Source organism: Typopeltis vanoorti, chromosome 3, assembly GCF_054136105.1.
Source record: "Typopeltis vanoorti isolate ZY-2024b chromosome 3, IOZ_Tvanoo_1.0, whole genome shotgun sequence".
Taxonomy (NCBI): Eukaryota; Metazoa; Arthropoda; class Arachnida; order Uropygi; family Thelyphonidae; genus Typopeltis; species Typopeltis vanoorti.
The window spans coordinates 6,950,588-7,094,766 of NC_143551.1; the positions used below are offsets into that span (position 1 = coordinate 6,950,588).

The 144,179-nt window shown below is 35.1% G+C and overlaps 1 protein-coding gene across 7 annotated transcripts; it reads right to left on the minus strand.

Annotated features, from left to right (window-relative positions):
* Positions 1–13,820: 13,820 nt before the first annotated feature.
* LOC150107889 (uncharacterized) lies at positions 13,821–98,969 on the minus strand. Of its 7 annotated transcripts, none has more exons than XM_090415413.1 (15): positions 98,810–98,969; positions 82,378–82,501; positions 74,675–74,787; positions 74,173–74,493; positions 68,959–69,085; positions 61,178–61,245; positions 45,945–46,057; positions 41,227–41,384; positions 40,902–40,997; positions 31,609–31,690; positions 25,091–25,151; positions 20,053–20,092; positions 17,585–17,604; positions 17,245–17,320; positions 13,821–14,165 (listed from the first exon to the last, which is right to left on the minus strand). In XM_090415413.1, exons 1-15 carry the CDS (start codon positions 98,953–98,955, stop codon positions 13,971–13,973), a joined length of 1,740 nt encoding a protein of 579 aa, XP_090271539.1. In that variant the 5' UTR covers positions 98,956–98,969; the 3' UTR covers positions 13,821–13,970. The 7 variants fall into 7 exon arrangements, 6 of the variants coding, with proteins under 6 accessions (XP_090271539.1, XP_090271538.1, XP_090271542.1 ...); XM_090415412.1 differs by having other exon boundaries at positions 61,178–61,278; XM_090415416.1 differs by lacking the exon at positions 74,675–74,787 and having other exon boundaries at positions 61,178–61,278; positions 98,810–98,820.
* Positions 98,970–144,179: the final 45,210 nt, after the last annotated feature.

Genomic DNA, 144,179 nt, shown 5'->3' on the forward strand with positions numbered 1-144,179 from the left:
TCTGCGCAGACTACAGACTTAACAGGCTACAATGGTTGCAAGATAAAATGGTAAAACAGATAATCTGGGAACAACCCGCTTTATGCAGGAAGCACGAACAGAACATAAAATATTTAAGGTGAAACTCTTATGCCACTACACTCATGTTAAAACATTACTACAGCCCAATCTATAGAATAATCAGAACAACATATCAGATAACCAGACCACAGACAACAAACTACATAACATATAAGTACAACAATCTCTACGGCAAAGTCACTCGAAACGTCTACATCATAAACAAACTGCCGTTCGACAACAGAAACCTCGGGATATATAGAGAGCTGAAACAGGCGCTGTATAAATATTATAGCGACAATGAAAATTAGATAAATTTCTGTTTCTCTCTCTCTCCCCCCCTCCCACACAAAAAAATACCCTCCCAAAAAAACACCACTACAAGGACAGAAACGAACACACCATGTCCAAATCCAACCCTACTTGCAAAAAAAAAAGTTAAACTGTGTAATAGCAGTTGAAGTCTTCCAAGCACGTACCAACAAACGATAAAATCAACATGTGGCTTGCAATTGGTATAGAAACATAACCACGAAACCACCGCCAACTAATATCTTCCTCAGATAAGCTATGTAAAGATTAGAGGAAGAAATCAGAAATGCTTCCCAAAGAAACAAAGGAAGCAATTTTTATAATTATTATTACTATTAATTATGTATATGTATATTATATACATACAGATACAAAAACCAAATCTTGGTTGGTTTATCTGTATAAAAAATTGCAAAAGCTATCCAGTTGCCGCCATTAGTAGTGACCATAATCTTGTCTTAATGAAAACAGAACTGAAACATGGGAAACAAATCCAAAGATACAAACCAATAAGATGGAACCTTGAAAAATTAAAGAGTAAAGAAATAAAGAGAGGATACCAAGAATACCAACTGATCATAATATTCCAGAAAACATAAATAGTCAGAATAATATTGAAAATCAATACAATATGATTAAAGAGTTAATTACAAATTCCTCAAATCAATTATTGAAAAATGCAGAAAAAGAAAAAAGAAAACATTGGATAACAGATGAAATACTTGGCCTTATGGATGAAAGAAGAAAATACAAAAATGCTGTTAAAGAAGATGTGGCAAATATAAATATCTTAAAAATCAAATTACAAGAAAAATGTAGACAAGCCAAAAAAGAATACCTGGAAGAACAGTGTAATAACGCAGATGAATTATTTAAAAAAGAAAACATGGAGAAAGCCTATAAAGAAATTAACAAACTGACTTTGAAATTTAATAAGAACAGCAAAAACAATGCTATCAAAGATGAAAATGGAAAATTAGTATTAGAATCTGAGGATATATTAATAGAATGGAAGAATTATCTTGATAATCTCTATAATGGCAACGAACTAGATGTTGATATCAACATAGAAAATCAGAATAAAGATAATCTAAGACCCTCAATAATGCGAGAATAATTTGATAAAGCACTGTCCGAAATAAGTAAGTAAGGGAAAATGTCCAGGTGTAGAAAATATTCCTATAGAACTGCTACAAAATCTAGGTGATGAGACGAAAACCTTACTCTATCAATTAGTAGCCCAAATCTATGATAGAGGAGAAATATCAAAGGAGTTTATGAAATCAACCATAATACCAATACCAAAAAAGAATAATGCAAACAAATGCATCCAATTTAAAACAACTTTAATCCCGCATGTTTGTAAAATTCTGCTAAACATTATTCAAAATAGAATTTATTCAAAAATAGATTGTCCATTGGATGAAGACCAATTTATATTCAGAAAGGCAATACTCTGTTTAAGAACAATAATAAAGAGAAGATTAGACATTAGTCAAAATACTTACATTTGCTTCCTTGATTTAGAGAAAACGTTTTGATAAAGTAAACCAGCAAATCCTCCTGAACTGTCTAACTAATATCGGCATAGATTTGAGGGATAGGAAAATAATTGATCAAATTTACAAAAATCAAAATGGACGGATTAAAATCAATGATAAGAAGAAAATAATAAATATAAGGAGTGGAGTAAGACAAGGATGTATACTTTCACCACTTTTATTTAAATTATATATTGAAAAGGCCATTCAGAAAACTAAAGATAAAATAAATAGTGGCATAAAGTTAAATGGTGAGCAAGTCATGTGTATAAGATTTGCTGATGACATAGCTCTTGTAGCAGAAAACAGAAGAACGTTAAAAACAATGCTAGAATTACTAAATAATAACCTTGAAAAATATAAAATGAAAATCAACACAGATAAGACTAAAATCATTGTTACAGGCAAAATTCCTATCAATACAGAGCATATAGACATCAGCGGGAAACAAATAAAACAAGTGAAAAGCTTTAAATATTTAGGAAGCCTAATAACAGAAGATGGCCGAACAAGAGAAGACATAAGATCAAGAATAAACAACGCAAAAGCGCAGTTATCTAAGATGAAAAGCATTTTAACAGGAAACCTCAACCTACAATTGAAAAAAAAAAATAGTAAAGACATTGATATGGAGCATTGCACTGTATGGATGTGAAACCTGGATTCTAGGCAGAGAAGATGTAAGAAGATTGGAGGCTTTTGAAATGTGGTGGCGTTCGCATGAACAAAATAAAATGGACAGAAAAATATCAAACCAACAAGTCCTGAGAGAGATAAACAAAACAAGAACTCTTAATTAACTCGATCAATATTAGAAGGGGTAGGTGGTTTGGACCATATACTTCGGCATGATGGAATTGCGAAAAGAATAACTGAAGGCAAAATAGAGGGGGAAAAAATAAGAGGCAGACCAAGGAAAAGCTTTCTTGACCAAGTCAAAGACAGCACGGGTTTGAGTTTGAGGAGTTACCAGGAGGTTAAGAAGAAAGCCAATGACAGAGCGGAATGGAGGAAATTGCTGCTGAGCTACCAGTCCCAAGACTGATGCAACTACTTGGGACTGATGATTGCATAATACAATCATCAGTCTTGGGACTGATGATTGTATTATGCAAATTATAATGATATTAATTAGAAATTTTTCTTGAAACACATGAAAGAAAATGTAGTATCATTGCTTAATTCTATTTCATATGTATGCAATTTATCAGTGACAAAATAAAGCATTAAACTAAAAACTATTATTATTATTACGTGGCACCTCCAGAGAGTCCAAAGACTTATCGAGGGGGCTCTACAACTCATTGTCTCCACTTCAATCCACCGCTACAACAAACCGCAACTACACCAACGCCCACCATCACTAGTATTTCCACCGACAATCACAAACATCCATGCCGTGGTGACATTCGAACCAGCAGCCTTTTCGTTGGAGAGCGTACACACTAACCACTCGGCCAACCAGGCCGGCAAGTTAATATAATACAGCTAAATATAATCAAGGTAATAAACATCTTTTTATAATTTAGTGGCTTCTCGATAGTGTTAAATTTGTAATGTAAATTTGTTTCGATTTGTAATAATGTTAAAATAATTTATAACTTCCAACATACAAGTGAAGGATAACAGTTTTTATAATTGAGCATGTAATCAGAACAGAACAGGACAGAACGAACATTTTCACCAAATGGAGCCGAAAAGTCCCGTCTTTAACTGTACCCTCTCCCCCGTGGTACTATAATCCTTTTCAACACTCTTTGACTTCGAGTTCCTTTCTTTATACGTTGCTTGAGAAAGACGTCTCACAGTAGCTCAATAAATTCATCTTCCATGGAAGTTTCGACACTAAATATTGAAGATAATTACTCAATGAGAAATATTATCGTAACTCAACTGGTAGCTCAACCAACCAACAATTTTCACTCTCACTCTTCAATCTTGCTTCTTCCAGGAATTCCATGATGTCCTCTGTGATAATGTAAAAGTTCTTCCACTTGGTTATACTAAAAATTCAAGATATGAAGAAATTATATTCTTGGTTGAATCCTTTTATCAAAGTGTAAGCAAACAAAGTTTAAGTGTGAAGAAACTTCATGACTTGGCAACTCGTATATAGACTTCGCATCGCGTTCAATAATGCAAAGCACATATCGTTACAGACATGTGTAATGCTATGCATTAAGGGAAGAGTCATAACGAGACCGGTTTCGACCTTTATTATGGTCTTATCAGTGGGAAGTAGACCCAGAAATGATACCAAGGTTAAAGTAATGCAGAAGTCATAATTTCATACACAAGTAGCAAAAAACGTATCACACCTTTTTACTAAAATATTCTGGATCAGAGATAGATGTTGAAAGTTTTTTTTTTTTTTCATTTGGTTATACTATAAATTAAGGATGCCAAGAAATTATATTCTTGGTTTAATCCTTATCCAAATGTAAGCAAACAATGTTTGCGTGCGAAGTAACTTCATGACTAATGAAGATGACTTCTCATCACTTGTCTTATCATGACTTCTCCGTTACTTCAAACTTGGTATCACTTCTGGGTCTGGTTCCCACTCATGAGACCTCTTGAAATGTCGAAACCATTCTAAATTGTGACCTTTCCGATAATGACATAAAGAATATGTGCTTTGCATTATGGGATACTACAGCAAGTGATGTGAAGTCAGTAGCCTCTATATGCGAGTTGCCCACTCCTGAAGTTACTTGATGCGCAAATGTTCTTTGCTTACATTTGAATAAAGGATTAAACCAAGAATATAATTTCCTGGCATCTTTAATCTCTGATGCTAAATTTATCACTAGATAAATCATTTTGTTGCTAGAGGAAAATCAACAACTCGTTTACTATTCTGTTTCTGCCTATATTACATTTTTTAGTATCGTTCACAGAAAATTTAAGTACCAAAACAGTCTTCAATGGCATGTTTTATTGCCACATGAAATGCCATACAATATTAAATCCTTCATGCAATATTAAATCTTACTTATTCATTATTCATGGTATACCTTAAATAATTCGGTATATTTTGACTGATTGTTTTTCTTTCTACATCGTTCGTATGATTCTGAGATTTTTTTCATCTCTTGTGTCATATGCCTAATAATTCTTGATGCTCCATAAGTTAATTTATTTTATGTATCATTATTACTAATACTAACATTTCCTGTTCAGTAAGGCACGCACTCTGGTTCTTGCGTTTAATATCCAGATTGACCTTCATGTTTTTGCTGCTTTACCGTTTTGTACTGTGACATTGCTCATCGTACTGTATGGTGACATTTCCATCAGTCCTACTATTTATGGACTGTGGATGGTTAGAAATTATTATTATAGACAATTTTTTATGAAGTGGAATTCATGAACGAGCTGTGGAATGATTATCAACATTTATTCTCTATGCAATTGTTGAGAAGGAAGGTATCACATAAATAATCTTGACTATTTCTTGTTGGATACTAGACCAATATTCAAAGTATTAAATCCTTTATTATTATTATTATGATTTTCAATATTATTATTAGTAGTAGTAGCATAGCAGCAGAAGTGCTGTGAAGTAATATTTCTTTATTATTACTTATCTCATACTGCTGTTTGTAGACATAGCAAATGACTTCCATTCCCTTCAGGCCAATCGTTATTCTCAAACTGGCGCACCTGCAAGATCAAATGTACGAAGATTTTGCTTTTAAGCAATCTAATTATTCTGATGTATGGAGAATAAAGATTTGATTTAAGATGCAGTCGTAGTTCACAATTTGACAATTCAGAAATCAGAATGTTAAAATTTCTAATGAGGAGAGAGCAAAGTCTTTCAAATTCAAATTTCTTTCTTTTTTTTCTTTTTACTACTGTGTGTGTGTGTGTGTGTGTGTGTGTGTGTGTGTGTGTGTGTGTGTGTGTGTGTGTGTGTGTGTGTGTGTGTGTGTGTGTGTGTGCGTGCGTGCGCGTGTGTGTGTGAAATTGATTCCGCCCTTCTTCCTCCATTAATGATATCATGAACTTGGCATCTGAAAACTAATAGTAACACTCTTTTGAAGGAATGATGAAGTTTGGATTGTTTAGGACTAAAACAGCAATGAGAAAAAAAAAAAAAAAGAAAAAATCGGGTTACTTAACAAAAAATCATTATTACTATTCGTTGCGAGGAAAATCATCGCGGAGACTATTCGTCACAGTAAAAATTAATCGAGGGGAAAATTATTAACACGAAAATCCATCGCGCATATATGTGAAAAACATTTCCCATATTAGAAATATTTTTAAAAAAATTTAAGAAATATTTTAAAGAATAAGAAATATTTTTTTAAACAAATATTTTTTAAATATGTTTAAAAATATTTTAAAAATATTTAGAAAATTTCAAATGTTTATTGTATCCAGGAAAACTGCTCTGTAGCTTTCAGACTGCTTTCCCATAGTTCCAAATAAGAGCTATATTTCTCATAAAAATTCAAAATATGAGTTTCAAAATTATTTTATTTATGTCACATTCGTTAGCATACAGAGACTACGTTTGCTTGCAAAGCATTGGGGATGAACTTGTAACATCTGGCTATTAATTTTATTTTCAATTCTTTGTACTTCAAAGCTACTTCTGCAGCTGAAATTTCATTTTTTCTCAAAACGTCAACACAGTTTCTTGAAATATTTGAAGGTCGGCATGAACAAATAAGGCTAATAATTCACTGAATGGATTTTTAAAAAAGTCTGAATATTTTGGGGCAAGAAATTTCACTGTGAATGGAAATAAGATTTCAATCCTACCCAAATCAAAAGAATACTTGCAGACCAGGTACTAGACATAAACATCTTATAGTACTGTGTCACCATACGTTTTTATACTCAATGTCTGCAAGCTCAAAAATTTCTTTTGGTTTTTCTACTCTTACTGTCAAAATGTGAAAATGTAAGAGCCATTTCCTACAGGTTTTCTGCCCTAACGGTTTACTGACCAGACATCTTCTGGAAGAGTGGAGGGGTCATTGTAGGAAAGGCTGACATCACCCTCGTCTACCTAATCCTATTTGGTTCATTATATTATGCTGATAAGTGTAAAAATGGAAAAGAAGGGGCGATCAGTCATATGACGTTGTTCATTAAATTGTATATCTATGAACATTTATCGCATAATTATACCAGATAGCGCACACTATAACTTTTAATCAATCAAAAAGTCGCAAATGTAAAAAAAAACAGTTAAAAATAGATTAACTTAGTCTAATTTCCTATGAATGTTTTTCCCATCCAAACAATTTTTGGCATATGAGTGACAGAAAGAGACACATCAAAACATTAGAAAAGCTGTAAGAAGAAGTAATATTAATACCTGTGGATGCAGTTTTCAAAAATAAAAGAAGGTATGTTTTATTTCTTTTTACACAGATGTACAGGATAAAAGTTAAAAATCATGTGGCTGCCAGTCGAAACTTATTTTAAAACTTTATGACGCATACTTTTCCAGTGCCAGAACAAAAATTACTGAAGTGATAGCTAATAATTGTGGCTTTTGTAATGGATAAAGTAAAATGAATTAAACAATGAAAATTTTGTTACTATATCTGTAAATGCCTTCAAAAGACTAGAATATTTGTTCAACAGTTTGGAATTAAAGTATGACTAAGAATTTGCTGACTAAGAAAATTTCGACTTGAAAGCACTCGTCTCAGAATATTAATTCTGACAAATTAAACCATTATTACAATTATGCTTACAATATCTTACTGTTCATAAATAGTAAACTATTATTGGAAACATAAAGATTTCTGTTTATTTATCCATGCAAGAAATATTTCTAATTGCAAAATACCAAGTTGTAGTGCCATCTGATCACCCTACAGTGTGAATTTAACAGAACAGGATAACGGACTTTACCAACACGAAAACACTATGCAGTGTCCCGTGTTTTACTCATTTCCTTTAATCAACACATACTAATGCATAAGAGAAATACGGTAATCAAAAATATAATATTTTGAAGTTGTAACAGAGGAATTAACGTGAAAATTATAGACCAAGACCTAACATTCAATTGAAGTAATAATAAATAACTATTTCTTGATGTTGGAAAATACATAACATAATAAGATTAAAGAATATAGAAAGCCATTTGAAAACAGATGAAAAAGATACAAAATTTAAGATATGACTAGCATTATAGATGCACAATTTCTTTATGTAGAAGATATAACTTCATTTAATAAAAAACGTTATATTTCAGATGGAAATATTGTATGATATACCATAACAAATCCACCTTGTATTTGGAATGAATTACATGAAAAAGTGAAAAAGGAGAATTCTTGGTTTATTATATACAACCGTCAACTAAAATGTGAGATTGGTTCTCTTTCTCCGGACAAACTAAGAGATTGGATAATACAGTCGATATGAAAATATCAAATATTGCTCCCAAAAGGTAGAGTAAAATCGAAAAAATCGAAATATTAGGGCAGACGTGTTCTTGAAATAGTTGATGTTGGTTGACCAAAAAGTGAAGATACAGTGTGTATGTGTACTTATTCATGCTACTGGAAATATAACCAAAGATTTTATGGTTATTTCAATGCTCAAAAATATATGCATTGGTTTTAAAAAAGTAATAATGCATGCAATAATTTTACTACAGTAAAATTTTTCCGGATGGGCACAGATATTATATAGGCTTTGCCCCAATGATATCCAAATGTAGGATAACATCACCTTAAGGTCACATCCAGTACCATGAGTCATCATGATACTGGATGTGACCTGCCCATGAGTCATCTGCATGAATGTTACCTTTTGAAGTTACATCCCAAGATGGTGAACTAATCGTTGACGCAACAGGAGATGGTGTAATAAAGTTTTCTCTGTGAATACAATATCAATGCTCAAAAATATACATGGTTTAAAAAAATAAACTTATCATGATGTTAAGGGAACCGATATGTCTGGTATCACCAGCTGGGTTTGTTTTCTCCTTCCACTTCCATAAAATCCCATTCTTTTATATTTCCTATTTGCTTTCACTTCAAGAACTCTCGTGTACGTCCGATCTCGATGCTTGATAAGTCGAGGGTTGTGGGGAATCTTCCGTTTCGTTATCTTAATCTATTTTTCTGTGGGAGAGCACATAGTTAGAGTATACACAATCCTTGTAGTTTCAGAAGTCACTGATATATAAATCCCTCTGTTGGTCCTGATGTAGTTTGGTATTGCTAGCTACGCATCCAAGAATAAAACTCTAATCTTCCAGGTGAGCTGAGGCTTACACCTGCTAGTCAGTAAAGCAAAGGCGTTTCAGATTTCAAACACAGCTAAACTTCAATTTAATTTAAGGGATTTTCTATTACATTTTTCAACAGCACATGCATGCCTTGCTTGGAAAGAAGTCAACCGACACTACAGTGTGAGGAACAAGCAGGAATGGAGCCCACTTAATAAGATGTAGGACCATCTGTCTGTACTATTACCGCATCGATCCCAAGGCAAAGAATGCTCAAACGTTCCTCAAGAGTACAACAACGGCCAATTGGAATTTTGTACAATTCATTATTTTCTCTATTTATCTTAATTTTTGAACAAAGTATAATGAGAGAATGAATTGGTTTGCTTAAAGAGACAGTGGTCAATTCAGTAAAATGTATCAATGTGAGAAACATGGTATTGTTCAAAATGTTGAAATAACTGTTGTATTTCAATGTTCGTGGCAGCACAAACAGAGGTGCGAGGCTAAACCAAGCAACACAGGAATGTGTTGCTTGGTTTAGCACTATCATCGAATTTCCACGCAGCGCTACCATCGAATTTCATAATTAGGGTTAAGCACTCAGGTAACAGACATTCACCGGGAATCTTCCACATCCTCACAAGTCCATCTGCTAAGTAGAGGATCAAGCTTGATTTGTCGTGCCACAACACAACCTTCCAACTTCTGTGTCCCACTGTTCATGCGCTTTCCGCCATCGAAGAAGACAATGCATGATGGTTCGTGTAATGTGGGGTTTGCATATTGCGATCTTACCATAGAAAACCATGTTTTGAGCCTCCGTTCTGAATTTTAATGTGCAGATTCGTGTAGATTTACTTGCATCCTTCGGCCACGTTCGGTGAGTTTCGTGGATCGTCCACTTTTAGTGGCACTTGCAGTTGACTCCCTGCGTTGCCGAACAGGTAGGCCCTTTAACATGGCATCTTGTCACAATGCCTCTATAAGACTCCGTCAGTGCCTTTGTCACACCATTTCACTCGGACACAGTTGTACTGATTTGGGAGCATCATATTTCTGCAATTTATACCGACTACAAACAGGAGACTCGTTACATGGCGCGATGCACGTTGCTCAGAGGGAATTCCATTGATTTTTTTCCAAGTCGTGTATTTACGCCACTTTCTAAACTTTGTGCATGCATTTTCACGAATATGGCAGGAAAGCAGTGCATTACACAGCTCATTTGATTTCTGCGAGTTCAGAATTTAGCTGATTTAAAGACGAACGTTAAAAGAGAGGTACGTATATGTCGGTTCGATACGTCTCGGATGCGCTTGTCTCCACGCGTATATAAATTATTATATTTTTACATGAAAATCCGCCCAGTGAATTATTAGCCATATTTGTTCACGCCAGCCTTCAGATTTTTCAAGAAACTGTGACAACGTTTGAAAAAAAAAATGAAATTTCAGCTACAGAAGTAGCTAAAGTACAAGGAATTGAAAGTAACTTTAATAGGCAGAAGAGACAACAAATTCATCCCCACACCATTGCAAGCAAAAGCAGTTTCTGTATGCCAACCAAGGAGACATAAATAAAGTAGACTTTGAAAATCATGTTTTCAATTTTTATGAGAAATGTATTTCTTATTTAGAAATGCGGGAAAGCAGACTCAAAGCGAGAGTACAGTTTTCATGAATACAATAACGTTGGGATTTTGAGCTTCCGTTGCCAGATGTTGAAGCATCTGCAGAATTTTTTAATTCCATAGCCTAAAAATCATTTGTTGAAATAGACAAACTTTGTGCTGAGGTTTTTAATTATAAAAATAATACTGCAATATTTGAAAGTAAAATTGAGAAAAAAAACAAGAAATCATAATTATATAGAAGATAAAATGAAAATATATAGAAGCATTTCAGAAGGCCGCATGAGAGTTCTTAATTTATGGGTTGAGGTATTCAGTATCATTAAAACAAAATGGAAGTGAATGTCTAAACTTTGAAAAGCTGATGGAGTTCATCTAATGCTTGCCATGATCAACAGTGCCAGTTGTAAGCGTTTTTTTCTCTGATGAACAATTTTTGGTCTGCTCATCGAAACAGACTTATAATTGAAAACACTGGGCGTCTCCTTCAAATAATAGTGAATTCAGATGTCATTTTCTCGGAGTTCTATAATTGATTAAAATGACACTTTTTTAAAATACAAAGTTCATTCACCTAAATATTTATTTGAAGGTAAACATTTCATTTTTTTTTGACATTTTTTTTTTTGGGGGGGGTTGCCGACATTAATGTCGTATTTTGCTTTGAATAATTATGGCAAACCTGTTTTTAGAAACCTGTTAAGTTTAAAGTCACGCCAGACTATGACGAATCCTACTATATAAATAAACTGTTGCAAAAATGTTACGTGTTAGCCATCTTATCAGAATATTAATTCTGACAAAATAACCCATTATTAGATTGATATTTATAATATTATACTATCAATGATCTTTTAATACATAATAAAAATTGTTAGAAACATAAAGATTTTTATTTAATTGTGCGAAAAATATTCACGATTGCCAATTATTAAGTCATAGTGCCATATGTTCACACAGCTCAAACATAGAGACCAATCCCGTGTTTCTGATTTTTAAAATGTCCCCTTTCTACGGGATAATCTTAATGACAGGTGATGTCATATTGTGTGGGAATCTGTCGTAGTTGCTTTGTCTTATATACTATGCAGAATATATAAAAGCTGCTCCACCCTAGAGGATTAATAAAACTCAATAAATTGTAGTACTCCAGACACAATATTGCTAGGAGTAGCAATGTAGTTTCTGGATTATTTGAGATACTCTGCTCTTGTAGCAAACTGTTGCTAAACTAATAGCGATCTGAACTTCCCCCACCTTTGCAACGAGTCATCCGGTATTGCACTACGTACTAGGATCACTTGCATTGGCTAACGCTAGTGTCGCCGATACTTTATAGTTTACTATATTCGGCAAGAAACTCTCTGATTCCAATCTTTGAGTTTCTTATTCGGTTTTAAAACTATGTGGGATTTAATATCCCCTTAATTTAAGTAATAATATGCTTTTTATATATCTCCAGTGTGACCAGGGTTAGAGATGTTGAAAAGAATGGAATCACGATATGATCTATGAGACGGAAGATGTGCGATGCCCCTCATCATGTTATTGTATGCATGGATATAATATCCATCTAGTCATGACTGATAAAGGGTTCTTGCTGGATTATCTCTGCTCCTGCAGAAGAATATCTCGTCATGGGGATGTAAATCTCAAAGATATCACTGTCAACACATAATTATTGATTACATAGTGGAAGAAGTGAGCTAAGGGAAATCGATGTTATTGGCATTGGTCCATTGTAGCCTCCAGAGCAAAGCTGTAATTCTCTATCGGTATGAACCACAGTATTTGCAACGTAAGCTGTTGTCAACCATGCATACATAGGATGTGATTTTTTTTGTGATGAGCTACGAACTCCGTTGAGGAAGATTTAACTTTCTTAACTAAGGAAGCCCATCCTGCTCATCCTTACAAATGAAGAAAATGCGGTATGGAGTGCAAGATGATGATGATGATGATGATGATGACAGAACTGCCTCGTAGATTTAAGATATTGAGAAGTTATTTTTCTTCTAATTTTGTAACCTTAAAATATAAAAAGATAATTGGTAATACACCAGACAATCAGATATGAGACAACTTTTCTGGTAGATTATATATATGTATATATACACCAGAAACGTTGATATCTACCAGAAAAATGAGAGACCATTATACATAGGATTCAAGTCACGAAAAGATTATCTTTTCGTATCCTATTTTCCTGAAATTCGGGAAACTATTGTTTGATTAGACCGGACTAAACCTTTTTTTTTGTCGCCATGATGTTGATCACGTGTACGGAGAATACTGTCTACCAACGATTTACAAAAGTTATGTTAGTCTAACCGACTCCGATTTGTGGATGCAAAAATGTTGATATGTGTTAGAAAATTTCTATTTAATTAATTAAATCTCCTTTTACATGTAATAAATAAAATAAAAATTAAATATAATTTGAAGAAGGTAAGTTTGGGGTAAAATAGCTAAACCAAAGTGATTCAATGGCTTCTTTTGAATAACAACATTGTGAAAATATTACACATCACATCCTATTTTATACTATGAAAGGAAGTTTAGATAATGAATTAAATTCTTCGAGATGTATTAGAATGTGATAAGCAGTAACAGAACTGAAAAATTCTCAAGAAAAATGTATTATTTTAGTATTGAAAAATGGAAAATATATCAGAAGTTCGTCATGTGGAAAGACAACATATTTTCGTATTCAATTCAATTATTTCGATATAAAAGGTTTTCGATTAGTGAAACTGTTTGAGTCAGAAAACCGCGTCAAAAGGTCGAATTCTGAAGATGAACCTGTTTTATGTCAGAACAATCCAGCATCACAGGAACACAACAGGAAAGTCCAGAACAAACGTCTCAGTACAGTTTCGTATGAATGGGGATTTTCATAAATGTCTGCAGAAATAAACTATGAGGAATTTAAGATATCAAAAACGCTCTCGGATTAAGGGCATATAAATCAACAGCTACCGTATTATTGCTTGCGTTTCAAAATGAAAGTGGACTTCACACTTAAATTGAAATTCATGTGAATACCAGAACATGAACATTTTTTCTCTGCAAGAATTTATTTCATTTACAAATGAAAAACATTGAAAATCACAAATTGGGTTGAGTAACGTGCATTAGTTAATATTTGGTAGAAGAAAGGAATAAGAGCTTTGTGCTAGTGGCAAGTTGATGTCGCGGATTAGCTTGTTCACTCATTCCGCTTTCGGATAGCTGTCACGTGAATAGTAGACACTCGGACTTCTTTTCTTTTCTCGATACGTCTTAGTCTCTTCTTAGAACCAAAGAGTTGAATGATATATTCCAGATGGTCTACAATACTAAGCAGAGAAACTCCCAGCCATATTCCAAGATATCCACCAATGTAGCTGAAGACCTCCACACTCTGTTTAAAAAAAAAATAAAATAAAAATCCTTATATAGGAAACATTTACAGTGTTAAAATGTCGCATTTATCATTATGAACATTAATCGTAATTTACAACCTTCAGTACTTCACAGACTGCCCTCTTTCGGCCAGAATTTTCAAGACATTATTATACACAGCACGGACTATAAAAATCTTCAACACTGCAGGATTTATGCTATAACACACATTCATGATTGCTTTCCGTAAACCCTACAATCTGTTGGACTAGAGGATTCATATGCCAGATCTTTCCTACCTCGTATTAACAAAACATGTCCTATCAGATCCAAATCCTGCTAATTTAATGGCTATGGTAACCTGCGGAAATCGTGTCATGTTCGGTGAATCACTCTTGAACTATTCTCACATGCACAGCGCACTATTGACAATTCACAATGTTTATTATTCTCTTCAAGTATAGGTAATTTATAAATATACAACTCAGATATACAATTAACATTTCCTGTTGGTTTTTACATTTATTTTGGGCTGACTGTTTTTATAAACAAATAAAAATCTTTTTCATATATACAAGGTAAAATGCATTATCAGAAGTCTATATAAAAGTTTGTGAGTTTATACAATTTATTTATTTATTTTTTTATTTTTTATTTTTTATGTATAACGAAGGTCCGAGCCATACTGGTTACTAAATTAAATTAACTCCATATAGCCCTGCAAAATTTAGTGACTGTATCTATGAGGGCTAACACAACATTCGAATCGTAATTGGACATGATATCTAAGTTATAATGATGATTTAATTTTATTTAATTTAATTTTATTTTAAAAGTATATCTTATGATATACTTTTAAAATAAAGGGTCAACTTTGTTTAATCTCATGAGGGGAAGTCTCTAAATCTTGTTCTGAAAGCAGATTCTGGGGTTAGATTTCATTTGGGAGTTCACTGTAGCTTCTTGTTCGCAGGTGTTCAAAGGATTTATGAAAAAGTTTTTGTTTCCCTTGGGTAGTACGAGCAAGTTCCGGCTGCAGCCTAAGGGCCTAGTCTACATTATATGACTTAAAACTTACAGCGTTCTTTCTTAATACAACATAATATACAACAATAAACATAGAGCTTTTGTAATGGCAAAATTTTTTGAATGAATGAATGAATTTCGTTGAATGAACGTGCGAAGTCAGTAATGGCTATAATTCTAATATTATATTTCGTATTCGTATCAAACGAAGTAAATTGTTGTAGTATCTCCACCCAAACAGGAGATGCCATATTGCAGTGAGGAATTTACCCAAGAATAGTATAAGAATCTTAATAATGCTGCATTTTCAGTTTTTTTAACATAATATATTCTGTTAATTACGAACCTCAACTTGTTTGTTAGAAATTTGATGTGGGAGTTCCATTTCGGATTGATATCGAAGTGGATGCCCAAATACTTGACTGAATTTGTTTTTATGACTAAGCTACAGTTACAATTTAGGATGTCACTACATTTCCTTTCATGACATTTTATGGTAATATAGCGATCTAGCATATATCTTAACGTGAAGTACATATATCGTGTTTTATAAGTATTAATATTAAAACCGGTATTGCTCTACCAGTTATTTAATTTCAACGTATCATGATTAATCAGATTTTCTAGATCCTCAAGGATCGTTTCGGTGTATACTAATGCAGTATCGTCAACGAACGAAATCATTTTGCCAAAAACTTTGAATTTACACATATCATTAACATATATTAAACATAAGATGGGTCCTAGCGCGAACCTTTCAGACTTCTTATTTTATTTGGTTGTATAATGAAACCTGTGGAGCATTAATGACTAAACATACACACGTAACCACAGTAATAAGATTTTGAATAAGTAAATATATTTCATCCTAAGTGTCATAGGACATCGTCAGTACAGTTAATTCAAAATACCAAGAATCACATGCAGTTAGGGCACATGCTAACAATGAAATCCCTCTATGCGTGCAGTAGCGTGTTATAGAATTAAATTAAAATATACCTGAAAAAAAAAACGATTACTACATTAAAATGAGATAACATATATAAAATTATTTTAAAAAATGTATGTTCACAATTTCCCAGACTTTAGGGATAGTAGGAACCTCCAGTTCAAATTGGGTCTGTGACGTAGGACTTCAGCACTTTCTGTATACAAACGCTCATCTTTACGATAGAATGCTTTCGGATTCAACCTGCGCATTTTTATGCTGTCCAGGCTACGTTTTTTCAAGCAGGATGGTTACTTTTTGTAATCATCCTGCTTGTCTTAAATTACGGCAGATTATTCAGTGCTTCGAAGGGCTTACGTTCATCATTCGATCCCGAAATTAATGGTTAACTTCGAGAAAGCAACTATCAACGCTTTTTCTAACATATTTACATCAATAACTCTAACGGGTTGTTTATTTCATATGGTACAAAATCTTTATAGCGAAAATGTTGCCATTGGTTTCAAGTTACGCTATCAAACAGATGCTGAATTCAACACGAAAATTAAATGCTTCACAGCATTAGCATTTCTTCCAATGAACGATGTTACTATGGATTTGTTGAACTGAGGATCCGCAGCAAAAAGTTCATTATTTACGCAGCATCTCTTTTAATTTGCACAAGTTTTAAATAATTTCATTATGTTTCACTGACATTCACCTTAATAAAGATTTGTCTTTTTAATGAATTTTTAATACCCTTTATCATCCATTGTTTATTTGCAAAAATTAATGTAAATACGGCGAAATCGTTTTACAGAGTAAAAGTCTCCAGGGCGAATTTTCCTAGAACCACATGTAACAATACAGAGCTAGCACATGTCGTGGCTTAAAAACACGAGCATAATCTTCTTTAACTTCTAGAAGGGTGGGAATATTTTTCCTCTTATGTTACTATTATTTTTCCTCATCAAATTAGCCAAGTACCTCATCAACATTGTACTTTATCACGATACATGCACGCACTAAAAATGATTTCGCGTGTAAGTACAAATGCGCATACACAGCAAAATTCCAAATCTATATATATATATATATGTATCCACTTAAATCTAAATTAAATCTAAGTTAAATAAACATTTACCTCATATTTCGGCTTGTAGACATAAGACGTGACCTCCATGTCATTCAAATCAACTGTTATTTTCAAATTCACGCACCTGAAAGATGAAAATTGTAATTTTTTAAATTATGAAATTGTGCGTTTCAAACATCTTTTGCTGTTTCAAAAACAAAATTCTGAATTAAAACGCAATCGTTACTATTTCCGGAATTCCGTGATCAAACTTTCAAAAGTTCGTTACTGTTTTTGTCGTTATGAGACTTTCGATTTAAAACAAAATTTGCATGACAACGTAATGATTTTGATTACAAATGTTATTTTTTTCTAAATAAAATCATGAGAAAGACAGGCATATACGTACATTGGAGACTGACATTTTGCCTGAAATAACAATAACAATATAAACGTAAATAACATTATGCAATCCTAATTTTTACAAAAATTAGAATGAATTCATCATAAAGTAAAATTGGTATTGCTGCTATATAAATTTATCTATATTTATCTAACTTTATCTACACCAAGTAAATAATTCGTTATTGCCATTAAAAGTGCAGATGATATTGATTAGATTTAAAAAAAAAATATATATATTACACTTACATAAGAATACACTCGCAACACGAATTTTACGTAAGTCGGATTTAACTATCAGACTTTTATTCACATAATTTCTTAACTGCTTAACGTCCATCTAATTTAGTATGTTCAAAGATTAATCTTGAGATGCACGCACAAATCTCATTTCGATAAGTTCATGTTCATTTATTCATGCCAAGTAACATACATAAATATATAACACTCTAAATATTATCAGAAAATAGAAAAAAAAAGAGAGTTTAATTTGGCCTTTAACTTTCGTTATGAAATTAACAAGAACGAGAGACTGCGTAGCTCTGAGGATGTGACGTTTGCACACCACGGCGCTTGACCGAACGATAGGAAGACTTCTTGGTTTCGAATCTAGTCGGCGACTAGAAGAAATTTTTCTAAGCTTTTTTTGAACGGTTCCCAGAGTTAGTCGACCTCCGCAAGGGCAAGCGGGTTTTTTCTCATGGAAACTTGGTTTTCTCGTCCCGTAAACTCAAGAAAATCGACCACAGAACCCACATTATTTCAGACATTAAATACGACTGTTAGGGTTAGGGACTTGTTGAGCCTTCTTTCTTCATTGCGTGCCGCTTAATTAGTGATAGCTTTGGGCAAGCTATCTCTTATTGGGTACCAGTGGAGATTGAACTGGCCACTCAGTCTCCAGAAGTTAGATAGAGCTAAAACGGCTTCGCCTACTCCCTATATATGGAAATAAAAAAGGCATTAGCTGATTAACAAGATAGCATCTCATTTCTTCTCTAAAATTATCGTTAAATTATTTATTTCTCTTGAGCGTATTAAGAAACGTGAGGCATTACGTTCCACTGTCATATTTTTGGAATATAGCCATTTTCACCTCTACGCACACCATTTTGGTGCCTTTATGCATGGGTTCAGTTCCACTTCGATTCCTTTTATCAGTCATCATTGTGCTTTATCACGATACATTCACAAACTTAAAATAATTGCGTGTATAAATACATATACGCATAAACAGCAAGTCCGTGTTCAACTGCACACAAAATGAGACTAAGGGAGACTCATCCATGCATTCCATGGATTGTGTGTGCTGTGAAACACTGCTGTTAGGCGTAGGCGGTTCGAAAAAATTAATATAACTCATTTTTCCCTCTCCAGTATAGTTCAGTGGAAGTGGAGTGTGCCGTCTGTGGTGATAGATGGCCCAAAGAAAGAGCGTCCTAATTTCAATTCTAGTTGCCATTTCCCGAGTTGCCAAACCCTGCTTGCTCTGGTATGAGCAAGCGGTTCTCCCAGAAACTCAAGAAAATTGGCCATAGAATCCCCACTATTTTCAGACAGTAAACATAATGTTAAAGTAAACTCAAAATAATGTAATTCCAATTATGTAATTACATAATGTTAAAACTAAAATCCCAAGTGTGTCTATTTGGATCGCCAGATGGCAACACTTGTTATTTGCCAGATGCCATGTGTAATTATTGATCGTCTTGGGCCTGCTATCTCTGATTGGCTACTGATCGAGATTGAACTGTCACACCAGTCTCCAAACGTTAGATAGGGTTAAACGGCCTCGCTTACTCCCTATAAGAGAATAAAAGGCGTTAGCAGATTTATGATTTGATTTTTCTCATTTTCCTTCCAGTGCCTTTTCTGGATAACATTTGTAAAACGGAATTTAAGAAAGTCAAATTAACGTAAGTTTGGTACTGCGAATGCTTAATTTTTATTAGACAAGTGAAAATAGCATGATTCTATCAAAATTGCATGAAGATTTTACATGATGTACATCGTAATTTTTCTGGTTATGATAACCGATAAATATAATGATTTGCAACGATGAGCGACTTTTTTTTGCTGTTTGCTCTGCTTTATCTTGAAGGTAATAAAAATAATAATCTGCGCAAGGCGAAACTTTACTAAAACTGAACATGGGTTCATCAGGAGATTATTAGTTTACTTTATTATTAATCTTCACGAAATTTATCGTGTAGCAGCCTGAAGAACCCTCGAGGGTATATTTCAGGAAATTGATGATCAGGAAATAGAAAGAAACATAAATATATTTCCTTATTTATCTTGCAATTGATCAGTAATAAATGACAGGAAAAGGCAAGAAGTAAAACGCATAACTAATGAGGTGAGTAATGGCTTTCACATTAAATGTTTGGTAAATAGTGGAATTATATATTCTTCAAGGAAATAAAGACATGTAAAAAAACTTTAGTCAAAGGAAGGAGTTTGTTTTTTTCTTACCAGTGGTGACATCTTTTGCGTTACTGCGTACGAAGATGAGCTACAAGGAATGAAAAAAAAATGAATAACTTTAGTGAACCTGTGATTAAAAATGTTTGGTTTACACATGAAATTAATTTCTAAAGAAATACACTGAAATCGTGAAATCAAAAGAAACTAATTATTAACCTACGTATTCAATTCCCACTTTGTTTCACTATAGGAAGAAGACACATGGATTGAAAATATAAAATAAATATATACAATGAAGTCAGCTACAAGAGAAAAACTGGATTAGACAGATGATTGTGAATATTGAAATTCGATTTCATATTATGTTCAATTGGTGTACTATCAGCACAGAATTATTTATATCTGTTCGTTCCTTTTGAAAACACACAAAGACAGTTCTATAAAACTTCAACAGATAAGGAAAATATAAATTTTTCCTTCTCTGAAGAAAACCATTGAAAACTGAAATAAAACTGTCATAAGAATATTTGAATTCGTGGCTTTTAGCAGGAAAAATGCCAAATCACCTTATTTTTTCTCGGCTTAAAATTCTGAAATTGGTATGATAGTCATTATTCTTTTTCTAATCGTTTTCATTTCCAGGTTGATGCTCCATTTCATTCGTTTCTTCAGTAACAAATTTCCGAGAGAAATAAAGCATTATTAAGGCACGTAAGGAATATCGGGGGAGAATTAAATATGATATATATTTATATGTCAGAAATTAGTAATATGAAAGACATCACTTTAGTTCGTGATTAATAGAATGTCACCGAATGCGAAGAGTTGGAGCCGAACAGAATGCAGTTACCATAACAACATACCATCATCAACATGTTTCCTGATATTTACCCCGAAGATGTGTTCAGGTTACTACGAGAGCATTACATGATTACATGTTCATTATTATTAATCTCCTATCCAAAATTTTCTACGAAATCAATCTTTTACCCGTGAACACTGCCATATTTTCATATCTAACATTTCGTAATTCTAAATCCCTTCTCACCAAGGCATTTTCATTCCTCTGGGTCGTTTTCCTGGCACGTTGGCATCGAACACCTGTTTTCCTAATCTTTCTTCTCTGCTGCCACAAAGTGAAGATCCATTCTAATGTCTACACTTTTAGTATGATTCTGTCATTGATTCCATCGGTTTTCTCCCCTCATTTTTCTCAGAGCCCTCATATCTGTTTACTCTCGTCTATATTTCGATTCCGACTCTCAGATGCATAACTTAAAACTGGATTAAACATTGTCTTGTGTATTGCGAGTTTGGTGTTTTAGCTAATTTCTCTATTATTCCATATAAAGTTATTCAGCTGAATACCTAGCATACTAGCTTTGTTTATTCTGTTCTCTGGTTCCAGAATTAAGCTTCCATCTTCACTGAACCCGAGCCCAGATAGCTGAAATATTACACTTGTCCTATAGGATCACCTTTCAGAATGTAGCGGAAGTTTTATATGCTCCTGCCTAGTTTCATAGTTTTGTTCTTGTACTTTTTATTGATGATTTCGATTCCAAATGTTTAGAGCCATTATTCAGTTTAGTTAGTCATTTTCCTTCATAATGTGATTCATGTAGATTCTTTAGTTCTAATTGCTGACTGACAACATATAACCATAGACTATGTATTGCTCTGTATAATGTTCCATTCACCCCATATAACTGTACTGTTTTGAAAAGCTTTTATCTGGCATCTCTTCGTATGCATCTCGCAGGATCTATGAAACTTAAGTACAGATCTTTGACATTCTTTATTTGGCCTGAACACAGCTTGTTCTTCTCCAAGTTTCTCTTCCGCAGTCATTCTCAACCTCTTTTCAGATATGCCTGCCTAAATCTTACCTGGAACACTTAGTAGATAAATTTCTCTGTTATTCTCACATTCAGTTTTATTCCCTCTTTTATAGATGATACAATGAGAGCTCTACTCCAATCATCAGGAATACGACCTTCTGACCAGTCTCCCTTGAATTATTCAGTGCAGCCACTGCAAAACGTTTATACCCTGTACATCAGAACTCCTGGTCGAATATCATATACTCCAGTTGCCTTTGTACATTTCACGTTTTTGTCAGCTTTTTCGACCTTAGGTAAAGATATGTATCCTTCTTTGCGTTACTCTTAAAACTTCTGTTTGGCTGTTATTCACCTGCTTGGTTCGTTTAAAAGTCTTTCAGAGTAATTACTCCTACATCTAGGATATCCATATGTTTAGTTTTCATGTCATCTTAATCATCTTTCATTCCTTTTACCTTACTCTTATCTCCATTTATAATCTTCATCAATAGCCTCCAGAATATTTTCCCACCTTCCTGATATTTATTTTCTATATTCTCATCAAAATCTTCCCATGACTTTTGTTTAGCTATTTTATACAGAGCTGAGCTCTCCCATTTTTATCTGTATTCATTTAGATCCATTTGCCGTCTTATTGTCTAGAAATTTTGCTATGCTTTCATCTTTTTCAGGATGGCTTATTCTGTTTTTCTTATTTTTTTCTCATTGCAGACAACTTCACCACATACCTCCCTAATTTAATCATTTAACATCTTTTTAAGAATTTACTACTGTATCACTAAGTTTTGGTTCTTGTTTTCAATTTGTTCAGCTTTTCATGAATACTGTTTGTATTTTCAAATCTGCAATTTCATTTTAAAAGCTGCTTAACATTAATTCTTTTTAAAACTGTCTTACATACTGTTCCTTTCAATGAGATATCCAATTTCTCCTGCTTAGTACTAAGTAATGGTCACTTCCAATTTCAATTCTCTGTACACTTTTGCATCCCGAACAATCATGAAGATATCACTGTTACCAATGACGTAGTCAATGAGGCTTTTCGTGTTTCTTGTGTCTTCTCTCCATGTGAACTTGTGCACATCTTTATTTTGAAACATGGTGTTAGTAATGACCAGTTCATGTCATGAGATGCGCAGAATGCCAGTAAGTATTTACAGTCAATATTATCTTTGCTCTTTTCTCCAAATTTTCCAAAAATATTCCTATATGCGTGGTGGGATTCATTGCCTACTATGCTGTTCAGATCTCCAAAAAGGACCACTTTTCAATTTTGTTATGTGAGCTAATGGCAAAAAAATCCCTGCACTTCTTCCTTAGAAGAACCTTCTTTAGGGATCATAGGTATAAAACAATTTCATTTTCTATTTCCCCATTTTGAATTATGCCCAATTAATTCTACTTGAAACTGCCTTCCATTCAAGAATTTTGTCTTAATGTTTGGTGTTGAATGCTGTCGCTACCCCTTTCTTTCCTTGATCATTATTACCTTTAAATAACATCCCATTCTTATTATTTAATAATATCTCACCTGATTTTGTCTTCAATGTCCCTGCACTGCGAATTAGGTCCAAGTAATTTTTTCCAATTCTCCAGGAATTTCGCTTTCATTTCCACTAATACTCCTTATATTGGTGGTTCCAATCTTCAGTTCTTTTGATGTCTGGTTTATTCCTCTTCGTCTGTCTATTGAGTGGGAGCTTGGTTAACAAAAATATATGAATAATAATTCTATGAAAATGGCATTTAAGAAAACACTTTAAATAATTTACTTCCCTTTAATTAAAGCTCTTCCCCCTCTGGAATATCCTACGATTTCGTTCAAGCAGGGATTCACATTTTGCCCTGATATTTGCTTTCATTCTGTCTACTCAGACAATTCAGTTATGTCAAATTACTGAAGAAATCCACTTAGTGTTAACTGCCTCTATCGAAATCATTCTTGAGCCATAAACCATTTGTACTTTAAATTCTACTGTTGGGTGTCTAGCGACAGAAAATATTCGACTATTAACAATTGTCCCGCAGAACGAGCGGAAGTCATGCCCTTCTCTGTTATGGTTTTTTTATCAATATTTCACAAGGGAAATCAAAATACCTTGTTTTATTCCGGAGGCCGTCTTCGTCGTTGCCAAAACCTGAAGTAATCTAATCTGCTCAGATGAACTCCTATAATAATTAATAAATTATTTTCTTATGTATTTGTCCTCATTTTACAGTTAAAATTACGATGCTAAAGAAGGATCTGATTATATTTGAACTTTCAGTGGGTTCAGGATCATTTAGTTTCTACTTTTATCTGTGAATTTCTTAAGATATTATCCATACTTTGAAATCAAGAAAACTAAGATCTGGTCACTGAACATGAGTCACAATTAAGGAGACCCTCAATGACTTCTGGTCTCTCTGCTACATCACTTTGACAAAATCATCAATAACAGCTCCTGAGTTTCGTCTTAGTGGAAACTGGAGCAATATATGAAAAATTGAAGATCTGTGTGGGGGAATATGCACAGCACTGCTACGATTATTAGTGCTGTGCATATCCACTCCCATATTTTTGGCATCGTGCCACAGCTGAACGATATTACTGAAAATTTGTTGTGTAGTTTTTCCGAATATACGTATTCTAGATCGCTGAAAAAAGCATGTTCGATTACATTGCATCTCTGAACTATACCAGACTTGGTCATTCTTGCAAGAGGTGAGCAATGATGGTCCTTCCCTAATTTACAGAAATCCAGTATGAGCTCTGAAATACAAAGATATTCAGATTGTCTGGTATCGTTTGTGCACTGTTCTTATTCTTCTGCAAGGTAAGAGAACCGAAGTTATTCGTTGTTTTATTAATTAGATTCTGCAATCTTTTTGCATAAAAAGATATCTTTTTGAACGGAGCCAATATGATAGAATTAGTCAAAACTTCTAAACCAATGCAACTGAGAAATTCGGGCTCTCGTCTCGTATATGCTATTACTTCAAAATAGATGTGAGTTTTAACCTATCACAAATATCTGTCAATAAAGGAAATGGAGACTTAACACATAGCACATTAGCATCACGGGTGGACAATAAGTATACCAATAGTGCTACAGTTACTGCTACATGGCAAGCTGAGCAGTAACCACCTGACTTCGTGGGTGGTTACTGCTCAGCATGCCATGCCACAGATCGAAAAGTCATGCATTAGGATTCTTTTTTTCTTTCTTCATGAATTTAAGTAATGCAGTTAAAATACTTACTGGCATTCTGGTCTGCACTTGGTGTGGCAGTTCTTCAACTCTTTTTCTTGGGAATCTGTATCTGAAAGTCAAATATATATAATTAATTTGGTTTCAATATTCCAGAAAGATTAAGTATTTTCATTTTCCTTTAGTAGTTTGCAGATTACAATAAAAGATATTAAGTACTTAGTTGCTAAAGATAATACTACTAATTCTTGTCATCAGTTTCAGTTAACCGTACTGAGAGCTAAATACCATTCGACTGCAGTTTATTGACCTGCCGATTATTGACAACCATTCCATAACATTTGAGAGCTCTATTTAATGGATTTTTTCAGAAATATTTAATACTGTATGCACGAAATGAAATTGAGAAAGCTGCTTTTTAATCAAATTAATGCAGATTCCTATTAGGTTTCTGATTTCTCAGCTTCATTATTTCAGATGAGCATGTGTAGCAAAGAAGCTTAATAAATCATAATCATCATCATAACGCTTAATATGGGTAGAGATCATATTGGTTTGTTCCGGTCTTATTATCCATCTAATATCCGTTTTTGAGGTCTACCCGGTCTTCTCTTTCCAACTGATTTATATTTTATTATTTGTTTAGGACAGTGTTTCTCAAAGTGTGTTAGGCGTACCCCCCCGGGGGTACGTGAAAGGCCTTCAGAGAGTACTTGGCAATTTTCGGCTATGCATCATTAACGCATGGAATCATTATTAAGAAAAAAAATAATTTTAAACGTATATATTTCTTAATAAATTATATATTATGTACGAATTATCCAACTCAAATTGTGATAACCGCTTCGTTTGAATAGTTTGCAAATTCATGGGGCAATCACTCATGAATCTTCGTTCCAGTACGTATAAGAACGTACATTGCGAGCGTGCAACAACGAGAAGGGCATTCGATAGCGACTGATAAAGTAATATGAATCAGTTTTGTTCTATTAAAAATAAAGCATTTTTAAGTGCGCATCTAAATTCAAATTAAATAGATGTTTACAACGAAATATACTTTCTTTTATTTATTATTATTATTATTATTATTATTATTTTGATAAGGGGGTACCTGGTAATAATGAAAATTTAGGAAGGGGTACACGGATATCAGAAGTTTGAGAAACATTGGTTTAGGATATCGGGTGTTGTCCAATCGGTTTATATGTTCTATCCATTATGTTTTATAATTTTCAGTTTTTTTTTACATTTTTTTTTAGTTCTTTTAGCTTAATAAATAGATGCTAGCTTAATAAATAATCATATAAAATATAGGTATATATTTTTATTTATTTAAAAAAATCTAAGATTCATCTAAAGATTCTTCTAGCCTTTGGTTTTTACAAATGTGCATTGAAAAATTTTCAATGCAGGTATAAAGTTGTTTATATAGTAATTCCAGTATTTCCGAGCGAATTGTTATCCTCTAAAATGAAAGACCAGAAAACTTCCAAGTCAGGCATATTCCACTGGATTAGATGTTGGAATTATTCCTAGTGGATTCACAGAGGAAACATCAACTCGTTTGGGTGATTTATGGAGACTAATGACGAGAACACACAAGAAATGCTTTGGGAAGGAGTCAAGGGGATAATACAGGATACAGCCAAGAAGTATCTTGGCCCAATAAGAAGACCAAGAGACCATGGTTATCAGATTTAAGATGGGGAAATAATCAAAAGTAGGCGGTTGGAAAAACAAAGAGACACAGGGACTTAAGTATATAAGAGATTACATAGAGAAGTCAGAAAAGCCATCAAGCAGGACAAGGAAAGTTCTATACTAATAAATGTGAAGAGATATAGTTCCAGATAAGGAGGCTCAATCATAAAGGGATGTTTTATTTAGTTCGTGACTTAAAGCAAAAATTTAATCTCAAATCAAATGTCATCAAAAAAGGATTGAAACATGGAAAGAGAAACAGAAGAACTGGGAATCGAAAACAGATGGAAAGAATATTGTGAGGAACTGTGCCGTAGAGTGGAAAAAAGGAAACGTGGAGGAGATCTGTCACTAGGAAAATTTTGATTTGTAATGTACTCTATTGAGGCATGAAGTTGAAAGAGCAGTTAAGCAGCTTAACAGCAATAAGGCACCAAGTGCAGGTGAAATTCCAGCAGAGTTAATTATGGCCACGAGGAATGGAGGTATGAGAGCATTTCATGGATTGATTATAAGGATGTGGGTGACAGGATCATGGCATAGAGACTGGAAGAAGTCTGTTTTCTTACCACTACTAAGAAAGGAGATATGAAAGCATGCAAGAACTATAGAACTATTAGTTTAATATCTCATGCAAGCAAAATTTTATTGAAGATCATGCTAAATAGAATTTTGGCCAAAATTGAGCAGAGACGCCTGAGTAACAAGCAGGTTATTGGAATTGTAATGGCACCACAGATCAGATTCTTTGCTTTAGACAGATCATACAATAATATAAAGACTTTAGGCTCCCTCTGGCATTGTGTTAGTAGTAGTCTGGTCACTATGAACAAGCTCAAAATCAAGATAAGATAAGGATTCGTGACATCAGTGGCTGATAAGATCAGTGACGTTATTGCGTGATAAGATCAGTGAGGTCAAATATATGGAGAGTTTGGAATTTCGCCGGTGGACACATCTGTCAGTGACATCACTTTGTGTCTTTTGTTTTGCGTATGGCATTCTGGGTAATTGTTTGCATATGGGATTTTGGGTAATGGTTAGAGATAAGATAAAGATAAGTGCCATTATTCTTTTGGTTCGAGTATGGAATTCTGAGTAAATGTTTGCATATGGAATTCTGGGTGGTGGTTAAAATATGGAAGTCTAACAAGATTGAGATGTTGATAAGATCAGAATTAGATAAGGGACGTCATTTTGTGTCTTTAGTTCGATTGTGGAATTGTGGGTGATATCTCTACTTCCGAAAAATCAGTTGTCGAATTATACAATTATAAAAATACTACTACAAGATTGACATGTTCTCCATATTTAAGAATATTTATTCTGCTTAGAATTTTTAATAAATTTAACATTTAATTAGAACTATAGGCTATACTAGTTAGATAAGAAAAGAAATGTAGATGTCTTTAAAGAAAATCGAACAACATCCAATTTTACAAATAATAGAAAATTACAGAAACAAATGGACTCGAGATGTAAATAGAATGCCACAAGAAAGATTACCAAAAAGAATACTAAATTATAAACCAAAAGGGAAAAGAAGGAGGAAGACCCTTAAAAAGGTGGTGTGAGATCAAAACAGGACAGTAGGCCTATTTCGATCTCACACCACCAGGAAGGAAGTGAAGAAGTGGAAGTTATGCGTTTGTAAAATTTGTTATTTCTTTGTTTTTCCTTTTAATGTTCGTGTCACAGAACCACAGTGTTTCAAGTTATCTCATAGACAATGAATTATATCATTGTCTATGAGAAATGTTATATCACATCCTAAGTATTCAGAATGTGTTACTTGTTCTTGAGTTTAGTTTTCATTTTAGTCTATATGGGATATATACTCAAGAATGCCATAGGTTTTGTTTTTCAATGAAATTCATAAACTTCCTTCACTAGTTAGATGCTGTAAATGGCGAACAGATATCTGAGAACGTTTTGTTCAGATGAGTGCTGTTCACAAACTGATATTCTTGACTAATATTCTTTCCATATAATACTACTTGAATAAATCCTTGGTTTTCTGAAATGTTTCGCAAGGGCTTTCGTTTTCATTGTTTTTTGTTTCTCGAAATTTACCTAGAAAATTCTGTTACATGTACAGCTGACCAAGGTTTCTGACCCTACCATATATTTATTCTGTTTATTAATTCTTATTAATTATTATTATTAATAATCTCTTAGTTTATGTAACACACACACACACGCGCGTGCGCTCGCGCGTACGCACAATAGATGTGTTAGTAGGCTGGCAGACAAAGCACCAAATCACAAATCCTTGGATGGCTGTCATTTATTTTGTGAATCTGTTATCTCAGTACGAGTTGAGAAACATCTGTATAAAGTTCCTCCCCGCTTACTGCTAGAGAGAGAGAGAGAGAGAGAGAGAGAGAGAGAGAGAGAGAGAGAGAGAAAATTTGAACCAATTTCTGTTCAGCAATGTAGTCCGTTATGTGCTTAAATAGTGAGGAATTGGGGAAGATGAAAGGTTGATTTCGTTTCGATTTATGCCGAGTTACAAAGCTGGAAATTATCATCGATTTAGAAAAATACTATCTTTGGTCCCATGGTATCAGTTACTGAATGGAAACAATGTCAGAAATGCATGGAAATCTTTGAAAAAGTGCTGGAACGAGGCGGTATCTGAATGTATCCCTAGTGTTCGAAGAATAAATAGGTTGGAGTGAAATGGATGTGCAGCCTTATTAAGCTAGAGATCCACAGGAAGAAGATGATGTGGAAAGAGTATCGTGAGAATAAAGTGAAAGGAGTTATGAAATATATAAAGTTCAGGCCAGAAAATAACGAGTATTGCGAGGAAATCTAAAACGGAATATGAAAAGAAATTCGCCATGCAAGCTAAATGCAATCCAAAAGAATTTTATCGTTATGCTGCAAACAAAAGAAAGAATGAATGCGGAAGAATATTGAATGCAGATGGTACACGAGTGTCGGAAGCTAGCGATATTGTTCAGTTAATGAGTCCTCACTTTGTTAAGATATATCAACCAGGTGTATGTAGCATGGTGCATAGTGCTACTGCTGCGCTGGATGGAGAGTTAGAGGTTAATGAAAATGAGGTTGAAGATCTGTTGCATAACCTTGATAAGAATTTGTCAATAGGGACAGATGGAATATCAGCCCACCTGCTAAAGGAATGTTCAGCTGAATTGGCTAGGCCTTTCACACATTTGTATAACTTGAATCTCAGCTCAGGAACGATACCACAGGAATGGAAGGAATGTATGAGTTCCATTGCCAAGGGTGGGTAAAAAACTGAGATGTCTAACTACCGACCCATTAGTATCTCTGGTTAGGTAGTGAAGATTTTAGAGAAGTTGGTAAGAACTCGCATACATACATGGGGAAATAAGTATTCTATACTCTGCAAGGAACAGCATGGGCTTATTAAAGGAAGGCCATGTTTTAGCAATTTGCTCGCATTTTATAACAATGTTACGGCCGAATTAGTTGGATAAAGGGAATGGATACACTATGATAATGTTGGATTTTTCTAAGGTATTTGATAGGATACAACACGATAGGATGTTGTGCAAACTAGAGATTATGGGATTGGAACATAATATATTGACTTGGATGAGGGGAAGGTTGACAGACAGATATCGAAGAGTGGAATACAGTGGGTGTGAATCTGCCAGATTTAATGTAACCAGTGGTGTACCTCAGGGTTCAGTCCTTGGGCCATTATTGTTCAATCTATACATTAATGACTTCAAGCAGGGTCTATCATAAGATTTGCAATTGCTTGCTGATGATGCGAAGATAGGCAGGATAATCAGGGATGCTACTGATATTCAGAGGATAATTGGCATATTGAAGCGAATCTTGACATGTAAGGATAAGGAAGTAATTTTAACCCTTCATAAGGGTTTGTTTGATAAGACCACACTTAGATTACTGCGCGCAAATTTGTTCTCCCAGATTCCAAGGGGATAAAGAAGATGTGGAAAGGGTGCAAAGAAGACTTAGAAAGATTGTATCCGGATTATGGAATTAAATTCGAGAACAGATTGCGAGTATGTGGATTACAGGCTATGGTTAACAGGTGAAAGAGGGGTGATATGATAGAGGTCTATAAACCTTTGAATGGGTGTTATAGCATTTCAAATAATGAACTTTTACCTTATATGGAAGGCGGGGAGAGAACACAGGGGCATCCATGGAAGTTAAGGTTGTTCTCAGTCAAGAAAGGGTTAAGAGCTAGGTTTTTCTCCCAGAGAACAGTGAGTGAGTGAAATAATTTGCCCTTAGGGGTAGTGAGTGCATCTAGTGTAAATGAATATAAGGGAAGGTATAATAATTGGGTTGGGTAATTTACAGCCTTCCTCGATGAGTCCTTTACTCCTTAGAGGTCTCATATAATAATAATAATAATTATTATTATTATCACATACAAGGGATGTGGTGTATGATCGTTTGATGTTTATGGAATGAGGCACATTTTCAATAAACGATTTCCACTTTGAACGTATTTTTCTTTCATATTTTGCTTCTTTGTCAAAATATGAAAAAGTGACGCAGTGTATCTTCATTATTTAATTATATTTCTTTTAATTCATAACCATGAGTTAAATAAACCATAGCTGAGAGTCTGTCTATTGGGTCTGAGTAACTTTTTATGAAGCGACATCTTTATTTTAGTGAGTAAGATATCTTCTCAGTATGAATTTTATTTTTCGCACCCACACAAGGTTTAGATTAAGCTGCACTTATGTAATTTGTCAAATGTCTTCCAAAATAGAATTTTATTACTATAATAGCCTAATTATTAAGAGAACCGTGTGGAATAAACTGAAATAATTACTATTTGCATATTTGGAATCAAAATTAGACGAAATTAGCGACGTACTCACCATTTTTTCTGGAGTGAATTGTTTCTTCCCTGGCTTCTTTCAAAGCACGATACACGGCTTCCGAACACGCGACGATACAACTCTGTAAATTCACCGACAACCAGTGATATATTAGAACTTGCAAACATTCAATAAAAGAGACGAAAAATTAACTAAACCTGCAGCTTACTACAGAAATTAGAATACAGCCACTGTTATTTCAAACTATTTCTTTTTTATATTTCAATGCAGATGTTGAAGTTTTTTGCTTTTTCTTCGTTATAATTTATTTATATAGGGTGTCCCAAAATTAACGCAAGATTTAAATTTAGCGCCATTTCTGCGGTAAAGTGTTACCAACGAGAAAAAAAGATAGCGTGACAGCTGGCAGTTCAGGGTTATTAAAAATGGACCACACACACACAGCGAAGAGAGTTCGTTGAATGGATTATGGAACAACAACAAGTGGATGCTTATTTTTCGAATAAAATCATCTTCAGCGATGAGGCTCATTTTCATCTTGATGGCTTCGTTAATCGACACAATTGTCGCATTTGGGGTTCAGAAAATCCACGAGCGATTGTTGAGAAACAAATGCACCCACAACGTGTCACTGTTTGATGCGGATTTTGGGCTGGAGGCATCATCGGTCCATTCTTCTTCGAAAATGCGGCTGGTAAAGCAATAACAGTTAAGGTGCTCGCTATCGCGACATGATAATCCAGTTTTTTGTGCCTAAATTGCAAGAGATATGGATGTGGACGACATGTGGTTTCAACAAGACGGTGCCACATGCCATACAGCCCGAGAAACAATTCAATTATTGCTCAGTCATTTCCTGGTCGTGTAATTTCCCGTTTTGGTGATCAGAATTGGCCGCCCAGATCATGTGACTTAACGCCGTTGGACTTTTTTCTTTGGGTTTTTTGAATTCTAAGGTTTATGCCAACAAGCCCACGACCACCCACTAATTGAAGGAGGAAATGGAGCGCTGTATCAACGAAATTCAGCCAGATTTATGCAAAACGGTCACGGAAAATTTCAACAAAAGAGTGCGCGTGTTCCAGCAAAGCCGTGGAGGCCATTTCCCCGATATGCTATTCCATGCATAACCCTGCATGTATACTTTATGAATCAATAAGAAATTGCAATTTTTAATTAAAAACCTGTGTTTTCTATCAAAGTTACTTCTTGCGTGAATTTTGGGACGCCCTATAGATCGAAATAGTATTCACAATTATAAAAAAAAAAATATTACGCTTTCTTTGCATAACAGTATGATAATACGACATTGTTCATCGGCAACAATGTTCAAATATTCCTTGTAGGGCATCCGACTTCCAAGAATATTAAGGAAACCGTTCCATACCAACATAACATGTCCCACACCGTGACACCACCTACAGAATGTTCAGATAAGATTCTATAAGGCAAGCAAGCTCAGTTCATTGCTTCCTAAGGCTCCGGCTAAACCCTCTGCCTACTGTTGGCACAGTACAAGGAATACCTTGACTCGTCGCACCAGGACTTGTTCCATCCTTCCAGTTTCCAGCCACAGATCTCCTGACACCACCGTAGATGACCTTTCGAATTCTTTGCTTTAAATCGGTGGCTTCCGTATAAGTATCCAACAGCCAATACTGATCTTCTTCAATTCATCCCGCCAAGGTCGAGAATGTGATTGTGATTGTCCTACTAATCGTTTACCATATGTACTGCTGTAACCTGTGTCCTGGCGCAGTATGACGTTTAATGTCCTTGCTCCATATAAATCATACCAAAATCAAATTGCTCAATTTGAAAATGGGATATGATAATATAAATTTCCTAAAGCTACATAAATATAATTTAGCATAAGTTAATGTTTTTTATACGTATTATAAATAATCTCTTGAACACGAGGAATTTATAGAACACTTCAAGTTTGCTTCACTTCTTCCGTTATTTAAAGGAGATAACAGAAGTGAAATCGGAAATATCAGACCAACTTCATATTATTTACAATCTCGAAAAGGTTATAGAGATCGTAATAATAATAAAAATATTAAATAAGTACCTAAATTCCTTTAACGTTTACACGCCTAATCAGTACGAGTTTAGATCAGGACTTAATACGCATAAGGTGCTATTAGAGTTCATAAAACAATTCATAGTTGGATATATACAGGAATGTACACAGCAGCCGTTTTTCTTGATATCTCTAAAGCGTTCGACTGTGTGAATTATGACTCACTCCTTTTGAAAATGTCTCGATATGGCATTACAGGCGTCACAGATGATTAGTTCAAGACATTTGAATAGGAAAAAAAAATCGCAATAGATTTGGAAGTTGTGCAAGTCACCAGCAGGAACCACACTGTTATTCATGGCCTTCTAAATACGTGTGAATGACACAACAAGTGAATGAAGTAGCAACTTATTCACATGTTGCGAACTGATTGGTTTGCGCCTCTGCCCGGTCTGACTCCCAACCATCCCGTTTCTTCAAAACGGCTGATCACTTGTCCAGAGCACATGGAGGTAGAGGACCATGTCGACATTTGTTCAGGCGACGAAATTCGCACAGTGCAACAATAGCGTAGAAATTGTTTAGGTAGTACAGCCTCCCTAGCAAAGCAAGCTGGAGAGAGGTTTGTGCCATCACTGTGGATAGTATTACAACCCGAATGAAGGGAAAAATCCCTTTCACATTATTTTAAACACTCCTTGCACCTGCTAAGTTGCTTGATATGCAATTTATATGTATTATATGTTCACAACGCCCCTGGAGATGAATTTTGGAAATTCTATCTCCTCAGATACGCTTCAGAATGACGCAGAATGTATACGTGCAAAGGTCTGCAGCATTTGGATTAATTTGTGGCGTTCCACAAGGTCTTAAAGAGGAATGTATTATTTATGATCCGCCTGTACTATTCGTGAGTGAATTCTTCATCTGAATATGGTATTTCCATAATTGCAGTGAAGAGCTCTACAAATTACTAATATCATCGCGTATTCAACAAATGACCTGTTTGTCATTCTTAACAATTTTTTTCTATATAATTATATGCTATATGTAAGAAATTGCACTGTAAATGTTTTTGTATATAATTTCGAATATGGTTTACATTGTGATCGGACTTGCTGGTAGTTCCATAGGCAAGCAAAAAAAATTACACAACTCTTTTGAGTACTTAGCAACAAGCAGGTACAATAAACTGCCTATTGAAATAAAGTTTGTAACATCAGGATGCCCTTTACGAAAGATTGAGAGAGTGGCGTTCCACAAGGAACGCCACTCTGAATGAGACTAAATAATGTTGTATTTTATTTTAAATGAATATTTTAGAAAATTACTCTAAACTTTATATATTATGCCTTCATTATTTTTTGGATTTATGTGTGCCTTTACAGATTCAGTCATTATATTTAGTGTCTATATCACCGACATTTTTATTTTTGCAGTAAACAGTTTGGCTAAGACTCCGTTTACAAATATTACAGTACAGTTCCTTCTAATCTAGTTCCATATTCAGCTGTCTTTTTTTTAGCAATCAGTGTTTATATGTCTACATGAAATACAATAATACATGTAGTATTACATTTTTACAGTATTATATTTTAAGCTATCAATGTCTATAAGACTACATGAAATACAACAATATATGTAGTATTGCATATTGGAGCAGAGGTACTGCGACCAAGAGGGTCCCCGGGTGGCGGATAGGGGGGAATGGCCATCAGAAATGGTGGTCAGCTGCAAATACCCAAAGCTGACATATCTGGAGGCGGTAAGATGGCAAGCCTGTTACCAGAGCGTATAGTTGATAATCGGGCCAGCTGACAAACTATTTTACTCGGAAATTTCAAGGGAATAAAAACCGTACGGCCCAAATGGATAACGAAATGGAAATGTAAATAAGGAGTATGAACTGGATACGGATCGGAACAATAAACATAAGAGGCATCAATCACAAGATCGAAGATATACAAAAGCTCTAACAGAAATGAAGATAGAAATAGCAGTAATTTCAGCAACAAAGAAAAAATCAAAAGGCTCTACAGAACTTCAGGACAACTGTATAATATATACAGTAGAGTACCCAACGAAAAACGAACAGTTGCAAGTATAGCCATCATGACCAGCAATAAATGGAAAAACAAAACTGAATCATATAACTTTGTCTCTGAAAGAATAATAACGCCTATACTTAAATTAAATAAGAAATTTATTACAATCATAGGAATATACGTACCAGAAGAAGGAAAAAAATCTGAAAATCTGAATCTGAATCCTGAGAATTTTATAGACTTTTATAAAAATCTCCAAAACGTAATTCAAAACACAAATAAACAAGATTACTTAATCATTTCAGGCGGTTTCAATGCTAGAATTGGAAATACCTTGGGTCCATATTCACGAATGATGGAAAATGGGACGTAGAGCTAGATACTCGAATTGGCTTAGCAAGCTCAATATTGCGGGAGCTTGGCCGTTCGGTAGTATTGAAGCGGAAGTTAAGCCAGAAGGCAAAGCTGGCTGTCTTCAATACAGTCTATGTCCCCATCCTCACCTATGGTCATGAGAGTTGGGTAATGACCGAAAGACTGCGGACACGAATCCAAGCGGCTGAAATTAGGTTCCTTCGAGGGTTGCGGGGCTGACAAGACTCGATAGAGTCAGAAGCTCTGCAATTCGGGAAACACTCAATACTCAACCGCTGCTTCTCCGTGTTGAGAGATCACAGTTACGTTGGTACGGGCACCTGATCAAAAGACCACAAGAGAGGCTCCCTCAGCAGGCCCTCTTTGCCAAGCCAGAGGGTGGGAGGCCACGTGGAAGGCCAAGGACTCGCTGGATAAATTATATCAAAAACCTTGGGTGGACACGTTTGGGAATCCCACCAGAACACCTGAGCTTGGTGGCAGAGGATCGTGATCATTGGAAGTTCCCCTTGCAGCTTTTGCCCCCACAACCCAATTAGGAAGAGTGGGCCTTGAAGATGTATGTATGTATGTATGTATGTATGTATATCTCTCTGTAATGGTTAAAACTTTTCAACCTGCTTTATTCTAGCTGAAATTTCATTATCAATTTATGGATGTTTGGATGATTTTTTTCTAGATATTTGTACGAACTCACTAATTCAATTTGTCTTTGATTGATTTCAATATGTTATATATATATATATTATTGTTGTAAACATAATAATCTTATGTACAGGATTAACCTGTTTTGGTTCTCTGCAGTCAGAGAGGTTACATGCTCATATTCTTGTTGAGGTATGGTACACAGAGATATTAGTTATAAGGTGAATTACATTTTTTTTTAATTGACGCCATTAACAGTTATTTTGACATGATACTGTATAAAGAACATAAAATCTGACATACATGTGGAAGAACATAACAGTTGCTATAGGTCAATATTATCTATGTACATGTTATGTACAGGATGGTGTTTCAAAAAGAATGACCCGATTTCAAATAATTATATTTAATAACAAAAGTGTGGCACAGTTATATGTATATATATATATATATATATATATATATATATATGTATATATATATATATATATATATGTATATGTATATGTATATGTATATATATGTATATGTATATGTATATATATATATATATATATACAGGGTGTTCGGGATAAATTTGACAGTTTCGTAAGGAAAAAGAAAATCTTCTTTGTATCTATTAAATTTAATGAATTGACAAAAAAAAACATTACAGGCAGAGTTAATTACAATACTATCAACAAGATTTACTCAAAATAACCACCATTAGCATCGATCACAGCTTCAATTCTGCTTCGGAACCTCGAACAAGCTGATGCTACAGTCTCCCTGGGAAGGGCCGCAAAAACTGTTTTAATTTTATCCATTAACTGGGCTTTTGTATTACTGGAAGTGCGATTGGTGTCTTTTTCAACTGCGCCCCATACAAAATAATCCATGGGGGTTAAGGTCTGGGGAGTTTGGAGGCCAAACATTTGGACTAGTGAAGTCGTAGAAATTTTCAGACAACCATTTTTGACTTTTCCCAGAGGTGTGGCAAGGGGCCGAATCCTGCTGCCATACATATGGCCTACCATTGGCTACCCTTGTTATCCAGGGCTTGACTACAGTTAGCAACTCCACGAACAAAGCCCGAATTCCAATGCCAGGGTTCTTCAACACCTGTTCCTGCAGATTTGCGAGGAATTCTGCTGTACGAACGCAATCAGATCGTCTGCTAGGGATCTTTCTTCTTGCTACATCCTCGTAGTCACCATTGCAAGTCTCTAGTTCATGCCTGATTGTTTTTACTGTATTCAGGGAGCATTGGGCAGCAGTCGTAATATCCTTATTTTGATGGCGGGCACGAATCATCATGATACAAGTTATTCTCTTCCATGATTCAGGTGGGTTCCAGCTATCCATCCTTTCTGACATCTTGTATGTGAATGAAGAAGGGTCCAAACTTTTAAATGAAGAGAAGTGTGTGTTAATACATGTAACTTACGGAAAAATATAATTAATTATAAATATGTCAAATTTATCCCGAACACCCTGTATGTATATGTATATATATATATATATATATATATATATATATATATATATATGTATATATATATATATATATATATATATATATATATATATATATATATATATATATATATATATATATATATATATTCATCTGTTTTTTTCACTGACTGAAACCTAGAAAATAGATAACTTGTTCATTTAATGGAGATGCAACATGTTTCGTCAAAACGACTTCTTCAGGTTTGGTAACACTTAACGCAAATTAAAAAAACAATAAAAACACTGTGCCATTATAATAACAGAGTTGTAAACTGAAGTTAAGTTTGAATTGTGGTTGTAGTAAGTTCGACAATTCGTCAGTATACAAGTCTGTTATTATAATGGCACAGTGTTTTTATTGTTTTTTTAATTTGCGTTAAGTGTTACCAAACCTGAAGAAGTCGTTTTGACGAAACATGTTGCATCTCCATTAAATGAACAAGTTATCTATTTTCTAGGTTTCAGTCAGTGAAAAAAAAAGATGAATATATAAAAAAAAAAAAAAAAATCAGCTAACGCCTTTTTATTCCCGTATATACGGGAGTAGGCGAGGCCATTTAGCCCTATCTAACTTTTGGAGACTGAGTGGGCAGTTCAATCTCCACTGGTACCCAATCAGAGACAGATGGCCCAAGGCTATCACTAATTAAGCGGTACGCAGTGAAGAGAGACGGCTCAAATGTGCCGCCATCTCGTGGTTTCTAACCCTAACACAATATATTTAATGTCTGAAATAATGTGGGTTCTACGGTCGATTTTCTTGAGTTTACAGGACGAAAAACCCGAGTTTCCGGGAGGAAAAACCTGCTTGCCCGTGCCAGAGATCGACTAACTCGGGAACCGGTCGAAAAAAGGCTTAGAAAAATTTCCTCTAGTCGCCGACTAGACTCGAAACCAAGACTTCCTTCGTGCGGCCTAGCGCGATGGTGTGCAAACGCCACATCCACTGAGCTACACAGGCTCTACACAGATGAATATATATATATATATATATATATATATATATATATATATATATATATATATATATATATATATATATATATATATATATATATATATATATATATATATATATATATATATATATATATATATATATATATATATATATACATACCCATTCGATTATTGCTGTATTTTTGTTTAGAGAACATTTATTTCATGTGATAATAAGTTCTAATGGAAATTGATTGAAAAAATTTGTTTAATTGTCAAGACTTGTCATAATGCGGTCTTCTTTTCTGTCATTTCAGCAGGCGTGGAGTGAACAGTTTTTTCATCATCTGCATATCGTTTCTAGAAATTTATATTAGAACTGGTATATCAGTGTTATTGAGGAATGATGTAAGGTTCGGAAATTTGTATGTAAAACTGGTGAGCTCAGGGCGTCCATGCTGATTGTGCTTTCAAGTTTTGGCTTCATGTTTGTCTGTGTTTGTGTTGGCCATAACAGTGCGTGTAATAATTGGTACAGTATCATTTTATGGGACGGGATTTATTCACTTATACTGGCAGGATTGTTAGATCATAAGCAGAATGAAATTATCTATGGTCGTCGCACGTTTTTTTTTTTTTTCATACATATTGTGCACTTTATTCCATAGAATTTGTCAGTTTCTTTGCTTTTCTTTCTTTTGGGGGAGCATGATTCTCTTAGTCATCTCATCGCATCTCATTTTCCTTTCCCTCTGTTTTACCTCAAACCGTTCACAGGATAAAGCGGTCAGGCCTACTCCCCGGTGTATCCCATGTCCACAGTGTTGAGTTCTCAAGGACGGCTTGCCTGCCTTGCGAGATGAAAAACCCCAGGGTAAACTGGGGAAAAAACTCCGCTGCCCACACCCAAGACCGGCTAACGTGTGTATGGCTGAGGAAGATCCTTCAGTTCTTCACGTCGTAGGCTCGATTCCGACGGAATCGAACCTAGGATGACTATTATTGTTGCAGTTGCTGTTCTCCTTCTCGTTCTGGTTTGCGACGATTACCAGTTAGAGTCGTTAAAAGAACATTGTCTCTTACAATTTACCGCCTTAAATGTGCGATAATTATTATTCATCTTTTTTTGTGGTGTTACGGTTCTCGGTTGGCAGTCGTAATATCAGTTGTGTTATTACGAATGAAATGCCATGTTATTGGTTGTCATTTCTGCTAGGGAAGGAGCAAGTCATATGGTATTCAATGTCTGTAATCGTGTCTTTTTTCTTCTTTTTTCGTCCTTTTTTTGGTTTTTGAAATTTTACTTCATTTTTTCATGTGGTGTTATTTGTTTTAGTTTTTCTATGTTCCGATCACTTCCGTCATTTTGTATTGGATGGCACAAACCGTTGCCAGTACATCTTCCATCCATAGAAAACACGCTTTCCTTCACTGATCAGTGATTCAGTGGGTGTGTTGCCAGAAATATTTAGAGTCTTCAACAAGCACCAGAGAGTTACTTTTGTGCAATAAGTATGGGCCAAGTCGCAATTATAACATTAAGGTCGTTATGTAGCTTTGTATAAAACAGTAGCTAACTATTGTAGGACATGTTGTTGTTGTTGTTGTTGTACATACCAGATAAAATGTCTTTTGTTGGTGATTTATGTCAAAAGTGTTTAAATATATGAGCAATCGAAAAGGCTATGAGCGTCTTTTTTATCAAAACCTTTGTTGCATTCATGTAGTAGATATCATGATAAAACCTAATCAGTTCCAGAACAACTTATATACTAAATATCCGTTTGCTAGATATAAATATTTACCTGTCTGGACATCGGCCCTTTTCCTTTTTCGTTGTTCCCATCTCTGTAGTTGAAGCAGTTCGTACTGTAGGGACTAGGCAAAAGTGTGTTTTCAGTCTGCAATGAAAAAAGAAAAATGAAAGCAGTATGCAATGTTTTCAATCGCCATGTACAATACAAATGCTGACAATACGGTTTATTTCGTTCAAGACATAGTGATGTACTCGTATATAAGCAGCATGCGGGTGCCGATGTTGCAGAATATTGCAGTTATTGATAACTGTTACATATAGTACTTTATTTCTTTCCACTGGAACACTTTTAAAAATGTGCAAAAGGAATTTACCTTCCTTGGATAGATCCTGTATTCAAACATTCCTTTCAATGGAAAGCCTTCATCAAGAGGATTAATGATGTCTGCACCGTCATACATAACGAAGTACGCATCATTTGTACTGTCTTCGGTATCCTCATCAATGTCAAGATGCAAGTCCAAAGAAATCACTGAAAACAGAAAATAAAGAAAATGAAGAATATATAAAAGAAATGTATAAAATATAGAATCAAACATGTGTGTGTGTATATACAGTATATATATATATACACACACACATGTTTCATATATATATATACAGGGTGTTCGGGATAAATTTGACAGTTTCGTAAGGAAAAAGAAAATCTTCTTTGTATCTATTAAATTTAATGAATTGACAAAAAAACATTACAGGCAGAGTTAATTACAATACTATCAACAAGATTTACTCAAAATAACCACCATTAGCATCGATCACAGCTTCAATTCTGCTTCGGAACCTCGAACAAGCTGATGCTACAGTCTCCCTGGGAAGGGCCGCAAAAACTGTTTTAATTTTATCCATTAACTGGGCTTTTGTATTACTGGAAGTGCGATTGGTGTCTTTTTCAACTGCGCCCCATACAAAATAATCCATGGGGTTAAGGTCTGGGGAGTTTGGAGGCCAAACATTTGGACTGGTGAAGTCGTAGAAATTTTCAGACAACCATTTTTGACTTTTCCCAGAGGTGTGGCAAGGGGCCGAATCCTGCTGCCATACATACGGCCTACCATTGGCTACCCTTGTTATCCAGGGCTTGACTACAGTTAGCAACTCCACGAACAAAGCCCGAATTCCAATGCCAGGGTTCTTCAACTCCTGTTCCTGCAGATTTGCGAGGAATTCTGCTGTACGAACGCAATCAGATCGTCTGCTAGGGATCTTTCTTCTTGCTACATCCTCGTAGTCACCATTGCAAGTCTCTAGTTCATGCCTGATTGTTTTTACTGTATTCAGGGAGCATTGGGCAGCAGTCGTAATATCCTTATTTTGATGGCGGGCACGAATCATCATGATACAAGTTATTCTCTTCCATGATTCAGGTGGGTTCCAGCTATCCATCCTTTCTGACATCTTGTATATGAATAAAGAAGGGTCCAAACTTTTAAATGAAGAGAAGTGTGTGTTAATACATGTAACTTACGGAAAAATATAATTAATTATAAATATGTCAAATTTATCCCGAACACCCTGTATATGAAACATATATATATATATATACATATATATATATATATATGTATTATATATATGTATTATATATATATATATATATACAGTATATATATATATATATATATATGTATTATATATATATATATACATATATATATATATATGTATTATATATATGTATTATATATATATATATACATATATATATATATATGTATTATATATATGTATTATATATATATATGTATTATATATATATATATACATATATATATATATATGTATTATATATATGTATTATATATATATATGTATTATATATATGTATTATATATATGTATTATATATATATATGTATTATATATATGTATTATATATATATATATATATATATATATATATATATACAGTATATATATATATATATGTATTATATATATATATATATATATATATATATATAATATATATATATATATATATACAGTATATATATATATATATATATATATATATATATATATATATAATATATATATATATATATATATATATATATATATATATAATATATATATATATATACAGTATATATATATATATATGTATTATATATATATATATATATATATATATATATATATATACGCTGCTTGAAATTAATTCAGCGGACAGTATATTGTGAGTAACACACAGCCATGGCACTCACCCTAATAAGATGAAGAAAGTCATTTCGCTGAAATGGCTGTAGCAACCCTTCCGGGCATACATTATACATGCGTACGATCCCGATAAATCGGAATGTTGGACCATTCTTCCTGTAGGCATGTAATCAACTCCTGGACTGTTGTGGGGCGAAAGTCCCTTCATCTTCTGACGCTTCAGTTCATCTCACAGATGTTCAATAGGGTTAAGTGGACTTCGTGCAGGCCAGAAGTGTGGTGACGTTCATATCTACAAACCACGTAGTTACAGCAAAGGACCTTAGGTGAATTGTCTTGCTGAAAGAGGCAAAGCATTGTTCGGTAGAAACGCCAGAATCAAAGTATGACTCAATCCATTGCCAGAATTTTCAGATACCATTCGGAGATCAGTGTTCATGGCACGACTCATAGAGAAAAACTAGAAAAAACAAGACCATACCATCACATCGCTACCTCCGAATTTTACATGTGGGGTTACCCATTCTGGTAACATATGTTCAGAGGGCATCCGCCACTTCTACACTCGTCCATCGTCTCGGTAGAGGGTGTAGCTTGATTCGTCGATCCATAAAACTCTTTCTAAGCTTCGACGCCCTATCTGTATAGTATCTATGATTGTTAACCTAAATTGTTTCCTGAAACATGGCATCCTATCAGGATGCTTCATTCAAACTCAGTCATTACCTTGTCGCAGCGGTTTCACTGGGACAGAGATGCACCTAACTGGGAGTATCATATTCCTCCAATTTATGAAGGCTTCAAGCACTTGACCCGTTACATGTCATGGAGTAAATTTGCGCCATTGTATAACATATATACGAAAACAGAAGATAAACGTATTAGTTATTAAATATACTGCCACATATTTGAGTCTGAAATTAATAGACTATCGTCAATTTCATAAAAACAGTTTTGCAAGGTAGAATACAAACGACTAAAGTCTGGAATGAATAGTGTTGCGTATTTCTCAAGTCCAAATTCCATACGAATATCTTCACTAAATACACGGAATGTATTGAGCATTGCCTCAATTTCTCTGGAACATTTATCCATAACTTAAAATCATCCATGTATAAGATATGGAGTATAATATTTCTGCTTTATATGATGTTTGATATCCGAATGGCTGTCTTTAGAATTAATATTACAGAACTTATTGCTAGAATGAACAACTGAGATGGTAGTGAGTAACGATCAAAAATTCTTCTCTTGTTATATCCACAGTACCAGATTGTCTCCATTGACTATTAGCTAAAGTTTGCATGTGGTCGTAATAGCTATTAGGAATATTATGATTTTTTTTTTTACTGACTCCAAAAATTGGTATGCATTTTCCAATCGAAATATGTGGCAAGCAGTCCTATGCTTTCTGGTAGTCAGATCATGCCATATCTAAGGTGGATTTTCATTTTTAAAAATTTTTGTCAATTAAAAATTGTTATTTTTTTCCTGTTGATCTTCTCCCACGTCCCTTTTTTACAGGAGAACTTTATATCACGGAAAATATTGAAGAAGATCTATTATTCACTCAATATCAATGATGCCTCTTTTAAAACTCTCTCAACGATGAATTAATTTCATTTAATCTCAGTTAATCAATCATTCGCCCCCCCCCCTCAATGCAAGAAACTATTCATGACACTCTTACTCCAATACTCCTGCAAAATTAGCTCCTCCAAGGTGGCTGACCTCCTCTTTCCTTTCCTTCCTTCGACTTACAGGAAAGCTCTTCATTGACAATCCTATAAAGCCCCTTCATTAATATATATTTCTATAATGTCTCAATCAGCCTTCAATTTATTCCCATAGGGAGCTTCGATAGACCTGCCACAATTTTTCTGTCGCCTTAGGATACTTTTCGCCACTTCTTCACTCTCATGGAATCACCAGATCTGCATACACCTTATTAAAGTCTTGTAAAATAGAACATAACGTTCTTCTCTCTCCCTGATTCTTAGTGTGTTCTTCAACAACACGTATTCGGATGTAATATTTTTGCTAACTTTATAATGTGCCCTCTAATCTTCAACGCCTTCTCCAAAATCACCACGAAGTCCTTGGCCTTATAATATTTCTCCAGTTCGGTTAAGTCAATACAATCCATAGATTGTGATCAATTTCTTCCCAAAGTGATCACCAGATCCTGCAGGATCACTACATCGCACTCATTTATTATCGCTCCTCGATCTTTCGTATCAACAAACAACTAAATGTTTGTTTTCCATAATATCGTTTCCTGTATCTCTGACAAAAACTAACGAAGAGAGGACCCTTCCCACTGAGCCTTGTAGTGCCAACTATTAAGTGACTTCTCTTGCACCCCACTCCTCTCTGAACAACTCTGATATCTATCTATCAGACTTCCTCTACTCTAAATCACCGGATTCTTACGCTTTGCATTTGCACAACGCATAAAACATTTAAATGCGTTTGCAAAGTCCAGCAGGTTCATCGAGTAGACATTTCCATTATCGAACTCCATTGTCAGTTTATTATAATGAGGAAGCAAATTACTATGACGTAACCAATCCCATCACAAAATCATGTTTTTCCTTATCAAGTGTCATATACGTATTCATTCCTCATTTATGTATTTTACCATTTATGGTAAAATTTATTGATAAAATACATCATTTATGTATTTTACCAATTTCTCCAATACCTCACTCACTCCTCATTTGTCAAAAGGATATGCTTTTTCTTTCGGTTAAAAAAAAAAACAAGAACTGAATATAAAACCTCTCAGCCTTCCTATTACTATTACAAGTGATTGCCTGCGATGTAGGGTATATCTTATAAGAATGGAAATATTAATTCATTATATAACTTACCATCTGTCGTCAGTATACTTGGCTGCTCATGAGACTCAGAAGGCGGATTGAGGGCAATGCACTGTTGCTCCTTACCATGCTCATCCGGAAGTGGAACGACGGTGTAGCAGGAACTGAAAAATATTTGAATATCACCAGAGTTACGTTGACAGCATTATACCTGAAATGGTTGAAAGGTTCTTTGGGGAGATATATACAATTGGAACTTCATGCGATGTCCTAGTTGTATACAACACGCCAGAGAAAGGTCCATTCTACGTTATTTATTATTATTATTTTTTTTTTTAGAATACCAATCGTAAACTTTGTTCACAAGCACCAGAATACCAGATAACCCGAATCACTCCCCAAATACCCTCAATGTCTTCCTTCCCAATGACCCTTTCAAGTGTGCAGTGAATATCGTGAGCCCCCTGGGTAATTATGACCACAACCTACTGCTTATCTCCTCTCCGATGCAACAACGCTTACACAGTCACACCAACACAAGAGTAGTTTGATATCATAACAGTGCCAAATGGGACAGCCTCCGAGACTAGTATGCTTCATTTCCATGATTGGACTATTGTTTCCGGTATTCCAATCTAAACATAAATACCGAACGTATTACCAAAGTAATTCTAACTGGCATGAAAACATACCTTCCACACACTTTTCTGAACTGCCGTTCCCTATTTAAACCGTGGTTCTCCAAAAGATGTGCCAAGGCTGTACAAATGAAAAATTAGGCATACCAAACTGGCTCAAATCAAGACCTCCATCCTCCTTCAATGCCTATACTGAAGATCGAAACAGATACAAGAAACTTATCGATGATACCAAAACAGAATTTGAACAGCAAAACAGGAAACATTCAGCCTGTCCAAGTGCCAGCCATGCCTTTTGGTCTCTTGCCAAAGCTATTGGTAGCAACTTTTGCCAACCTATTCTACAATATTCCCACCCCTATCATACCTAGGTGGCTCAATTGTAACAGACCCACAGATAAAGCTAATCTCCTGGCTTCACACTTTGCTTCCAATGCTCGCATAACTGACAATTGGGAAAGACCCCCAGTCATTCTAACTGCAGAACATACAAAGCCCCCTGTATCCTTTTGCTAGAAAGATCTCATAAACCTGGAAAAACTTTTATTGGGATTATATTGATCAAGTGTATATAATAAACAACTAAGTTATACCAACTAGTTTCACCAACTAAGTCTGTTGGCATCTTCAGGGTACATAACTGATGTAAGACACTAAAAAGTAAAAAACTGTTACAATCTAAAATCAACCGATTCCAATTATATTAAACACAGAACAGAGCGCGTACAATACATTCATAGAGCGTGGATGATCTGACTTGTTGTTATTTAGGAACGTTCTGTAGTTGGCACTATAATTCAGTTCTGGATTTTTTACTTTTTAGTGCCTTACATCAGTTATGTACCCTGAAGATGCCAACTGACTTAGTTGGTGAAACTAGTTGGTATAACTTAGTTGTTTATTATGTACACTTGATCAATATAATCCCAATAAAAGTTTTTCCAGAGCTTTTTGGTCAAGAAAATTAAACGTGTTTTAACATCTCATAAACCTGTTATCTAATTAGATACAAAAAAGGTTCCTGGCCCTGATGGCATTCCTCCAATTGTCCTGAAGTTCTGTGTAGCATAATTGAAGCCTATCCTTTGCAACTATAGAAACTTTCTTATTCCACTTGTATGTATATATATATATATATATATATCCCAAAGCCTACAAAATATCCTATATTCATCCCATTCCTAAAGAGAGTGACAAATCGCTGCCATCTGGCTACCGTCCTCTCTCACTCACGTCAGTCCTATCCAAAGTGGTAGAGAAAACCATCAATTCTCATCTCCTACTCTACCTTGAAGATACGCAGCTATTAAGCGATCACCAGTACCGATTCCTTCGATGCCGATCAAAAGGTGACCTGCTCTCATGCTGTATATCACCATCTCTATACAGATGCCACGAAGAAATTTTGCTAATCCCAACAATTTACACTTGGTATCTCTAAAGGATTTTACCGGTCGGGCACAAAGGCTTACTAAGCAAACTTCCATCACTTGGACTGTCTGAGGTCTTCTACAGATGGATTGCCAGCTTTCTATCCAGACGAACACTATGTGTGATGGTAAATGGCTCCCTATCCTCTCACCATCCAACTAATGCTGGAGACCCACAAGGTTCAGTTCTCCCAAGGACTCTCTTCTTTCTGTATATCAATGACCTACTTTAGTTGGGCTACAACCCAATACACAGTTTTGCAGATGACAGCACATTGCACTCCTCCCTATCATTTGATAAACCTTACCATACACAACTCACTTCAACTCACAGAACATCAACTACAACTTCCCTTAATTCGAATCTCCAAGCCATCCTCCAATGGGGACTCAGATAGCCTCGTCAACTTCAACGCTAGTAAAACCAGTTCCATCTTATTTCTAACAACAAATAACCATTTTCCCCCAGTATTATTTTTGATAACACTCAAATTTCCAGACAAGATGAAATTTCTCTTCTCGGAATTACGTTGTCATCAGGCTTCTCCTGCATAAACACATCACACCCATTGGATCCTCAGCTTTCAAAAAATTAGGATTTCTCTTTCGATCAATACGTTACTTCAGCTCTAAACAGCGGATAACCTTATACAAATCACAAATCCGCCAAGTATCGAATACTGTTCTCACATTTGTAGTGGGGGCTCCTAAAATCTCCCTCAAAATGCTGGACTCAATACAGAGGAGAGCAATTAGACTGATTATTGATCACATCTTACCAACCCACTCCCCACACTTTCACATAAACATTTAGCTTCTGCAATTTCAATATTCAATAAATATTTCGAGGGAAAATTTTCATCTGAAACGGCATCATAATTCTCCACTCTCTACTGTTGTACTGTGGAACAGTCTTCCCCTGATGTATTTCCCATGGAATAGAATATACAGACTTTTAAATCAAATGGAAATAAACAAGTTTCTCCTTTCCCTACCCATTACCCATATATGGTACTAAAGTACTATAGGTTATAGGTTGACCAGCCAACATCTCGTATATGGGCCCTACATTAAAAAAATTACATGAAGAGGGTGAAAATGCATTATCCGATATGTGACGAAACTTAAAAAATATTCTTGCATGCACACAGTTCACGTGTGCATGCAATGATACGTATTAAGAACTCCCTGTTTGTTTTTTTATAACATGAATAAAAAACATCTTCAAATAATAATCAACTGCCACTCGATTTTGGAAAATAGCATATATTAAAAACCGTACAAAAATAATTTTCTTTTCTTTTTCTTCTTAAAATCCCGAGAAAATCCCACAACAGGCTGACTCCTATTTTTATTTATTATATACACAAAGTTAATCTGTACATTAATGATATTGGCAAGAATTTGACAGGCGACATATAGCTATTTGCTAATAACGCAAAGATAGGTAGGGTAATCAGGAATACTGCTGATATGCAGTTCTTGCGAGCTAATCTCCTGATTTCCGTTGTGATTCTGATACAGTGTAGAGACTGCGGAGGAGAGTGTTAATGATATCCGGATTATGGAATACTTATCATGAAGACAGGTGAGAATTTGTAGTCTCCAGGCAGTAGCAAACAGGAGAAAGGGGGGGGGATATGATTTAGACTTACAAATTTCTGAAAAGGCTATACGGGATTTCAGTTGATGGAATTTTCAAGTTTGTGGAGGGTGAGGAATGGACAAGAGGGCATCCTTGGAATCTGAGAATGAATGCCGCTATGAATAGGATGAGGACTCGAGTTTTCTCTTATAGGGTGGTGCGTAGTTGGAATGGACTGCTATTGGATGTTGGGAGTGCAAGTAATGTGAATGAATTCAAGAATAAGTATGATAGCTGGTGCTTGTAGTATGTGGCCTCCCTCGATGAGTCCCTGACTCCCTGGAGGTATCTCTTAAATAATAATAATAATATTAAAAAATCAAAACATCTGTGGAACACTTGTTGGATTCCTTTATCTTATCCATTTCTACAGGTAATATTTCTGGATAATTTGTGTATCGATGGGCTTTACTCGTACATTTTCTTCTTCTTCTTCTTCTTTTCCGTCTAAGACGGGTTGAGTCTTCTCTTGAGCAGGATCTTCCAGTCTTCTCTATTCCTTGCTGTTCGAAAAAGTTCCTTATATGTTCTGCATCACGAGATGTTCTTTATTAATTTCAGTCAGGTAATTCTTGGTCTTCCGGATCTTCTTTTTTTCAGTTGGAAAAGTATTGATTAGGACGTTAGGAAGTCTGTCTACGTCCATGCGTACAGTGTGTCCAAACCATCTCAGTTGTTGTTTTCTAATTTTTTCTATTATTGTATTTTTATACAATTTTATATATTTTTATTGCTTCATATAATTTGATTTTGGCTTGATTAGATATTCTGTTTGTTTTCCAGATTTTCTGTAATTTTCCCATGGTGGTCCATCCTATCGCTATTCTGTGTTTGAATGTTTTGAGTTCATCTATTGTTTCTGTTAGTTTTGATCAAATGTATATGAAGTTGTCTACTTGTTCTATTTGTTATCCGTTTAGGGTGGCTGAGATGGTAGTTCTGTTCCTCCCTATTTTCATCACTTTTGTCTTTTGTATATTTATTGTCATGTCATATGTTTTACAGGTTTTGTTTAGCTTGTTGATCAACTTTTGTAGTTCGTTTGGGGTTCTTGCAAGAAGGACGAGATCATCTGCATATTTGATATTATTTATGTTTAAGCCGTTGACATTGATTCCAGGCTCATTATCTGTTGCCTTCTTTACAACTTCTTCTAGATACAGTATATGTTGAATGGGCATGGGGATAATGGGCATCTTTGCATTACTCCTTTTTGGATCTCTATGGGTTCTGTTGTGAGTGTGTCCTTTTTAATTATTGCATTTGTCGTAGAGTAATATTTTATCAGAAACTGTATTATATATTTGTCTATTGTTTTTTCTAGTAGAATTTTAAGGAGGATTTGTCTGTTGATGTTATCGAAAACTTGTTTAAAGTCCACAAAACAACAATATAGTTCTTTATGGTCTTTCCAGATGAGCTCTGCTAGTTGGTGCAATATGAAAATTTGGTTTATTGTTGAATAGTTTCCTCGGAAACCTGCTTGTTCTATGCCTATCATTTCTTCGTAGGTGTTTTTTAATCAATTTTGTATAATTCTTATGAATATTTTATAGGTGTGAGGGAGTAAATTGATTGGTCTGTAATTTCTGCAGTCTCTTTTGTCTCCTTTTTTGTATATTGGTATGATCTTTCAAGTTCTCCAATCATCTGGGATCTCTCCTGCTTGTAGGATTTTATTGAATAGGGTTGTTAAATATTCTATTGATATGCTGCCTCCATATGACCACAGTTCAGTAGGGATAGTATCAATGCCTGGTGCTTTATTGTTTTTCATCTGTTTTATTGCGTATCTAACTTCTTCTTGTAAAATTTTCGGGTGATCATTATTTTCTTCTATTGTTGGCATTGTAATTTTGTTTCCTTGGTGAAAGATAGACTTAAAATGGTTTGACCAGATTTTTCTTATATATTCAATATTCCCGGTTTCAGTCATCTTGTTGTTCATCATTGTTACTGCTTTTGCTGAGAATTCCTTTGTAATTTCTCTTACAGTATCATGGAAGACGTTTAGGTTGTTTTGTTAATATGCTTCTTGGCATGTCTTAGCTTTTTCTTCTAACCATTTTTATTTGACTTTTTTGCATAGGTTATCAACTTTATTTTTTAGTGCTCTGTATTTTTCTCTATTCTCTTCATTGTTTTGTTGGTTTACAAGTATATTGGCCTCTCTTATCTCTTCTATGGTAACTATGATTTCTTGGGTTATCCACTGTTTGTTTATTTTGGGTTTGGAACCTAGAGTGTCTTTTGCAATTGATAACACTGTTTCTTTTCCTTCTTCCCAGTATATTCCGCTGTTCTGGAAGATGAAGGGTTCTAATTTCAAGCACATCTGTTCTAAAAATCGACTTCTGCTTGAGCTATCTTTTAGTTTTGATAGGTTGATGTTTTATTCTTTTCTGATATTGTTTTTTCTGTTGAACTTTATCTTCACTTTGGCAGTTAATATTTCGTGGTCAGTGTCAAAATCAAAACTTCTTAATGTTCGTACATTATTTACTGATCTTTTCCATTGTTTGTTTATGATGATATAGTCTATGCAGTTCTTTATATTGCCATCTGGAGATGTCCATGTATATTTATTATTAAGGCGTTGATAGAACAATGTGTTTGTGATCATTAGATCGTTTGCTTTACAGAAGTGGAGTAATTGTTCTCCTCTGTCGTTAAGCTCTTCTTATCCAAATTTCCCCATCACATCTTTTTGTCTGCTGTGAACTGTCCTATTTTAGCATTAAAATCTCCCATCACTATCACGAGTTCTCTATTTTGGGGATTATCTATTTCCTGTTGCAGTTCTTCATAGAACTTTTCTATTTCTTCCTCTGAATGGTTACTGTCTGGTGAATGTATTTGGATTATTTTAATTGTTTGACCTTTTGTTTTGCTTGAAGTTTGGCTGTTATTATTCTAGGAGACGCTGAGTTTATTTCAATTACTGAGTGTGTAAGTTTCTTTTCAATTAGTAATGCAACTCCTTCTCTGTGTATGTTATATTTTCTTCCTGAGAAGTACAGTCTTCCTTCTGGTAAATCCATGAATCCGTCTCCGCACCAATGTGTCTCTGATAAACCTAAAATACTCCATTTCATTCTTTTAAAATTTTCCTGGACTAATTGCAATTTCCCAGGCCGGTATAGTAATCTTATGTTGAGGGTGGCTACATGTTTCACATCCTTGGCTGACCACATTGCTGATTTATCACCTACTCTATGTGGTCTTTGAGTAGGCGCGTCGGTTGTCCCGTACGCAGTAGCACTATCTCGGTTTGTAGACTTTCTCCTGCTCATGAAAGTTACTGGCATAATAATGTAGCCAGCTTGCCATGCCTCTGCTACATCCTTTGGTCCACGGCTCTTTATTCTTTATTCAGAGCAACCCATTTGGGTTTCCCCCATCCGCCACCCGGTGGACGCGCCTGGTAGGAGTGTGGTCTCCCCCAAGATTTGTATTCTTATAAAAGAAAATTTGGCGTTTTCTGATCTACGTGTAATCATTAGATTTACAGGAACTGTAAGGGGAAAAAGGAAGTGGCAATATGCAAATTATGTTCTGGAATTATACCCTCCCTGGCTAAATGGAGTTTACTGAACTTTGAAATTTTTTATTCACACTAGAACATATCCGCGCAGTTTCAGTCTGTTTATTCTGATGGTAAATGGTAAATTCAGCTGAGATAGAAGTAATTCTACACAGGCTGGAGGGAGTTTAACGAAATTTGTTATTATGGATCTATATTGAAAATTGGCATTGCACAGCGAAAATGGTTAATAAAAAATTTGCAAAACAAAATAAAGTGCAAAATATTTACGTGAAGAATGGCTTTCAAGTTCAGTTTTGATAATTCGTGTTGTCAGCATTTAAGAATGTACTGGAAATACATCGTTTGTGTAATCTCCTGCAAAATATTTTCTGGAAAGCATATTTTCACTCATAAATATGGATATATTTATTTCTGTTGCACATACAGTAAGGGTTATGAATTGTATCCATTTTGTAATCTTTTCTGCTCAAGGGATTACCTCTTCTAATTCGAATAACTTATTTTGACAGCATAATCTTGAACGACAGACAGCATAAATCTTTCATTGTTGTGAATACATATTTCATTCCATTCTGTATGTAAGTACAGAATTAACTCAAATTAATTTACTTAAACTCATCACTGCTACGTTTCAGAAAATTTGATGGTAAGAATGGATTTACGTTTCACTAAATTTTATATTTTCTTATTTAGCCAAAATAGTGTTCTTATTTCTAATATATGCCATGGCCATTACTCCTAGACAAATTACTCGGCACGAGTCCAGCACACTAAGAGGGAAATAAAGTAGTTATTTTTATAATCTGAAATTAAGTGGTTTAACGAATGACATTGCAGTTTGTTTAGTTTTTCGCGTACAGATGAATCGTTGCCTTTTGCGTTAAAGTGCATGTGAAATTCTCAATTTTTATCCTACATTTTGTCTATTGTCTAGCAGGCTGCCAACAGGGTGCATCAAGTTCGGTATATGCTTGGTCTCCATGCCATAGATTGCTGGTTCAAATCTTGCCTTTGGCATTTCTGAATAGCATTTATGGACTTTGATGATATATGTATCTCGTTTCATTAGGTTACACAATCACTATCATTACTAGAGCCAGGAAGAGGATTGAAAAACGCTTGAATCACCGAAAACCTTCGGAGCAAGGTTTTCCGTGATTCTAAAGATAAAAGTCAATCCTTACATAAATAAATAAATAAATAATATAGTAGTGGGAAAAATTCATTCTGCTGATTGTGAGAGAAAATACCCGGAAGTGCTTTGTCAACATCTAATCAATCATTAATAAAATAAGTAAGTCAGTGCTTGCATAATTATAAATATATGTATTGCCTGATATTGAATGATTTATTGATATTACTACTACTGCTATTACATGATCCATCTAACATAAAAAAAAAAACTTCTATATCACGGTATCTGTGAATCTCTACTCAGATACGGTATAACGGTCTATGGAAACACATCGAACAGCCACCTAACAAAATTATAAATATTACATACGAAAATCGTGTGAACTGTGATTTGGAGACCTTATACATCACAGCCAATATACGAACCGCTTAAGGCGAAGCACAATCCAGAGAATTAAAAATATGAAACACTACATAATGTTACTAATGAATTACTTCAACAACACCTATCGTAACAACAGAGACATACATCACATAACACGACCCACAACAACTCTTTACATCCTTAGACCTTTCAAAACCTTATATGGTTCTTTTGTGAGATCACTTCTGATACTCATGCTGCTCAACAACCTACGAAGAAATTTAAACACATAGAACACTATAGAACATTAAAAGACGAACTCCGGAAACTAAACCAAACAGTTTGTAAGCCTTTCTCTTATCCACATAACCAGTTTATCGTCCATCCTCATCTGCTCTAATTCGTGTAATTGCATTCCATGGTGTATCCTGTCAAATTTCTTAGAAGAAAATTCGAGCAATATCAATGAGTAGCCAACTGCTCTCACTCTATGATAGAAAGTATAATAAATTACTAAGGCAAAACCTACCTTTAACAAATGCATGTTGCTCAACATAAAATATTTTCACCCCATTCCTGTATTACGTTTTAAGAAATTTTTCCAACACGTTTACCACACTCCCAAGCCCGCGCAGTTAGCCTAGTTGCTTTGAGCTTCGCAACAATATGCCAGGGGAAGGAGCGTCCTAGGTTCGATTCCCTTCGACGACGTGAGGAGCTTCACGATCTTCCTCAGCCAAAGCCAAGTTAGCCGGTCTTGGGCGTGGGCAGCAGGATTTTTCCACAAGTTTATCTGGGGTTTTTCATCCCGCAAACAGGCAAACAAGTTCGGTGAACAAACACGGATACAGCGAGGAATACTTAATACAATCCCTTCAGTCACAATCCAGACAATCTGAATTGTCATATATGCCGGGCGCCCGGGCCCGGATAAAAATAGGGGAGATTGAGTTGGTGCCGTACCTCCCCGTAAGAGGTGCTTATGGCAGTTGAATCACCACAAATGAAAATGAAAACACTCCCAAGATGGTGCCGGATCTGGAATTTTCTACCGCATTCTTATGCGGTAGAAAATTCCGTGTGTTATCCAAATCTGCATCAGTATTTGCATTTAAATTCAGCAGTTTACTAAGTACCTCTGATTCGTTAACTTCAAAAATTCTCATATCAGTCACTGTTACATAACGAATTAGAAATTGGTTACTCAGTAATTTTCTAGTCATTATTCCTTTTACCTGCTTAGGTCCTCTCATAATCTGATTTAGCCTTGACAGTATATATATATATATATATATATATATATATATATATACCGAGAATGAAAAAGAATGAGGTTTAATGTTAAGATACCTAGTTTCGTTGAATAAATCAACTTCTTCAGGTATCACAGGCAAAGAATTATATATAATAACAGAGACATGATAAAATTACATCAACGGATCTAGTATAGAAGACAATTGTACATTTTAAAACAGGAATGCGTGCTGGAGTTCCAATTGAAGTTGACCACGTGCATGAACTGTCACGAGTGCGCCAATACTGGAGAGTGGCAACGTGCGTCAGAAAGATTGTAGCGAAGGCTGTTGTTAATATGGGATGATTCGAGGGATATTTCTCTAGATTCGATAATCTTTCTTTCGAGTTTATCATGACACACACATGTATATTAGAAGTTTGCGTCCAGTCAACGAGGTGAGGCGGCCTTCATCCGAGTTAATAGAAGAGAACGTGGCTATAGAGAGCGCTGTATCCCTGGTCCTATTGTACGATATGTCTCTATGGTGTTCATCCATACGTAAAAGGATGGATTTAGCTGTCTGGTCGTAATATGGTTTGCCACATTTACACAAAATCCTGTAGACTCCTGGATACTGAATAGCGAGATATTTCACTTTAGGTCTACTTAGTACAGACCAAAGTTTTGGAAACGCTGTGACGCAAGTTCTAATGTTGAATTTCGTAAGAAATTTTGCCAGTTTTGGGGAGAGAGAGAGCTGATGTATGGCATGATATAAAAGCTTTTGGGGGAGAAGAATCTTCAATGGCAGTTGAGCGATGGAGAGAAAAAATTTATCAATCTTTTTAAAAGAGAAACCATTGTTGACAAAAGTCCTTTTTAGTAAATGGAGTTCATTTTCAATTTCTGTTTCATCTGTTAGTAAAGATCTGGTTCGATGTGCCAAGTTTAAAAATTAAATCCGTTAACACATGGCCGGAAGAAACAACAAAAAATCTAATACATCATTATTCCCGCACGCCCAGAATTTATGGCGTACCAAAAATACACAAAACGGACACACCACTATGTCCGATTATTGAAGGAATCGACAGCCCAGATTACCACTTAGCCAAAACCTAGCGGCCACACTCAATGAATTGGTAGGTCAGTCCCCATCCTACATAAAAATACACATTTCATGAACAAAATTAAAAACATTACACTCCACTAACAAGATTTATTAGTCAGCTTTGACATTACTTCTCTTTTCACCAATGTCCCGATCAATGATACTATCTTGCTCTTACAGAACATATTTCCACACGACATCACGGCCCTCTTTGCCCACGTACTCCGCTCCGGATATTTCGTGTGGCAAAACAATTTTTACTTTCAAAAAGAGGGTACAACCATGGGCTCACCACTTTCCCATCAAAGTGCTAACTCTTATATGGAAGATTTTGAGCAACGAGCTCTTGAGTCGATGTATCTAAGCCAAAATTTAGCTTAGATACGTCGACGATATTTTTGCCATTTTTCCCCACTGCCGGGAAGCACTAAATACATCCCTTAGCCACCTGAACAAACAATATAAACGCATCCAATTCACCATTGAAATAGAAAAAAACAATCGCTTTTGCGTTCCTAAACACACTTGTCACACGTCTTCTTTCAGGCTGCCTCTCCTTCGCAGTCTACCGCAAACCTACACACACACACACACACACACACACACACACACACATACACACACACACACACACACACAGGCCAGTACATATGTAAAAACTCGATGTAGCTTAAAATTACCAAAGCGCTTTACATCGGTTTTTACATAGGTCAAATCCCATGAGAATATTGTAAAAATAACCTTGTTTGTCCCTGTATATTTTATGCTAGATATGATTGTAAATAACCCTTTGGAAATTATCTGTATATACTCCTTTAACAAGAATATTTTAGAGTGTTAAAAACAATGGCAAGTTTTGCTGCCGGAACATTGTGTAATAGATGTCTTTTGTGTAGGAGAAAGTGCTTACAAGCTCTGTGCATAAACACCTCCAAAGTCAGTCTAAAAGGTTCAACTTCCCGCTGACCGGCAACTTACGATTAAAACAGTGCATGGACGAAAACAAAGAGCTGGTTGAACTTAAAAGAAAATGAAAGAGCCATGCCGAATTCTTAGGGGGTTACAACCCTTTGTGCAAGGTCTCAGAGAAGGCATAATAAAAAGGGACAGAGCCGAGCAGAGAGGGCTTCCAGTCGTCAGCAGAGAGTCATCAGAAGTCGGAACCTGAGCGGATGCGAGCTGCAGACCATAAGCGAAGTCCGAACCAGAGCAATGGCTGCAGATAAAAGGGGTGAGGCAAGACCCCAGTTACTAAAGAGGAGAGCTGGGATCCAGGTGCTGAGAGGGCAAAAATGCGAAGAGAGCCAGATCTAAAGAGAGCCAGATCAGTCGTCGGCGGTCGGCAGTTACAGTCATCGGCGATTAGTAGCAGAAGTGGCGGCAATTAGAAGCAGAAGTTCCCGAAGTAAGGATCCAGAGGAGAATTTGCCCATATGATGAAACCTCATGTATATGTGCTATTCGATTACCGCAGATTGCAGTCAAAAGCCCACTAATATCCCGACTTGATACCGCTGTAGCAAGATAAAAGACTGTTGACTGAATGTGAGATACAGAGCCTCTGTAAGTTACTTCCCTTTGTATATTATCTCTTATAATCTAGGAGATATGTTATATATGGGCTGTTAAGAATTAGCTTAATAGTAATAAGAAGTGTCCATAAGAGAACCAGTTGGCATGTTAGAAGTTCATATCTAATTTTTAAAAATAACATCTTTGCAAGTAAACTAGAAGCTTAATAAGTTGAATTTGTAAGCACAGAGTAAATAAGTTTTAGAGTTAAAGAGATTATTTAGTGTTGAAGTGGCAGGGTTCTAAGTTTATAGTAAAGATTTTATAGATGGGTAGAGAAAGCAATTTCCCTCTCGTTTGATTCATGTGTATTTCATATTAATGTAAATAAATATGTTTTAATTATTTATTAAAAGAGTGTTGCCTGATCCTTTATTTTACAATGCACTGTTCCTAAAAAAATGAACTTGTGAGTGATAAACAACTAAGGAATTAAAAGCACAGTTATATTACTTAAGAACCACGACTGTTTATGTAAACTTTGTTCTTTGTTGAAGGAATTTACGCTAGTAGGAGAGAGAGAGATAGAGAGAGATCTACTAGAAATTTTATTGAGTCTTATGCTGAATATTTGATATACTGATGGCGCAGTCTGACAAATAAATTTTTCAGTGTTTATAGGCATACGACTAATAAATACGGAAGGTGGATAAACACAATACGCAGTAGAGTAAGTAAGGTTATGGGAGAAAAAGTACGCACAGAAAATTTGTAATATAGAATAAAAATAAAGCTAAAAAATAGAGATATAAGAGAATAAAGATATTACAATAGAAGTATAGGAAAACAACAGACATAAATTATTACACATACACAAAAATTCTTTTCACCACTCAACACAACAACTAGGTATCATAAGCATCCTTAAACACAGAACTCAAACTATCTGTTCAAATGAACAAGCTCTAAACCAGGAATACAAGATCAGCTCTAAACCAGGAATACAAGATCATCAACCATACCTTTATACAAAATGGATACAGTAAAAACACTATTCACAAGATCATTCACAGAGATACTAGTAAAAATAAAAAAAGATTTCAAGAATGCTATTAGCATACCTTATGTTAGACCGAAAAATAAGACAGAACACGACACAAATACAACCTTAAATCCACCTTCATACCCCCAACGAAATTAAGACACCTACTCAGTTCTTCAAAAGATCCTCTTCCACACCTAGCCCACCCGAGGTTATACAATATACAATGCACATGTAACCTACCATACATAGGGGAAACAGAGCGATCCATCCCAATTAGGAAGGACGAACACAAACGACGCATTAAATACCTCAATTTTGGAAAACCGGCCTTTCTGACCACACTCCAAACATACCACAGAATTGATTGAAAAAATACCAAGTCCCTCAGCACCGAAACCTAGTTCTAGAGGAAATTCAAAGAAGCCTGTGAAATGCTCAAACATAACCCAAATCCGAACAAAAATGATGACCTAACCATTCCAAGAATGTGGAGGATCAATCTGCAGCCTTTATGGCAACCAGAACAAGCCAAAGACAAATCCCAATACAAGAAGACTTGGTGAAGTGTTTTTCCCCCTTAACATTCCATAGCAACTTGAACTATACAAGGCCTGAAGAAAATCATAGTATAACAATCTGAACTGTACAAATCCAGAAGAATCTTAGTACATCAGGACTTTAGCAGAGTTTATTATAGTTTTTTTTTATATTTTGTTTATTAATTATAATCATTTTATATATATATATATATATATATATTATTTATTTATTTATTTTTATTTCATTTTATTTTATTCTTCCAACTTTTATTTTATTTAATTATCCCTAGAAGTGCAAGGGTACTCTTGCACTCTTGCACTTCTAGGGATAATTAAATTGCTTGGTTCCCTATACACATGTATCCTTCTGACGATGATCTCAATACAGGGGTCGAAACGTCAAATTGTTATTTTATTAATAAATAGTAAAATAATAATTTTAAGATGTGTGTTTTGTGTCCCTAATTTCGGAAATATGAATGCTGATCCTCGTGTAACCTTAACCTTAAAAGAAACAGTCTATTTGATGTCGGGCTTCATTAAAGCTTATAAAGAGCAAGACGTGGCTGGCGAGAGGGCTGGCTCGGATTCTGTTATAGGAAATGTCTCTTTTGTGCTCTTCAACACGGAGAAGGATAGATTTATCAGTATATATATATATATATTTATCTTCCTGACTACGGAAATACATTCTAATATTGCTTATTTCGGAATGTACTCTATAATTGAACAAAATTGTACTGTATAATTATGATTAAACACAACTGTTTAGAATTATGAGTGGACCAGTTTCTGTTGGTAAGATTTTCTTCTTAGTTTTACATGATCAGGAAACTGTAACTGGAAGACAAATATGGAGCATCTTTTCAATGCAATTCCGACATCCAATTGGAAGGACAGTCGTATAACAACGAGTGATGAATTTCAATTCGCACATGAAGGCAATAGGAAACATTAATTCTTACCATAGGAATCGAACCCGCAACTTTTGGTTTCCGTATGCTGACCACTCGATCAATCATGATGAGAAAATAACTGGTTTGGCACGATATTTTAACGATTATAAAAGAAACTAAACTTACCCATTTCCAGCAGCACTGTTACGACAATCAATGACAGTTGGTTCAGTGGCCTTGTACATCTCTTCCTCCTGCTTTGACAATGTGATCCCTTTGTTTATTGTCTAACAACATGAATTTGCATATTTTAAAACAAATAATTTATGAATGGGATTCACATGGCAGTTTCTAATTAATAACTCCCTATGAATCACGTTTTTGACATTTCACATATGAACAATTACACTCGTAACACAAGAAATTTTATTTTTTAGCTTCAAGTAAAAAGACTTACTGAAGAAGTAAATATGAAACAAACAATGAATTACTTCTGGGAATAATTCAACATTATCTGTATTTTTGTATCTCTCTCTCGCTCTTTCTTCACATACACACACACACATATTACTGAACTCTCTAATATCTAAAATGTTATTTATACTTTATTTCATTGGTAAATATGTAGCACCAATGCACCTTGCTACAGACTGTCTAAACAGCTGGCCAACTCTCTGTCCCCCTCACTGGAAGGTCCACTTCCTATATAAAAACCTCGACCCACTTTAAAGCCCTCATAGAAAATTTAACCTTGAATAAAGCAGACATATTGGTAAGCTTTGATATCTCCTCTTTGTTTACTAATATTCCCTTAATTGACACCTTATCTCTCTTACAAAAAGTTTTCCCTTCTGACATCTTAGATCTCTTTTCCTTTGCCGTTAACTCTGGGTATTTTTCTTGGAAGAACAAACTCTACAAGCAGATAGAGGGAACTGCCATGGGTTCCCCCTCTCTCCCCCCTTGCTAATTTCTATATGGAAGATTTTGAAACACGAACCATAGACTCATCCCCACTCAAACCTTCTATCTGGCTAAGATATGTAGATGATGTGTTCTCTATTTGGCCTCATGGCCCAGACACAATAGACTCCTTCCTCAGTAATCTCAATAGCCTACATCCAAGAATCCAGTTTACTATGGAAAAGGAAAAGAACAATTGTTTATCCTTTCTAGACACCTTAGTCACACGCCTGCCTAATGATACACTTGCCTTCACTGTATACACAAAACCCACACACACACAGGTAGATACATTCACAAACTCTCACACCACCACCCCTCTCAACAATATGGCATTATTAAAACTCTTACCAAGAGAGCCCACAATCTTTGTTCCAGTGGACCGGCCCTCACTACTGAGCTTAACTACATACACAACACTTTCCTCTCCAATGGCTACAGCGATCACAGTATCAAAAAAATAATCAGTTCCTCTTCCATTCCCGGTCCTTCTCGTCAACAAGAATTTAAAAATGCCATCACCATACCCTACATCCGTGGCACATCCGAAAAAATAGCCAAGATTATAAAAAAGTACAACCTACACACAGCATATAAGCCCCACCGCAAACTTGCTACCCTTATTCGTTCTACGAAAGATCAGCTCCCTCCTCTCTCTCTCTCTGCCTGGAGTTTACAAAGTACCCTGTTCCTGTAAGCTGGCGTACTTTGGAGAGACAGGCAGATCAGCATCCATCCGCCTAGGGGAACACAAGTCTTACATCTGTAAACACAACTATGGTCATTCAGGCTTGGCTGACCGTGTCTTGGACACCACCCACAGAGTATCATGGAAGAAATCCACCATGCCCCATCACAGAAAATTCAAGAAAGAGAAACTATTCTTGGAAGCAGCAGCAGCTCTTAGAAATCAACCAAATCTTAATAAATACGGTTGCATTAAGCTTCCGAAAATTTGGGAAACACTCATCACCAGAGATCCTCCTTTATATCCCAGGCCACCTACAACCGCCCTTAGAGGGCGCTCCACCTAGATAGGACTTTAGTGTCACCCACGTGGTTGGGCTTAGTATTGTATAATATTTGTGTTATGTTACATTAGTTATTTTTGTAATCCCCGTAGATGTCCTAGTGACTAGGACGAAATATAGGAAGTATGAAATGTTAAAAATCCATTAAAACTCCAACATTATACTTATAAACTATATAATGAAGATCTCAAGCATAGGCGAACATATCCAGTCAGACAACATATACTTCAAAGTCTTTGACTATTTGAAGAAATGGTCAGACAACATTTCCACCAGTACCTACTTCACTATTGTGCAAAACCATACGAGTATAAAAAAATGACCGAAGTCGCAATAAACGACACAGAATTACAACATTAATAATTACGAAATACAACTTATGTAGACCAAACAAAAGAGGAGGTGGCATCTTGGCATTTATCAAAGAAAATACAATGTGACTGAAAAACAAACTCATTTCGAACATGCGGAAACACTAATTTTGGAAATCAAAATGAACCACAATAGTATCAAATACACAATAAACAGAATACACAGAACCCTAGATAATAACCCACTCAGCTTTCTTCATGAGTTAGAAGCATGGCTAAGCGTACAACATCGAACCCCGTACAACAGATAGGCTCATCCTAATATAAGTCATTAATATAAATACTCTTGAACATGCTTCTTGAACCACTAACACATACTTGATATACTAATACAGTTCAACATAAACCGTACCATTAACTCCCTTACAAGGAAAGAAATACTCAACAGTTCACTAACGCAATCATGAATTGATCATATTGATCACATACAGCTCCCATCCATACATATATATCTTCAGTAATTAACGTCAAAATTACCGATCACTACTTTTCTCAACTTCGTTTTATTACGTTACAACCCCCCCCCCCCTCCAACCACCACAAGTCGACAAAACTCGATCGTATTAAAGAGCATTGTCGATAAAAATATAAAAAATACAGACTAGAATTGCTTACTTGAAATAGATGATCTTGTAACACTATATGATAATTTTTAACCAAATTTCACAAGATTATACAAAAAAGCTACAAAGCCTACACAAACGATATAAGGTTTATAAATGTATTTATATAAATAAACACATTTATAAACCTCATACAAAAACACAATAAATCAACTAACAACAAAAATTCGTAGGGCAAAAATACTTCCAAATGTAATATTTCCAAACATTCATAGAATATAACGATAACATGAAGCAAATATGAGCTACACTCAACGAATTAGTAACTCGAAAAAAGAAAACTTCAGCACAAGATTTTATTGCAAAAAGCTTCCGTCAGGACACAAACCAAGAGGAACTAGCAGACTCATTCAACCATGCCTTCACAAACAACATCACACAAATCACCAAAGACAAACTACCAACGATCAACAAAAAACTACCGACACAGAGTCAACAATAAACTATGTATTTTCCACTCGCAATAAAATAGGAACCGAAAGAAGCTCTTACAACTGGAGACTGTTGAACATAATATTCGACGCTAGAATTATTACATAACAACTAAAAACTGCAATAATTACGTCAATTTACAAATATGGTGAAAGAACAGATACTCAGAACTACAGCCTAATAGCTACCCTACCAATCATTTCAAAAATTCTAGAAAAAATAACATACACCAGACTTCAGAACTATTTACATAAGCACAACATCACCTCAAAAAACCAATACGGATTACAGAAAACAAAAAGTACTTTTTGTTTTGTTTAAAACAAAAAGTTTTAAACAAAAATTTAAAACACATAGATAACTACAGAACATTAAAAAACGAACACTGGAAAATATACCGACAAAGTTAATATACCATTAACACTAATATACACATCACAAATCACCAGCATCCAATGCCCACATCCATCTGTAAACAGTAACAACAACATAAATAGTGAAGGCTAATCCCACTCTCTTCATAAAAGCTAACCCAAGCTTCGAAGTAGTTGGGATTAAAACGCCTCACTCATCTACATGTAATCATAATAATCAAAGACTGCAGGTTATGTAACAAAACAGTCAGTAAAGTGTATAACAATAATGAAGACACTGATATTAAAAAAAAAAGAAAACTAATGTGCATATGTAAATAGTCTGTCTAATAATAAGCTATGATATTGATATGGGAAAAATTATGTACATTTATATTAAAAAAATCACTGTACTCTCCATATTGTACTGATCAGAAAATGTAATATTATATTTTATTGTATTTATATGTAAATACTCTGTATGATGATAAAAAATAATTACCATCTTAAAAAAATCATTATACAATAACTTTCATTGTGAATATTAAACATGTGTTGTAAATACATAATATAGATGCAAAAATCATTATTAAAAATATAATTGTAATCCAATGTAGAAAATGAAACACGTGTGCAGCACTCAGTGCTAATTTTTGTAAAACGTATAAGTAGGAATGTCACTCAAGATGATTATAGCACACGTGTAAATATTTTAGAAATCAATAAAATTATTATTATTATTAAAAAAAAGGAGTTCTTATACTCATCTAGGGAGGCCCTAGACATTATGTGAAGAACTGTTCAACATTTGCATAGTATCTCTCATAGTTTGCTTTGAACTCATTCACAGTCATGTCATCTACAACAGATTCTGGCAGCTCATTCCAACCATTCATCTCTCTACAAGTAAAAAAACCTAGTTCTAATAACATTGCTAACTACACTCTTGCTCAGTTTCCATGGATGGCCCCTAGTTCTCCCAGCACCACACCGGTTCTAAAAAATTTCCTCTGAATTATTCTTATAAAAACCTCCTTAGTAATTTGAATGACTCAATCATATCACCCCATTTCCTCCTGTCACCCAGTTTCCGTAACCACAACCACAATCTTCAACTTGTTCTCCTATGGCTCATTCCATAGGCCTGCTATCATTTGGTTACTGGCCTCTGGATCCTCTCTACTTCCTCCCCATCACCACGAAACTCTTGCGCCCAGATCTGCATATATAAATCAAGATTGAGTCTTAAAATGGCTCAATAAAGAGGAACAATAACCTGCTTGATTCTCCTCTTCAAAGTATTCTTCAGTAACCATGTTATATGATGAACTGTTTCAGCCAATTTTGCCATGTCCCCCCCTAAACTTAACTCCATATCCACTAAAACCCCCAAGTCTCTGGCGTCGTTAACTTCCTGGTGTGCGGTTCCACATTGGTGGAACCGTACTTCAGAATTTATGGATTGCCACCAAAATACTTGACGAAATATGGTTGAATATCTTGTCAAATAATGTTTTATCTTCGCCATGTTCCTTGCCCAATCTTACTTTGTTGAATTGGCATATCATCAGCGAATATGTCTTCACTCCAATAAGCATTTAATCGTCGAACTTGCTAAATATATCTAGGAGGGAATTGAGGGAAGTTAGAGTAGAGACCATGGCTCTCATACATCAAAGATCCTCTTAATGATGCATGGTGTCTCATTAGGTGGATAATTATCATCGGCAGGTAAATGGGGAAAAGCTAATCATGATTTATTTTAATTATACTTTATTTATTCATTAATTCTCAAGTGCTCTGTGGTTTAATAAACGTAATGTCTTCAGAGAAACATCACTGCTTTAAACAACTATTCTCCCTACAATGGTGGGACGAAACAGATCGGAACATGTAGGTATACACAAAGAATGGAAATCAATTGTAACAGCGGATTCCATTATTGGTGGCAAATCGTTGTGTGAGTGATGTTAAGAGAGGATGTACTGGCAACCATTTATGATTTCTCTTGGGTGATATACTGTGGAATGTTTAAATACTTTTGGAGGACACCTGGATTTTATATTTAGGTAAGCAGGGATTCGGGCAAAATCCTCATCTTAAGAAGCAGAAAGAAAAGCTCAAATTCTTAAAACTGTAGCAGCTATGGAAGTGATATATTTATTTTACGATTTCGTTTTGTTTAAAAGGGTAATTGTATCTAATTTTTTCTTCAGTGAAGAAAAAATTAGATACAAAAAAAAGCTACAGGTGGTGTACTAATACATTTGAGTGGATTCCAGTATTCCTCTTTGGTGCATTCGATACAGTAGATTACTGTGACTGAGAAACTATTCTTTGTTGCATATTTTATTTATTATTTGAAGTGCAGTTGTTTTGTTTCTTTATTTATTTCTTTGTTAATGTGAGTGCCCGTAAGCATGCGGATTGTTTTACAAATCAAAAGCTCTGCCCCTAGAATACGAGATACGTAGTATTAAGCGAGCTGAAACATCCTTAGAAGGGTTATGAGAATCTTCTGTCAAATCAAATCCTTGTACCCAATTGAAATATTGAGCTGTTGGCATGGAATGCTATCAAGAGAATTAGGCGAAATTGACTTCTCAGGGATTATTTTCAATTTATTACTATTGGAGAATGAAGTTGCGGAAGCAAATCCTGATATCCACTAGTTCATTATTTCTACTAATAAAGTGTATTTCAGTGACATTCGAATACACTTTTCGTCTATGAGAGATGATAGTGATCAGATTACATGCACCTGCTAGATAGATTTCAGCTAAATGAGCACATATTTTTTGAAGAGATCAGCATTTGACACAAGTACTGAGCTTTGTATATATTCATAACATATCATATGCAACATCGAAAGTTATTCTTTCACATTCAATTCTTTCTTTTACTTGAAGCTTAAAGATAAATTATTTATATTTGCTATTATTCTGCATAGTCTTTTCTTTTCATACCTCAGTTTAGCTTTCCTTATAATCTTTGTAACTTTCTGGCTTAATCTTTGTATATTTCATAACTCCTGTTACTGATTTTCATGATTTCCTTCCATACCATCATCTTCATATATTATGTGTGTGTGTGTGTGTGTGTGTGTGTGTGTGTGTGTGTGTGTGTGTGTGTGTACATACATGCTTACATACATATATACAAACATGAATGTCCAGTAAAATATCAGAAAACAAAAAAATATACAAAAAATTCCCATATGGAAAGGGATAACACAGGGTTGATTCTTTAAGTCAATTTGTTTAACATAATCATGGCCGAAGTAATAACGGACTCTAAGAAATATCAATTAAACTAACAAAGTTTTCAAAAATATATTTGACTGGATATGTAGTAATGGTTGTAGAAAATAAAAGTGATCTCCGAAGGCAATTATTTAAGCTCCAATAGACATGCAGCTGGTTTAACATACAAATATCAACAAGACATCAAAAGTAATTATAACCACAAAGAACAAATCAGATGTAAATTAGAACTACATGGAAAAAACACTGTAAAAAGTAGTAAAATTTAAATACCTAAAATAACTGTGTACAGTGAAAATATAATATGTACGACGTACAAGAACAATCCCTGAAGACTATTAAAATATCAAGATGTATAAATTCATCTGTATGGAAAAATAGCAATCTAGCAAACCAAAGGAAGAATAATATATAATTCAGTAGTCCGTAAAATATTGAAATTTCTATGTGTAACAAACAAACCAAACATCAGAAATACAACATGCGAAGGAAAATATTAAGAAATATAGTTAATCAAACAAAATTTGATGGAGCAAGTACGAAAAGATTTGTGAAGAATGTTAAATATCTCCCATAAACACATAGATAAAAAGACGATTGAAATGGAATCATCATGTCAACAGGATGGACATCCCATTTTTCGTCCCGTAAACTCAAGAAAATTGATGGTCTATCCTGAAATATTTCAGGCTTAATTATGTTTGGAGTAGGACCATGAGATGGCAGAACTTGTTAGCTGCCTCTTCACTTGATACCACTTAAAATTAGCGATAGGCTTATGTTTCTCCTGTTGGTTATCAGTGAAAATTTCTCTATCCACTTAGTCTCCAAAAGTTAGATAGGGGCAAAACACCCTCTTCTACTCCCTGTACTGGAATGAACGTCGTTATATGATTTTGTTTTTAATATTATTTAATGTTAACATACTTACCATACCACACACGCTGAAAAATGATATTGCTTCCTCACACGGGGCTATAGCAGTATCTGCACACTTCAAAACAGCATTTCTTGGTAATCCATCTGATATCTCACAAAACTTGTTATAGATGGAATCACTTGACAAATTAAGAAATTAATAAATTAGAAAATAATTTAAACTATAAAAATCATTTTTGATTATTAAATTTAATCACTCTGACCAATTTCATAAAACGATGGAAAGTACTGTTCTCAATAAAATCAGATCTCATTAAAACGGATAACTATAATGAGACCTCCTTACATACTATCATGAAAAGAACATCATTTTAAATTCATCTGTGATAATCTTAGTACCGTAATATACTCTGAAGGAGTGCACAGGATACCGTGACAGTGATACTACATGATTAAGTTTCCAGTTCTATTAGCATCCTCTCAACGGTTTTACCCGAAACGGATTTGTAATTTTCAGCTATCCAATATTATTTTCAGATTTTACTTACTGTTGTAACTTCAAAAAGATTAATATTTTGTATCAAACTATCTGTCTATCTATTGGACTGATTTAAATAACAGTAAAGGAACTCTGGGTACTGTCCTTACGAAAATCAGTAGTCTTGTACCTTTACATTTATTTCATGTGGTATTAAGTTTAAAGGACGATAAGACCCACAGTTAATGCTACTCAGTCATTGAGGAATGATAATGATGCAAAATTTGCAAATAATGTCTTTCTTCTTAATTATGACTTCAACAAAAACACAAGACTACTAACACTTTGATAACATGAAAATACCAAGATGTTACACTTTATAAAAACGCATTGTGTGGTACAATGCAATAACTATCTGATCAAAAGTATCCGGACATCCCTCTGTAATTCGTAAACTGACATCTAGATGTTACTGAGACCACACCTACCGGGATAAAAGTAAGCACAGAGCTGTGTGTTGTTCAGTGACAAGAAGTACGAGCAGAATGTGTAGGTCAAGGGAGCTCAGTGACTTCGAACGTGGACTAGTTATTGGTTGCCAGATCAGTAAGAAATCTGTCAGAAACAATTAAACCCTTCTCACGTTGCCCAAATCAAAAGTTGATAACTTGATTATGGAGTGAAAACGTGAAGACACAACCATAACAAAACCACGGTCGGGTAGGGTGCTTTTAATGACAAACAGGGGCCGTCGACGTTGAAGGAAGGTGATTCCTAGAAATCGCCAAACATCGAATGAAACACAATCACCTGAGAGTTCCACTGTGGTGCTACTAACTGTCCAATCAGCACCATGACTATGCGTCTATAGTTAAGAGAAATGGGGTTCCATATTCGAGCAGCTGCCCATAAACCAAACATTTTTCCTGTGAATGCTAAGCGCCGCCTACAGTGGTGTAAAGAGGGAAGCCACTGGAGAGTGGCCAACTGGAAACGAGTGATTTGGAGTGACGAAGCACGCTTTACCATGTGGCAGTCCGATAGTTTGGGTGTGGCGATTGCCTGGAGAACGATTCCTGTAGTGATAACATTGAAATTTGGAGAAGGTGGGGTTAGTGTGGGTATGTTTTTCATGGAATGGTCTTGGCTCACTCTTAACACTCCACGGAAATCTAAATGCGGAAGAGTACAAGGACATTTTGACCAGTTGCGTAGTGTCTACGGTAGAAAAGCTCAATACGGTGAAGACTATTGTCTGTATCAGCAAGAAAATGCAACCTGCCATAAAGAGGTCTATGAGGGAATGGTTTGTGGAAAATAAAGTTCCAGTAATGGACTGGCCGGCCCAGAGCCCTGAGATGAATCCCCTAGAACAATTTATGAACGCCGAATTAGGCTACAGCTCTTCAGGAAGAATGGACTGCCATTCTTCCGGAGACGTTCCTGCACCTGGTAGAAAGTCTCCCCGGCATAGTTAGAGCTGTCATAAAATCAAAGGGTGGACCCACTCCATATTAATATCCACTATACTGGAAAGTGTGTCACAGGGACGTCTGATTAGAGTTTCGAGTAAGTGTCCGAATACTTTTGATCATATAGTGTACATGATTTCATAAAGAGTTTGCTATCAAAATATTTGTTTCAAACTTTTCGATCAGTTGTCATTGTTCTGATTTGATTAATTGTTGGCAACATCTAAACCATTTAAGTGTCATTCGTCCTCTGATTATTATTTTTACCATAATGCCGTTGGCTTCGTAACCTTCTCCCTGTTTATTTTTTCTTAAGTGGTAAAATAATTTTGGGGTAGCTCTGCTCACACACACACACACACACACACACACATGAATTTTATCAATGGCATGTTCTTTCGTAATAGCTCGTTTATAAATACGGTATTCTCTTTGTACGAAATTCTATTTCGTACCAGGGTGTGTTTTCGATACCGAACCTTCCAGTTGTGAAACTCAGGGACAGTTTTACACATTCATCAGCATACGTGACATGTGATTGTAAGACATGCAATGTCTATGTAATTTTGTTGTATAGTTTCTGTGTTGCTTCTGTAGTGTATTCATACTTCTAAAAAATTCGAAATAGAAACAAGAATTGAATTATTGGTGAATTACGTAAGTGGAAAAATGTATTTTGCCTTTAAACATAACCCTTTTATTCTTTGAACTAAACGTTCAAATTTATAACGGGATCTATGTAAGAGGCGAGTTTTAGACCAAAGGATGTTGTGGTTAGTTTCAATCTCGTGCTGAGCCAATCCAGATTTTTCAGGTTTGTTGTGATGAATGGAGGATTGATGTTCTCTGATTCGTTAAAGAGAACGTCCAGTTTGTCCAAAATAGGAGAGATCAAGTTGCAGGGAATTTGGTAAGCTCCAGGAAGAGATATAGTTGAGCGATATAGTCAAAAAACAGGAATCATAAAATGTCTAATAAGAAGAGCCAAAACTAATTTTTCTACTTAGAGAACTTTCCATTATCCAACAACACATGAAACTCAATATCTTTTCCGAAAAGAGTACTCAACACCTTCTCGATTCTTATAATCCACCACAAAACAACGAAGATTCAATACATCGAGTTCCAATTCCTTACATCTCCGGGATTTCAGAACCTATCCCAAGAATTCTGAAGAAATATGAGTTAACAGCTATGTATTCACCTATTAACAAATTATCTTCCCATTTTCCTTCTCCTAAAGACAACGCTCAACAATATCTCTTCCTCGAGTTTATCAAATTCCCTGCAACTGTGATCTGTCCTATTTTGGACAAACAGAACGTTCTCTTGAAAAAAAAAAGAATCCAAGAACATCAGTCCTCTATTCATCACAACAAATCTGAAAAATCTGGTTTGGCTCAGCACGGAATTGAAACTAACCACAACATTCTTTGGTCAAAAACTCGCCTCTTACATAGATCCCATTATAAATTTGGACGTTTATTCAAAGAAAGTGTAGAAGCCTTACTCCATCGTCCTAACCTGAATCGGAATGACTGTATATCTATATCAAAAATCTGGGAAAGTGTAATCAGGATAACTCATTAATTCATATTAATTTTATGATATTTAATATTATTAATTAATATCTTTATTTCAATCACGTCTCTGCTTAAAAATATTCCCTTTAATACTTAGTGATATAACATCACGCGGCTTGTTCTATTTTTTAATGATTTATTGTTTAGTATTCCACCTTGTATTTTTTTTAACTGTTCGTGTAATGTCACTGAAGATGGTCTGCTATTTCCAGAGCGAAATATTTGGTAAATTAAATATCTTTCTTGTGTTTACATGTATATATTATTCAGTCTTTATGTCACAAGTATACTTAAAACATCAAACTGTAATCAGACTTTCCTTGTGACACATTTCTCATTAGTGGACTCAATACGGGGTGGGTCCACCCTTTGCTTCTATGACAGTTCTAACTCTGCCGGGGAGATTTCTATATGGTGTCGAAACGTCTCTGAAGGAATGGCAGCCCATTCTTCCTGAAGAGCTTTAGCCAGAGTAGTTCGTGATGTGAGTCGTTGGGATCCGGAGCGAAGTCGGAGTTCTAATTCATCCCAATGGTGTTCTATGGGATTCAGGTCAGGCCTGTGGGCTGCCCAGTCCATTTCTGAAACGATATTGTACACAATTCATTCCCCCATATACCTTGCTTTTTGGCAAATAGCATTTTCCTGTTGATAGAGACAATAGTCATCACCGAATTGATCTTCTACCGTACATAGTAAGCAGTTGGTCAAAATATCCTTGTACTCTTTCGCATTTATATTTCCGTGTAATGTTACAAGAGGGCCAAGTCTTTCATGAAAAACACCTCCCCCCCACACACACACTCTAACGGTACTCCTCCAAATTTTACTGTTGCCACTAAACACGCTTGCAGGAATCGTTCTCCAGGCATTCGTCACACTCAGACCCACTCATTGGACTGCCACATGGTAAATCGTGATTCTTCACTCCGAATCACTCGTTTCCAGTTATCTACTGTCCAGTGGCGTTGCTCTTTACACCACTGTAGGCGGCGCTTAGCCAGGAGAAATGTTTGGTTTATCGGCAGCTGCTGAAATTGACGGAACTCTCATTCCTCTCGTTAACTCTAGACACACAGTCATGGTGCTGGCTGGACCGTTAGTAGTACTGTGGTCTCCCAGTTGATTGTTTCACTCGTTGTCTGGCGATTTCCACCAACTACATTTTCCAACGCTCGACGGGCCCTGCCTGCCATTGAAGCCGCCTACCCGATCGTGGTTTTGTAGTGTTGTGCCTTCACGTTTTCACTTCACAATCACATCACTAACTGTTGACTTAGGCAACTTGAGGAGGGTTGAAAGGTTTCTGACATATTTCATACTGATGTCGCAACCAATAAGTAGTCCACACGTAAGTCACTGAGCTCCCTTGACCTAACTATTCAGCTCGTACTTCTTATCACTGAAAAACAAACAACTCAGTGCCTCCGTTTATACCGGTAGGTGAGTTCTTAGTGACATCTAGATTTCAGTTGACGAATTACAGAGGGGTGTCCGGATACTTTTGATCAGATAGTATATATATATATTCTACACATATAAAAATTATAATGAAATAAATATAATTATATAATTATAAATAATAATAATTCCATTAATAAAAATTATCCCGGCGTTCTAAATTCCTTTGAAGTTGGGCATAACAAGCTTTATGTGCTTCGACATGCCGATAAAGCTAATAAACATTATTACTTTATAATAGTAGTATTTTTATTAATAATAATCGACATTACCTTCCGAGGTCTAGACGTTTTTCTTCGATAACAATGGGTTCCATTTTCTGCATAAAGAGGCGCACTTTTTCGTGATCTCGTAATTCCACTAATTTCGTTAATTCTGAATTTTCCTCCAAGTCTACATATGCCATTGTATACATCAGCATTTCTTTTTCTGGTAAGGTAAAATTTGCCAAAACTGCAAAAAAATCAGCATACCATTGCTCATCAAATTTAAGGAACACGTAAATAAGGTGCCTTTTAACTTTGAAATATGATACCAATGAAAAGATTTCCAACCATTTCTGACTGTCTTTGAAAGCTCTCAGAATTGTATCCCTGAATTATGAAATAAGGCAATTATTATTTTATTACATTTCATTTATTTATATAAATATATGAATTACATTTTCAAGATACAGAAGAATGATTATCGTTCCTTTTTTAATAAATAATTCGGTAATAAAGATATGAGAAAATAATACTGTTTTATGTTACGAAGAGTAAAAAAAATTCTTACCTCTCACCGCTAAGAAAGTGTTCACACGTTTCCATTATACTAATTCCTGTCAGTCCGAAAGAATAGTAATAGAAATATCTGGTGGATTCGGACATTTGGAAACTTCTCACGAACTGAAAACATACAGAACTGTGTGCTTTCATTTTTCTTTCACTGGAATAAGTGCATTCATCAGTGCGTATTAATATTATTAATAATATTATTAATTAATGAATTACATTTTCAGTGTTTGCAGTGAGTATAAATGGCAGGCTGTTTATCCGAACTCTGCACTTAACATCGCATTTATTTGGCCGAAGTGAAAATCTCTTCTTGAGAGAAAGTATTACCGTAAGGGAAAAGCGAATACCGTTGAGATATTTTCGAATTCTAAAATATGATTCAAATGTTCGTGCTTATTTTAATAATTTTTGAGGCTTTCGAATATTAAAAAACGATAGTTAGATTTTAATTTTTCGGAGAAAACAGAAACGCTCACAAGAGTTTTTCCGAAGTAATTAGAACTGTACCATCGGTAAGAGTTCCTTTTTTAAATTATAGTAAAAATAATGCCGATCACAGTAGTGACAGCAACGTTTGAAAGAAAAACGCCGTCGAATTCGTCGAATGAGTACTCTCTTTTTCTGTCTCGAACTCCATTTGACTTCGAACTCCATGGCGATACGAGGATTCAGGAGTGCATTTCTTTACAAAATGAATTTTATGAAAATCAAAACATGTTTATTGAAAGCATCTACAGGATTGAACATGCTGAATGATTGCTTCATAGTTGGCGGGTTATCTAGCCAGCAAATGCTCGAAACAGTAACGCACTGATATCGGAGTCTTGACAGATATGAGAAGACCCCAATATCGTATGTCATCTGGCAGGCAAATCAGCGACAATAACACGCTCAATTAATACTCATAATACGCTGGCCACATAAATCGAGTTCGTTCGTCGATGAATTTAAATAAATCAAACCCAACCAATCCACTATCGTATTAGTGTGATCCACTGCTAGGAAAGAATCAACGGACACCCCCCCCCCCATTAGCAAGGTGTATCGTACTAAGTAACCAGTCACGTGTTTATAGCCGGGAAACAGTGCAGGAATACGATTTTCGGAAGTCAATGCAACTGGGCGCAGGTGAAATGGCTGCAAGAAGGGAAGGAACTGCCGGTGATTAAAAGAGACGTTGATGGGATGCCATTTTTCAGACCAATCTGTTCGGTCAACTGTTGACAAATTGGGCCATCCAAGGTCAGTCAGTGATATGATACACAGGTGAAAACAGAGGGAGTCAACTGCAAGGGATATCGCGGTCCGCGACTCACCACAATCACCGAAGGTGACTGCAGGGCGCTGAAACTAGAGAAAGGGAGCCAATACGAGCCAATATTTACTTCATGATTAGAGTTTGACTCATTTCTCCCTTATTCCATGTAAATTTATCCAGTCATTCCCTACTGTACAAGTTTTATTTGCCCCTCTTTTCCTGTTTTCATATTTAATTTCCTATGTTCACTAACATTTTTCCTAAACTGCTGAAATAAACCCTCCGCATTCAAACACCCAGCATGATTCAAACGTTCCTCTTCATTTTAGTAATTTTTGAGGTTTTTGAATATTAACATGCGTATATCAAATTTCTGACATCAGTCATACAATTCAGTTAATTTAAGGAATCGGTCATAAGAAGGAAGAATAATACTCTCGTGGTATTAGGGTATCAGTCAGTGCAATTTGGCCAAAATTTATAGGCGTGAGTGAGACTTGACTGACTGCAGGAGAAATAGTTAACGGAACACCATGCGATATATTATTTCAGGGCGGGTTAAGAAGATAAGACGGGGTAATACTGGTGAAGAAATGCAGCCGTAAATATTAGGGATCAAAAGTCTGGTGTTTTGATTTCAGGAAATCATGGCCCACAATAAAAACTATGCTGTTGGTTTCTGCTATAGGCCAGGGATGCAAGGAGTGATGAGGAAGATATGCATGAGAAAATTAGCACGAACAGAAACAAGAATTTTTATGGAAGATTTTAACAACGGAGACTCAAACTGAAAGAGGAAAGATCTCATGGCAAGAAGGAAATGGAATTTATACGCCTTCTAAGTGATAATCACTTCACACGCATACCATGAAGGTTAATCGTTGTACGGGAGTGTTGGATCCTATAGGATCAGAAGATCCCTCCATAACTAAGTTGTGTATATTGCATCGGAATAGCGAGAGTGATCATGCGGTCTTGACTTGTGACGTAGCATAATATGTAAGATTTCATTTAAGAAGGAATATATAGGTCACTTGGTCTATCTTCGACTAACTATAAAACAGGTGATTATGACAAGTTTTGGAGGTAACTTGCAGCCGTGCCATTGCATAAGATTTTTCAGGTGAATGATGTTACCAGTGCATGGGAGATAGTTAGCAGATATCCGGACAAAGAAATATAGGAATATATTCCCAAGATCAGGAAAATAAATCAGCGGGCGTTAAATTGAAGAGTAGTATTAATAAAAGGGATCTGGAAGGGGAAAAAAAAGAGAAAAGTTTGTGGTTAGGTCATAAGCAAAAAGATGATCAGCACGATCAAGCATTATAAAGCTCAGTAAAGAAAGTTTACCAGCACAGTAAGGAAGGAAGGAAAATTAAGATTATCAGAAGAGCTTAAACAAGTAGATCAAAGGAAATTCCAAAGAAGTATTTCTCTACATGACAAGTAAAATAGAAAAATTACTTTGAAAGAATACCCTCAGTGAGTGCAGATGGTATGTAGATGGTGAAGGAAGCTGATATAATAGTGGATTTACAGAATTATCACTCCTTGGTTTCAATATGAGAACTGAAGGTAACGAATAAGAGGTAATTATGATCTTGAAGAATCTCAATGTAAATACCGCCGTGGATTTCGATGGGATATCAGTTGACGTATAACGAGAATATGAAAATTAATTGTATGTGTCACCTATTAAGTTGTTTAACCTAAATCTCAGTTTTATCAGGTCATAACAGAATGGAAGAAGGGAAAGATAATTCCTTTCCAAAAAAGTAAGCTCTAAGACTGGTATAAAATAATACAACAACAACACTCACTCTCCCAGAATAGAGCGAAAAGTATTCGAAAAGTTATTCAAAGACAGAATCAGGAATGGATGGATATGATAAGAACATAATACTCTATGGGAGCAGCACAACTCTGTTACGGAGCAGTCTTGTCTTTGAAATTTATAACTATTTATAACAGAGTCAGAGATCACAAGGATGAAGGAAATAGCGCTACACGATGATAGCGCTAGATTTCGCAAATGGTTTTGAATGGATACTTCTCAGAAGGTAGCCACGTAAATAGGAAGAAACGGAAATGGATTCGAAACTGGTGATTATGGATACGAGAGAGGCTACTAGACAGATACTAAAAGTAGTGTAAAGAAGAAATCAGATGACTCATGGTTTCCCCAAGGCTCGGTTCTTGGGCTTTTAATGCTTACGCTTTACATAAATGCTATAGAAAATGATTTCAGGAGAAATATGAAGGTTGTTTGCTGATGATGCAAAGTATGCTAGCGTAATAGTTCATCAAGAAAATGTAGAGATCTGTTGGATGACTGAAATAGTCTGATAATATAATTACAAGTCATGGATGTAATTCTAAGGTGGGAAGTGTCATATTACGCATTTTGAGATTTATAGTATAATATTATGCATTTTGAGATTTATAGGTCACAAAATGTGTGTACCACATTGTTAGAAATGTACACCGGGAAAGTATTGCAGCTTGGAAAAATTGGAAGTACTGCTAGATAGAGAACTGTAGGGCGGAGGATATATCACTAAGGTGTCCAAGGTAGCACATAGGATTGCTCAGTCATTAAAGAACACCCTAACATTCAGAGATAAGGTAGTTATTATTATTCTTCTTCTTGCAGATTACATCTGGATTACTGTGCTTCGGTACATTCGCATGGAGGTCTTGGGGATATGAAAAGTCGGAGCAAAGAGACCAAGTTGGTGAATGCTCTGTGAAATAAGTTGCGAAAGCTGATTCATAGGTGGAAACGAGGGGATATGATATAAACGTTTAAATTACTCAAAAGGTTTTATAGGATTAATGCAGTAACCCATTTTCCTTCTAAACCCTTCAGATCTAACTGTTGATTACAATTTAAATCTAGCTCAATATACTCCTCGACATAATGTTAGGTTTACATCATATAACTGAAGCGAAAATTTTTATCAGTTTTATTGACACCTTTTAATGTCTTTCCCAGATTTATAAAATTTTATTACAGATTCTAGATATTCCATGATTTCACAACTGTTTGTTGTAAACTGGAAATCTAACCAGCTATCCGGTATCCGGTATTTGGCATAACTGAGTTTTCCTCCACGTGATTTTCCACTGATTTTCTTAGCCTCGTCTCGAGTACGCTTGCATAATCCATACTTCGAACGCTCAAATTAGAAATTCCTCTGAAACTGGCACGTTTCGATTTATTTACCTTTTGTAAATGCATGCTATGAGAGATATGTTCAAGGCATCAGGAATTCGATTCACTGACACATGGAGATCTTGGGGATGAGAACATAGTGAACATTCGGAGCAAAGTGACCAACTTGGTCACTTTGCTCTTCAGAATGGTGAAAATCCAGAAATAAATTAAACAGTAACTCAACCTAATGAAATTTATTTATTAAGTACAGAATTTTAATTTTAGGATGTCTTTGTAAGTGTGTTCAGTTGAATTACAAAAGTATAACAATTAACAGAAAGATTATATTTGCCACAATAACATTTGTAAGGTAAGAAATGCTCTTACCATTCCTAATTTAACAGAAAATACGAATGAAAATAAATAAATTATAAATTAAAAATAAATACGAAACTGTATACATAGATTAAGAAAATTTAGTAGATTGTAAACGTACTATCCCCCATAAGGGAAGTAAACTTAGGTCATCAGATCTATTTATGTTCGAGTATTGTAGAAGCGTTCACAGGTTCCTTTAACAAACTTTCCTTAAGCAATATGCCCTATTTACAGATTTAATCCACACGACTATATGCTTATAGGTTGTATGTTCGAGCTCAAGATACATTTTATAATATTATGTTTCTGAGCTATTCCTTTGACATAGTGAAGTGAAACGTACTATCCCCCATAAGGGAAGTAAACTTAGGTCATCAGATCTATTTATGTTCGAGTATTGTAGAAGCGTTCACAGGTTCCTTTAACAAACTTTCCTTAAGCAATCTGCCCTATTTACAGATTTAATCCACACGACTATATGCTTATAGGTTGTATGTTCGAGCTCAAGATACATTTTATAATATTATGTTTCTGAGCTATTCCTTTGACATAGTGAAGTGAAATAAGATTAATTCCATCCTGAGCTAAGGCTGCTGTAGCTCAGGATGGAAATTGCTATAGCTAGTGAAATGTTTCTGAATAAAGGCTTTAACTACACCATTCGACAAGAAGGTGGATTTCAAGTAATTCATGCGGAGGACATAAGGCATGGGTATGATCAATTAGCGTTTTACTGGTCTCAGTTTTTTGAACAGCATGATGTCGATGATACTACATTACATGATTATAACAACTTGTGTGAGTTATCTTCCTAAACACTGAAAAGTAACGTATTCATGTCCGTTGATGAAGAATTAGCAAATTCAGTAAACCTGATTGGCTATTTTTGACTTTTTTAAGTATCTGAGTTATACTTTATGTATATTTTGAGTAAGAAATTTTTTAGGTCAGGAGAAGAATCATTTCTAATTTCAAAGATTTCATGAAGATATCCGCATCTAATCGTAGATTTTTAAGAAATATCGTTGAGAAGATATTTCTCATAAAATATTGTTAATGAAATAGCTGATCATATTTCACGCCAGCCATGTGAAACCACTCAAGATCTGGTTGCCCGAGTGGTAAGATATCCTATCTCCAACCAACACGTCGTGAGTTCGATTACCCCTTTAGGCATAGGTGTCTGTGATTGCCTTTAGGAAGGAGATGAATTTCATCTTCTGGTGTGAAGTCATAGCCTCGCTCATTGGAGGCCTGAAGTGGCTCGAAAAATTTCCATGTTTTGTCTCTATTAGCAGGGTTTCCGGACTATATATATATATATATATATATATATATATATGTAGAAAGTATTTTTAGCTTGGGTATAGTTATGTTAAAGATACCATGCAATTTTAAACCTGGTTTTACTCCATTTTTTCCAAGTAAGCAAACAGACAAAATGTCAAGTTTGCGGCTGCAATTTATGCAAGACTAGCTGATCCCACAGGTAGTGCAAGACCAAGGCAACTCGTGGTAGAGGTGGGGCAAGCTCCTCAATAAAGGTCGAAACCGGTCTGGGTAGTGGCCCCTTGCCTTTAATACAAAACATCATACATCCCCTTCTTGGAGATGTGTTTTGGCATTAAGGGTAAATATTAAGATTAGTGATCAGAGCTTGCTCCACCTCTACCACGAGTTGCCTTGGTCTTGCACTACCTGTGGGATCAGCTAGTCTTGCATAAATTGCAGGCGCAAACTTGACATTTTGTCTGTTTGCTTACTTGGAAAAAATGGAGTAAAACCAGGTTTAAAATTGCTTGATAAATGCAAAAAATATATAAAATTGATCAAATGGGGAAAAGTCCTTAGCCCACCCAGAACACAAATCTGCTATAGGTTTACTAATAATCTTCCATGGGTGTAAACCACAAAGCAGAAAATCAGGACCTTTTTTGCACTAAACGAAAAGCGTCTTCGACTTAGTTTTCTAGATGTCAACAGGAAAACTTTATTCTGTGGTATATCAGATTACGGAATACCTGGTAGACTTTCCTTTCTCTGTCATATTTGAGTTATGATCCTCGAATATCAAGTATCTTGAGCACAAATAATCTGGTCCTCCTGAATATGCCATCCTGTGGAATAAGACAGAAGTTTTTTTTTAACCTGGGAAAAGTTACTGCATTGCACAAACATAAAGAAATCTGATGACTAAAGTTATCTTCTTTACGGGAGATAGTACTTTTCAATCCGACCTTTCCTAATTTATATGTTTATTCAATATAAATTTATTTATTTCATGATTATTATTTTTTAAATCCAGGAATTGTATAACCGTTTGTTGCTTTACTAAGCTTATTCTAGCGCTTTTAGAATTGTTCTGTGAAACGTATATTTATGCCCTTTTATATTTGCTGTTGATTTGGAGAGAGGATTTTGCAGGGCAGCGAGAGTACATCTTTCATACCTCATGTTTCAGCATTTCTGGCTCCCTACATCAACCATATCTTTATATTCAGGTTCATGTTAGTTTATCATCTTACATGCGACTTAGAGAGTTGATGCATGAAACGCGAATATGTATAGTTTTATTATAGTTATAGTATAGTTATTGAGTTAAGCCTTTCGAAAGACATATGAGAAACCCAAATAAGCATTCCTCACCCCTTGAACAGAAAAACTCATCTTTTAACAAAATGCGATGATTTCAGTTATTATTTGTTAATTTATTTATTGGTGTAAAATTTAAAATTATTCATGTGCAATCAGTGGAATATTGGTTACAGAAATGTTGCTTCATTTTACTAATGAATCGCCTAGAATACTGAGGGATTCACGATTCTTCTGGACTAGTTATTGTAATTAATTTTCTAACTAAGTGCAACAGTATAAATATGGACCAGTTTAAATATTAGCAACTTACATCATCATCATTCACTGGTCGTAATCGTTTACCGTTGGCTAAAAAGAAGCAGTAAACAGTTTCTTGACAAGGAGAGCAGGTGCAATCACTGAAATGATCCTCACAGTATCTCTTTTGTGAAAGCCTGAAAAAGAAAAGAAAAGAAACACTCGAACCATGCTCTGAACAAACATTTTATAGAATGATTTAACTGGGAATTCTATTAAAGAACGGTTCCATCTCATTCCATCCCATCCCAAGCTTCCCTTTCGTGTTACGCTCAGTAGCCACTCACTGTGAAGTAACTTGCCTTCTTATAAACCTGATTGTGATAGGCGCGGGATACGAATCAACGTCTTCCCACCCGATATGGAACCTTGTTACCGACTCTGCGAGAGAAGTAACTGCGGTGATTATTGCCTACATCAAAGATACAAGTGTCGATGGTTGAAAATAAAACACTTTTTGTGATTTCATTTAATACCAATTAAATAAAAGCTTTCTTATAAAATTTAACCAGGTACAGAAAACGGTAATGCCAAATACCGTTCTAAGAAAGTTTAATCACAAGTAACATATTCAGCTTCCAGAAAAATGTGCATTCTTTTTACAAGACGTTATTCATTTCCTGTTTTGCGTTTTATTAAGTACAAATCTCAAATAAGTCCAACCTCGGAATAATGCATCACATTTCCGGTGCGACACCTCAGACTTCTCTAAATATACTCAATGAGGTTCATGGGTGAAGGGATCAGACGATTGATTGCCTCTTTCTTACGCGCATTTTCTACCCACAGTCTCATACTCGGTAATTTTCAGTATTCTGTATTCTAAGATGAAAAGCCAAATATATATAATATTCTGTATTCTCTTATGTAAGTATTTCAAAGGTCACTCTTCTGCACAACTAGCATTCACTATAACCAATCCTCTTTATGCTAGACGTGCATCGAAGTAGCACCAGCTACCCAACATCCTGTTATAGTGGAAATGGTGACACTACCAATCATGTTTGAAATTCCATCTGCTTTGGTTCTATGGAGCAGTCTTCCACATGAGTTAATTCCATAGAGCATCTAAAATCTCTAAGGGTTTAAGAAAAAACAAATACGATTGTACTCTGAACTATTATCACCTTGGAGAGAAATAAACCAAGCTGTTAGACAGGGATGTTCCGTATCTTCAAGCCATTTATCTTGAAGTAAATAACAATAAAATGGAACTGAAATAACAGTCTATTATTGAACTCTGCACTATTGTGAATTTAAACACATTTGTTTTTGCACATGATCAGATCATATTTGTTCATAATCTCTTCTTCTTCAACTTTCTGGTTCTGTCCACTGCAGGACGAAGGGCTCCCACATGATTTTTAAGATCACTCGGTTTTCTGCCTCTCTCATCCATCTCACTCTTGCAATTTGTTCCAGTTCATCCCGCCACCTTCTTCTCGGTCTTCCTCTTTGTCTTGCTCCACCCACTGGTCTCCATTTTCTAGTCCACCTCCCGTCACTGCATCTGGCAATATCTCCACTTTAATGTATGTTACAATATCCATGACACCTGTTTGAGATCTTATCTAAGTATTTGTCTTCCTATCTTTTAATGATATTTTTAGCATACTTCTTTCCATGCGATGTTGTTTTGTTCTCAGCTTTTTGTTTATGGCTTCTGTTAAAGTCCATGTTTCTCCTCCATATGTTTAGGGCAGAAAGTATGCACTGGTCGAAAGCTTTCCTTTTTTTTAGACTCATAGGGATGCCACTTTTGAATATGTCTCTCATTTTCCCATAAGCCATCCATTCAAGGTGAATTCCTCGTTCAATCTCTTTACGTTGGGACTCCTCAAAGGATAATAATTGGCCCAAATATATTGCCTATGGTTTCAGATGACACCACCATTCATAAATATTTATCATTGTTTCAATATTCGTTTAACTGATTTTCCTACAACGACCTCACCCTTTCACTCTCCAACTGCAACCGTCCGAATTTCCATTTGGAATCTCTCATTGTGCCTAAGAGCAGTGTTTACTGTTATCGAAATCTTTCCTCTAGCAGATGAAGCATTTGCTTATTAACCTGTATTAAGTTTTTATGTCGTCGGTAGCCATGAAGCCAGGGACCTCTAATGACTGAGAGTGACGTTGTCTATAGATTTTCGGAAGTTAGTGTTACCACAGTTCTCCGTATTCCTTTCGAATATACGGAAATGCGTCAAATTTTTTTATATCTTTTTTTTGCTTATCAAATTGCAGTTTTGTCGACTGTTCTGGATAAAATAGTGTACTTTATTGAAATGCAAAAAGAAAAAAAAAATGTCGAAAACTCACTGTCTTTATCACCCATATCTCAATTAACTGAGACCTTCATCTCGCTAATCGCCTAAACTTACTCGAATAATAATTTTCATGTCTCGGCTCAAAATACGTTTTTCTGGGTTATGATTCATAGCCTCCTTGGCACTTCTTTCATGCTAATATATGTACAATAAGTATACAACCTTACGTAGATGGAATAGACAGAAACAGGAAAGTTCCTCGAATAGTTTTTGTCAACTGCATCTCTCCTCTCGAAATCACCTGACTTCGCAAAACGTAAAAACAAGAGCACCCATTGTGAACAACGGGCTAATAAAGATAGACCCTGCTATTGGTTACTTATTTATTTATTTATTTGAAACGATTAGGGTTGTAGACCTTGTAAACAAAGCGTATCAAACGCTGATTCAAAGAAAGCAAACAGGTGGAATAAAAGAGATGGCGATAAGTTGAAGAAGTGGGAAATGAGCTCTTTATATAAATTTCCCATCGCTCGATAGCGCTGTTAGATATTTTGGAAGTTGAAAGAATGATGGTGGCACCATCGAAGAAGCTGCACCCATAAAAATACATAAATAAGAGTCAAAAGCAGGTTGCAAAAACAAAACTGTAGTGTGTATAACAGAGAGAGAGAGAGAGAGAGAGAGAGAGAGAGAGAGATTGAGAGAGAGATAAATGGGGTAACATCTATTATTGCCATCTTCTTGATGCCAGCTAAGAATATCATTCTAAGACCCATCGATTTCTTATCTACTTTATTAATATTCGTGGCTTTAAACATTCACTGTCATTTACAGTCATCCATACCAGACCTCCTACTTTTGACATAAACCCGAATAGAATCGTATCCACTAATGTCCAACCCCAATGCTTAAATTAAACTACACAATTCCTTTCGCCAAAGGTGGGTCATCTCTGACTTTGTGAGGTCAAATATTGCATGGCAGAGTGACTAATCTAGAATACCCTGTTTTCGACTCATCTGACTGAAGGTTGCCTTTCACCATCTACTAATCTTCTTATACTGCATTCACCATTCTCCAAACTCCAACCTCCTCACATTCTTCTTTGAGAAAATAGATCACCTGCAATCGTTGATGATTCCAAGTATCTTCGATTTCCGACACCACAGAACCGAACGGGATGAGAGACACGAATCTTATCCTGACAACGTTCGTCATACACAATATTCTGGATCCCTTTATAACCTCTCTCTCTCTCTCTCTCTCTCTCCAAATACAGCAAAAAAGCAGCTCCCCGTTTTGGTAACGCAGATCAGAATCTTGTACAAGTCTTCTCTTCCACGGAATGAAGGCCCTTGCTCAAGACACTCCTAACTTCCCATCTTTTGCCACTGCCAAGGCACCAAATAGGATGACCTGCGGAAATGATATTCTTCGTTTCCATGGTCAGTGTATTGTTTCTCCTCATCCGACCCTAACACCAGCTCTAAACGACTCACAGAAATTATTGTCATTGGTATAAATGCTTTAATTCTCCATTCTATCAGGATATTCGTTTGTTTTACACTCTACTCCAAAAACAATTGAGGTCACCCTTCAAACTATTGACCAACTTCCATCACCTCGGTCCTGTAAAGAATAATGCAGACAGGTACAAACATATAACATCTCAACTATCTACACATACATGAATTATTCACCGATCATCAGTATGTATTATGCCATTAAATATCTACTACTTCTTAGCTTACATCGCACATCACGGGACATGTGCAAAGAAAGATTTCCGCAACACTTGTGCTGTAGATATTGACATTTCTAGAGCTATTAATTGTGTCAGGCATCGAAGTCTGTTAAGCAAATTTCATCGCTTGGTCTACCTACCACTTTCTGTAACTGCGATGTTAAGTTGCTTTCTGGTCGTTCACTACGTGCCATGCATGATGTCTTCCTCTCTTCGAGATTCACTACCAACACAGGAGTACTTCAGGCCAGTGTCTTATCACCTATCCTGTATCTCATGTAAATGTGTGATCTATTCTCAATCTCTGTTATTCCTAACCCACAGCTTTGCAGATGATAATACCCTCCATTCACCTATTTAGCATCAAGATGATCGAAGAACCTAAGCATGAAGATAATCTGCAATTAGTCCCTTAAACACTCATCTACTTGCTATCATTCAATGATGCAAGGATGATCCGGTCACGTTCATCGCAAGTACAACAGTGATTGCCTATTGTCTCACATAAGAGATCTCAGTTCATGTTTCGTTATTACACAAATCAGCAGACAAAACCAGAGTTCTCTATTTCAACTAAAATTGACCTCTGGCCTCTCATTGCCCAAACACATCACACAAATAACTTCCTCACTATTTGAAGAAAAACAACACAAACAAGGCATTCTCTTTCATTCACTCCAAACCAATGCTTAACAATTTACGAATCCCAAATCCGTCCATGCGTAGAATACCGCTCACATGTTCGCAGAGAAAACTGATGCCCGAAGGTAATCTCCGGGTTTGGTTACAATACAATCATTTTAGCTTGATACTACGAGAGGAAAACCTTTTCTCCATAGCCTCTACTACAACACTGCCGACTTAGCTGCCAAATGGTTCAGGTTCAATTTTTTTGAACTTGGTCCTTACTAAGGTGTACTTAGATTTTTATTTAATTATGGGTTCACGGATTTTCACTTGGTGCAGTGTAGAAAGAACAGAAGCAGGAATATTTAACTCACGCCATTAGAAATATGGTGAAATGTATTTTCCAAGTCGGAGATGCATATCATGCAAGTGGTTAGGGATTTAAGTGGAATTGGGAGGAAGGCTTTATTTTTTTTTGAAGTATTATATTAGTTATTTGTTTTGAGTCAATGTTTCGATCTGGAAAATGGAAACGGAAATCAATCTCTGCACAACAATAACAATTCAGAGGACATTATTTTTTCATATTGTAGAAAACTTTCGTGTTTAAACTTGCCTTTTTCCTTCAATTATAATTATCTTTCGGTAGAGTATTAAATATTTAAGGTTCTTCATTACAAGTACGATTCTCTACCAATCCAAACGAGGTTTCCTCACATCGGCAACGTCTTTTTCGGATGCTATCCACAATGCCATGTTTTGGTTAAACTAGACCACCTTCCATCAGGTCGTCTTCTGTTTTCCGCTGAACTACATTCTCCTCAAGTCCAAACCATTGCGGCCTGTAAGTTGTGAATGATGTGGTCAGTAATACTGAAGTACTCAGATGGAATAGATCATGGCTCATCTTGATCTGTTACCTAATAGCCTAATGGTTTGTGCTGAATAACAGGCTTCATAATCATCACAAAACCCGTACTGACTTAAAAGGGCTAGACGCAGGAGACTTGCATTCTGTCCAAATCGCAATACTCCCTGCACTGTTAAATTCAATTGAAACACGAGTATCAATTATTCCACTTCTTCGCAGTTGAACTCCAATATCACATGAAATTTTTCTTCGCTTCTTTCAGTCCTTATGTCATTTTGTAATATTTTGTGTTTACCAAGGAATACAATCTGCAGCTCTTCAAATGAAATGAGTTCTGAAGATATGATTCTTCTGTGCAATCCAAGGAAGTAATATATTGTAGGTTTGCTAACCACTAATGTATCGTGCATGGATTAGAGAGAGAGAGAGAGAGAGAGAGAGAGAGAGAGAGAGAGAGAGAGAGTACGACTAATATTCTCATTTTAAGATGATACAGCACTCGATACCATCTGATATCTCACTCATCTCTGAACTCTCCTATCTCTGGTCCCCAGTCTTTGATGAAGAGTTTTATTTCAAACCCCTCTCAGAACCGTTAAAAACACCTTACCAGGGCCGCGCCGTGCAGTTGTGCAGATTGTGTGCCACACAAGGGTGATTGAAGATAGGGGCGCCATTTCACCACGGGAAATAATAAAAAAAAATATTAACTTTTCTTATTGTTGAATTATATCGCACTATATAAATTGCACAATTACAAATTATAGTTAATGCAATAAAAATGAAATTTTAAATCAGTCAAATTATTATGAATTCTTAATAATCTAACAACATTTTTAACTTACTACATCACCAGTTTTATTATAATTTGTTTGAAGTGAAACGTTATCAATATTACAACAGATTTTATTTCATAGAGTAAGCATCGACTCAGCGAAAATTTTATAAATATTTTCGATTGTTTATTATATTTTTAATGGAAATTATTAGTTTAAGACGGACCGTGAATTCATTCTTATGCTGTGCTTTGCCCAGTAACGTCGACAGGATGTAGCATAGTGGCAGACTGCTAAGGCGCTGCTTAATAAGGGTACTCGTTCAGCCGTATTACGGCAACAAGATATTTTACAAAAATACAGCGTTTAGTTAGCAAATAAAAAAGACGCCATTTCCCATTGACAGTGAAATATGTGCTTATTATATTTTATTAATAAAAAAATTATAGTCATACATACTAAAACCTAAACATTTTAGAACCCACTTATAAAGGAAACCCATAAAGTATCATACGATGTGAATTTCATAAATTTTATAGTCTAAATATATCTATTAAATTATATTATGCATGAATTCTCCTACTCAAATTGCAAGTCTCTATCGCCCCGAATTTCACATTGGAGCGATAACTCGCTCCCTGCAGTAAACAATACGCCATCCCCCAACAGCCATTATATTATAGAAACACGAAAATCAATCAGTTCTATCATGTCACTGGATACGATTCCCAGACATTTGCAGACTGTGTAATATATTTCTCAACAAATAGTGCAATTACAGGCTACTGGGAATATAAACACTATCTAATGAATCACATCTTCCCTCCAACAGAAACTGCCATATACACTCAAGCAAACCACATATTGTAGGCGCAACATATGGTTTTGCTTGACAGTACCCCGTCATGAACGTGTTAAAACTAAAAAATATATAGCGACTGCATTTCAGATATTATGGAAATCATTCCAATTCAATTGTCAGCTTGTTTTGTTTGGGTCGCGCGATCTTTTGTTAATACCGCACCAATCATATGCACTTCTTAATAATTGCTTTTTCTCTACTGTCGGACACATCTTTCACTTCTCATTAGTAATTTGTGAAGGATTATTCATTACGTATCTGAAGTCTTAAATTACTGGTAATTTTTGCTTGATATAATGGGAAAGAAGATGACTCCATTTGGGTAGATAACTGATTGCACACAAGGAAACTGCTCTTGAGGACAGAAGAAGTGATGGAGAATAGAAGCTTCTTGGTAAGTCATACCCATTTTCAGTTCTTTTTTCTGAAAACTTTAGTTTCAGAAAATCCCCGCATATATCTCGCACCACGATTTTTTAGCTTTAATTTTAGGAAAAAAGTGCGAGTTACATTCGAGTAAATACGGTTATTTATTTTAGCTTTCATATTGTTAAGTATGACTCATTGGTTAAAGACTGGATTTATAAAACGCAGAAAAGAAAACAGATATAGAAATAAGCAACTTCACTTCTCTCATTGATGAAAAATTATTTATATTAAGTAAAAATGTATAGTATCTTTATAAATTTTGTTCTATTAAAAATAAATAAATTTTTTTGTTTAAATGTACATCTAAATATAAATAAAACAGACATTTACAATGAAATATAATTTTATTTATTTATTATTATTATTATTTTGATAAGGGTATTTCGAAAAGATACTTGGTAATAATGAAAATTAAAGAAGGGTCAAAGCTGTATAACTGAGAGGAGACCTCCACATAGCCTTTAAAGGAATGCGGAGAACCGACCAGGGCTTCTGACCTAATGTCCAATCCTCACCTTCTCGTGGTGCACCCTGTTGGGTATCTACTTTGATACTGAACAAACGAGGATGGGCTGGCAATTTGGGATTTAGCCGACCAAATTGTATTCTTATTGGTTAAACCAAAATAAAAAATGATGGTACAACATGACAAAATTTCATGCCGGCTGGGGCGTCGCCCGGTTAAACAAGGCCCCCGTTGTTTTCGCCAGGGAACCAGGGTGAACAGCGAAAAGTCAGCTACTGGAACAAATCTGAAAACAAACCCCAATTCAACATCACCAGAGTTGAAGATCGGTACTATCAACGTAAGAAGCCTGAATGGCAAAGAAATGGAGCTAGCTGAGGAATTAGATAAGTACCAGATCGACATAATAGGGGTGACTGAAACAAAAAAGACCAAAACTGGTGAGATCTTTCTGAGCAATAAATACAAAATGTTATATTCAGGCAATAACAATCAAGGAAAAGAAGGAGTAGCCATAGTATTCAACACAAAATACGAGGCTAATCTTCTTGAATGGCAGTCAGTCTCAAGTAGAGTAATGTGGGCAAATATGAGATTGGGGAACTGGACAATGAGACTTATTTGTGCCTATGGTCCCACAGAAGGTTCTACTAAGGTAGAAGTGGAGGAATTTTTTGAGGCTTTAGAAAAAGCAACTGACACAATGAAAAAGGAAAAGTTGGTCCTTGTTGGGGATCTAAATAGTAGAGTAGGAAATGATTGTGAGACATACAAAAATATTTTGGGAAAATTTGGAGAAAAGAGCAAAGCTAATAATAATGGCAAATATCTGTTGGATTTCTGCTCAGGACATGGACTGGTTATTACTAACACCATGTTCCAACATAAAAATGTGCACAAATTCACATGGAGAGAAGAGGCTAGGAATAAGAAAAGTCTCATTGACTATGTTATTGTTGATAGTGATGTTTTCTCCCTGGTGCAGGACACCAGAGTGTACAGAGGATTTGAAATTGGAAGTGATCACTATTTAGTCTTGAGCAGGATAAAATTGAATTTCATATTGAAAAGAATAACATGTAAGAAAGTTTTAAAGCGAATAAAAGTTGAGCAGCTCTCAGATGTAAACTGTAGACTAAAATACAGAAATATTATTGAAAAGAAAATGAAAGAGTTTGAGAACAGGAATCAAACCTTGGAGATTCAGTGGCAAACTCTGAAAGAAACATTGATTGATTCTGCCAGAGAGGCATGTGGTGAGGTTGTGTGCAAAGATAAAAAAATCAGAACTCCCTGGTGGACACAGGAAGTTAAAGAGGCAGTGAAGGAAAAGAAGAAAGCATACCAAAAGTTCCTGGCAAATAAGTCAGCTTGTGCTCTTAGAGAATATAGAGACAAATGTAAGAAAGCTAAACAGTGTGTAAAACTAGCTAAACAAAAGTCATGGGAGGACTATGGCAAGAATATAGAAAATAAATATCAAGAAGGTGGCAAAATATTGTGGAGGTTGTTGAAGAAGCTTAGGAATGGAGGAAAGAGTGCTGTAAAAGGAATTAGAGATGATAAAGGTGAAATGAAAACAGGAGAAAAAGATATCCTTGAAGTATGGAGTAATTACTTTGAAAAACTGCTAAATGAAACAAGCAGTGATGACAGCACAGTGATAAAAAATACTGACCAGGCATGCAGTCAGGAATACATATCCATACTTGAAGTAGAAAAAGCCATCAAAGGCTTGAAATGTGGAAAGGCAGCAGGAGTAGATGATATTCGACCAGAAATGCTGAAGTATGGTGGTATAAGTGCCTTACAGTGGCTGCACTGCATAGTTCAGAAAGCCTGGACAGAGGGACGAATTCCCGATGATTGGAGTAGAGCTCTCATAGTACCCATATATAAAAAGGGAAATAAAACTGAATGTGAGAATTACAGAGGTATTTCCCTACTGAGTGTTCCTGGCAAGATCTATGCAAGTATACTTGAGAAACGGTTGAGAAGAATTGTGGAAGAAAAGCTTGGTGAAGAACAAGCTGGATTCAGGCCAAATAGAGGCTGCCAGGATCAGATCTTCACTTTACGACAAATATTCGAGAAAGCATGGGAATATAACAAAGATCTGTATTTAAGTTTTGTCGATTTGGAAAAGGCATATGACAAGGTGCCAAGAGAGAAGCTATTCAATACGCTGCAGTTATATGGTGTCAATGGGGCATTATATCAAGCAATACTTAGTCTTTATTTGAGTTGTGAGTCAGCAGTTAGAATTGAAGGAAGTACAGGAAGATGGTTTAATGTTAAATCTGGTGTGAGACAAGGATGTACATTATCCCCTCTGTTATTCATTATCTATATGGATCACATTATGAAGGAATGTGGTATTAAACCTGATATCAAAATTGGAGATGTTAATGTCAGCTCTTTGCTTTATGCGGATGATGTTATACTTCTAAATAAATCCGCTACAAGTCTGCAAGATTCTCTGACTAAATTGAATAGCTGTTGTAATAGATATGGTATGAAGGTCAGCAATAAAAAGACAAAGACAATGAAAATAGGCAGAATCATTGAAAATGTCAACTGTGTTGTGAATGGAGAACCTGTGGAACAAGTAAAACATTTCAGCTACTTAGGCACAATTTTTACTGAAGATGGTAAACTAAATATAGAAATAGACAACAGAATCAGCAAAGCTGGTATCGTGGGAAGTCAATTGAATAAATTCATATGGAATAAGAAAGAAATTAGTCGGAACACTAAATTAGCTGTATACAAGACTGTGTTCAAACCAATTTTAACTTATGGATCGGAGAGCTGGGTCAGAAGTAAAACACTTGACCAAAGACTAGAGACCGCAGATATGAGAGTCCTGAGAAAGATTAGAGGCGTGAACAGATGGCATCAATGGCAATATCATATTAAAAATGAGGATATTAGGAAAGAACTTGACATTGTCAGCATCCAGGAATGCGTTAGCAGAGCTAATCTCAGATGGTATGGTCACTTAAATAGAATGGGAGAGGAAAGATTAGCAAAACAAGTGTTCTCTGCCAGGTTGGTAGGAAAACGACCCAGAGGAAGACCAAGATATAGGTGGATTGATACGGTACAAAGTGCCTTAGACGATAGAAATATAAGATCTGATAATGTTGAAGTCTTGACAAGTAACAGACTGATTTGGAGGAAAATTGTAGATAGGAAGTTAGTAATGATGTAATTTTTTCATGTAGTACTGTCATATCCTGTACACCCCTTGAGGGTACATGGCAGGAATTTGATGATGATGATGATGATGAAAGAAGGGGTACAAGGATATCTGAAGTTTCAGAAACACTGATCTATCCAAAAATATTAGTCTGAAACATAGTGTATATTAGATGTTCGTTTTCTTAAATTCCGCTTAGAATTTGGATAGACGAAATAGCGTCTATCCAAATATGCACTTACATTTTTTTCAGCGTCATTTCAATTTTGAATGTGAAACATATTGAGTGTATTGTGCATTCTGTGTTTAAGTGACTTTGGACAATTTTTGACTTTGATTTTAATTGTGTACTTATTTTTGGATTTTTGATAGACAAATAAAATTTTAAAGATAATAGTTTATAACTTATAAACATATTAATCAGCTGAAAGACCATAGCTAAAAATTCCGTTATATATGCAGGGTAGACTATCTGCGCGTCAGGCCGACGTGGATCGAATTAAATTAATAAGTATAGGTTATTTATGAGCTATAAAACTCTTTAGATGATTTAGGTTTGTTTACATATTCTGCAATTGGCCCTTTCTTGATACTCGTTTGATGTATTTTGCATCATTTCATTTTGTGCGTTAGTGTTACTGTGCAGTTGCCTTTTGTTTTATAAAATATATTTATTGTTGTTTAGTAAATTGTTTGTGAATTTGGATTATTATTCACGTAAAGTAAGTACGTCTATTATATTTTTGCTAAGTTTGAAAATCAGTTAAATTGTTTCAATTTAGTTAATTATCTTATTTTGAAAACAAAAGAATTTTTTTTTATGTTATGTTGGGTAGACGTCTAGAAAGTAAATAATTTTCAGTAAGAGATTTATTTATATATTTGTTCTTGTTCTGGTTGGAAGACATTGGGGTTGGGATTCTTTTACTAATTTCTTTAATAAATAATTTTAATATTCTAGAAATTTCTTAATTATTAATCAATTTAACTAAGAATGTAAAAAAAATATTAAATATATATCACTGAGAATCAATCAGTGGCTAATATCTCTACATGTTAATTTTCAAAAAATACCTAAAATGTAAGCATATTTATTATTCAAAACATCTAAAAAATCAAATTCTGTAATAATAAAAAAAATAGTCAGTCTCAGGCCATTCACCTTAAAAGTAATAGTCGGTTAAGGGGTTAAAAAATAAGGTTAAGGGAAAATTTCAGAAATTATTATTTATTTTGGTGGACAACTTTTAACGGTCTTCTTATTTTAAACTCTAACCAAGTGTGTTAACCCCTAGATGTCGGAAAAAAAGCCAAATAAGTTATCTCGTGCACAAAACAGGAAAAGAAAATTGCAGCGAGTACAACTGGAACATAAACTGGCTGGATCGCTGAATAAATTTTTAACCTCAGGACTACATAAAAAACGAAGGACCGAACATTTTTTATTAGTTTCAGTTTTTCAAAACTGGAACTAATAAAAAATCAGCAATACTATGAAAAAATCATTTTCAATGCTTTTTTCATAGTATTGCTGATTTTCATACCAAATGCATCACAGCGATTTTTGAGCCACTCCGAATTCACGTATCTTGCAGGCGCTGATTTGTTTTAGAAGTATAACATCGTCTTTCCAAAATAAAGAGGTAACATTAAGACACCCAGTTTTGTTATCAGGATAATTACAAATTTCCTGTATGACGTGATCCATACAGATGTTGAATAACAGTGGAGATGATTTACACACCTGATTTGACATCAAGCCATCATCCCGAATCTCCTTCAATTCGAATTAATGCCTTTCAAATCAAATATGGACTAAGAATTTCTCGATATAATGTCTCATTTACAACATAACTGAAATATTTTGTATAGCTTTCCTAAATCTACAAAACTTAACCGCAAATCACTGATTTAAGAACTTACATAAAAAGAGATAAACATCGCTTTATTTTTATGTGACACCTCAGATTAGTTCGTAATTCTGACTGCAGCTCTCTTAAATTTAAAGACAAAAATAATGACAAGATAATGAAATTAAATTAAATTGAATTGGTGTTATTTTCCTGTAAGTTTAGCAGTTATGATCTATGAAACCTAACCTGCAAATATTAGTGTGACGATAGAATATAATGTTATTCACAAATAAATTACTAACAGAGAACTTCATTTAATGTTAAAAATTTAAATCCTGAGATTTAAATTTTTAAGATTTACATTTTTTAAGCAAAACAATGTGAACAAAGAATATATTCGGTAATGAATGAGGTCATGTTAATGAAAAGCATCGCCATAAAAAGTTGTAAAAACTAAAGTTCTAAAACTTAAAATCGGAAGATTAACTTTTTTAGAAAAATCATCATCTTCATCGTCATGAAATTCCAGACATATAAGATCCTGTGCATCCCCTAAGGGTATTTACAGGATCGTATGATAGTACTACATGAAACGTTATCGTTACTACCTTCCCATTAACAATTTTTCTCCATATATTAGTTTGTTATCTGCCAACATCCGAATGTTATCAGAATTTATATTTCTGTCTTTTAAGGAACTTTTTATTGGACCAATCCACCTATATCTTGGTCTTCCTTTTGTTCTTTTTCCTACCATCCTGACAGAGAACACTTGTTTAGCTAATTTTTCAGCCAGTTCAGCTGAAAATTATTTTAACATCTGTGCTGACATCCGATGAGACCTACTAACGATTTCTTATTTAGTTCATCCAATTGCTTTTGTACCTCCTTCTCATATCGCTGAGTTCCTGCATCCTGCGAGGAGGTAACACTAAGCGCAATGTTCTACACCAGGTAAAAGCTAATTTTCCAGATAAAAGTTACTTTTCCTATAAACTAACGCTTTTACTAAAATGGGTATTCGTAGTTGAGCAGTTTCTTCTCTCTCACACCATCTGTATTGGCAAGAGTTATTATTTCACCTTCATGTTTTCTTTAAATCCAGCATAACGATACAATTCGCACACATACTATCAGTTTCTCTTCATACTCACATTTAGACTGTATAAAATAGCTGCAACTATTCTGTCATGCGCATTTTAATTTTCATAACTGATATCATCTTTTTTTGCACATTGTATTCCTTACGCATCACCCATTTCTTGATACTCTTTCGCTTAATAAGTCTGTACACGCATTTCTTCCGATACTGTTTATTCTTCGATCTCTACCTATACACAACTATCGCATCATCGATGTATTGTTCAATAATTAACGTGCACACATGACATCCTTCCTATGCAGCAACTGATGCCATGCGATCGAGCCCTGTATTTTCCTCAGTTGCTCATAATTTCATTATTTGATGTTCAGTTAAGTGGGATATGTATTACTACCTTACTAACCATAAATGGTTAGTAACGCAGATGATTATTATGGAGATGGTTAGTATATGGAGATGGTTAGTATACGTTACTAACCATCTCTCTGGTTAATAGCGCACGGTATCTGTCATCAATAGAAGGCAAAAACTTTGACGTATTTTTCAGAAACTCCATCTAACACTATAATCAGGTCTATAATTAATCATTTATGCCCATTTCATGAGTTTGGTAATAAATGTCATCATTAATAGCATCTTAGAGTTTTGCTGCAGCCAATCTGTAGCAAATCCCCCCCCCCTTCATGTGTTTAAACTTGTTAGATTCCACCTCACACATATTGCTCCAAACTTATTGCTACATGGAAAGCTATTACTTGTACTGCAATCACATCATGTCAACATTATTAGCAAAGTCCTCCTGTCTCTCTTCTCGCATATTCGATCTGAAAATACTGCGCACTTTATATTCAATTACATTTAGTACATCTGCTTCTGAGAGGCAGTTCTGACTGTTTTCAATAAATTAAAGCCACAAGGTACTCACTGATTCAAACATTTCAGTCCATTCAATCCTTATACCGGATGAATTTGAATACAGACATAAGTTACCTCCATGCTTGTTTGTATGATCGCCTCTGTAGTCTGCATGAGCCAGTTGGGCAACATTCAAATTTCCATTTCTTCCAGGTTTCACTTGTGCAATCGTAAAGAATATAAAAGGGTTAGAGAATTAAAAAATACGTATAGCCTATTCTATCTGAAACTACTGCGGACTTTATACTCAATGACATTTAGGAAATCTATTTTGAAAGGAAGGTTTTACGGTTTCAATAAATTGAAGCTGCAATATATTCACTGAGGCAAAAAAGTCAGTCGTTTTCACTCCTGTACTTGTTTAATTTGTATGCAGATATAACAAGTTGCATAAATGCTTATGTGTATGCTCTCCTCTGTAGGCTGCACGTCCCAGTTCGACAACATTCAAATTTCCATTTCTCCTGTGCTTCACTTGCACAAATATCGTTATGAATACAAAATAGTTATAGCATTAGAAAACACTGGTTAATATATCTAATTGTAATTCGGCGAGCCAGGGGTGTCATAAATGTAATAAAAGGCTCTAGCACTTTCCTCAATTGAACAGAGTCTGCCATTTTGATACTGATACCTATCACAGTACTCTCATTCGTTGAAAGATATATGTTACTTTCACACTTTTTTTATAATATCCTCTGTAGTCTGTATTCGGTTGAACATCTTACAAATTTCTGTTCGTGTGGAATGCATAAATTCTTCACATATTTTTTCTTATTTCATTAGTTTCATCTCGAAGAAAACAGAATCATCTTTTCATGATATTCACTTCCATTATAATGCATATTTCTATCACTGATATGGCTCCATAAGTTAGCCACTCTTACGCATAGCCTCAACATACCCCCCCCCCTCCAAGGACAGTATATTTTGATTGAATATCTGTTATTATTTCTGATACAAACGAAGAATTTTTTCAGAATCTTCATACCAAGCGCATTGAAGAGCAGGCCGTCCCTGATATACAGTGACGACTTTCTCTTAATTCCCTTTTATCATACCGTGTACGGAATTATAATTATAAAAAAAAATTGTAAGCGGTTACCAACTACTCAATAACATAATAACTATTCATTTTTTTGTTATTAATTAGTTGGTAACAGCTTACAATTTTGTCTGCCATTTTCTTGTATACCACTAAATGTCGTTTCATATGCCCTAGTTATTAAGCTCTTTGCAGGCAGTTATTATACCCTATGAATGAAGACCAGAAGTCAGATTAGTTTTGTTAGAAATGTTACAAAAGGGGGAAATGTACTCACCTTGGCTTCGCACAAACATTTATTGAAGGCGCACGGATATAAGGGGGTTTTTCAAGTTGGAGGTCAACCACAATAGGATACTGCCAGTAAATCTTTAAGAAGTCTGCAATGTAGTAGGCAAAACCGATCAGAAATGCAAAAAGCATAAAAACCTTCAAAATTTTCAAGCATTTCTTCAGTGAGATCTTCATATTACTGCGTACTGTTTTTGAATGAGCTTCGCATGAGCTGGCCGAGTGAGCGATCACGAGTAAGAATGCAAGGGAAGATCGAATCGCAAATATTATTTGAATGTTATAAACAGATCCATAAACTCAGAGAGAAATAAGAACTTTCTCATTAACTTAGCATATGGTCGTTTTCATAATGAAACGAAAATCAATACTTTAAATTATCTGCTTTTAACTTCATCATTCTATCATTAGTAATAATTGCTTGCGGGAACGAGTAACTTCTTCACTCTATAAGCCCATAATTTATTTATGAAGCTTTGACTGATGTTAGAAAAGATCTCATCAACGAGTAATGGATTTGATATGCGCTTTAATATCATTCATAGACACGCAACCGTACCTCAGGGGGATAGTCTTTCTGTGCTTCTGAAACCTAACAGATAATGATTGCTTGCGTTTTCTTTTGCGACTCAGTACGGAAATTTTTTGGTTTGCCCTTTATTGCCTTCCGTCCGTTACGTATTCATAAACAAATGCTAGCTGAAACTTTAATGCATTCGAAAGAAATTGACAGCTAATGATGATTCCCTACTTCCATGTCATATGGTTTCATTTGTTCTCTTATTAGAGAACAAATATATGTAATATCTAATTTGTTCTTATCAATTCATTCAATTTATCTATTTAACTCATTACAATTTTTCATTTAATTCAATTCATTTAATTGATTCATTCGAATATTCAGTTAATTAGGAAAAGGATGCATAAATTCCAAGTATTAAAACATTTAATATGATTCTATATAAAAGAATATAAAAGATATCGTGTAGTGTTCCCGCTTCAAAGCTTTCTTTAATTTTATTTCTTTTTTAGTAGCAGTAGTAATTTTTCTTCAAGGAATTAGTTTATTTAAGCAGTCCATGTGCAAAAACCTCTACTTTTTCTTTCTTCTTCTTCTTCTTCTTTATCTACTTACTATTATTATACAGGTGTCTCTATTTAATCAGTAGACTTAAGGCTACATGAGCCATAAAATTATATTAGCGGAGTTATGCTACAAGAAACGGATGATGATGATGATGTACGTGTATTGGTATATATAGAGATTTTAATTCAACGGTTACATAGCAAAATTTGCAAATACAACTCAGAGAATAATTGCGTAGTTGAATCAACCTTGACATATAAGTATAATGAAGTCATTTTGTCAATTTATAAAGCTCTGATGAAACCACTTCTGGATATTGTGCGCATTATTGATTATTGATTATCAATTATTGATCTCCCAGATTCCAAGGGGATAAAGAAGCTGTGGAAAGGGTGCAAAGAATAATGACAAAGATTATGAAGACAGATTGCGAGTACGTGGGTTACATACTCTGGTTAACAGGAGAAAGAGGGCTGATATGAACTCTTGAATGGGTGTTTTAGGGTATCGCCTGATGAAAGTTTTTGTTATATGTAAGGTGGGGATAGAACATGTGGGCATCCACGGAAGTTAAGTTTGTTCACAGTCAAACAGGGGATAAGACCTAAATTTTTCTCTCACAGAGCAGTTTGTAAGTGGAATAGTTTAGTTTTAGGGGTAGTGAGTGCATCTTGAATGAATTTAAGAAGGTATGACAGCTGGTTTGGGGGATTTATAGCTTCCCTCGATGAGTTCTTCACTCCCTGGAGATGTTAGATGATATTAATAATAATTCTTAGACTAGATCACTGATGAAGCACTCTCAGCCCAAGTTACATTATTTCTCCTCTTTTTCGTTTATGAAGTAGTTTTTAAACCCACAGATTTTCAATCTATTCTCATATATTCTCATAAGGAGCATTCCACAACCCCACACAATGTTTGTTATTCGGATCTGGATCCATTCCACAACTTCTTCATCTACACTGAATCCCGGACTCCAGATCTGTGCGCAGTAGTTCAAATGTGGCCCTATTAAAATGTTATAATAGTCTATCTGTCCCGGTTCTTCCACAACCACGAATTCTAAAGTTTTGGATACATTCGCATTTAATAATTTTATTTCCAAATAAATCAAAATATTAATCGTTTATAAATGCATACTATTCACAAGGTATATATTATACGTGTATACAAGCACATACATGGACACACACACACACACACACACACACACACACACACACACACACACACACACACACACACACACACACACACATATATATATATATATATATATATATATATATAATCATATACGAGAGGTTGGCTGGTCAACCCTATAGTAATTTAGTACCGTATATGGGTAGTGGGATGGGAGAGGAGAAACTTGTTCACATTCGATTTAAAAGCCTGCATATTGTATTCCCTAGGAAATACATCAGCGGGAAGACTGTTCCACAGTACAGTAGTAGCAGGAATGAAGGACGAGGAAAAGAAACTTGTTCTGCGAGTTTCAAGGTGTACTGTGAAGGGATGTTGAGAGGTGGCTGTACGTGTTCCAATGGGTTTAGTACAGAGTGGAGACATTATTGATGCTGTTTCAGATGAGCATTTTCCATGAAAATATTTGTAGAATATACAAATTGCAGAGTTAAACGTCTATGTGAAAGTGGGCTAACGAGTTGGTAAGAGATAGATCATTTATAAGTCTAATTGCTCTCCTGTGTATTGAGTCAATCATTTTGAGGGAGCTTTTAAGAGCCCCATCCCAAATGTGAGAAGAGTATTCGATAGCTGGGCGGATTTGCGCTTTGTATAAGCACTTTTGAAGAGAAGTAACTTCTTGAGCGAAAGAGAAAGCCTAGTGTTTTGGAAGCTGAGGATGCAATGTGATTGTGATGTATTTATGCCAGGAGATGCGTGATGTCATGGTAATTCCGAGAAGATAAATTTCATCTTGCCTGGGGATTTGAGTTTTATCAAAAATAATACTGAGGGAAAATGGTTCTTTTTGGTGGGAAATAAGACAGAACTGGGCTTTACTAGCGTTGAAGTTGACAAGGTTAACTGAGCCCCATTGGAGGATGTCTTGGAGGTCTGAATTAAGGGAAGTTGTGGTTGATGTTCTGTGGGTTGAAGTGAGTTGTGTGGGGTAAGGTTTATCAAATGAAAGGGAGGAGTGCAATGTTCTGTGATCTGCAAACCTGTTTATTGGGTTAGAGGTCAACTGAAGTAGGTCATTGATATATAGAAGGAAGAGAGTCGATGAGAGAACTGAAACTCGTGGGACTCCAGCATTAGTTGGACAGTGGGATGATAGGAAGACATCTAACATTACACGTAGTGTGCGTCCAGATGGGAAGCTGGCAATCCATCTACAGAACTCCAGAGACAGTCCAAATGATGGAAATTTGCTTAATGAGCCTTTGTTCCATACCTGGTCAAAGGCTTTGAAGATATCAAGTGCAATTACTTGGGATTCGCCAGATGTTTCCATGGCATATGTTCAAAGGTGTGTGATATATGAGAGCAGGTCACCTGTCGATCGGCATCGACGAGATCCGTACTGGTGGTCGCTTAATAGCTGGGTACCTTCAAGGTAGACTAGGATTAAGAATTGATGGTTTTCTCAATCACTTTAGATAAGATTGAGGTGAGTGAGATAGGGCGGTTGTTAGATGGTTAGTAGTATACCAGGCGCTTTAGACCAAATGCATCCGGTGGGCGTGGCTTCCAGACGTCATTGTGAGTGACGTCATGAGTTTGGAATGTTTGGAATTTCCGTGTGGGCAACTGTGTCACTGGCTTCAGTTCTTGTGTTTTGGCTCGCATATGGCATTATGGGTGATGATAGAGATAAGGATTCGTGTTATGATTGGTGGGACATTTTGAACCAAATGCTTCCGGTGTGCGTGGCTTCCTAAGTCAGGAATTTCCCTATGGGCATATGTGTCACTGGGTTCAGTTCTTGTGTTTTGGTTTGTTTGTAAATAACTGTCGTCATTTGTAAATAAGTGACGTTGTTGTTTTGAATGGAAAAGGGAGATATATTAGAGATAAGTATTCGTGTTGTGATTGGTGGTGCACTAGTGACAAGATGAAGATCAAGATAAGATAAGGAATCGTGATGTACGTGAATGTTTGTTATGAGATGTAGATAAGTGATGTCATTTGTTAGTTGTAAATAAGTGACGTTATTGTTTTGAATGGAAAGGGAAATATATTAGCGTATAAGTAATCGTGTTGTCATTGGTGGACACTTCTGACAAGATCAAGATCAAGATAAGATAAGAATCGTGACGTTATGTGTTTGGATATTCACAGTTTCGAGGTTTTCGGAATAATTAATTATATGCTATGTCACTCAAACATACAGTTTTTTTTTTCTATAGATGATTGTACTAATTTTCCAATACATTTTGAGGTATTTCTTTCCTGTTAAACGGTGGGATTCTTAGCGTAAGTCTTGATGGCGGCAGTGTAATAAGCTATTCGAGCTTTTCTGAATAATTAATTATATACTTAAAGTACCTGTCCTTAAACACACACACACACACATACACATTAGACATAAAAAATCGCAAATGTGTCCATGTTGATACTCTAATATATACCCTATGATTATTCTTATTGAAAAAAAAACTATTCAGTATTAGAATTACGCTTACCAAACAACATGCGAGCAGATATGTTTAAGTTAAAAAAGTACTTACAGCTTTCCAGATGACTCTTCTAAATACGAATATTCCAAAATAGTTCAATATTATATCCACAACACAACACAAACACAAAAACCACAAAGAATGAAATTTCTGTAAATACTGTAACCTGAACTAGTTACTTCGTCCTTTAGATTACAGACCGCAGATGCTGGGGTTTTGTCATTTGCAATATCCCCCAGCGAGCGGTTTTCTTCAAAGGGATGACATGAGTCAAATCCGTAAATTGGGGTATTGTTCAAAAGGTAGCATTTCCTCAAGTTTGGATATTTCTCAAATAATTACATATGACTAAGGATTTAGTATCAAGATGTTTGAATAACACATATCCTAAAATTATTCATTCTTCGTTACTGTCGGAATTCATTGGTGTTGTAAATTAATGCTTACATTGGTTGTCTGTATTAATTCTTTCCCACTGTTGTCCAACTTTGGTGGGAAAGTCTACACGCCATTTTGTTTAGGGTAAGTGTTATTTCCAGTTTCGAATTCCGATTGCTGTTAGAGTATGGAATTCAGCCAAGTGAAATTTTTTTTTCCCTTGTGAAATTTCATGCCACAAAGTAACCAGAGAATTTTTTTTTTTTGATTCATTGAATTAAAAGTCTTATTTGTTCGTTATCTACAAACAAGGTTAATGAATGAAAATTAACAGTGTGGGAAAATAATTCACAAATAAATTCTACTTACAGAAATAGGTTAAGAGCACAAGGAATCGAAGGTAAAATTAATAGTTATATTGGTAATTTCCCAAAGGAAACCAAGAGTTCGAAACAAAACACACAATTTCTCACCTACGTACAACAAAAGGCGACCAGATAAGATAGATACCTTAAAGGTAAGACTTAATGAGAAATATACAGTGTTGGAAAATAATTTCTCATATACTTTATATATTTATTAATTCTGCTGAGTTATTCTGTTAGAATATGACCTGTAAAAGTAAAATACAGAAAATAACCAATCAATTTGAAAAAAAAAAAAATAAATAAAAATTTCACTTGTCTGAATTCCATACTCTAACAGCAATCGGAATTCGAAACCGGAAATAACACTTACCCTAAACAAAACGGCACATAGACTTTCCCACCAAAGTTGGACAACAGTGGGAAAGAATTAATACAGACAACCAATCAAATAGTAGTCTAAATTAAAATTAAATGTAAGCATTAATTTACAACACCAATGAATTCCGACGGTAACGAAGAATGAATAATTTTAGGATATGTGTTATTCAAACATCTTGATACTAAGTCCTTAGTCATATGTAATTATTTGAGAAATATCCAAACTTGAGGAAATGCTACCTTTTGAACAATACCCCAATTTACGGATGTGACTCATGTCATCCCTTTGAAGAAAACCACTCGCTGGGGGATATTGCAAATGATGAAACCCCAGCATCTATGGTCTGTAATCTAAAGGACGAAGTAACTAGTTCAGGTTACAGTATTTACAGAAATTTCATTCTTTGTGGTTTTTGTGTTTGTGTTGTGTTGTGGATATACAATTGAACTATTTTGGAATATTCATATTTAGAAGAGTCATCTGGAAAGCTGTAAGTACTTTTTTAACTTAAACATAACTGCTCGCATGTTGTTTGGTAAGCGTAATTCTAATACTGAATAGTTTTTTTTTTTTTAAGAATAATCATAGGGTATATATTAGAGTATCAACATGGACACATTAGCGATTTTTTATGTCTAATGTGTATGTGTGTGTGTGTGTGTGTGTGTGTGTGTGTGTGTGTTTAAGTACAGGTACTTTAAGTATATAATTAATTATTCAGAAAAGCTCGAATAGCTTATTACACTGCCGCCATCACGACTTACGCTAAGAATCCCACCGTTTAACAGGAAAGAAATACCTCAAAATGTATTGGAAAATTAGTACAATCATCTATAGAAAAAAAAACTGTATGTTTGAGTGACATAGCATATAATTAATTATTCCGAAAACCTCGAAACTGTGAATATCCAAACACATAACGTCACGATTCTTATCTTATCTTGATCTTGATCTTGTCAGAAGTGTCCACCAATGACAACACGATTACTTATACAGTAATATATTTCCCTTTCCATTCAAAACAATAACGTCACTTATTAACAACTAACAAATGACATCACTTATCTACATCTCATAACAAACATTCACGTACATCACGATTCCTTATCTTATCTTGAACTTGATCTTGTCAGAAGTGTCCACCAATCACGACACGATTTCTTATCAACTAATATCATCCTTTCCATTCAAAACAATATCGTCACTTATTTACAAATAACAAATGACGTCACTTATTTACAACTAACAAATGACATCACTTATCTACATCTCATAACAACACACACCCATGTCACCATTCCTTATCTTATCTTGATCTTCATCTTGTCACTAGGGCACCACCAATCACAACACGAATACTTATCTCTAATACATCTCCCCTTTCCATTCAAAACAACAACGTCACTTATTTACAAATGACGACATTTATTTGCAAACAAACCAAAACACAAGAACTGAACCCAGTGTAACATATGCCCACAGGGAAATTCCTGACTTAGGAAGCCACGCACACCGGAAGCATTTTGTTCAAAATGTCCCACCAATCACAACACGAATCCTTATCTCTAATATATCTCCCTTTTCCATTCAAAACAACAACGTCACTTATTTACAAATGACGACATTTATTTACAAACAAACCAAAACACAAGAACTGAAGCCATTGACCACATATGCTCCTAGGGAAATTCCTGATTCATGAAGCCACGCACACCGGAAGCATTTGGTTCAAAATGTCCCACCAATCACAACACGAATCCTTATCTCTGTCATCACCCATAATGCCATATGCGAACCAAAACACATGAACTGAAGCCAGTGACACAGTTGCCCACACGGAAATTCCAAACATTCCAAACTCATGACGTCACTCACAATGACGTCAGGAAGCCACGCCCACCGGATGCATTTGGTCTAAAGCGCCTGGTATACTACTATGGTTAAACGATTTGTTGCCCTTTTTGGGAATAGGTTGAATATACGACAATTTCCAGGCTTTGGGATATATATATATATATACCAGTGGAATAAGAGAGTGTGTACAGACAGCATAAGATTAGAGTCAGTCCTGCTGCACACATTTTCAGGACAATTGGTGGAAAGCCATCAAGGCCAGGTATTTTTTTGTGTCTAATTTTGACAACAGGTTTATGATCTCTTTCTGGCAAAGATACAGAGGGCATTTTCTGTTGGGCAGTTGGAATGACTGGGGACATTTGCCATTATCAGTTATGCATGCAATGGAGGCAAAGTGTGAAGTCAGGAGATTAGCTTTTTCCTTGGGTGATGTTGCAATTGAGCCATTTGGATATGATAAGGACTGCAGTGCTGAGCTATAATGGGCTCGACCAAGCCCTTTGTTAAATTTTTCTCAAATTTTGGAGCCCCTTGTTTGTCTTGTTTACTTTTTTATTTTTTCAAACAAAAAAAAACATAATTTTTTGAAATATACTAAGCGAGAAACTTATACGGAAACCTAACGAAGTGATTTTATTAAATAAAATATTATAGTTACTGTTACTACCATTTTACAAATAAGAATTCACTTTTGGTAATCGCATATAAATAAAAAGGACTATAAAATAATGCCCCTTGATTGGTACCGTTGATTTTCACATGAAGTATAAAAACAAAAGAGAAATATAACGTACTTGAATATTATTGTGTTTAGATAATATTTATTTATTATTTATAGATTGTTTGTCATAAAAACGTCTATTGCAAACAAAAGAAATTAAATTTGTTTATAAAAAAATGCGGACTATTTCATATGTGCGATTATAAAAGATTTTATTCTTATTATATTTTGATAGTAAAAAAATGTTTTTCTTATGTAAGATAAATTAACACAGTTGATTATGTGCAAATATTTCATGTTTAGATCATGAAATATTTGTTTGAAAATGATAGCCTTTACAGGTTTATTGTCCCCTCATACTTTTTAATTGGCATTTGTACACAAGCTGTATTAATAAAAGTTTTTGTGTGAAATACGGCATTTTTTTACTCGACGAACCCTTTGTTAAAATTTACATAGCTCACCACTGCATGGGAGTAGTGTAAGGCAAAATTTGAGACCAATTGCTTTGGCGAGAAACCAAAAAGCATGACTGCCACTAGAACAGGCTTCAAGTTTCCTGCATTTTGCCCGTTCAAATTCTGTTTTGGAATCATTGATAATTTTTTTTGCATCTGTTTCGTGCTTCAGTATGGGCACTGAAGGAGGATGGAGTTCTTAATTTGAGCCAGTTGTGGTATGCCTGATTTTTCATTTGTACAGCCATGGCACATCTTTTGGAGAACCAGACTAGGGGACGTCAGTTTAGAGAAGTGTAGGGGACAGCAGTTTAGAGAAGTGTGGTGAATGTATGTTATCATGCCAGTGAGGATTACTTTGGTGATATGGAAGGGTTCGGTGCATAATGTTCGGATTGGAAGACTGCAAGCAATAGTTCAACAAATGGAATGAAGCATAGTAGTCTCAGAGGCTGTCCCATTAGGCACTGTTATAATGCCAAACTACACTTGTGCTGGTGTGACGGTGTAAGAGTTGTATGGGCCAGAAGATGAGCACTAGGGTGTTGTCGGAATTACCCAGGGGGTTCACAACGTTCACTGTATATTTGAAACGGTCTTTGGTAAGGAATAGTTCTAGGGTATTTAGGGACTGATTAGGGGTACCTGGTATTCTGGCTGGCTTGTGAACAATTTGAGTTAGTGATGGCAAATATTTCAGCGTCTCTGCCTGCAGGATTCGTACAACTGGAAGAGGAAAGCCAGTTGGTGTTAAGGAGAATAAAATCGCCTAGATTTCATTATTAGGACAGTGGGACAAGTGGAAATCAACTTTTGTGGACAGGAAATTAAAGAGCTCGGAGTGGTTGGTGGTATTAGGTCGAGCACGTGCACGTGATTGTGGGGAACTCTCCTTTAGTTTGCTATTTGTTGCCGTTATTAATTTGGATGTGTTTGTCGGTGTATCGCAGATCACTTTCACGAGATGTGGAAAGTTCGTTTCATCCTTTCTTTTGTTTATGGGTCCGAAATGATGACATTTGATGATATTCCTGGGATTGAAGTTGCATTTACCTGCTAGTTTGCTAACTATCCTATACCAATGGCTTTAACAGACCTTTAAGGCCCACAACCTTCCAAGTATGCTTGGATTTCGTAACCGAAATACGAGGAAATACTGGTCAACCCTATGCCTCTAAGTATTCCAGGCTGTATCCTTGTGTATTCATGGGTCCAGTTTGCCTGGTTGCGGGATGAAAAACCACAGATAACACAAATGAAAAATCTACAGTGGGGATAATAAATTCACACACAATTTATTTGTCGAATTATTTTGTTCAGTTATTATGGTTAGAATACATAGCTAAACAGAATTTTAAAAGTAAAATAAAGAAAAATAATCAATCAATTTGAAAAAAAAAAAAAAAAATATATATATATACACAACCATACAACCATATCAAAAACTCTGCATCGAGAGATGCGAATTTACTGGTCGCTGGAGGATATTAGTCATGAAAAATACACGTTGAGTTTACATTCACCACTGTGGGGAAAACACTTAGCATGATCCCAGTGCAATAAAATAACTTTTGTATAATTTTCAACTGAAAATTATACAAATATACGCCCCAACTACGGACCATCTACATGAAGAGATAGAAGATTTCTATGAAACATTAATTTCTATCCATTTAAAAACATTTCTATCCACATTAAATAATTCTAAAGAATTCTACATAATTATAATCGGTAATTTTAATGCGAAGATTGAAAGCAGAGATGACCATCTGAACTCCATCGGTAAATTTGGATTTGGACAGAGGAATGAAAGAGGAGAAAGACTTATTGAATTCGCAGAAGAAAATAACCTCTTTATTAGGAACAGCTTTTTCAAGAAGAAAATCAACCAAAAATGGACTTGGAGAAATGGACAGTGAAATACACTTCATCCTCTCCAACAGAAGATATATAATAAATAATACCGAATTGCTGAATAGATTTAATACAGGAAGTGACCACAGACTAGTAAGGGCAAAAATATGGATCAACAAAAAATGGGAACGGAATAAGCTCTTAATAACCTCTAGCACAATAAAAGCTGTTATAGAGAGTCAATCAAAAATGAACTAAAAAAGTTAAACACAGTTACTACCATCGATGATGCTAATGAAATCTTAACAAAGTCTATCTTGAATTGTGCACTAGAAACAGGAGGTGTAAAATGGCACCAAAAAGAGGAAAAACTAAGAGAGAAAAACCTTAGATCTGAAGAAGAAAAGAAGAGATATGAAAAAAGGTTTGAATGACACCAATAAAACAGAATATGCGGAAATTTGTAAACCTATACGTGTATGAAACATGAATTTAGATCATTTAATACTAGGAAAATTAAAGAAACAATAGAAAACAATAGTAATATGAAGGTCCTAAGACGAACATTATCAGTTGGAACAAAGGAAATAGCTGCTGTAAGAATAAAAATGGTGAGCGTATAAAAAATAGAGATGCAATAATCAAAAGAATTCAGGAATTTTATACTGAACTCTATGAAGACAAAGCCCGACATCAAAGAATCATCTATGGATAACTCGAGCGAGGAAGAACATGTTGCCCCTGAGATCTTACAAGTTGAAGTGGAAATGGCACTGCGAGAAATGAAGAATGGAAAGGCCTCAGGAGAAGATGGAATTATGGTAGACTTCTTAAACCTGGGAGGAAGCCCTGTCATCAAACAGCTGACTAAACTCTTTAATGAATGGCTGAAATAGAGAAAAATTCCAAAACATTGAAACAATTCACTTCTAATATTAATTTTTAAAAAGGCAATAAGGAATAAATTAAAAACTACAGACCTATAAGCCTACTCCCCACCATATATAAAGTCTTCACAAAAATTATAAATAATAGAATAAAATCTTAAATAGAGGGAATGCAATCATGTGAACAAGCTGGATTTAGAAAGAATTACAATACCTTGGCCATATTCACACATAAGACAGCTCATTGAAAAATCAATTGAATAAAATAAATCCTTATGTCTGACCTATAGACACTACTTTCAAAAAGCATTCGACTCAGTTTTAACTGAGTCAAATGCTTCTGCAACTTCTGCAACACTAAAAACAATTGAAACCCAGGGAACTGAGGAACCATATATTGAAACACTAAATCATATTTACAATAATGCAACTTCTGAAATTAAATTATATAAAAACAGTGAAAAGTTCCCAATACAAAAAAGCATCCGCAAGGCGACATCATATCTCCCAAATTATTTACAGCTGCACTAGCGGAACCCTTCAGAAGCCTTGATTGGGAAACAAAAGGAATAAACATAAATGGAGAAAGGCTGCGTCATCTGAAATTTGAAGATGATATTGTCCTAATAGCAGATAATCTTGAAGATCTGGAAGAAAGCTAAATCAGCTAAATGAAGCCTCCAGAGTAACTGGATTAAAAATAAATAGAGAAAAAAAAATAATGAGGAATAAATACATAAATCATACATAAACTGTCAAAGTTGAAAACTATGAAATAGAACAAGTTAGTTCATATGTATATTTGGAACAATTGTTTATCCTTTGAGGATTAGCAAAGAAAAGAGATTGAACGAAGAATTCACCTTGGATGGATGGCTTATGGGAAAATGAGAGATATATTCGAAAGTGACATCCCTATGAGTCTAAAAAGGAAAGCTTTCGACCAGTGCATACTCCTTGTCCTAACATATGGAGGAGAAATATGGACTTTAACAGAAGCCCTAAACAAAAAGCTGAGAACAACACATCGCATGGAGAGAAGTATTCTAAAAATAATATTAAGAGATAGGAAGACAAATATCTGGATAAGTTCTCAAATTGGTGTCATGGATATTATAAAATACATGAAACAGTCTAAGTGGAGATGTGCTGGCCATATTTCCAGATGCAGTGACGGGAAATTTACTAGAAAAACTACAGAGTGGAGGCCAATGGATGGAGCAAGACAAAGAGTAAGACCAAGAAGAAGGTGGAGGGATGAGCTGGAACAAATTCCAAAAGTGAGATGGATGAGAGAGGCAGAAAATCGAGTGGTCTGGAAAATCATGGGAGAGACCTTCGTCCAGTAGTGGACAGAACCAGAAGGTTGAAGAAGAAGAAGAAGAAGAAGAAGAAGAAGAAGAGAATAGAATTGCTTTTTTTAAATCCAACTGTATATCTTATTATATTTTTTATACTATTTTATGACGTCACTGGGAATTTTTTTTGAATCCGTACTATTTTGAAGATATTATATTGTATTCATGTTAGTCAGTCTGTTTTCTCTTATTATTATTATTATTTTTTACCTTTTTGAAGAAGACAGGAAATCGCTAATTGGTCTGGAGTTTTATGTGTAGTTTCGTTTAGTTTCTTGTTTGTAAAATTGCCTAATTACAACTGATTTTAGTTTACTGGTCATCATACCAGAATTGACACTGATCAAAGATTGTGATAAGGTCTGATAGGCTGTCTTCCCGGGCTACGTTTGCAGCTCAGATGCGGGAGAGCCTCATTTAGGTCGAGTTTGGACATGGATGGAAAGAACCTAGTTTGGTGCTGATGGTGTTCAGTTGGTTTGGCCACGATCAGAGTGATATTTGTCTTGAGAAGAGTGATGTTCTTCAGAAAGCTCTGATTGAAAGATTCTGCTAGGCGTTGTGGTTCTGTCGTAGCCGACATGTTTGGCGATGAACTGTTGTTGGGATGTTTCACATTTTTTGTTAAGCAGTTCGTTGCACATTCAGTGTCAATATATTTCTTTATACTGCCAATGCATGCTGAGCATTCCTGAAAGGTGTAGTTAAGTTTGAAGGCGCGTTCTTTCTCTTTTATTTTTATACAGTTTTTAATCATTGGGTATCATTAATTTATTATACTAATCTCTTCTCCCCACTATTCAGGAGTATAATGCGGTCTGTCTATCCTTTTATATCCTGGTGTTTCGTGTGCTACATTCTTTTTTTAAAATCGCTTTGTTGATTTTCGTATATCTTTGTTAACGTATAAAGTAGAAAGTTAACGTATAAAGCTTTTAGCTGAACCACATCATTTTTCTTACTAAAATAGTATATTCTATGGTTGGTTTGTTGTGTAGCCAAGGGAGGTCAAGAGAAACCGTGTATTCAACAATAATTTCCTAGTAAAGAATGGCTACCACATCAGGTATTGTGAAGGAAACACACACACGCGCGCGCGCACACGCACACACACACACATGGATGTGTAAATAAGTACATATTAATTAATTAGTTAAATTACTACAGCATCATTAGCATGTGTCGTTAGTAACATCACTATTTATCACTATTTTTCAATAATAATTATTATCTCTCAATTAAATGCCCGTGCAAGGGTAACAAAATTACAAGAACTGTAATATCTTAGAGATGCTTTAGTTCAGGTTCCAATGAATATCGTATTTTGTAAATGCTGAACCGTCCACGTATTATTATTATTAGTAGTAATAACGATCTTAGCAGCATTTTACAATTATAATTCACAGTTACAAAGCTAACTAACGTGACTTCATGTTGCTGTTTACATTTTTTCAAAGTTTGACAAAGCATTATTATACATATTTTAACTGATATGTGTGTGGGTGAGTGGGTGTGCATGTGGACGTGTACTAAACGTTTTTTTTTTTTTCTGCGTGATTTTCAGTTCGTGGAAACCTTCCGAAGAATTAGAAAAGCCTACTCTATCAGCTCGCGTTCTTTTTCAATAACTGGATATCCCGTAAATCAATGCAGAACAGATGAGAAAATCATGTAAGGATTTAAGCGAATGTTACTGAGAATTCGAAGAATTCCGCTCTTAATAATAGAAAATAATATTGTTTGCGCTTTAATCGAACTGAATTCTTTATTTAAGAATAACGACTACTGGTTTTTTGTTAGCTTTAATAAGTGTATCTAATTATGTACTTAAATGAATATTAACAAATTAATCACTTTCATTATAAATTTAGGAATGAGTTATTGAGATACTTCAGGAATTCCTGGAACTCTTGTCATTTGCAAGTGAGGAAGATAAAGTGACGCTCGCCCACCAACTATTTATAATGCCTGAAGATTCTTTTGCTTCAATCCTGGAATTTTTCGCAAATAGTAGCTTTCACGAGAAACAAAAAGTTCTGGAAGCCTTGGTCTATGAAGAAAAAAAGAACGCAGACAGTCAGCTGCTTCACCTGATGAAGTTAGGAAAAGGAAATACACTGCGCTACCTGCAACAGCTGCAATTGGAAATCTGCAGAAAAACATCGGAACCTTGAAATATAAATCCTCAGAATATTTTCTCGGCAATTCTTTATGTTAATTTCATGAATAATATAAAAAGAATAAAACTTGATATGCGTAATTGAAATTGATTTAGAGTGGAAAATCATTCTGTGGAATTTTTGTGGTAGAAGAAATAAGAGGTTCATTAAGTTTTCTTCGTCTGATTGTTCCTTCAGTCCGCGGATTCGTTGGCTCTCACACTACGACGATTTTCTTCCTTTCTTCTTGTTCCCAAATCCTCACACACTTGTTTCGCGAAGTTCATTCTTGATCTTCCCCTCGTTCTTTTACCCTGATTTTCCCTTCTATTACTGTTTCGGGGAAATTGTTATGCATTAGAAGTTGTCCTGTCCTTTGAGTCGCCTCTTCCTTATGGTCTCTAACACATTTCTTTCTTCACCAACCTCTTCGAGAACTTTTTGTTGTTTTACTTTTCTTTCCAACACACTTTCATTAATCGTCTCCAGCACGATTTCTGGAAGTATTTCTGATCTTTTTTAAGAAGTCTCCAGGTTTCTGACGCATATAATGCGACTGGCCAGACAGTCATTTTCTTTTTCTTTCTTAGCCTATGCGATTCTTGATTTCGCTTCTTTTGGGCAATCAACTCTTCCAAGTATTTTAAGAAAGTTCGTTGTTTAATGGGTTTATCTTCTATTCTGATGTTTACACTAGTATGGGTTTCTTTCCTATTATCATTGCCTCTGTGTTTGTGAAGTTTATTCTCATGCCATATTCCGATGTCTTGTTATTTATTCTTTTCAGCATTTTCTCCAGTCCCTTAGAGCAACCTGCTAGTATTGCTTGGTGATCTGCAAATTTAATAACATTTATTCTATGGAGAAGAAATAGTCCTTTTTGGGGGATAGTCACTTGTTTCCATTCTGTTATTGATTTCAGAATGTGGCAATTGTCAGGTTCTGGAGTGATTACATCTGCTTGATGGTCTTAATTCATGTAGGTTGGTGTGCTGTTCCCTTCTTTACGAGTCGTCAATATTCCTGTTAATGTGACCTGTTGAGGTCTTCTGTGGATTTTATTCGGATTGGTTTTGCATCTTGCGTCTTTATTAGGAATATTTTGCTGTCTCTTATCCATATAAACTGGTAATTTGTTTCTGCTTTTACTTTCTTGTTTAGTAGAATAGTTTCTGATAATAAGGTGTTATGTATTTGGACAAGTATATTGTTGTATTGTCGTGAGCTCCTTTCAGATTTCAGATCCTTTACTGCTGGTTTTTTAATCCGGCTAGCTTTTATAAGTGTAATTTTTGTTGGGCTGTTGGTGAGTCGCACCACGACGGGAGGAGGATGGGAATTATTTTCTCCTTTCCTTTTTTATGGTAACCGATGTACTGACTGGATATCTTTTGATTCAATGGGAGCGCCAATGTCTTGGCTTAGTTGTATTACTGTGTATTTCAGGTGTTCCGTAGCTTTTTCCGGGAGATCATCTATCAGGAGATCATTTTTATATTGCTGTTGGTTTAAGAGTTCGTACTGTTGCTTTACAGAGTTTAGTTCTTGTCGTAGTTCCGTTGCCTCTTTAATTAGATTATGTTGTCTTTCCATTAGCTCTTTAACGCAGTTTTTAATTTCTCTGACGGTCTGTAGTACACCTTCTACTGAGTTGTTATTAAATTTAATAAATTCCTCATATTGGTTGAATTTTTTTGGTAATCTGTATGGTGTGTTTTTCAAATAGTTCTCCAACGAAATCGATTAAACTGTCTTTTAGGTTTTTCTAATCTATTTTCATGTAATGCATTGAAAGTTGGCTCACCTGGGTTTCCGCCGTTGTTTTCTTTGTTTTTCGTTTCCTCTGTTGTGATTGTTTCATTGATTGCTTTACTGCCTGAGGTTGTTTTCAGCGCTGTCTGTTTCCAGCCTGTAGTTGAAGGTGACATTCCTTTGTTTTCTCCACACCGCTGACTTTACACTCGTCATGCTTCACGTTTGATTTTCTCTGCCAAGTGGCCTCGGACAATCATGAACATAGAAAATGAATGTTTCTCTGGCAGTTCCTGCATGTTATGTGGTGTTCTACCCCCTGCCAGGCCTTCATGGCATTTGTAGCACTTCATATTTCTTGTTTGATGATCTTGCTGTAATTTCTAATATGGCGACTTCCATTTTTCTCTTGTGTAGTTGATCAATGTATACTTCGAACTTTGAATACTTATAATATACTTCTTACTTAACTGATACTTACAGTTTTTACATCAATATGTTCAGCTTGAAGAATGGAATTCACTACTGCACTTTAAAATTTAATTCACCAGAAAAAATATACTTTGGAGCTTAAAATAGGAGCATCGATATAGCGTGTCTTCAGCCTGAAAGAAACAAGAAATGGAAATGAAAATGACATTATAGTTTTTTTTTTCTATTCCTAGAATTAACCTCACAGTAGTGATATTTTTTAAACTCATTTATTATGTTACATATTTTTTCCAACGCAAATAATTAATTATTTTTTCTTATTTCAACTGAATATTAGGTCTGGTACTATAATGTCAACTTAATTCCTCTGTTACAACTTCCAAAGATTATACCCGTATTTTTCTTTTGTAAGTATTGACTGAAAGGAAATGAGACAAACAAGCATTGGAAGTAAATTAAAGTCACCGCTATCCTCTTCTGTTAATTTTCACAATGTAGTGTGACAGATTGCACTAAGACTTGGTAATTTACACCGATTTTTTTTGCATTCATAACTAAACAGAAATTAAGACTTTAAGCTTAACAAGTGTCTGAAAATAGGATTATCATATTTCTTGAAAACAATATGCGACACCAATGTCGATCATAAAAATAATTGTAAAGTAAAATAAAACGTTTACCTTCAAATAAATATTTACAATCATGGTATGAAGAAATTCATCAACTTTTCAAAATTTCGACATTCACACCAATATTGTTTTCATCATTTGGAATACCACAACCCGAAAATTCAGGCTTTTGATATGCTTCTATATATTTTATTTCAATCGAATTGGTTGCTATTCTCTATTTTACTTTAAATCTTGAACTAGTATTTTTAAAACTCAGACCTCAGCAAAGAGATTGCGTATTTCAACAACTGATTTTTTGGAAGTCGATATATGGAATTAACAAATTATGAGGATGCATTCACATCTGGCCATTGAAGCTCAAACTCCCGACTTCATTGTATTCATGAAAATTGCTCTGTAGCTTTGAGCCTGCTTTCCTACATTTCTTGATAAGAGATACATTTCTCATAAAATTCAAAATATGCTTTTCAAAATTTACTTTACATGACTGCTTCGTTGACATACAGAAATGCTTTTGGCTCGTATTTTTTTTCCCGCATTTATAACTAAACAGAAATGAAGACTTTATACTTAACAGGTGTCTTAAAGTAGGGTTACCATATTTCTTGAAAACAATATGCGACATCAATATCGAGCATAAAAAAATTTGTGAAGAAAAATAAAATGTTTACCTTCAAATTAATATTTATGATCATGGCAAACAAGAAATCCATCAGCTTTTCAAACGTTTCACATTCACACCAATAATATTATCATAATTTGGAATATCACAAACCTGGAAAATTCTCATCACTTGATACAGGTTTTTGATATGTTATTTTTTTCAATCTGCTTGGATGTTTTTCTCTATTTTACTTTAAAAATATGTTTTTTTCAAAATCTACTTTTATGTCTCCTTCATTGACATACAGAGACTGCGTTTGCTCTTGCAAAATTGTGGGGATGAAATTGTTGTCCCTTCTGGCTATTATTAATTTTACCTTTGATTCCTAGTGCTTCAACGCGACTTCTGTAGCTGAAATTTTATTTTATTTTATTTTGTTTTTCAACATGTCGTATATTTCTTTAGCATTAGTAAGTTTAACTAAAGCATATGAGACAAGCAAGGGTTGGACTCTGCGTTAGCGTTTTCTTATTAGAAACGTCTTTTGTCAGCACAAATAAATAGTTATTTCTTATTATTTCCAATGAATATTAGCTCTGTAGTATACCTTGTTAATTTCTATGTTAGAAAGTTCCAAACATTTAAAACTTTAGAGTGAGTGTAAAGTCAATGGTGTCTAATCATGACTAACATACTACTTTTTGATGTCTATGCATGGTCCGTCTGTGATGCTAATGACACCAATATTCTAATTCAGATTACCAGTTCTAGTTTTTGGGTATATGTATGAAATGTTTACAGATAACTTAATGTCAATAGGTAGCATTAGTCATTTTTCTAAAATAATTAATTTCAGGATATCAGTTTTTCCCACTTTTTTTACTGTTCTCATCATTAATTTCACAGGAGTGATATATTTTTTTACATGCATGTTTCCTTGTATTATGATCTGTGTTAATGATTCTGCTTAAAGATATCTTTGTCACCAATTTTTACACTTATGGCTTTCATATAGTTGTAATTTTCAAGATCTTAAAAGTTCGTTACTTTTTCCTAAAGAAATGCTAATTTTTTGTTTAAATAATTAAACAGAATTGCATTAAGGTATAAAGTTATGGTTTTATATATCAACTTCTAAATAGAATAACTGAGTAAAAATTTTGCTGTGGAAAACACATCAACAATACGAAACATTTGTTCTTTAAGTTTACAAATGCACATTTTGTTTTGCTGAATTATTATTTACAAGTATATTCACAGAGAAAAATTCGAACATCTAATTACCTAGAAATATATCACAAGATTAATTTACACTCTTAACATTTTTCAATGAGTTCAATAAAGAAAATATTTCTTACTCACTGTTTCTTGATTACATTACACAATAGCTGGTCACTCAAAAGAGTCTTAAGAGTAGACACCATAGGAAGCACGGCTCCATACATCTGATAAGCTGTTAGCATGGATATGATACCATGCCTCCCTAAACTTTCCATGCATTATTTTGTCGCCAGATATTCACAAGCAGTCTTTGTATAATGTTTGTAAATGTCCAAAAATAAAGAATCTTTATTGAATTGAATAAAATCTTGAAAGTCTAATTTTACCATTGATGAATTTAGATGGTTAGCAATAACCAGGATGTTTAATATGAGTCTCAGAACAGGAAAGATTCTGCAGGTATGGTAGGAATGCATGGTAATTCCATTGCACAAGGGTGTTGCAAAGACCGATGTGTCCAACTATCGACCAATTAGTATGTGTCCAACTATCGACCAATTAGTATTTCAGGAGTGGTAGTGGATATTTTGGAAAAATTGGTTAGGGCCTGCATGCAGAAATCGGTTGACAGTGAATCTATTCTTTGCAATCAAGAACATGGGTTTACTAAGGGAAGGTCAAATTTTAGCAACTTGCTCACATTCTATAACAAAATTACCACTGAACTAGACAAGGGGAATGAATACACCATAACACATGTGGATTTTGCTAAGGTTTTTGGCAGAATGCAACATGGCAGACGGCTGCATAAATTGGAAAAATTGGTTTGGTTTATACAATATTACCATAGATAAGCGGATTGCTGGCTGACAGATATGAAAAGTGGTATAGAGCAGAACTGACTCGGCAAGGTTTAAGATAACAAGTGGTGAACCACAAGGATTAGTGCTTGGTCGACAATTACTCAATCTGCATATTAATGATATTGGTAAGTATTGAGAAGTGACATACAGTTATTTTCTGATGACACAAAGATAGGTAAGGTAATCAGGAATGCTGCTGATATGCAGTCTTTGCAGAATGATTTGAATAGGCTTGAATTCTGGGAATGAGAAAATGGGTGTCAGTTCAAAGTCAGTAAATTTAAAGTTGTACACTTCAACATATTAGATATTCAATGTCGTATTATATTGGTAGGATTAGGCTAGAAGAAACTGATGAGTGTAGAGACCTTGGAGTGTCAATAGATAGGAAGTTTGAAATTTAGGATCCATGTGGCAAAGATTGTAAATACAACTCAAAGGATAATTGCAATGCTGAAAGGAACGTCGCATGTAACGATAAAGAAGTTATTTTTCCTCTTTACAAGGCGTTGATAAGACCTCACTTGGACTATTGTGTGCAGGGCTTGTCTACTGGTTTTCGTTGTGATTCTGATATATTGGAAAGAGCGAGTACAAACGAGAGTGTTAATAATAATATCGGGTTTGTGGAATACAGATTATGAAGACAGATTGAGAATTTTTAGACTGCAGACACTAGCAAACAGGAGAAAGAGGGGTGATATGATTGAGACACAAACTTCTGGAAGGGTCATAGTGAATTTGAATTGATGGAATTTTGGATTTTATGGAGGGTAGGGAAAGGACACGCGGGTATCCTTGGAAGATGAGAATGAAGGCCGCCAAGAAGGGTGCGAGGGCTAGAGTTTTCTCCCAGAAGGTGGTGAGTAATTGAAATGGATTGCCATTGGATGTTGTAAGTTCACGCAGTGTGAATGAATTCAAGAATAAGTATGATCGCTGGTGCGTGTAGTATATGGTCTCCCTCGATGAGTCTCTGACTCCCTGGAGGTCTCATTATTAGAATAATAATAATAATTAGTATTCTTCTTCTTCTTCTTCCTTTCCAGGCTTATAGGCCTAGCTGCCTGTTCCGGACTCAATTGTGAGTTCTCTTGTGGGATCACTTTCTAGCATAGAATACGCATTAGAACTTAATAAGTTGTTAATCTTTGAATGGTAGTCAGCTTTGTCTAAGATTACAGTTGCATTCATCTTTACCATAAACAACAGTCGTCGTCCTAGAGATAATCTATCGCCGACAGAAAGGAAAGCAATACATCAACTTCGTAACAACACTGACATTATTATCTTACCTGCTGATAAAGGGAATGCAACTGTAATCGTAGACAAAGCTGACTACCATTCAAAGATTAACAACTTATTAAGTTCTAATACGTATTCTATGCTAGAAAGTGATCCCACAAGAGAACTTCATAACCGTACAAACAATCTTTTGAAATCAACTTCTGAACTTCCTAGACACACAAGACTATCTCTCCGCTCTCTCCATCCCCTCATTCCTCGGTTGTACGGCTTTCCTAAGATCCATAAGGCTGACATTCCTTTAAGACCTATTATGGAAGGGATTGACTCACCTACGTACAATCTGTCTAAATATCTTGCAGCTTCTTTAAAACATTTAGTTGGCAATTCCTCCTCCTTCATCAAAAACTCTGAAGAATTCATCTCAAAAATAAAAAATTTGAATCTTTTAGACTCTGACAGAATGGTGAGTTTTGACATCGTATCTCTGTTTACGAATGTACCTACAGATGAAGTTCTGACTCTTCTTAAGGACAAGGTTTCTAAAAAAATGTTTGCTCTTCTAACTCACTGCATCTATTCCGGCTATTTCTGCTACGAAGATAAAATATACAAACAAACTAGTGGTTTAGCTATGGGCAGCCCTCTATCCCCAGTCTTAGCTAACATTTTTCTAGAAGATTTTGAAGAGAAAGCTATTTCCTCAGCTACTTTGAAACCTAAACTGTGGTTACGCTACATTGATGACGTCTTCCTTATCTGGGGACAGTTTAGAGGAACTGCAAAACTTTCTAAGCCATTTAAATAAACAACATCAGAACATTAAATTCACATCAGAACTAGAGATTAACGGTATTCTCCCCTTCTTGGATCTAAAGATCAACAGATTACCTGACTGTCTTAAATTTTCAATTTTTCGAAAAACCACCCACACTGATAGATATTTACATGGTTCTTCTCATCACTTCCCACCTCAGAGACTGGGCATCATCTCCACCCTCGGCCATCGAGCAAGATGTCTCACTCGCACAGAAGAAGACCTTCAAACAGAGCTTAACTTCCTGAAAAACACCTTCTTAAATAATGGTTATTAGTCTCATAATATCACTAAACGTTTGAGACCACGCCAACATCCTCGACAAGAAGATGATTCCAACCCTATCACTCATATACAGTTACCATTTATAAGCTCTCTTACCCCCAAACTAGCTAAGATTTTGAAGAAATTCAACATAAAGACCGACTATACTACTCTGCCAAAACTTGGTTCTTTTCTGAGTCGACCAAACCCAAAACACAACCAACTGCATTTTCCTGGTGTTTATAAAGTTTTGTGCTACTGTGGTCGACCTTATTTTGTTCAGACAGATAAATCTGTTTCACTTCGTCTTGAGGAACATAGACGTAACATCTCTTACAGTAGAACACGAGCGAGCGCCCTTTCCAGTCATGTCCTCTTCTCGGCAAACGCTAACCTTGAAGAACGGCCACATCAAATTGACTGGGAACGCACTACTAATTTCTATATATGCAAGAATGAATTCCAAAGAAGAGTCATCGAATCAAAAGAAATAGTTCTGGATCCTTCACATTTGAACAACAATCTAAGCTTATTCTAACCTTATTAAATAAAAATCTCTGGAGGAGATATAAATGTAGAAGGTATTTAACCTTGGGTATAATTACTTATACTCTGTATTACTAAATCTTGATATTTCTAGCCTAGCTCCCACTGACGAGACCTCAATAAAGGTCGAAACTGGTCTGGGTAGTGGCCCCTTGCCTTTAATACAAAACATCATGCATCTCCTTCTTGGAGATGTGTTTTGGCATTAAGGATAAATATTAAGATTAGTGATCAGAGCTTATGCCACCTTTACCAAGAGTTACCTTGGTCTTGCACTACATGTAGGATCAGCTAGACTTGCATCACTTGCAGGCACAAACTAGACTTGTTTGTCTGTTTGCTTACTTGGGAAATGGAGTAAAACCAGATTTAAAATTGCTTGGATTTAAAATTGCCAGATTTAAAATTGCTTATATACAGTATATATACTGTATATATATATATTTTATAATTTTTTCATTTTCTTGGTCATCAATCCGACAATCTCCTGGTACTGATATTTCGATAAACGTAACACCCTTGTTTTCACTTTTTTCAACCACTGTGATATCGGGTGTATTACATTCCACGCTTTTGTCAGTCTGGATTTTGAAATCCCAGAGTATTTTAGATTTTTCATTCTCAACCACTTTATGGTGAACTTTATGCTTCAAATAGCCTTTAGATACTTCAAGCCCATACTTTTTTACATAAATACCAGTGGATTATCTTAGCTACGTTATCATGCCTTTTACGGTACTCAATTTGTGCGATTTTGCTGCGTCCACTTATAACGTGGTCTACCGTTTCTTCCTTTTCCTTGAATTTTTTGTATTTTTGCCTTCATAACGTTGGTTTTAATGGCCTGTTCTTGTGCTGCAAGATTCTCTTTCTTTCTTTAGTGCTACATTTCTCAACCATTGCCAGATCAAGTTGCTGTCAGCGCTGTCTTTATGCTGTAAAGGTATTTTTCATACAATGCCTTATTTTTCCATCTTTCGGTTCTAACTTTTACTTGGTTGGTTTTGTATTCCAATTTTGTTTCCATGGGTTTAAATAATCCCTATTTCCTTACCTAAATTAGAAATTTTTCTGTTGTTTGCTGCAGATAATCATTTAAATTTCGTTTATCTTCTTCAATAACTTGCTTCACTTGTAATAATCCTCTACCTCCTATTTTTCATGATAGATATAGCCTATCAATGTCACTGCGAGGATTGAGGGCATGGTGCATTGTCATTAATTTTCCAGTTTTTCTATCTAAATCTTCCATTACTAGTTGGGTCCATTCAACAATGACTGCTGAATATCTCAGAACAGGTATGGCCCAGGTATTAATTGCTTTTATCAAATTTTCAGCATTAAGAGAAAACTCCTTAAGTCAATTAAGCATTGACTTAAGGAGTTTTCTTAATCGTTTTATGTATTCTGCTCTAGTTCTTTCTTTGATCTTATTGTGCAGAATTTGTGATGCTTCTAAAATTCCCAAATATTTGTAGCTGTCTTCGAATTTCATTGCTTTGATTATTTCACCATTGAGCAGTTCGATTTCGTTCATATCTTCAAACTTTCATCTTGTTATTCCAGCAATTGCACATTTGTCTAAGCCAAAAAATCCATCGATATATCTTGGCTGAATATGTGCACAGTGTTTAGCACGATCCGAGTTCATTCTCTGATTTTGCATACAACTTCAGATCGTCCATGTATAAAAGGTGAGATATCTTTGCACTCTTTGAGCAGTTTGATACCCATGAGCAGTTTACTTAAATATAAAGAACCAACTGGCTTCATTTCGGCGATGTAAACATTAATTAAATTAAGGGGATATTAGATCCCACATGTTTTAAAACCGAACAAGAAACTCAAAGATTGGAATCAGAGAGTTTCATGCCGAATATAGTATAAAAAACTATAAAAATATCGGCGAATACTAGCGTGAGCTGAATGCAAGTAGTCCTAGAACGTAGTACCGGCTGAAACCGGTCTGGGTAGTGACCTCCCTACCATAATGTAATAATAGCATACATTTCCGAGGAAATGTGTTTTTACATTATGGTAAATACCAAAGAATAGTGATCAGAACTTTCCCCCACCTTTGCAACGAGTTGCCCGTGTTTGTACTGCGTACTAGGACTACTTGCATTCAGCTCACGCTAGTATTCGCCGATACGTTTATAGTTTTTTTATACTATATTCGGCATGAAACTCTCTGATTCCAATCTTTGAGTTATATATATTTTTTAAACATAGATTTAATGATTTTAAAACCGAAATAAATTATTAAGCTTTTAATGAGAATAATACAACTAGTTTCGGCTATAATAGCCTTCATCAGGTATTCGTAAAGGAAGAGAATAGTAATAAACATTGAAGTATCCAAAAACTGGAAATTACAGGTAAAAATTACCACACATAATTGATACACAAAAAACGTTGTATTTTTTCAAGTTGTTCTAACAGGCGTGCCATTGTTTATTGCAAGTGTGTGTGCAGGCTCACGTGAACGCCAATATTGAAAAACTGCAGCATGGCTATCTGGGATGTTATAACTCATATATATATATATATATATATATATATATATATATGATCATAGGATTTAGGATATATATATATATATATATATACATATATATATATATATATATACATCGGGGGAGGAGACATGTTACACACACACCAGCTATCATACTTATTCTTGAATTCATTCACACTGCTTGCACTCACCATCATCCTATGGCAAGCCATTCCAATCACGCTCCACCTTGGCGGCCTTCATTCTCATCTTCCAAGGATGCCCTCTCGTCCTTTCCCCGCCCTCCATAAATTGAAAACTTCCATCAATTCAAATCTTGTATGATCCTTTCGGAAGTTTGTAAGTCTCAATCATGTCACCCCTTTTTCGGCTATTTACTATCTGCAGTCTACACATTCTAAACCTGTCTTCATAATCAGTACTCCACAAATCTGATATTATTTTAACACTCTCGTTTGTACTCCCTCTTTCCAATATATCAGAATCACAACGGAAACCAGGAGATAAGCCCTACGTACAATAGTCCAAGTGCAAGTGATGTCTTATCGGAGCCTTGTAAAGAGGCACATAATAGCGTTATACTGTATTTATATTTGAACGTTCGTTTCAGCACTGCAATTATTTTTGAATTGTTTTTGCAATCTTTGCCATATGGCTCCTAAACTTTAACTTCATATCTATTAACACTCCAAGATCCTTATCTTCATCAGTTTTTTCTAGTATATTTCCTCCAATATACTACAAAATCGGGCAACAATTGCAGCCTATTCAAATATTTCTGCAAGTACTGCATATCAGCAGCATCCCTGATTATGCTGCTTATATTCGCATTATCATTACATGGCTGTGTTTCACTTGTCAAATCCTTCCCATTATCATTAATGTCAGAAATTGAATAACAGTTGACCAAGCAATGATCCTTGTAGTACACCTCTTGTTACCTTAAACCTTGCCGATTCAGATCTGCTGTATACCACTATATCTGTCAGTCAGCGATCCTGTTATCCATGCTAATATTATATAAACCAAACCCATTTTTCCAATTCATGAAGCAGTCTACCATGATGTATTCTGTCAAAAGCCTTACCAAAATCGAAAAGTGTCATGGGGTATCCATGCCCCTTGTCTAGTTCAATGGTAGTATTGTTTTAGGATATGAACAAGTTGCTAAGACATGACCTTCCCATAGTAAACCCATGTTGCTCATTGCAAAGTAGACATTCTCTGTCTGAACTCGAATTCTGAACCAATTTCTGAATTCGAGCCCTGAATAATGTTTCCAAAATCTTCACCGCCACCACTCCTGAGATACTAGTTGGTCGATGGTTGTATACATTGGACTTTTGCACCATCCTGGCGGAATGGAATTACCATATATTTCTACCATTCCTGTGGAATCTTCCCTGTTCTGAGACTCATGTTAAACGGCCTGGTCAAAGGAATGGCCAGTTCAGCTGAACATTCTTTTAGGACAGGTGCTAATATTCCTCAGTCCCTATTGCTGAATACTTATTCACTTTTCGGAACAGCTCTAAATCCTCTTCCTCACACACCAGCGTTTCTTCATCTAGTGATGAGGTAAAAGTGAGCTTAATGTTGCGTTCACCAGGTTGATAGCTTTTAACGAATGGGGCACTAATTAACTGAACAACCTCTTCCGCATCTATAACCATCACATCATCTGGATTTATAAGCGTTATTCTTTCATATTCATTCTTTCTTTTATTTGCAGCACATCGATGGAGTATTTGTGGATTGTCTTTAGCATGCAGTCAGTTTCTTTCCATACTCAGACTTTGCTTTACGTACAACATTGTGTATATTCTAACCTGCTGCTTAAAACGTTTAGAACTGACATCATCCTTATGCTCACGATATTAGTCCCACATCATCATTTTCTTACGAATCTCTTGTTTAATAAAATTACACATCCAATTTTCACCTACCGTATCTATTCCTCGAACTTTCTGGACACATTCTGATATTGAGTATTCAAATGTTGTTTGAATGCTTCCCATGCACTCTCGATATTCCTTTCATCCGACACCGATCCCATTCCACTGAACTCAGTATACTCTTCAGTTGGTCATAATTTCCTCCTTTGTTGTTCACCATGTAAACTCTTCTGAATGGAACATTCATAAACTTAGTCACTTCCCAAGTGAGTAAGTAATGATTGCTGTCAACAGCCTGAGGCAGAATAGTTATATCTTTAAAAAAAAACGCCCACTGGCACTATAATCAAATCTCACACTCTTTGACCTCGGGTACCTTCTGTCACATGCTGGTTGAGGAAGTTGTCCATTTATTGAGCTGCAACAGCTCAATAAATGCATTTTCATTCTTCTCATGAGATTCTACTGGTACCCAACCAATATTTGGATAATTAAAGTCTCCCATTATGATTACTCTTTTGGCTCTCACCTTTTCTGTTTGGTGATGCATTTCTTCATCACTAGCCACTGATCCACCAGGTCTGTAACAACACCCCACTATGTAGTTTATCTTGATAGATTCCACCTCACACCAGATGGCTTTAAACTCACTGCCACATGAAATATTGTTAGTAGTAGTATTAAAATCATATGTCTCAACTCTAACTGGATTCAAGTTATTCAATATCATTAGCAGCACGCCCCTTCCTCTCCTATCCACTCTATCCTTCCTGAAAATACTGTACCCATGACACTCGATGCCAGTTAGTAGGTCTCATTCGGATAGCCATGTCTCACTAATTCCTGCAAATCTGAGGTCGCAACATATTGACCAAGGCAACAAACTCTACCTCTTTTTTTCTGATACTCCTAACATTCGAGTACAAATATAATAATCTACCTGCTTGTTCTCTTTCATTGTCTTGTCTGCAGTCTGCCTGACACAGCTGGACAACTTGAAGATCTCTATTCTCTAATGCCTTACACATGTAGACATCTTTGCACACATTTGATGGGCCCGAACCTAACAACACACACCCGAAATGGTTCTTTCCCTCATCAAAAATTCTATGAAAAAGGCAATTCACATCTTTAACACAGTTATATAACATTGTCGCTCTTAACTAACATTCACACCATTTCTCCTGGACAGAAAACCTAAGGGAACAAATGTCAACTAGCTTTTCGGGTTATTTACAGAAATTTCATTATTTCAACCCATGTGTTTTATGTGTGTTGTGCTGTGGATATATGGTTATAATTCAACTATTTTGGAATATCTATTGGCATTCAGAATAGCCATTCTGGAGAGAATGTAAGTTAATCTAAATTATCAATAGAATTTTTCTAGACTACATACAAAAGTTCTTGTAATCCATTAAAATCTCCTTTTATTTTATTTATTTTTTTTAAAATTCCATTTGATTTTCATTCAAAAAAGAACTCATTTTTATCTATAAAGGCTTGTACCATTCTTGACAACTAAAAATTACAATAGCCAAAAACTTTTGTAATAAAGATAACATTAATCAGAAAAAGTAATGAAGTTAAAAATCTTAAAATTTTAGACAAATCAAATTATTCGGATGAGTTGTATATATATCAGAAAAAAAAGTGTGTGTTTGAGGGGACAGCAATGATAGTCTATAATTAATTATTTAGAAAAGGTCTAAATGCTGCCGAATCTCTTAAATCTGTTAACTAAGAAAATGTTCCCCAGAAAATTCCAAACTCATAACTTCACGATTCCTTATTTCTAACCACACACACAAAGATATATGCGAACCAAACACACAACAGGATTTCACCGATAGATGGGGGCCCCCAGCGAAATTCCAAACATTCCATACTCTATGTTATCTGTACCATCACCCACAATTCCATACACAAACCATACACTTATCTACATCTCATAATAACATACATCCATGACACTGACGTCACTTCCACTATTCACCCTACCCCAATTTGGTTTAAAGTGTCCCACTAATAACACCACGAATCCTTATCCTCTAATATGTATTCCTTTTCCATTCAAATCAATAACGTCACTTATTCACAACTAACAAATTACTAACACTTATCTACATCTGATAACAACACACATCCAGGACACTGACGTCGCTTCCCACATTCACCCCACACCTATTTGGTTTAAACTCCCCTACCAATCACAACACTTGTTTAAAGTGTCCCACCAATCACGGCATGAATCCTTATCCACTAATATATCTTCCTTTTCCATTCAAAACAATAACGTCACTTATTTTCATCTGATAACAACAAACAGCCAGGACACTGACCCTTCTTCCCCCATTCACCCTACCCCTATTTGGTTTAAAATGCCCCACCAATCACGACACGAGTCCTTATCTCTAACCATCACCCACAATTCCATACGCGAAGAAAACAAACAACGGACGTCACACACACACACACACACATGTTCCCCATAAAAATTCCAAACATTCCAAACTCATGACGTCATCACAATCACACACAATGACGTCACCATCTTATCAACCAATCACGTCACGATTCCTTATCTCATCTTGATCTTGATCAGGTTCATAGTGATACTACTAACATTAATTAGGTTTTGGAACAAAATAAAATAAAGAATTCAAATATCATTTTAATTTTACATTTTGCACACTAACCTTGGATCTTCGAATATTGTTGTAATAGAATCCGTTACCCAAACCAACAGATTATAGTATTATTTTCAAAAGAAATTTCTCATTTCTGTAAAAAAATAAATTTCTTTGATTAGCGTTTTGTATTTGTTTGGGTAAGTTTCACTTCTTATTGTTAATGGTAGTGTGTGAATATTTTTGGCACTAAATATGTACAATGTTTGTATACTGCTGCTTACGTTATTTGATTTAGCATGCATTTCATTTGATTTTAATTCCCTTTGGTCTACTAAAGAAAACATCTTATTTGTTTGACGAATTGATTACGTTTTTTGTTTTTGTTGTTGTTGTTGTTCGTTTATTAATAGCAGTAGCTACAAGCGTATAAATATATAAGGGGTAGTGTGTTTAATATGTTGTATCCTTGCATTTGATTTTAGCATTTCCGATTTGAATTATTTTATTCTGATTCGAAACTAGAAGTTACAGTGTAATGCAATAAATTCCTACCCAAATTAAAATACCATATGATATTGTGCTTTGAATCCAGGCAGAATATATTTTTAACATATTTCAATTTAATAATCTACATTATTTAAATAGTAATGCCTGCTTAATATAATGCTAAATTAACAACATCCTGAAGTGCGGAATCCAGCTTAAATTATTATTAATTTTTAAGCCCAAGTAAGGTATTACATTCACTTTGTTGATTTCAACAGAGTTGCAAAGTGAATTTGTTCCGTAATTCTAATAGTATAAGAATAATTCTGCCGCGAAGATGATTTTACTTGTTGAAATTCGCAAGTTAAAATTTACATATTTAGTTTGCGAAACATTCAGGCTGCGTTTATTTGACTGGAATGAATTTGTTACTTTTAAAAGATCAGCATTCACTATGATTTGCATTCGTTCGGCTGTGTCCATAAAGAAAATTAGAACTGTTTCATCTGCGAAAGCATTTATTTTACTGTTCCGTTTAAGATTGCAGAAATTATTGAGATTAATATTGTAGAAAATTCCTCCCAAGTGAATCCTTGTGGTACACCAGGATCTATCTTTTGGACCTTTTTTGCTGTAGTTTATTTTTTATAACTTGGGCTTCAGAATTTAAGTTATTATTGAACTGATTAAGGCAATATCTTGTATTCCTATGAATTCCAACTTTTATTATTAAAATTTCGTGTGATACAGTGTCAAAAGCTTTGAGTAGATCTAAAAATACTGTTAAAGATTAGCTTTTGGTCATCTTGGGAGGTATAAGCTGTGTTTGTAGAGTTCAGCAAAGCATGTTCTGAGGTAAACATTTGTGAGAACCCAACTGACTCTGAAATTCAGTTCTTCTTCTTTGAATTTATCATTTTTGTTCATAACTCTTTAAGTGAAATTTTATTTTCAAATTGTTGTATGATAACTGTTTGATAACGGAATACAAAGGAAAAATATGAGATGTGTTCGTTTTGAAAAAATTTCGATTGCGAATAGCAATTTTCATCTGTAAAGATCATTTTTATTTCTTGAAATCTCTGCATGTCGTTATGTGATTACTGATTCAGCTTAAGATTACTTCTGGAATACCTTTTACATAATAAATTATATGCAGCGAACCACGTCTTTCTTATAACAATAATCAAAGTTACAGATGATTGAATAATTAAGAAACTCTACTCAGAAAACAAGACTGGCGGAAATTACTGATTTTTTAAATTTCATAATGTTTTGGAACAGTACCCTGTGGTGATGAGAGTTCGAATTTGTACAAGACGTGAAATTATTTCATTTACACTGTTATCAATTGACTCAATCTGCATTCAATTAACAGTATAGAAAATATTGTTGCACATATTAAATAAAGAAGTATCTCATAATTTTTATATGATTCCTACTGAAAGTACACGGCTTTGAACCTAATGACTCATTGAAACCATGTGTGTGTTGGTTTCAACTGAATTTTGTTTTTTTTTAGTTACACACTGAATTCGTTTCGCATGTGTGAAATACTATAAGATGTTCGAGGTTACAGTGAAATAACCTTTTCAAAAATTTTTTACCTAACTCATGTAGTTAAAGTTACATCCAAATACATGCGGATATAAATAGGATATAAAATATATATTTAGCAAACAAATCATTCATGATTCCTTTAAAGGAGACTATCAATTCAAAAAGAACAAAAAAACTTTTAACTCTAGCAAACACCTACATAGTAAACACTTTTCTGCCGCTTCTCCTTTGATGATCCGCATACATCACTGTAATAAGCAACACTTACAGAGGGGTAAGCGGACCCTTTATCGGAAGACGGCGAAGCGTCTTTATAACACAGGCGAAGCATTTTAGCCCTAAGAGCGTACAAGCGTAGTAACTCTACAATATTTAAGCAATTTTAGATATCTGCAAAAAAATAAGAATACTGTCTAACGGTAATCTAATTCTAAAAACAGGATTCAGCCACGTGGATTAATCCTATTTTAGATTCGAACATCCATGTGGTTTCTATGAGTGATTAGTTAAAAATCTATCAACTATCCAAGTCGGATTCAGTGAGTAACTTAACAAACCGGATACAAAACAATGGTTATTTTAATGAACATTGATTCCAAATAAGAGTTTTCATTATTATTTCGAAGTGGGTTGTTATTAAAACGAAATTTAAATTTGATGTTTTACATAAAACGCAAGTACAATTCTGTCATAAATGTGTTCAGGGAAAGAAAAATTGATTTTTTTGAATACATCGAGAATACAATACCAATCTTCTACTCAAGCTTTCCGATTCTTAAAAATTATAATCCTTTCTTAGCATAGAGCAAGAAACAAGTGAACATTAAAAGAAATTACAGATATCTTTGAATTTAGAAAATAAGTCAATCTTCTTTTCTGAGTACATATGCGTAGAATAAAGTGCAGTAGTTTAGATGATGTTTAGAAATGAATAGTAGCATTGGGTAGCCATTCAGCGTCTCTGAGATCCTTGATTTTCTTTTTTCATTGGAGTAGTTCTCACGTGTGCAGTAGCCACTTCTACCTCTCTTGTTTTCTGTTCCTGTTCACCGCCACGTCCTGTTCTTTTCTTATAACAGTGGGACAGCACAATAGTCTCCAAGAGCTCTAGAACTGAAACCAGTGAAACCCCCAGCCATATTCCAAGGTATCCACCAATGTAGCTGAAAATCTCCACACTCTAGATGTAAATAAATAAACAAAACATGGTCTGTTTGATATTTACTGATATTGTTGTAAGTCACATTTATGAATGAATACATATATTAAATGATTTAATACCGCTGCAGAAACAACAGAGAAAGTTACAGTGAAGATGACTTTTAGCATTGCATTTCCCGTACATATCCTGCATTTCCCCATTTACTTAACCGATTGATTACAAATTATTTTGAGAGAGTTGAGGTCGGTTCCTAAGCTATTTGTTAATTCAATAGATTATGGATACCTCATATTTTGCTGCAGTTTAAAAACCTATATCTTCAATAGACTGCAGATATAAATGTTGGAAATTAAAAAATACAAACAACATACCTGGAAATTGTTTATTAAAGAATGAAAGAAATATTGTGAAATATATACAATCCTAAAATTATTATTATTAATTACACCCAGAGTGGCATGAACTCATTAAGGAATGCAAAGAATCGCCGATAGCTTCTCCTGCATTTTTCTAACTTCATTCACTCCAGTTACATTCATATCGTAAACATTAATCCATTCCAATCATGCACTACTCTTTGTGAGAAAAACTCTAACTTTCACCCCTCTCTCCCCGCATTTATTTTCGAATTCTAAGGATACAACCCAGAGATGGTGAGAGTCGGCCGTTAAATACATTAGATTTTTACACAATCAAAACTTGTGTATTTTGGCTTTCATAAATTCTTCCCACTCTACGAGATTTTTTCTTCTCCTGAGAAGACTCAAGCAGTGCAGACAGATCCAATGCACAGCCAGTTCTGTTGAACACTCATGACATCAGTCCTAAATTCCAATAAAACATAAGCCAAATTCCTAATTAATTTGTTAAAAATATCCTGGAATTCATTCTCCTCATACACGTGATTTTCATTATTCATGGCAGGTTATTGTGGTCCACAATACTTAATCCTGGCCTACAATACTTAAGAAAGTGGATTCACATTCTTTGAACGATGAGTTCTGCAGTTGCTACCTGCACTTCAATTCATTAATTTGGGCTATTCTTTAATAACTATTTTTCTTTCACTTGCAGCATAGAATACTTCTGGGTTTCACTTGCCATTCTGAACTTAGAGTATTTTTTTCACTTTATTGAGGTCTCATCAGTGGGAGCCCGACCCAGAATGATAGCAAGGTTGAATTAATGCGGAAGTCATAATTCCATACACAAGTAGCAAAAAAGGTATCACACCTTATTACTAAAATACTCTGTATTAGAGAGCTGTTGAAAGTTTTTCCACTTGGTTATACTATAAATGAAAGATGCCAAGAAATTATATTATTGTTTTAATCCTTTATCCAAGTGTAAGCAAAGTTTGCCTTGGAAGTAACTTGACGACTGGACAACTCGTATATAGAGGCTAAATGACTTCAGATCACTTGTCTTAGTATGATTTCTGCATTACTTCAAACTTGGTATCACTTCTGGGTCTGGCTCCCACTTATGAGACCTGTCTGGATTGTGACTCTTCCTAAAATGCATAGCATTATACATGTGGGTAAGGGGTTTGTGCTTGCATTATGAGATACTAAAGCAGGTGATATGAGGTCATTAACCTTTATATACGAGTTGCCCCGTAGTGAAGTGACTTCACACGCAAAGTTTGTTTGCTTACACTTGGATAAAGGATTAAACCAAGAATATAATTTCTTAGCATCTTTAATCTCTGATACTGTTTTTATCACTAGTTAAATCCTTTGTGGTGGAAGGGGTGGTGAAGCGCAATACATAGCCTCTCCCACTTAAATGTCAACCTCTCCTTCTCGTGGTCCATCCTGTTTTAAAAGTACAAACGAGGCACTGGCGACCGAGTATGATCGCCAGTTTTGACCCGAACAAAGTAAATGCTGTTAGATTTGTCTGTCTAGAGGCGTTAGGTAGCAGCCCTACCACTTGACTTACCCAGCAAGAGGGTAAGTCTAACAACGTGCCCTGGGGAAATTCAAAATTGGATAAAGGATTAAACCAAGAATATAATTTCTTGGCATCTTTAATCTCTGATACTGTTTTTATCACTAGTTAAATTCTTTGTTTCATTAATTTGGGCTATTCTTTAATAACTATTTTCTTTCACTTGCAGCATAGAATACTTCTGGGTTGCACTTGCCATTCTGAACTCAGAGTATTTTTTCACTTTATTGAGGTCTCATCAGTGGGAGCCTGACCCAGAATTATAGCAAGGTTGAATTAATGCGGAAGTCATAATTCCATACACAAGGATAAAGTGGAAGGGGTGGTGAAGCGCAATACATAGCCTCTCCCACTTAAATGTCAGCCTCTCCTCCTCGTGGTCCATCCTGTTCTAAAAGTACAAACGAGGCACTGGCGACCGAGTATGGTCGCCAGTTTTGACCCGAACAAACTACATGCTGTTAGATTTGTCTGTCTAGAGGCGTTAGGTAGCATCCCTACCATTGGACTTACCCAGCAAGAGGGTACGTCTAGCAACGTGCCCTGGGGAAATTCAAAATACTTTCAAGTCTCATCCAAAGAAAAGCCAGACGGACTACCAGGGAAAAGACTACAATTCAGAAAACGGTAAACGAAATTAGAAAAAGGAACCCATAATGAAGATTGCAACATGGAATGCGAGAATCATTGCACACAAAGAAAAAAGAAGTTGATAAACAACTACATCAAGCTAACCTAAAGATATGTATGGTAATAGAAACAAAGAAAAATAAAAATAAGAATCAAACAACTATATACAAATCTACAACAGGGTAAAAAAGAAGAAAGAGCAAAAGCAGGTATATTGCTTATGGTACATAAATCCCTAAAGAACAATATTGTATATTACAACTATTTGAATGAAAAACTAATAAAAATTAGACTCAAGACATTAGGAGGCCACATAACAATAATTGGTGTATAACCCCCAGAAGAGGGAAAAGAAGAAGGCAGTAATATTTCATGAAGAATTACAGAATGCCATAGATAAAACAAACAAAACCAACTATTTACTAATAAAAGGAGATTTAGATGCCAGAATAGGAAGCGAAAAGTACAAAACAAACATAGTAAAATTTGGCGAAGATATATTAAATCAAAACATTCACAGATTGCCTGATTTTGTCATTTATAATAATATTAGAATAATGAATTCAGTGGCTAAAAACAAGGAAATACATAAACATACTTGGACAGCCAGAGGATACAAATCGATAATTGACTATGTTATCGCAAATTTTAAATTAGGGAAGTTAATTCTAGACGTAAGAGCATATCGAGGCTTTGACTTCAACTCTGATCATTATACGGTATCAGCAAAAATTTGATTTAAACCAAAGTGGCAAAAAACACATAAAATTGAAAATTCTTACCAACCAAGCTACAACATTCTTCATTACAGAAACCCCAAGTTAGACAACAATATCAAAAATGCACAAACTTAAAAAAACAGAAACCACACATGAATCAAGTGACAAGAAGATGAATGCGAAATTTGAAACAAATTCTCACAAAAGCAGCAACAGAAACCTTAGGAAAAAAGCGCAAATGGATTAGAAAAAGAGGACTACGAGAGAGACTGGAACAAAGAAATAGAAAATATAATAAAAACAAAAAAGGACAGTTACCAGAAATGGCTAAATTCCAAAACAATAGAACCAGAAATAGAGTATAAAAGAAACAGTGCAATTCCAAAATGAGAAGTGAGGAAAAAACAGAGAAAAATGGAACAATTTCGTAACAGAACTAGAAAAGGATTTATTTAAGCCATAACCCGAAACCTATAAAGTGATAAAATACATGAATAAAGAAAAAAAAAAAGAAAAGATAAATATACAAACAATAGATTTAGAAAAACGGGTGCCCTATTTTCAAAATCTCTGGACAGATGAGAACAATGAAATCAAATTTTATAAAACAAAGAATGACCTAATAGAAAATATCACAGTGTTAGAACTGAAAAATACAATAAGCAAGATGAAAAATAGGAAAACACCAGGAGATGACAACATAAATATAGAACTGTACAAAACTGCAGATGAAAAATTTAATGAAAGACTTCTGAAATTTTTAAAATATGGTTTGGATGTGTGTAAAAACTCCTATCTCTTGGAAAAAAGCACTAATTATCCAAATCTATAAAAAAGGACATAAGTATGATTGCAATAACTATAGGGGAATTAGTCTGATGAATACAGGATATAAAATATATGCAGGAAGATTAAAAGAGAAGCTAAGCAGTATTGTTGAGGGCAGACTACTAGAAGAACAAAATGGTTTTTTCCGAAAAGGCTGATTCGAAATTTCGAATGATTCGAAATTTGAAATTGTTTCTATCCTGAATAGATTCAATTTTTACTAAAAAATTATTAATAGAAAATAGAAGAGCATTGCAAAAAGAAACACACGTGGCCTTTATTATGAATAAACTTTGACAAAATTAGTAGAAAATAATTGTTTAAAATATTAACCAATTTAAGCATAATAAACCAACTTTTACAATCCATCCAAGAAATAAAATGGCAGTTAAATTAGAACACATCTCAGAATGTAAAGATATATCAAGAGGAGTACGAGAAGGATGTACCCTCTCACCTCTGCTTTTCAATATATATATACTGTATATAAAAGTATAACAATCTGGAAACAGCATAACCCATTTGATAAAATAACCTCACAAATGAAGATAGATACACTACTATTTGCAGATCATCAAACAGTATTAGCTACATCAGAAGATGATTTACAAACATTATTAAAATGATATCTCAAAGCAATATAATACGATAATAATCTAAAGGAAAAAAAAACAAAAATAATGGCATTCAAAGGAGAAAACCCAATAAGAAGTAAAATAGTGATAGATAATAAAATACTAGAACAAGTAAACACTTTCAGATACTTGGGATGTGATCTATCATAGGAAGAAGAAAAAGACATAGACATCAAAATATCAAACTTTGTCAAAATAAATGGCATAATAAATAGTATATTTAAGCCATCCCTGGTACAAAAACACACTAGAATCAGACTATATAATGTCTTGTCAAAACCAACTCTGCTATACGGAAGCGAAACATGGACCATGAAAAGGAAAGAGGAAAAACGAATTCAAACAGCAGAAATGAAGTTCCTCAGAAAAACAGCTGGATATACCAAGTGGGACCACAAAACAAATGAAGAAATCTTACAATCCCTAAAAATCAAACCAATTAATTACTACATAAGACAGTATAAACAAAAATGGCTAGAACATTTAAATCGAATGGACAACAGCAGATTACCAAAAATATTATACAGATACAAAATAAGTGGAAAAAGAAGAATCGGAAGACCAAGAAAGAGATGGCATGAGACCGGAACAGGCCACTTGGTCTAAAATCCATGTTAGGAAGAAGAATCTTTGATACTGTTTTTATCACCAGTTAAATCCTTTTGTTGCTGCAGGAATCAACAACTCTTTTGCTTTTCTTTTTCTGTCTATATTACGTTTTAATTTTAATTTCGTTCACAAAAAACTAAAAGTACAAAAACAGTCCAAGCTACCGGCCAAGACATATACATCCAAGTTACCGTGGATGCGAAGTGTATATTAAAATTGTAATACCATTGATATTACATTGAAATATATGATAGATACGAAGCGTATGAGGATGCGTATTTAATCCATAATGGCGGGTAAGGTGGTTAAATGGTTGTTTCATTCCCACGTCAGATCGCGTACAATATTAAATCCATCATGTTATAATATTGATAGTCATTATTCAATCGCGGTTTACATAATTGAGAGTTTTTGACTGATTTTGCTTCTTTCTGTATTTTTGTGTTTTTGGAATTTTGTTCAGTTCTTTTGTCATATGTCTAATAATTTTCTATCTTCATGATACTCCATAAGTTAATATATTTTCTATACCTACGTTATCAAAAGAAATATTTTGCTGTTCAGCAGGACAAGCACTCAACTTCTTGATCTTAGTATCCAGATTTTTCTTCAGGTTTTCGCTGCTTTACCGTTCTGTATGGTGATATTTACAGCAGTCCTACTATTTATAAAATGTGAATGGTTAGAAATTATTACAAAAGAATTTCTTTAGAAAGTGGAATATTCTCAGAAACAGAATATTCTAAGTGTACATATAGCTGTGTAGTAATTATCAAGGTTTCTTCTCTATGCAATGTTTGAGACGGAAAGTATCAAATAAATACTCTTAACTATTTCTTGCTGGATACTAGGGCAATGTTTAAAGTATTATATCATTGATTATTATTATTATTATTATTATTATTATTATTATTATTATTATTATTATTATTATTATTATTATTATTAGCAGTAGTAGTAGTAGTAGTAACACAGCAGCAACCCCAGCACGAGAAGTGCTATGGAGCAATATTTGTTTATTTATCACTTACCTCATACTGCGGTTTGTAAACATATGAAATAACTTCCATTCCCTTCATGTCAATCGTTATTCTCAAATTGACGCACCTGGAAGATCAAAAATAGAAACGCTTCGCTTTTAAGCAATTTAATTTGTAGGAAGTATGAAGAATAAAGATTTGATTTACAATGCAGTCATGGATTACAATTTGAGAAATCAGTCAGAATTCAGAATGTTACCATTATTTCTTTCATATTTACATTTACTTTTTGCACCACTGTGTGTGTGTGTGTGTGTGTGTGTGTGTGTGTGTGTGTGTGTGTGTGTGTGTGTGTGTGTGTGTGTGTGTGTGTGTGTGTGTGTGTGTGTGTGTGTGTGTGTGTGTGTGTGTGAAATTGTTGAGTCCACTCTCCCTCCTCTACTAAAGATATCACGAACTTGTCATCTGACAATAATACCAACACCATTCGAAGGAAGGCGTTGATATTGTCAACACCTTCATTCAAATGGGGTTGATATTATGAACACCATCAACATCATCTGAAGGTAGGCGTTGATAATAATATTAACACATCTGAATGAATACAAACATTTTGGTCAAAATTTTGTTCAGGACTAAAACAAAAAACAACAACAAAAAAAAAATTGGGCTTCTTTTAAATATATAATTTTAGGAAGGAGTAAATTGCTTTTGATATACACATTTGTAATTTATAATAAAATAGTATTTCGTAGTAAATTTTATAATTGAGTATTTTTATGATATAACTCATGTTTCACACAGGGAAATGAACAGCTCAATTTCCAATCCGTGAAAGTTGACAAACCCTCCTGTTAATCACTTACATGCTCAAATTTTAGCGAATTTTTTAAGTGAGGCACTTAAAGATCATGATAAATGGCTCGTTCAGATTGAATTTATGAAGAATCAAAACAGAAAGGAGTTGATTCTTCAAGTCATAAGACCGAAAATGCTATATAGAGGATGCGAGAAAATGGATGGCGAGTTGCTTAGTATTTGTTCTATGGGGCGTTTCTAAGGTTGTGAATTGGGATCATGAATCATTTTCTTAGGTGTGGACAGCGAGCTTATCCCCAATCAGTACAAACTTCAAACATTTCAACGCAACTCTCGGTACTCTCATAGGCTCCGTACTCACTATTTCCACTTCGGAGAAAATCAACTCTGCAATAACAAACTTAGAAAGCCAAATGCACGAGGAACTTGGCCGCCGCCACCACCATCACAGCCCCAGTAAATGCCAACCAAGTTCGAGACAAAATTATGAGTTTACTCCGCTCCAAAAACAAAATCAGACTTTACTATCACAAATCGTTTTCTCTCCAGGATCGGGAAGAGTTTAATAAATCTACATGCCTGTTTTGCTACGTGCTCAAAGACCACAGAGACCAGCAATGGAAAGGAAACTGAGCTCCCTTAGATCAGAAGACTAAACAATATGGAAGCTCTTCAAGCCATCCGTAGAAACCCTTCAGCACCCACATTACATGAAAGGGGTGTCGCCTACCTGGATGACGATAAAGCCGAACCCACAGAGAGTGCCTTGCAATTATAACCATCCCGAATTATCAATGCAAAAATTCACCGGCACGTCCAACGAAGTCTATGCTCACCCCGCAATCACGAAGAAATCTACCACACTTCACCAAAAGAAGTCTATGGAATCATCACGGAACTTGAGAACTAAAAAGTCCCAGGATCCGACGGAATTACCAACAAAGTCATAATGGCTGTTCCACACAAAGCTATAATGCACATCTTCGCCATCATCAACGTAATACTCAAAACTCAGTTACTTCTCCTCACAATAAAAGAAACCATAGATAATCCTTATCCCAAAACCTGTGAGAGTCCTATAATACCCCAACAACTACGGTCTTATCAATCTCTTGTAATGCCCAGGGAAAATATTCGAAAAAAAAAATAATCCTCAACAGATTACAAAGACGCAGCGAACAAATCCAACCTCATACCAGACGATCAGTTGGGATTCCACGTCGACCATTACGCAACCGATCAAGTCCATAGAATAACCAAGTATATCATCATCGTCGGATTCAATTGGAGACAAAGCAGAGGTCCCATTTTTCTCGATATCGCCAAGCTCTTTGACAAAGTCTAGCAGAATGGCCTCATCTATAAATTTCTAGTTGCATCTTACCGAAATTACCTCACAAATCTTATCAGATCTATCTAAAAGTTAGAAAAACTACAAGTCAAACAGCGAGGACTCAAATCCCCAGAGCAAATAATCACAGCAGGAGTTTCACAAGGTTCCCTGCTATTGCCCTTACCATTGACCATCTACATAGCCGATATTCCATGCACATCCTGAACCTTGACGGCATTCTACGTCGACAGAATGAAAGCAGCCCAGAATGAAACCTAGAAAAATGACTCTGAAAATGGAGAATCGATGTTAATACTGACAGAAGCTCTGCAATCCTCTTGAGGAGAAGGAAAGTAACCCATCAAAGTGCAATTACAATGTTCAGCAGTTCCATAGCATGAATGACTAATAAAACGTCTCGTCTTCGGGCCTGTCATCACATACGCCTGCAATAAGCCAGCAAAGCTATAACGCAATTGTATCCACTAATCAACCAGCGCAGCCCAGTCAGCACCGAAACCGAAGTTGATTACTACAAGGCAGCCATCAGATCCATCCTAATATGTGATTCGCTAGAATGGACTACAGCGAGCACGACCAATGGAAACACAATCTCTCAAAAGCAGCTGTGCTCGACAGACCAACCCCACAGACCACTCAGGGAGAGCCAGATGCTCACTAACCCCATCCCTTCAAAATCACCTCTCCCAAAGCAATAAAGAGATCGTAATCTATCGATCCAGGACAGTCATTTGGTGATTTGGCTTATTCCCTGGGGGTGTAAAGGGCGCTAGCGGAATGTTTAAAATAAATAAATGAAAAACTCTAGACAAAAGGAAAAGAAATTTGTTTGAGAAATATAAATAAGTAATCACTACTAATACAGTGACTCTGTGTGGTAGTTTTGTAAATTGGTTTATTTTAGAAGCCCACCATTACTATGTTATTTTACAAGTCGAGTCTATGTTAATCTTTTGTGGGAGATCACCAGATGTAGTAATATTCTTAAAAAACATAGACGGATTTATTTTTATTTAGATGAAATAAGGATATTTGGTATACTACACCTATTCTTTTGGAATGAAGTTGATCGATTAATATATCAACTAACACATTTAATTTCCCAATAGATTTGGCCATTCAGCTCTAACTTTTGAACACTGCTGGTCAGCAAAACTCCGCACTTCGCCAATCACAGAGTAGCAGGGTCATGGCTATCAGTTTTAACTGGCATCCGGGAAAGTGACGGCATCAGACCACTGTTGCCATGTGACAAAAAACCAAAGTTTCTGGGAGGAAGAACCCTAACCTTAGTTAACCGAGCCAAAAGTCGACTTACTTGGTAACTAGTAGACGAAAGGAGCAGAAAATGTTAGGTGGCCGTACGGTACGGGCTCAAACGCCATTTCCGCTGACTCTACACAGGCAGGTATAATTGAAATCAAAATTGCATATCAGGTTTTCTCTGCAATTAATAAAATCCACTGACTGCGCAAATATAATTTAACCGCAAGCATTTAAAATTACCATGAAAGGCACGGATGTGAACAGGGATTGTCTCAGCTTTAATATATATATATATATATATATATATATTTGTATTTCTAAAAATCTTTTTAGAAATACTTGTATTTCTAAAAAGATGTAAGTGTAATTCTATTACTCCACGCTTCCTTACTTTTAAAGAATCGATTAAAACTGCTAGAGCTGAAAGAATTTATAGGCGAGCAAAACTAGATCTTTTATCTGAACGCATTTGTGATACCAAACGTTGTCTTGCTGCTTATTTTTCTAAGAAGACCTATCACGAAACACGTTTTTCTCATTCTCTAGACAGTTCATCTTGGAACCATTTAAAAGAAATTAGCACTCTTAAAGCTTCTAAAATACAGAATTTAAATAAAATAAAACTCATTAGAAAATATGATTCTCTTAAATATAATCAGGATAGCAAAACTTCTCATTTTGACTCTACCTATCTAAAAAAAGTTGTCATCAATAAGTCTTCCCATCAATTATCTTTGGCAGAAGAAAGCATATTTGCTAAAGGTCTCAACTTTATCACTGCTCCTACATCCATCCCTAGAGAACATCTCTTAACAAAGATAGAAAAGGCAGCTTCTTTATTACCAAACAAAGACGCTAACCTCCTCCGTGTGGAAGCAATTTTCTCTATAAATAAAGCTAGACCTCCACCTGACAACATTTCTTACTCTGAAAGGAAAGCTATCAAGTCCTTAAGAGATAATAGTAACATAGTTATCCTTCCGACAGACAAAGGGAATGCAACTGTCATCTTAAACAAGTCTGATTACCATAATAAAATCTTGGAACTTTTAAATAGTGATACCTACTCAGAAATTGCTAATAACCCTACGATGGAACTACACAATAGAACTAATAATTTATTAAAAACCACCTTAGAGTTACAAAGAAACAATCGGGTTTCTCTTAGGTCACTTCATCCCTTGATACCTCGACTGTATGGTCTCGCCAAGATTCACAAAAATAACTGCCCACTCAGACCTATAGTTGAGGGCATACACTCTCGCACTTATAATCTCTCCAAATATCTAGCGAGTTTTCTAAGAAATCTTTCTGGAATTTCCTCTTCACATATTAAAAACTCTGCAGATTTTGTTTCTAAAATCAAGGACATCAAACTTAAAAAAACAGATTCAATAGCCAGTTTTGATATTGTTTCTCTCTTTACAAATGTACCTGCTCAAGAAGTCCTCGATCTTCTCAAGAACAAATCATCAAAAAAACTCTTTGCTCTTCTCTCCCATTGCATAAAGTCAGGATACTTCAAATATTACAACAGGATCTACTTACAAAACTCAGGTCTGGCTATGGGCAGCCCACTCTCTCCGATTCTTGCGGATATATTTCTCAACGATTTTGAAGAAAAAGTTATTAACTCCTTTCACTTTAAACCAAAAGTCTGGTACCGCTATATTGATGATATTTTCCTCATCTGGGAAGACAGTGTCAATAACCTCTATTTAATTTTAGACCACCTAAACAAGTGCCACGAAAAAATCTCTTTCACCTTCGAATGGAATCA

Bases quoted from the DNA above. Each gene is read 5' to 3' on its own strand.
- LOC150107889 (XM_090415412.1), bottom strand. From the start codon at position 98,955: ATGCTTTTTGCATTTCTGATCGGTTTTGCCTACTACATTGCAGACTTC. The intron at 46,058-61,177 runs GTAAGTTTAGTT...AATATTTTTCAG, and splicing joins AACAGTGCTGCTGGAAATGG to TTCCTGCTACACCGTCGTTC. The intron at 17,321-17,584 runs GTACGTATATGC...TTCATCTTTCAG, and splicing joins GCAAAATGTCAGTCTCCAAT to GTGCGTGAATTTGAAAATAA.